The 144,179-nt window shown below is 35.4% G+C and overlaps 2 protein-coding genes across 3 annotated transcripts; both read left to right on the forward strand.

The window, feature by feature from the left end:
* The first annotated feature begins 2,213 nt into the window (after positions 1 to 2,213).
* On the forward strand, positions 2,214 to 88,287 carry LOC149531121 (cryptochrome-1-like). Of its 2 annotated transcripts, XM_089809088.1 has the most exons (6): positions 2,214 to 2,719; positions 2,808 to 3,088; positions 51,567 to 51,791; positions 85,500 to 86,206; positions 86,324 to 87,094; positions 87,620 to 88,287. In XM_089809088.1, the coding sequence occupies exons 1-6, from the start codon at positions 2,676 to 2,678 to the stop codon at positions 87,695 to 87,697; spliced, it is 2,106 nt and encodes a 701-aa protein (XP_089665214.1). In that variant the 5' UTR covers positions 2,214 to 2,675; the 3' UTR covers positions 87,698 to 88,287. The 2 variants fall into 2 exon arrangements, with proteins under 2 accessions (XP_089665214.1, XP_089665215.1); XM_089809089.1 differs by having other exon boundaries at positions 2,215 to 3,088.
* On the forward strand, positions 58,129 to 60,830 carry LOC149531122 (uncharacterized). The gene is made up of 6 exons (XM_089809090.1): positions 58,129 to 58,865; positions 59,005 to 59,237; positions 59,353 to 59,505; positions 59,647 to 60,047; positions 60,190 to 60,595; positions 60,730 to 60,830. Exons 1-5 carry the CDS (start codon positions 58,192 to 58,194, stop codon positions 60,472 to 60,474), a joined length of 1,746 nt encoding a protein of 581 aa, XP_089665216.1. The 5' UTR covers positions 58,129 to 58,191; the 3' UTR covers positions 60,475 to 60,595; positions 60,730 to 60,830.
* Positions 88,288 to 144,179: the final 55,892 nt, after the last annotated feature.

The raw sequence follows: 144,179 nt of genomic DNA on the forward strand, positions 1-144,179 counted from the left end.
TTCTTGAAGCATATACTGTCTACTATTCCTTAACATGAATTTTCAATTTGGTCCACACCATTTATATACAAAAAGTGATCAGGGATTTTTTGTGGCCAGATGGAAAAGGAAAGAAAAATAGACATGTAGTGAAATGGGAGTGGTGTACCATGAGGAAAGAAATGAGATGCTTAGGACTGAAAGATTTGAGGTGGCAAGGGCGTGCTTCTGCGATTAAATGGATTGCTAAAGCACTCTAAGGTAATGAACCTTGGTCAGGAACAATATTTCCTAAGCCCCCCCCATAGGGGAAAAACTTCAAAAAATATGCACATCCATGATCTACTATCGAGTAAATGGAAGATCAAAGTTTGTGAATCTTATAGCCATTTGGAAAGGTTGGGAACAAGTGAGGTAGTGGATTGGGGGGAACAAGGCTATGAACTGTGCTTTTAAATTATGTGGAAAGAAATCCCCATGGTGGAATCTGGAAAGGAATGAGAAGCCTCTAGCCTTGCTGCAAGGTTACTTAGTCAAACACTAGTGCACAAATGGTATCTCAAGCTTTAGCGATTTGATCCAAGATGGTAATCTGATCGGTTGGGAGGATCTTAGCTCTAGGTTTGCTCTTCCACCCTCACATCTTAGGGCCTACACCATTATTAAGGAAGCTTGATTGAAAACCAATCTCCCCTTTCAATGTGGGACCTCAAGTGGCAAACTTTCTAATCTAAAATGGCCTAATGGAACACCGGTGATAGAAACCAAAACCAAAATGCTTTATAATCTTTTGTCAGATTCAGTGGACATTATTAATCACCTTAATGATAGATGATACACCAACTTAGACCAATCGGCTTGGACCAAGACTGTTCACTCTCATTGGCATAGACCAATAGAACTGAGAGTTACTTGTTTTTTGTGGCAAGTCTTGCTCCACAAAATTCATGTTGTCATGCCAGATGGTAACCCTATACCTATTCTATCTATAATCTCCCAGAAATCGTGGACCATATTTTCTCTAGTTACCCTTTTGCCAAGGGGGTATGGCTGATCTTTGGAATCAAGTTAGAATATCATGTTTCTCTCTTCCATGTTATCACTGGTCTCATCCCAAGCTTGCCTAAGTCCCTTAATGATTTATGGTCGATTTTCTCTTCTTTGGTAGTTTGGCAATTGTGGATTATGAGAAATGAGGATATATTTAAGAGTAGACATAGGGTTCTTATTGAGTCTATAGAGGCTCATTATCTGACATCTTTGTGTGCATGTTTCTATTATTTTTAAGGTTAAAGGTCAGAAGTCTCATCAAGTCATTAAAGAATGTATAGAGATCCTAAAGAGGGAGGGCATAACAATTGACCTTCATGTCAATCTAGAAGAACCAGATGAGGAAATTTGCACATTGAAAGAGATGTTGCGACATATTATAAACAAGAAAAGAACTATTGACAACATGCCACTTGAAAGAGAACACCCTGATACAAATAATCGACGTATGCTTGGTGGATCATTAGAAATGACAACAACTATAACCCTTCTCCCCCAGGTACAATCATTGTAGATCAACACAAAGATTAGGGTTATGAGGCAAAGACACACTTCAATAGGTGAACTACTGGATAGAATGATACCCAGTACCAGGGTCAAGAATACCTTGATATTTGTACAAAATGTTGCACAAATCAGAGTTGGAAGGAGGCCTATTATCACAGTTTGTCCAGTTCCGAGACCTCTTGCTATCCCTCCCACATGTATCCTTGGCAACCCCTTCAACATCATTAGGGAGGATGGGCTCTGGTTCAGATGGACTGAGGGCTTTGCTGCCTGGATTGATTGGATGGAGGATATAATTGACTAGATCATATCTTTGTTGTCCTAGCTATTTTTGTTGGCTAGGTGTTTATGATTGGTTGATCTGAATTGGTCTAGATCTCTGATACTATGTCGCGATGTTTCTAGACTTTCCTATGCTCTGATACTCTTCCGATATGTGGTTTGTCCTTTTTTGGTTACCTCATACTTAATAGAAAAACAATTTTTTTGGTTATAATTCTTTAACTTGCAATACTTTTCATATATTCTATGAAATTAATATTTGCACCAAAATAGATTTTAATGACCCCACTAGAATAAAGAGTTTATGTAAAGTGAAAAAGAAAGACATCTTTATTTGATGCGAGACTTTAAGAGTCCTCCTCCTAAACATTCTACGAAAGGAATGCCTTTGTTTCCTTCTCAAAATTGACAGTACTTTACATCATCATTATAGGCGAACATTATACTTTGGGAAACATAAAACCAAAATACAGCGGACACTGATGCCCAAGTAACCTATATTGGTTTTTATACCTCACGACAATGACGCGCTGGTTGGTGAGGACTCCGATGTTGTTAGGGACAACTATGGGTAGTCTTACCATAATGCAAACATGTCAAATTTCTATGACAAGTAATAGAAACTACTGGATTCAGCCTCCTCCACGTAGATAGCTACACAGCCCTTGGATTGGAAACAAGATGTCATTGGAAAGGGGCCTCATGTGGGTCCATTACTTCGTTGTCAAAATGTGTGTGGGCGCTGATATTTGTGTCGCCGTGATCGGTATGGGTTTCATGTTGTTGCAGACGGTACAAATTGATGACATGGCAGATGCTCAAATGCACTTGTTGATGGTCACACTGTAGATGTACAGATGAAGTTACTAAACTCCTTCCATTTTCTTTGTTTCAGTAGGAGGTGAGATTTTCATCTGTTTTAGCAGGGTATGAATTGAAGTAACTCGAATAGGGTTGTGAAAAATGGGATGTAATATAGTGTGGTTCAGGAGGGACCTGAGATTGGAAGACAATCCGGCATTGGTGGCAGCTGCAAGAGGGGGTGGGAGTGTAGTGCCAGTATACATTTGGTGTCCTAATGAGGAAGCCCAATTCCATCCAGGCAGAGTTTCCAGGTGGTGGTTGAAGATGAGCCTCGTGCATTTGAATCAGTCTCTCAAAGTTCTGGGTGTTCCTCTACTCATCCTTAAGGCTACTGACACCCTTTCTGCTCTGCTTAACTTGATTCAATCTACTGGTGCCACTCAACTCTTCTATAATCGTCTCTATGGTGAGTTCACTTCTAAAGTTCATTCCCTTGCTTAGCATATATCATGATATTGGCTACACTCACATAGATACGTTGAAAGATGCTAAACAAACAAAAGGTGTTTTTTATTTAAAGAAATATGAACAAAAAAGCAATTGCAACATATAGCTCCTAAAAGCCATTTTGGTTTCAAGGAGGTTGAAGGTCATGTTATCTTATATAAATCTTTTCTTAATTTGAAGGGATTGCAGTTGCCTATGCTGTTATGATTTTTGTACAAAACAATTTGCCTTCTCACAGTAGTTTGGAGGCAATTACACTTGTGGGTGTCAAAATGACCCATATTGTGCACTTGATTGAGTCAGAGTAGCAAACTAGTATAGATTATAAAGTGAGATAATGAGTGGAGGCATGTAAGGTCCTTGCAGACTGGGCGATACTTTCACTAAAATTTTATATTTCTGTCTAGGAAAAGTTAAGCTGGTCCTTAGCTTAAAGCACAGTAACATAGAGACACATCCCCGCACCCTCCCCCATTTTTTCCCTACGTCTTGGAGGGGGGGATGCACTAGGGACTTGGGGTTTCCGTCCCAGTGTTGACCACTTGCTGATTTGACTATTTATGTTCAATGTTTGATGTTCCAATTCAATGCAATGTTCAAGTGATTACTCTTTTACATCTTTATACATGGTTACTTGGAGACCTGTCTCCCCCCTAAAAGACACGTCTCAGAGACTTTTTGTGTCACCGGAGACCTCAAAAAAGGTTGGAGAATTCATGACGAAGTCTCCTAGTCTCCTAATCCAAAAAGTGAAGTCTCCCTGAAGTCTCCTAATGAAAAATAAATGTAAAATAAAATTTAAAATAATTTTATGTATATTAGCCCTCATTTTAATGTTTTTTAATGAAAAAATTATGACCAATGACAATTTTAATGATTTTGAAAGCATGATAGCTGAAGACCTTAAGATGGATGATCACAACCTTGTGGATTACATGACAGTACCATCAACATACTATTACTAGATAGATTTCTGATTTTTGTTTACTATACTAAGTTTGTCCATTTTTGTTTGTATATCGACAATTTAGCATCAAACTATAGTTTCTTGAATTTAAAATTAATGATAATCTCAGCGATTATCAATCTGATATGATGATGATCATATGCAATATTTGGAAAACAAGTATGACTAGGAGATGCAGTAATGTGATTATGTGAGTTTTGAAATATTTGACTCTATATTAATGTGACATTACTATTATTATTTACTTTAGTCTTTTAGTCTTACAGTATTACTATTTTGTATTTAGTATTAGACTCTTTAAACTATTAAAAAAAATTGCAGTGTCCAAGTACCCCTGTCTCCTATTTTTGGAAAATTGCCGTATCGATACCAGTACCAGCACTAGTACTAGAGACCTTTAAGTCTCCTCGTCCCCTGGTGACCTTGTCTTTGTATTTTATATTGCAATACATCTTATCATAACTACCATTATTAAGTACCATATGTATAGTATATACAACCTCCATCCCCCTCCCATCCCCTTGCCTTCCCCAAATTAAGCTCCCTCTTTCCCTCGTCCCAGAAACTTCTACCCTTGCATCGCCATCCCCTAAGGCGGTGTAACTATGGCTTAAAGTATGATTGGTAATTTTGGCCTAAGACATGCAAATGTTTCCATTAATCAGTATGCGGAGTTGGTATAAGAAACAATGTTAGTTATCAAGTGGTTGATGCTTTCACAATCCATAATATTTAATGAAAAGGGTTCTAGAAAATCAAAAGCTTCCATGACTTGGAATGGGAGGCATAGGGTCAAGAATGGTCGTGCAACAATCATAGCTATTGATAAATAGTTGGGTGTAAACTCGTAAAAGTGTCTTGCACCCTCTCCCCTCTTTGCCCCACATCTCGGAGACGGGGACACGCTAGGGACTCTGTCCTGATGTTGATCATTTGCTAATTTGACTATTTATGTTCAATGTTCGATGTTCCAATTCATGCAATGTTCAAGTATTTACTCTTCTACATCTTTATATCTTATATTGCAATACATCTTTTCATAACTACTATTTTTAAGTACCATATGTATAGTATATACAACCTCCACCCCTGCTCCCATCCCCCTCGCCTTCCCCAAATTAAGCCCCATCTGTCCCCTTGTCCTATTTCACCATCCCCCAAGGTGGTGTAACTATGGCTTAAAGTATCAAATGTAATTTTGGCCTAAGACATGCAAATGTTTCCATTAATCAGTATGAGGAATTGGTATAAGAAATAATGTTAGTTATCGAGTGTTTGATGCTTCCACAGTCCATAATATTTCATGAAAAAGGCTCTAGAAAATCAAAAGCTTCCATGACTTGGAATGGGAGGCATAGGGTCAGGAATGGTCGTGCAACAATCGCAGCTATTGATAAATAGTTGGGTGTAAATTGGTAAAAGCTGGAAACAATCTAGGAATATGAAAAATATATGCTGCAACTCTATCATGTATTGATCATGTACAATGTATTTGACAACTAAGGTTTTTCCTTCTACAATGACGACACATCCTAGAAATCATATTCCAAGTTATCATGTCCCTGCTTTAGAACTAAAATAATTAATAATATTTTAAGTTGGGCCTAATCACATTTTTTATAGAAAAGGCAACTTAAACATTTTTGTAGTCCTATGAATGTTTAAATAAGTGTTTTTAACGGTTAACCATTAATTTAGAATGTAATTCAAAAATTGCTGTTGGGTGTAATTTTAAATACTTGTAGGAAAAGATACATTAAAGTTAAAAAAATATAAAAAGGGCCCAAAATAGGTGACTATAAAAGAGAGGTCAAGGCTTACATTGATTCATCCTATTTAATCTATCTTTTGATTTTTAGTATTCCTTCCATTTTGGAGATTAAAGCATTCTAATACAGACACCCTTTTTGAGATTTCCTAAGGACGAAAACCCCCTTTAGTTCAATGTAAATTTGGGATGTTAATCCTACCAACCAATAGAGGTGATTCTACATCAAAAATACCAAATGTGCTCATTTTGTTTTTAAAATTAAAAGTAGCATAATAAGTGTGCTAACCATATAACAAATGTGCTCAATTTTTAATCTTCCTAGTTGAAGTGATTTGGATTTTCATGCAAATTTGCATGTCAGCAATATTGCTGAAAATTTTATTTTTTCAATTTTGTTTTCGTGACTTTTAGTTTGGTTTGAGTTTTGGATTCAGATTGTTAATGTGAACATGGTATATTACCTAGCTAGTTTATCACGAGGTCCTATACACATATTCTAAACTTATTTGTCTCATTTACATTTTTTGTCTCGTACCATAAGATTGTGAAACTTGTCATGACCCTAGCATTTGTTTATTGCATATTGTACTAATGAAGTCTCTAGCTTTATAGCATTTCCTTTTTCTTTTCTCTTGTGTGAAAGGTTGTTTTCGCTGTAAGTGATCCTTGGGCTACTGTATGGCTGATCAAAGCCTATTACATGTATGAGAGATCTGTATCTACAATTCCTTTTCTTATTTCTAGGGACTTTCAGCCGAGATCTTCATAGAGTGCATCCTAGTTCAAAAAGGATCTTATGGTTGACTTTAGAAGGTTCTAAAACCATTAAACATATATAAGGCATGAAAATGTTTGGAGCAAAAAAAATCCAAAGCTTTTTTTAGGGTTTGGAAATTTTTTTGATAGTGTAGTTTGTATGACAATACAAATCCATACAATTTCATATGGCATATAGTTGTTATGTAGTGCCAACGACGTTTACTACAAAGTTTGGAATCCAACAATATTCCTCTACACTTGACTCGCATCACATCTCCTACGATTTTCAAATTTTTTTGAAAATAAATTAAAATAATTTGATATAAATATTAGTGCAAGGATGATATCATCACCATGCCAATCCGCTTTCCTGAGCATTTAGTCATGGTGGAGACTCGCACCTAGGTTACACCTTGCTTTTTAAGGTCTAGAGTAGTATTCTTATAAAAATCACCATAAATTTGGCTTATAATGTGTGTTTTTTTTCCAAATAACTAGGCAAAGGAAAGTTTTTTCCTGAGAACCATTCAACCATCTAGTTAGCTTTAATTGGATTTTATCTAGTTACTTGGTATTTTAGTTTCAAGTCATTTTTTCTATTTTAATAGACTTTGGACATCTTGCAAAATATTGGACCATCCTTTCTATTGCATAGGTTCCAATTTTGCACATTTTGATCTCTAACCTAAATATGAGGAGTTTATTATTGTCCACTCATGGGCTTTTTAATTCTTCTACAATCATCTTGATTCTTGAACTTAGGATATTGTAAGCCTTGGCAAGACACTATTTTGAAAATTATTTAGCGGCTTCATCACTTCCCACACCTCTATGGACTTGTGCATGAACTAGGTATATCAAATGAAAAGCAAGCTTGGGATGTCAAGAAACTTTAGATTGATTTTGAGCAGTGTTGATTTTGACACTGTGTTCTATTTAACATATTAAGTGCCCATGCACTCTTTAGACCAGACTGGGGGATTTTTGGAGATCAATTTATCTCCATTTCTAGATGATCTTATTATAGACATTCTTCTACCCCTTGATAATTGTGGTAACCTACTATATAAAAGAGGGTAAAAGCAAGATAATGAGTCCAATTTTAGTTGAAGTGTTTTGTGTATAAAAATATTGATAGGAATAAGTACTCATTTCGTAAAAAAGAAGTTTGGGTTTTAAAATAAAATGGGCACCAATTCTATATACATCATATATCTATTCCTTTTCAGAACAAGTGCACATTTGAATTGGATACACATTTCATAAAATTTGTATGACCAACATAACTTGCGCTAAACTAATCATAAAATGATTAATTTTTTTTTTTTTAAGAGAATGATGTCTAGAATGGTCATATATAATTTTTTTTACAAAAGAATATCCTGACCAACTTAACCACACTACACATCCTTCTCCAAAAGGATTACAAAAATGCTTTTATTTAAGCCATATTATGCTAGCCACGTGTGCACATTTTGGCCTCAAAATATAGGACTAAAAAAATATTTATGTATATCTTATAAAAAAATTAGCTTTTATCATTTTTTTTGATAGGTAATGGGCTGAAGCCTAGATTAATTACTATTATTTGTTGAAATTATTTATTATTATGTATTAAGCTCAAATATACTCAAACCCAAGGCCTCCCACATAAGAGGCTCACAAGTTACCGTTATGTTGTAGGCTCTTGCCTAGCTTTTATCATTTGAGTGTTAGAATAAATTACATATTTGAACACTAGACTTAAAATTCCACACTTATGTACCTAGACCATGTTAGAATTTTATGCCAAGTGCTTTAAAATGTTTACTCCAACTATAACAAACTTTGGTTTTCAGGAAATACACTTCAACTTTTTGGCCAAAAAGTGGACCCAACTTCTTGCACTTACCTAAGATTAACTTGCTTATTTGGCAGGTCTTGATAGTTGTGTAAGACATTGAGGCTTGACCCAATGCTCCTCATCTTCGTACAAATGTATTTCATTGATTATTTGGCTTGTATGAATCCTAATTAAAGTTTAGAGGCTTCATCTTCTTTATCTTCAAGAAAAATATTCCAATGTTGAGAATTCTTACATTCTATCATTACCAGATTCATTTTTGCGTGTTCATAATGAGACAACTCATTTGGACACATCATCATGGAGTGGTCAATTTATTTCGATGCCACAGTGAGAACACATCTCTATCGCTTGCTGTTCTAAGTCATTCTTTGTAGGAGGTACATAATGAGACAATTCATTTGGACACATCATCATGGAGTGGTCAATTTATTTCAATGCCACGGTGAGAACACATCTCTATCACTTGCTGTTCTAAGTCATTCTTTGCAGGAGGTACATCATGGTCTTCTAATTTTGGTACATTGGTATGAGTACCAGACAGATAAGATAGGTTTGTTTTGTGAGTCCCATTTTATAGGTTTGATATGCACTTGCAGACATTCATCTTGAAATAAACCAACTGATGTAGGAGCATCCTGGGTGCAAGGGAAATCTTTCATCACCCAATAATATTTCCGTTTCTTTCTTTTCAATAAGGGCTATTTCAGTGCAGAGTTGCTATTTGTGCAAGTTGCTATTTTTAACAAGTTGGTCATGTGAGCTCAAAACCTTCTAATTTAATAGGTGGAGGTTCATCTTAGATATATTAGCTTGCCAAATGAGTTTCATTGCCATATCATATGTATTGGTGAAGTTATTGCAGATTTTTGGTATGAATTTTCGGTACAAAAACTTCAGGCTTAGTTTTGAATGCCTAAATGGCTTCACATGGTCAAGCCTTGATTGACAAACGCTTGCACAACTAATCTAGGTAGAATAAACGCTGCCATGTTCGAAGAGAGGTTATAATAGCCAATCGGGTCAATGATTTGTAAGTTATGGTCTCCAAAAGTTGGGTTACCCAAAAATTTAATTTGTTAATTGCCTTGAGTTGGTTCTATCTAATAAAGTGTAATAAAATAAAATAAAATAAAATAAAATAATATAATTTTAGGTTGGTTAGCCTCAAGAGTTAGGGCTAAGTCTCTAGAACCTTCCCAAGTGGTGGAAAATGCCTATATAAGGAAGGCCCTAGGTTGTCTAGGGCGGTTCTGAGGGGTGGTTCACAGCTATCTTGCTGAAATTGTAAGGAAGGTGCCCATGTTGCTTTGCATATTGCATTCGTGAATTCTATAATTTCATACTTGTGGAGATAATAAGAAGCCCATTTTTTGTTCTTGTGAATTCGCTGTTGTTGCTTTATTTTTTTTGTCATGTGTTTGTGGTATTAAGGGGAGCACCCTTCATCACCAACTTGTAAAGCAAAGAGTTTTTTCACAGCATGTGTTTTTTGGACTTTAGCTCTTTCAGATCTGCTAGTTCCAGTATCAACAATCTCCCATAATATATTCCACTTATATACTTCACCAACTCAACAACTATGTGATATTCAAATAACAAGACTAACCATTTGCTTCTCTTGCTGAGATTGTTCACCCGTTACACAATTCAAATAACTTTCTACAACCTAGAATGATTAGTCAGACTATCAAGGATTTAGACATGTGTATTTTGTATTTCCAATAAACAAGCGATTAGTGTTCCAGATTTAATCTCAGACTACAATAGTAGCATATTGTAATGTTCCTGTTATAAAATAAATCATTAATCAAACTATTGTAATGGGCTGATTGATTTAAGATATCTCGGACCCATTTTTATTTTTGTTTCTATAGTTTGTGTCATCGTCGGCTATCTTTGTACACCCTCGGAAAGTTTTCCCCGACGGGTATTTAAGCACAACTTATAGGTAGTCATCAGGTATGTATTTTGGATTATTTCTTTGTATTGCGAATTTCAGTTGGGATTCTTTGTCGTTCACCATTTTGGAAGTGAAAGATCTTCCCTACTTGGCTATTCCAGTTTCGGTGGGATTCAACCCTCACCCTATTCCGTTGCTTGTAATACTTTGCTTGGATTTGGCAAATCGGAGCACCATCATATTGCGAATATCAATTGAATGTTACTGTGTTCACTCTCCAATTCTTCTTTGAGTTTTATCTTGGTTGTATTATTAATTCGATCACCCACCAACACCGACTTCATCTGCACTACATCATCAGACACAGACACCTATACTATACGGCTCACATTACACCATACAACCCTCTGAAAATGTCCATATGACCATGCTTTGTGTCCACCATACAGCCCTCTGCAATCTCTCGTATGACCTTGCTTGTATCCTCTGTATGACCTTCTGAAATCTCCCGTACAGCCTTGCTTATATCCATCGCATGGCCAACAAACATTCTCCTTCAAACACTATATGGACTGTCCTATCAAATGTACGACCAAGCATCTTCCGTACAATCAACTTTGGCTATAGTACAACCTTGTGTGGCCTCCCGTACGGAGTTACTTGAGCAACCATTCTTGATGCTGTACGACATCCGTACATCAACTGCATAGTAAACCACACACCATTGTTTTATTGTTTGTTCTGATTACAGAGGAGGACGGGAACATTGCAGTGGTATCAGAGCACTTTGATCCTACCAGCTTGTGAACAGTGAATGAGAGTTTATAGCCGGAAGAGACAAAGAACCCATTCCATTGATAGAATGGCTACTGAACCAAAACCAATAGCTGCTGAACTCATGGCACTATTGAGAGAACTTGCGAAGAATCAGGCATAGATCAATGATACTCAGCGACTCATGGAAGAAACTCTCAAGAAATTGGTAGACAATAAAATATTCGGAGAACAAAATGGTCACAATGCGGACTCGGTATCAGGTAGAACAAACCCTTATCCAACACGCTGTCGACCTTCCATGCTGTCCTTTCCCCCACGGATGGAGACACTACCCAGAGGGAAGCAGCCGACCTTTGAAGAAATGCAAGAACAACTAAGAGAAGACTGAAAGGATACAAATTTTGAGTAAGATATATCCTACAAATATTATGAAGATCTAAGAATGAGATATTCGGGAGGTGGAAACAGAGGATATTTTAATGACGACTTTAGGAGGAAGTTGAGTAAAGTAAATTTGTCTCCATTAGACGGATCCGGATCCATATCTGTGCAAGTGTGGGTAATGAAGGCCGATACTTACTTCCAGCTTAATCCCATGCCAAAAGAAGAAACAATTAAATTTGCGGCATTGCACCTAGAGGGAGTTGCGCATGAATGGTGGCATCACGACACCATCACATTGGGGCATGATCAAATAAATACTTATGCGGAATTCACTGATAGATTGATAGATCGATTTGATTGTAAAGATCCAGAACTCAATCTCAAAGATTTAGCATAGTTGAGACAAACTGGATAGCTTGACCAGTTCATTGCAGAATTTCAGAAACTCTTTGTTTTGGTCACAGACATTTCTGAAAGAAGATGGATAGTGCTCTTCATGGATGGACTGACAGGACCATTGAAAGGTTGGGTAAAGGGGTTCAATTCTGCCACCTTGTCGGAGGCCATTAAGAAGGCACGAAGTATGGCATCATCATCAACATCATCCTCACGAAATTACTCACATTCCAAACCGCCGGTGTTTTCAAAGGATAGAGATAATAAACCTCTGCCTTGTAATGTTCCCTTTCTAAAATAAATCATTTTTCAAACTATTGTTAATGGGCCAATTGATTTAATATATCTCAGACCCATTTTTACTTTGTTCCGTAGTTTGTGTCATCGTCAGCTATCTTTGTTCACTCTCGGAAAGTTTCCCAACGGGTATTTAAGCACGACTTGTAGGTAGTCTTTAGACATGCTTTTGGATTATTTCTACGTACTGCGAATTCCTGTTGGAGTTTTGGACAGTTCGCCATTTCGGAAGAGAAAGATCTTCCCTATTTGGCTCCTGCAGTTTCCGCGGGGTTCAACCCTCACCCTATTCCGTTGTTGCATGCCATACTTTGCTCAGATCTAACAAATCGGAGCTCCATCTTCTGGCAAACATTAATCGATCATCTCTGTGTTTATTTCTGTTCATGGTTGTAATTGTTTGCATTTTTCCACTACATTATTCTGTCTGCACATCTGCAAGAAGTGGCACCAAACATCACTGTACGACCCCCATACTATCATTTTACGGCCATCTCCGTATGCCATCCCCTCCCTCTCCGTCGTACACCAACAAAGACTACCGTACGAACATCTTTAACCACTGTATGACCACTTGATCACCGTATGGCCTTACACTTTACCATCTCTTCCATGTACGACCTTAATCTAGCATTCCATACGACCACTACCTAGCTTTCGTATGGCCCACTATTGTGACCTTCACACCATACAACCCTCACCCTAGGCTTCTGTACGGCCATCAAATCGGTCGTCACTAGGCCTCTGTACTTGGGAATATTACAGTGGTATCAGAGCGCTTCGATCCTGCTAGCCTGTGGACAGTGAATGAGAGTTTATAGCCGGAAGAGAAGGACACATTCCATTGATAGAATGGCTACCGAACCAGAACCGACAACTGCCAAACTCGTGGCACTACTGAGAGAACTTGCCAGGAATTAGGCACAGATCACCAATACTTAGCGACTCATAGAAGAGACTCTCAAGAAGTTGGCAGACAATAAAATATTTGGAGAACAAAATGGTCATTGTGCAGACTAGGTGTTCGGTAAATTAAACCCTCATCCAACACGCTCTTGACCTTCCATGCTGTCTTTTCCCCCACGGATTGAGGTACCACATGGAGGGAAACAGCCAACCTTTGAAGAGATGCAAGAACAATTAAGAGAAGACTGGAAGAATGCGAATTTTGAGCAAGATATATCCTAAAAAGACTAAGCAGATCTGAGAATGAGATATTCGGGAGGCGGAAATTGAGGATATTTTAATGATGATTTGAGAAGGAAGTTGAGGTAAGTAAATTTGTCCCCATTTGACGGATCTAGATCCATATCTATGCAAGCATGGGTAATGAAGGCCGATACTTACTTCCAACTTAATCCCATGCCAGAAGAAGCAATTAAATTTGCGGCGCTACACTTGGAGGGAGTTACGCATGAACGGTGGCATCATGACACCATCACACTGGGGCATGATCAAATAAATACTTATGCGGAGTTCACTGATAGATTGATAGATCAATTTGATGGTAAGGATCCAGAACTCAATTTCAAGGATTTGGCACAGCTGAGACAAATTGGATTGGTCGACCAGTACACTACGGAATTTCAGAAACTCTTTGTTTTGGTCACGAACATTTCTGAAAGACGACGGGTAGTGCTCTTCATGGACAGTTTGACAAAACCATTGAAAGGTTGGGTAAAGGGGTTCAATCCTACCACACTGTTGGAGGCCATTAAGAAGGCACAGAGTATGACATCATCATCAACATCATCCTCATGAAGTTACTCTCATTTCCAAACCATCGGTGTTTCTGAGGGACAGAGATAATAAACCTCCGCCCAAAAAGTCGTCATTGGACGAAGCCACCAGATAGGAACTCCGAAGGAAGAAACCGTGTTTCAATTGCAAGGGACCTTGAGAGCCTGGCCACAAATGCCTCGGAAAAGGGAAGGTCCATTACATTGAGGTCATGTCCGATGATGAGGATGAACAGGAAGAAATACCTGCCAAAGACAACCAACCTCACAACAACACCAACATGGTTGGTTTAAACTGTACGGAAAGAATTGCAGCTTTGGTACGGTGCGGAGGAACTATTGCCCTAGCCAGTAGCCGGAGGTGCACAGTTTTTCGTGTATGGGGAACCCTTCAAGGACAAAGGGTTACGGTGATGCTAGATAGCGGAGCCATTCTAAATTTCATAAATTCATCTCTGGTGAAAGGAAGAGGTCTACCTACGGAGATGCACGCAGGATTTTAGGTCAAGGTTGCCAGAGTGACTCTTCTGCCATGCACGCACCTTGTTCCTTAGCTATGTATCACAATGGCGAATCACACGGTGACCAAGGATTTCTTCATAGCGGACCTTGATGATATGGAGGTTATTCTAGGCATACAGTGGATGGAGACACTTGATGAATAGACTCAGAGTTTCAAACAAATGTATTTTATTTTTGTAGTCGATGGAAAGAAGGTTGTTCTCCGTGGAATGGCAAATGAGGGTTTGAAGGAAGTTTCTGCACATCGGATAGAGGCAATTTTTCGGCGCGATGATTTTGCTTGGGCTGCACATTGTTTTGTTTCGACAGAACCTATAAAAGGGCAATAGACACCTCTCTAGGATGACGATCTCCAGAAGATTTTGAGCAACCACGATAAAGTTTTTATAGACATTCCTGCTGGCATACAACCGCATCGAGGGTTTGAACATACTATCAAGTTGGAAGCAGGAGCCAAATTGGTCATAACCACACCGGACCGCCATCACAAGAAGTTCAAAGATGAGATTGAAAAGACGATTCAGGAATTGCTAGAGAAAGGGATGGATCCATCCTAGTTCTAGCTCTTTCGCATTGTTGGTGTTATTGGTCAAAAAGGACGGGACGATGTGCATGTGTATGGACTACCGTGCGTTGAACAAAAAAGCAATAAAGAATAGATATCCCATTCCAAAGATAGATGATTTGTTGGATGAATTACATGGCGCAGTCTATTTTTTGAAAATAGATCTCCATTTCGGATACCATCAGATTCGCATGAGGAAGACGTAGAAAAGATGTTGTTGTCACTACGGGCATTATGAGTTTTTGGTCATGTTGTTCGGATTGACAAATGCACTTGCTACATTCCAATCATCCATGAATCATATCTTCAACAAACAATTGCGTAAGTACTTATTGATATTTTTTGATGATCTTATTTATAGCAAGACATGGGAGGAGCACCTGAAGCATCTGGATGAAGTCCTAAGGATCATGGAGGAGTCTTGTTTCGCCAAGCAATCCAAGTGTGAATTCGGTATGATAGAAATATTGTACCTGGGGCATTTTGTCAATAAATACGGAGTTCAAGTTCATTAGGACAAGATTTAGGCTATCTTTGATTGGCCTCCCCCAAAATCACTCACGGATTTGCAAGGATTTTTTGGATTGTGCAATTATTATTAGAGGTTTGTTAAAGGATTCTCTTAGCTCAACGCACCCTTAATGGATCTGACAAGGAAGGGGTCTTTCTAGTGGAATGGATAGGCACAACTCACTTTTGATAAGTTGAAAGAGGCAATGAGCACTTGTCCGGTACTTGCATTACCTAATTTCACTCGACCATTCATTTTGGAGTGCGACACATCCGGAGAAGGCATTGGCGCGGTACTAATGCAAGATAGACACTCCATAGCTTATGAGAGCATGAAGCTTACGTAGACAGAAAGCCTATATTCCATCTACGACAAAGAGATGTTGGCCATCGTATATGCACTAACCAAGTTCTAATAGTATTTAGTAGGTGCCAAGTTTGTCATCCGTATGGATCACAACAATTTGAGATATATTTTGGAGTAATGAGACTTGAACGAGAGGCAACAAAAATGGGTAAGCAAGGTTCAGGCTTTTGATTTTGACATTGAATATGTGAAAGGGAAGACCAATGTGGTTGCAAATGCCTTGTCCAAGAAACCCGCCATCTGCTCATTAAACTAGATTTCAGCTGATTGGAAGGCACACCTGTTGGTAGAATACTCTAAAAACACATTTGCCTGTGAGCTAATGGATGGCAACACTCAGGATGATCGGTACAGAGTGGTGGATGACATCATGTACTATAAGAATCGGATATTTTTAGTGTCGGAATCCAAATTGAAGTAGAAAATCTTGAAGGAAGTACACAACTCACCCTTGGCAGGACACCTAGGTTTCCTTAAAACTGACAGAAGTCTTCGGGAGAGGTTTTCATGGAAAGGACTTAAAGGGGATGTATTGCAGTATGTAAGACAGTGTGCGGTCTGCCAGCAAAACAAATCTGAACATACTCTACCTGTCGGGTTACTGCAATCTCTGCCGATTCCAGAACATAAGTGGGAAAGTATCTCAATGGATTTTATAATGAGGCTTCCCAAGGTGAATGGAAAGGATTGTATTTTCGTGGTGGTTGACAGATTGACAAAGTGCGCACATTTCTTCGCCATCCCCTCAGATTTTCAGGCCGCACAAGTTGTCGATCTATTTTTTAGAGAAGTCTTTCGTTTGCATGGGTTACCCTAAAACATTGTTAGTGATCAGGATGGGTGATTCATTAGTATCTTCTGGACAAAACTATTTCGATTGGCAGGGACAAAATTGTCACCAAGTACTAGTTACCACCCTCAGATAGACGGATGAACGGAGATTGTGAACAAGTGGCTCGAAGGTTACTTTCCAAACTATGTCTCGGCACAACAATGGGCGTGGGTCAAGTGGATACACCTAGGAGAATATTGTTACAATACCACGTATCACATGTACATTGGGATGACACCATTCAAAGCTTTGTATGGGTACGAACCCCTCTCCTTCATTGACATAGTGCTAGTAGACAGTCGTGCACCAAGGGCGAGGGATTGGCATCAAGATTGGACAGGACATCCTACGATACTTGAAGGAGAACTTACAACAGGCACAGTATCAACAAAAGATGTACGCCGATAGACACCGAATGGAGAGAAATTTCAAAGTAGGGGACTTGGTTTATCTTAGGCTCCAACCATATCGACAATCCTTATTGAAGGAAAAGGGAAAAGAAAAATTGAAGCCGTGATTTTGTGGTCCCTATTGCATAGTTCGACACATTGGCAAAGTCGCTTATGAGCTGGAACTTCCAGAGGGAAGCCGTATTCATAACGTCTTTCATGTTTCATGCCTGAGGAAGGCCGTGGGGCAGAACGTCCCGATAGCCACAGACCTTCTGCTGCACAATGAAGAAGGAAAACTCATATTGGAACTAGTTGAGATCATTGAAGTACGTGAGAAGACCCTGCAGAACTGCATGGTGAAGGAATATTTGGTGCGTTGGAAACGCTTTCCATTGGATGATGCAACATGGGAGGGCGAGCGCACTGGACATTGCATTTGCTTGAGGATAAGCAAAATTTGGGACAGGAGGACTGTAATGTTCCCGTTATAAAATAAATCATTAATGAAACTATTGTAATGGGCCGATTGATTTAATATATTTTTGACCCATTTTTAATTTTTGTTTCCATAGTTTGTGTTGCCGTTAGCTATCTTTGTACACCCTCGAGAAGTTTTCCTCGATGGGTATTTAAGCACAGCTTATAGGTAGTCATTAGGTATGCATTTTGGGTTATTTCTTTGTACTGCGAATTCTAGTTGCAATTCTCTATTGTTCGACATTTCGGAAGTAAAAAATCATCTCTACTTGGCTATTTTGGTTTCAATGGGATTTAACCTTCACCCTATTTCGTCATTTGTAATATTTCACTCGGATTTGGCAAATCGGAGCACCATCATATTGCGAATATCAATTGAATGTTATTGTATTCACTCTCCAATTCTTGTTCGAGTTTTATCTTGGTTGTATTAGTAATTCGATCACCCACCAACATCGACTTCATTTGCACCACATCATCGGACACAGACACCTATACTGTACGGCTCACATTACACCATACAACCCTCTGAAAACATTTGTACGGCCATGCTTTGTGTCCACCGTACAACCCTTTGCAATCTCCCATACGACCTTGCTTGTATCCACTGTACGACCTTCTGAAATCTCCCATACGACCCTGCTTGTATCCACCGTATGACCAACAAACATTCTCCTCCAAGCACCGTACAGACTGTTCTATCAAATGTATGGCCAAGCATCTTCCATACAACCAACTTTGGCTACCGTACGGCCTCTTGTGGCCTCTTGTACGAACTTACCTGAGCAACCACTCCTGATACCGTACGACATCCATACATCAGCCGCACAGTAGACCACACACCATTGTTTTATTGTTTATTTTGATCATAGAGGAGGACGGGAACATCACACATATAAACCAGTTGCATATAATTTGCAACAATTCTCAAATTGTATTTAGACCTTATAGGCACCTGCAGACTTATTACCTTGGCTTCCTTCTTAAGTATTTTGGACTTGCAATGCCAATTAGGAATGCCTGGGAGTAATATATATGTGCAACTATCAATGTCTTCCACACATTATCTGAGATATGAGACGTGCATTGCCTGGCTGATATAGCACTTCTCCTGAAAGTTGCAAGTCAATCCTGAGAGGACCCCTCAACCTGCTTAAAGTTCTTCTGATTCTTAATGCTTATGTAGGCTCCCTTGCTGCTCCAGGAGTGTGATATCTAGGGTTGCATACAGATAACATCTCCATTTGTTTAATGACAAATCAAATAGTAAACTTTGATTACAACATAGGTACATATAAGGCATTGAATTGGTTAAAAAAATTTAACCTTAAAAACAAACACGTTGGCCTTAGGGCCGTCTGATATATTTTTATTAAACAAAAATTCAAAAAAGGTCAGCCCAGACATTTTTTGAAAATTCAATAATTGTTGAGGTTAACTCCTTGGCAACCAGGATCATCGTAGTCCTCTCGTCCAAACAATTTAAGGTTGTGGTGTTTGGCATCGCCATGGGGTAATCCTTTCCATTTAATCAAGTATTCTAGAATGATCTCGTTCCTTAACTTTTCTCTCACATCCAACAATGTGTTAAGTTCAAGAATTCATTTGCCTTCATAGTCTAGAGGAGGCAGTTCTTGTGTGTGAGATTCGCTGTCCAAGAGCCTTCTTAAGGCATTAAACACAGAATGTATTGTGATTTTTTCTCTCAGCTAGAAGTTTCAACTCATATGCAAGTGCATTAACCTTCCTTACCACCTTATAGGGCCCATGAAAGCGTGGTTTCAGTTTCTCAGCTCCACTCCCTTTGATAGAGGACTTTCTATAAGGATGCAAACTCAGAAACAGCATATCACCAACATTGAAGACTCTTTCAGTTTGGTGTCTATATGCATAAATTGTTTTCTGATTTTAGGCCTGCTGCAAGTTTTCTTTGAGGGCTTCCAATATATCCTTACTTTGTTGCACCACATCCTTTGCACTTGGTACTCTACTATTAGTCAGAATCACTTGACCCATGCAATCACTTGACCTAGGTGCATATGCTAAGTTGTGTTGTAGCAATTCACCTAGGTGCAATCACTTGACCCATGCTAACTGCTACCTAGTGTCATAATTCCTTAGGTAGCTTTTTATCCATTTGTTAACGATCTCCATTTGTTTGTCAATTTGTGGATGAGAGCGAGTGCCTCATGTCAATTTAGTACCTATCAAATGGAATTGTTTTTGCCAAAACAAACTGAAAATCCTGTGTTAAATGTTCTTTGGCAACCCATGAAGTCTGGAAATTTCCCCAAATAACAGGCCTGCCACTTGAGGAGCCTTAATTCTGAATATATGGCATGGAAATGTGCATATTTTGTAAGCCTATCAACAAATACATATAAACCTTACATTGAACTTTTGGCAACTCTATGATGAAATCCATGGAAATACTCTCCCATTTATGATTTGGGATAGGTAAAGGCTGCAATAAACCAGCTGGAAACACATGCTCCATCTTGTTTTATTGACATTCCATACGCTCTTTTAGTGCTACAATACATCATTCTTGAGCCCCTTTCATGAGAAACGCTCTCTTACTTGGTTGTAGGTCTTGAAAAAGCCCAGGTGACCAGCAACTGGAGTGCCATGACATGCTCTTAAAATCCTCTCCATCTTGGATTTAGGTCTGACATATTTGTTATGTAAAGAAGGAATTCATTCACAATGCCTTTCAAAATGTCATTAGCAAATGAATCCTTGCCATGATCAAAACCCTCCAATCAACAGATATATGAGTTGCTTTCTAGAGACTGCAATAGCCACCATATTGTGATCCCCCTTAACATATTCAATATCAAAATCCTAGGCTTGAATTTTACTCACTCATTTCTGCAGCCTATAGTTTAAATCTCTTTGGTTAAGGAAGAATTTTAGACTATTCTGATTTGTTTTAACTACAAACTTCCCACAAACCAAATATTGTCTGATGCATTATGGCTACAGTTTCTTTGTCATAAATTGAAAATATTTGTTCAGCCTCCTTGAGTTTTCTGCTCTCATATGCTATGAGATGTTTATTTTGCATCAAAAGACCACCTATGCCTTCTCTTGAAGCATCACTAATTAGGATGAAAGAAAGTGGAAAATCTGTGATTGCCAAAATTGGGCATGAGCTCGTTACTTCTTTATGTTTGTCAAAAGCTTGTTGGGCTATTGGAGTCCATGCTGACTTCTACCCTATGACACAATTCCTTAATTAGCCTTCTACCCATTTGTTCACGATCTCTGTTTCTCTGTCAGTTTGTTGATGATAGATTGTGCTCAGTTTCAATTCAATACCTATCAAACAAAAAAGTTCTTGCTAGAACAAACTGAGAAACCTGTTGTCCTTATTACTTAAGATGCTTTTTGGCAACCCATGAAGTCTGAAACTTTCCCCGAAAGACAGGCCTGCCACTTGAGACATTTTAAATTCTGAAACTATGGCTTGGAAATGTGCATATTTTATAAACCTGTCAACAATCACATACAAACAATCCTTACCTTGATCCTTTGGAAACTCTGTGATGAAATTCATAGATATAATCTTCCATTTCTGATATGGGATAGGTCAAGGTTGCAATAAATCAGCTGGAAACAGATGCTCTAACTAGTTTTGTTGACATTCCAATCACTCTTTTACATGCTACAATACCTCATTATTGAGTCCCTTCCATGAAAAATGTCACCTGCTTGTAGGTCTTGAAAAAGCCCGAATGACCAGGAAGTGGTGTGTTGTGACATGCTCATAAAATCCTTTCCTGTATCTTGGATTTAGGTCTGATGTATATAACGCTTGTCAATGATGAGGTCATTCATATATTCGGACCTATCATCTTGCACTTTCCTTTCCAAAATGTCACGAACAAATGATTCCTAGCAATCATCAAAGCCTTTTAATCAATAGATGTATAAGTTATAGAATAAATATGAGGCTTTCTAGAGAGTGCATCAGCCACCGTGTCATTGTTCCCTTATCATTTTCAATATTAAAATCATAGTCTTGAATTTTACTCACCCATTTCAGTTGCCTATCATTCAAGTCTTTGGTTAAGGAGGAATTTCATACATGTGATTTGTTTTAACTATAATCTAGAAATAAAATATTGCTTGAACTTGGCTGGAACATGCATTATGGCCAGCATTTCTTTTTCATAACTTGAAAACATCCGTTTTGGCTCCTTGAGCTTTCTGCTCTCATGTGCTATGGAATCTTTATTCTGCATCAAAACAGTCCCTATGGCTTATCTTGAAGCATCATATTCTAGGATATAAAGAAATAAAAAAACTTGAGTTGTCAAAACTGGATATGAGCTCATTGCCTCTTTGAGTTTGTCAAAAGCTTGCTGGGCTGTCGAGTTCCATGCGAATGCTCATTTCTTGTTAAGCTGCAAGTTGTGAGAATCCCTTCACAAATCATCTGTAATAGTGTGTAAACCTACAAAACATCTCAGTTGTGTCAAATTGTTTTTGGCCAAGCCCAAGCTTGGATTGCTGTGATCTTTTCTTCATCTACATAACACCTTGTGCACTAATTTTGAATCCCATATACAAAATTACAGTCAAGCCAAAATTACACTTGGACACCTTGGCATAAAAATAATGTTGTTCAAGTATACCCAGCACCTCATCTAGATGTTTCAAATGATAATACCTAGTTCATGCATGATCAGAAGGTTTTTGGTGCATGGGTTAGGCCACATGGCACTACCAAAAATTCATAATGCCCATAATGACACCTAAGTGCTGTTTGTACACATCTCTTTTCTTACTTTGATTTGACTATATCTCGAATGTAATTCAATCTTGGAAAAATGCTCAGCTAACTGAACCTTATAAATTAATTCATCAATACTTGGTATGGGATAGCAATTCTTGATTGTCCTTTTATTAAGTGTTTTATAGTCGATACATGTTTTCGTGGTCCCATCTTTGTTCTTGACCAGCAATATGGATGATGCAAAACGGCTAAAGCTATACCTTCTATGCTCCATATCCAAAACTTGCCGAATTCTCTTTTCAATCTCCTTCTTATACACCTTGGAATGACCATATGGAGTGATTATGACTAGTTTTGCTCCTTCCTTGAGCTTGATTATATGCTAAAAATCCTTATTTGGTGGTAGGCCTTGAGGAATTTCTTTGAATACCTTTCTATGCTTGTCTAAAATAGACTGAACTTTCATATTGTAGGATCTCCGATCCTTTGACAGATGGGGTTGATAATAAAGCATTCATCTGCCCATGCTACTTGATCCTTTTAAAAAACTTACTCCATCCTCTTAGCTGAAATTTCCGTAGATCCCTTATTAGATAAGTCATTTAGAACTTTCTTTTTTCCATTGAGTTGGAATGAGAACTCCATGGGTCAATTACTTTGTTCATATTTATCACGTATAACTCTTGAAGTCCTAGAACAACTTCCACATCCATGTTGATAACATAGAATCGTCCTTCATTTTAAACTCTCCCATCATGAACTCCATTTCAGGAACCTTCTTAGTACAAGGGATAATAGTTCCATTGGCAACTTTTACATCAAATCCCTTAATATTTCAAGTCTTTAATCCTAGTTTACTCATTACTCCATCAATATAATTTTAATTAGCCCCACTATCAGTAAGGGTTCTTACCTCTTGCCCCTTCAAGACCTTTGTATAAGATGAAAAACATTATATTGTGGTGCTCCTGAAAGCGCTACTAGTGTAACCTCTTGAATGCTCTTCTCCTAGTCATTCATGCTTCATCTCTTCTCCCTCTTTTTTTGGTGCAACCTCATGACTTTTGCATCTTCGTTGGAGACTACCTCTATGCAATTTATTTTCAATTTATCTAAACACCTATGCCCTAGCTGCCAAGGTTCTATGTATGTAAAACATAACTTCCTCCTTCATAGCTCATTCTTAGACACCTCTGCTTGACTTGGCTTAGAGAGTAAAGCCTTGGGAGGTGGTACATTCTTCTAGAAAGGTCTCTTGAGCATAATAGGAGGTGTTCGTTTTAAATAAATTCTGTCCCTAGTCATCAAATCTTCCAGAGTAAGGGGATCTTGTGATGGCTTCTTGTACTGTATGTGGGTCAAATGCCCTTACTAAACCTTTGAGAGGTTCTGCCAAGCCTTTTACAAATAGAATACTACAAGTCACCTTTCAGTTACTTCAGGAATCATTGTTACAAGTTTTTTGAACTCTGCTACAAAGTCCTCTCCTTTACCATCTTGTTTCAGCGGAGCTAGTTTCCTGAATTGAATTTCTTCTTTTTCCCTTCTATCAAAGTCATCAGTCAACCTTTGGCTGAAGTCTTCTAATGAAGTTACCAAATCATGCACTTGAGTTATCATGCCATGATACCACCTTTCATGAGCCACCCCTTCAAGATGCAAGGTGGAAAATTCGAGTGCCCTCTTTTTTATACATTGGATTTAATGTGGAGTATGTGTGTGATTTCTGCAACTACACCATTGCTAATGAGGTTCCGGATCCATCAAAGATTGATATGGTGACCTTTCCTAATCAATGTTGAATGTCTTTCCTTCCTTTATACCCTTTTCTCCCATGCTCAACTGCATTCTTCATTTCATAACAGTCCCTGTAAGCTAGATCTGCTTGTATGATATGGCTTAAGGCATTATATGCATTAACTTCCTTTTTACCTTTTTCTCCCATGCTCAATTGCTTTCTTCATTTCATAACAGTCCCTGAAAGTTAGATCTGCATGTATGATAAGGCTTGAGGCGTAATATGCATCATAAAATCTTGATACATCATCTTTTGATTCATGTTGTTCTTCCTCCATATTGATTGTGGCATCCTTGTCTAAAAATTTAGCCCTAAAGATCCTTGTGTTGTTTGAAGCTTAGGTTTCCTCCTTTCCTAAGGCTTTGGGATGAGACACTTCCAAATGTCCTTGAGATACTCAAGGGATGCCGTGGTGTCAACACGACATCCCGAAGATGCCTAGCTATCTCTGATGTCTCCTGATGTCTTAGTGGCGGTGGCAAGGGATGCCTTGTCCCCATCCCCATGTCCTAAAGATGTCACTATCTCAAAAACACTGGGCTTGAGGTGTGGGGGGGGAGGGGGTAACACATCTTTGTGTTTCAATGTATATTTTGTATTTCCAATAAATGATCTTGGACTACAATAGGAGCTTTTGTTGTTGGTAAAACTAGTTGTTAACATTTGTTAGTGTGTCTGAAGGGATAGGTAGTTTGGGTTGGTAGTTTGGATTGGTTTGACGGTTGGTAGTTGCACCCCTTTGACACTCATATATGACTTGTATTTGTTCGAGAGACATCATCAGTAGTGTGGAGTAAGTTGTGTTGGCATTGCGAGTCTGATACATAAATGGTTGTAAGACCCCTTTGACACTTATATATGACATGTATTTGTTTGAGAAACATCATCGTTAGTGTGGAGTAAGTTGTTTTGGCATTGTGAGTCTGATAAATAAATGGTTGTAAGCATTTTTTGATATGAGTAAAGAAGGCTTGACGAGTTCTTTGATAATTGTGTTACATTGCATTACTTTCTGTTACTTTCTACTCTCGTATGCATTATACTTGTTACCTGAAGTAATGAACTTTTGTGGTCGTTGCTTATAAAGAACCTGAGAGTGACAGAGTGTAGTATATGGCAAAGGATAAATAATGGGACAACTAGTAGCTGAGGGTAGTACCTACAATGAAGACAACACATTCCAAGAGTTGTTTGAAGGAGAAAGGGCATTGACATCTGATTTCATCTCCCTGTTGCAAGCATCAAAAGAAACTCATGTGTGAAGAGAAGCTGCACAAGAAAAAGTCCTCAAGAGTGTAGTGTGGCATTCTCTTTGAGGAAGCCTTGTAGTTGATTGGTTGATGAGTAGGTTCCCATATCTATTGGCACAAAGAGTTTTGACCCTACAAAACTCACGAGAGGAAATTAATAGAGAGAATAGATGCCAACAAATCCTCTGAAGGTTTGAAGAAAACAGGTAAAGGGATACATAAGAGAGAGACGAGAGCCGAATAAGACAAGGCAACCCTTCGAAGAGGAGTAATTAATGCCAAATCTTATCAATAAAGACAAAAGTTGTAAGGATCATATAGATGAGTTTGAGGCCATTTAGAGGGCTTGAAGACTATAAGAACAAGCGGAGCGAAGGAGAAGACTGAGAAGACTTGTTGAGGGTCGACTAGAGAGAAGGTTGCCAGAGGGGAATGAAGGTGGCGCCACAACAACTGAACAAGTTGGAGACATAGGGTACAATATGGAAGAGAGATACCATACTGACGATGAAGAAGTCAATCATGATAAACTACTAGAAGAAACTAGAAACCAATTGGGAAACCTTACTCTCATAGCAAGGGAGGAGGCATGTAGGGACTGAGGGAAAGGAGAAGAAGCCGAGGATAGAGGTGCAATTATGAGTGTCAGAGGGATACAAGGGCACATTTTTCAGAGCAACTTATTGGTTCTCATACATTTAGTATGGTAACACAAACAACACTGGCGGTAACCAAAATTGTCGTGATGTTGTAGAAGCAAAAGTTGCCCAAATTTACATGTGATGAGATGGAAGACCCCATGTGACACTGTAGAACTTGCAAAACCATTTGGTTCGCTAATGGAGTAACAGATCGAGACGAATGGGACAAACAATTTCCAACCATGTTACGCAGAGTGACCATAAATTGGAACTCTGATGTTGACAAGACTAATGTCACCACTTCAATGGACTTGAAAAAGGAATTCCAAACCAATTTTAGACTGTTGCAAGTTGACGAGATTGTGGTAGAAATATACAATTTTAAGTAGGTGAAGGATAAAACTGTTAGAGTGTATGTTTAAGGAATTGTTGGGAAAGATGGATAGCTAGCCAACGAATGGCCTAAGGAGACAATGGTTTATAGAAGGGTTGAAACCTTTTCTAAAAAAGAAGATGAAGATTGCTCCCACTACACTATATGCAATGTGTACAACATGGCAATGGACTCGAAGAGCAAAAACAAAATTATCAAGAAAAAGAAGCACGGGTCATCCAATGATGATGATTCCTTGGACCAGAGCAATGACGAGGAATCCAAAAAGAAGGCTTAATCCCTTCAAAAGGATATGTTGAGAATGATGCAAGTATTCAAATCGATGAAGGGTACTATGAGTAGAAATGATGACGATGATTTTTGGTGTACCGAATGCAATGAGGTCCACACAAAGGGTGCATCCCCGAAGAAAATATTTTGCAAAGTTTGCCAAGTTATGTGACATTCCTCTAAGGAATGCCCATATAACATGAAAACATGTGGTCAATAAGTGTTGTTCACACAAGAGTCATCCACATCCACAACAATGACCAACCCTCAATCGACAAATGCCACGACATCATTTGGCGACTATTGGAAGAATTGGCATGGTGTAAGGAATAAAAATAATAATAGCCGGAGCCACATCTAGTATGATGCAAAAAGTACGACCAATGATCTAGTGATGTGCTTGCAATCAATGGGAACATTTTGCCCATGATTGTCTAGGAGAGGAAACACACAACTTTTGTGCAAATGGGTGCAGTCTAGGGGACTACAAGGATGCCGGTTGTCCAAAGTTTGGCCTTAACTTGTTGAACATTGAGAAAGTAGGGGCGGTGGAAGAGGTGTTAATAGTCACCCGTGCATAAGAAAAGAAGGCCACATACCTGGATCCCCATATGGAGAAGCAAAGAATATAGGATGCCAAGGCTGACATCAAGACATAAATGATGGCCGAAAGGAGGGAAGCACATGAAATGGAAAGCACTTCACTTTGGATGGAGGTTGAGCAAAATGATCTAAGGCAAATGACACAGATCAAGTCCCGGTTAAATTATGCATGGCTCTCCTAAACACTGTATTGATCCCAAACTGTAAGATACACCGTGCAAACCATATAGAGGATTTCATTGGCCTTTAGACAAACCCGCTATTGTTGGCGGTCATAGTGGTCAACATCTTGCAGTGGTGGAGATGGACATTCTTGACACCATCCCATCGGACACCATCGTGGACAAAGAGTTTGGTGTCAATGTCCTACCCAAGGACACACATGGAAGAAGTTGGGACAACCTACTTTGTGGCCACCAACTTTTAACCTAGTGGGTGCGGACCAATATGATATCAAGATGACTGGGGGGTAATGATTGGTACTCAAGTGTTTGTCTTGGGCTTCATGGTAATCCCATTGAAGAAGAAGGGTTGTGATGCAATCCTCGAGAGATGGTGGCTAGTTGCAGAAAAAAAGAACCACAATTGGGAAAGGAGCACCCTATCGATGGAGGGGGGTGGGAGAAAGTTCACCATTGATCTTAAAACACAAATGGCGAGAGAGGATTTGGCATCCTCTCTCTTTCGATTCTTAGTCTAATGGAGGTACAGGTGGGATAGATGAAGAGAAGAAATCTAATGAGGAAGGTATATTGGAATTGGAGGGCTTCTTGGAGGACAATCTCGATTTAATGATGGGCTCTTCCATTGGCAAATGGAAGTTTATGAATTGTTCCATTGTAACATGTTGTAGGTAGATGAAGGGTCGAAGAAGGACTTATTTCCACTAGTATATGGAGAGTATACTGAAGGGGAGGCCTGAGTGAATGAAACACCTGCACACTAGTTTGACAAGGAGAAACCAATTCCGTATGAGGAGCCTTCACCATAAATTATAAACCTCGGCAATGAGGCAAATCTGAGAATTTCTTTGGTGGAGAATGACTGAAACCCATTCTTGAAGGCTACAACATTCAAAATCGTTATGGAATATAAAGATGTGTTTGCTTGGGCGTGTAAAGATCTGAAGGGAGTACCTCTCGAGTTATGTGTGGGTTGCATCTCGTTGGTACTCGTTGGCCCCTGGAGCCATACCATAATGGAAGAGACTATACCTAATGAAAAAGAACTATGTTGTACCAGCCAATGAAGAGATAGAACAAATGGTTGATGCGTGTATCTTCTTCAGAGTGCAGACAAGTGATTGGGTGTATCCTATAGTCATATTGTTGAAGGAGGCAAACCAAATCTGCACCTACATAGCCTTCAGATATCTCAATGCAAGACCTCGTTTCGAACCCCTTCACAGACAACATAGTTGAAGAGGTGATAGGACACAAAACATATTCATTCATGGACGGATTTTCAAGGTAGAATCACATATCCATCGCTGAGTAGGATAAATTGTAGACAATATTCGTGGTAGAGGACGGTGTCTATTTTATAATAGGATGCCCTTTGGACTTTGTAATGTGCCAACGACATTCCAAAGGATAATCCAAACATATTGGACAAAATGCCTTTTGGAAATATCAAGGTGTTCTTGAATGATTGGTCCATTTATAGTACGTAGGACATACACCTAGTAGCTCTTTAAGAGTGCATGGAGAGATGTAGAAGAGTGAGATTGGTGCTTAACCCCAAGAAATGTAGCTTCATAGTGCCACAAGGGAAGTTGCTAGGCCACATTGTATGTTAAGAAGGACTAAAGACAAAACCCAACAAAGTACGGGTGATTGTAGAGATGGAACCCTCGACGAACATCACTAGGGTAAAGTCATTCTTCGGGCATATTGGGTAGTAAAAGAGTTTTATCAAGAATTTTGCCCAAGTATCGTACCCATTGGATAAGCTAACACAAAAGGGAGAGCCATGCACTTGGGAGTTGACGTAGGAAGAAGCTTTTCAGGAATTGAAGACGAGGTTGGTAGGTGTGTTGATCCTAGCCTACCCAAAGTGGGAAAAAGACTTTCATATACACGTAGATGTGCCCAACTTTGCAATTGGAGCCACATTGGTATAGGTGGTTAACTATGGGTTGAACTGCTCGGTCTACTTTGCAAGCAAGTTGTTGTCTAAGGGGAGAAGAACTACAACACAACAGAAAGGGAGGCTCTTGGAGTGGTGTATGCTGTTTAGAAATTTTGACACTATTTGTTGGTGACGCTATTTACCATCTATATAGACCATCAAGTGCTGATGCACCTAGTCAACAAACCCATCATCCGAGGTAAAGTAAGCAGGTGGTGCTTTTTCTGTATGAGTTTACTTTTACTATCATCATATGGGCAGGGAAGAACCACATGATCATTGACCAGCTCTTTCGAGTCAAGTCTAGAGAACCACTAGAGGGGGTGAATGATGACTTCCCAGATGCACAGTTGTTCCATATTGCCATATTACCCACATGGCACACAAGTATTGGTGAATACCTGTCTACATCCCCGTTCTCGAGGGATATGCCACCTTGAGAGAGAATGAAGTTGGTCCTTAGAAGTAGGATCAATTGATTAATGGGCTATTGTACAAAATGGAACCGGATTAGGCATTACTTAGGTGTGTCATGGAAGAAGAGGTCCCAAGCATCCTTTAGGAGGAACATGGAGGCTTGACGATTGGACAAATATGCCAGAACACTATGACAAGGAAGTTGTTGTTGACATGTCTATGGTGGCTTAGGCTAAAAAATGGTGCCAGAGAATAGGTCGTGGGTTGTGACACGTGCCAAAGGCTCAGGGAACCATTAAAGAAGGATTCGTGCCTCTGAACCTCTCACAGACGCAAGAGCTATTTTAGAGACGGGGACTAGACTTCATTGGCCCATTGAAGGCTAACAAAGCTAGACAATGCAAATATATTGTAATTACAACATAGTACCTTACTAAGTGGGTGGAAGCACAAGCCCTACCTAATAACTCCACATTGAGTACGACCAAATTAATTTATGAACGAATTATAACAAGGTACGATATTCCAATACAACGAAAAAGTGACCTGGGGGGGCAACGAAAAAGTGACCTGGGGGGGCACTTTGTAAATCATGTTATCTGATTGCTAACCATAGAATTCAAAATCTTCCTTATTAAGTCCCTATTACCTATAAGTGAATGGTCAGGACAAATCCACAAACAAAATCTTGGTGTCAGTAATTAACAAATCATGTGGATTCGAGCAGGAAGATCGTGAAGAGAAAATACCATCCATACTATGGGCCTATTGCATTACATACAAAGTAACCACCAGGCATACACCATTTCAATTGATGTACAAGCAAGAAGTTATTGTGCATGCTGAATTTATGGTACCAAGCCTCAAGATACCAATTGAGAATGGTCTGGGTGATATAGAAAGCCTAAGGGAAAGGTTATACACCTTGAATAAGTTGGATGAAGCTTGATGATGGTGCAGTGGGCAATGAAAATAGCCCAACAATAGAGAAAGGTATGGCATGACAAACATTTGAGGTGGATGCGACTCACCTTGGGGCAGCTTGGACTGAAGTATAATGGTTGGAATGAAATCAAACCAAGGAATTTCAAAGTTAGGTGGCTTGTTCCCTACAAGGTGAGAGAAGTTGGAGAAAAATGGGGCTATTAAGTTGTGGACACTTGATGGACAAGAGGTTCTAAACGTAGTAAATAGGTCGAAGTTAAAGCCCTACCATGAAGGCAAAGGCGAAAGGGCAACCTAGGTTAGTGGAAGGAGGCATTGCGTAAGGTAAAATGTACTATTTAGAAAAAAGGAAAAAAGGAAAAAGAAGAGAACTTACAACACATGGTGGGTCCGTATAGGTGGTGAAGGTCATAGTACGGTGATACCCGTATAGGTGGATAAGTCCCACCGTATGATGTTCACCATACAATGATCCCTTGGCCACCCTATGGTGGATCGCATACACCATATAACCCCCACCCGTAACCATATGGTGGGTTGAAAGGCAACCACCCCATGTGGTCGATAAGTTCATATAGTAGAAAAAATATATAGTCTTGAGTAAAGGACCATCCAAAGTATTCGCAGACAAATTCAAAAAAACGCTGTATGGTGGTGGAGCTTATTAGGAGACAATATTGCATGACACTTGCAGAGAATATAAAGGCAACAAAGGGAGCAGCCTACGGTGACAAAATTGCATCCATGTACCAATGAATTGCAAGATAGACACTACACGAAGGAGGAGCAACACAAAAAGATGAACAACAAAAATTTAATTGGAGCCACATGAAGACGGAAAAGGCACACATATGTTGTAGGGCCAAAAGTCAAGGCAAGACCAGCTATATGGACAAACATAGGAAAGGAGGGTTGGGGTGGAAGTTGTGGTATGGTAACAAGGGAAAATTGAAAATAGAGGCCAGACGATATCATAGGGACAAACTGGAGTGTGCATGGCAACGAAATCACTCATAATAAACCATTTAAGTGTTGTACGTAGCAAAGGAAAGAAAGGTGAACAAAATTACCCTAATCATTCCTTGAGTATTGTATCCACATCGCATATCCACAAAACAATAAAGGAGGGATTGTTATTGATGGATAAAGGCATAGCAAGAAAGAAAGATTAGAAGAAGCAATGACAACCGCCCTCCAGTAGTTCTTTAGGAATGAACAAGAATGTAAGGGTTTTGTCATCTGGTGTAAGAATTATAGGAAGAGTAGACATGGATTCAGGGAAAAAGAATGTAGGAAATGGTGGCAAGTGACACATTACACACACTTGGTAAAACACCACATAAGGCGGGCTGAAGTGCATTGGGAAATACAAATGCGTATTTTTTGCATCTAGGATTACAAGGGAGCCTTAAGGATGATGGACACATTTGACAAGTTTAGTTGTGGGAGTGGTTTCCAGTGTCTAGACTGGGACCTCACCATCACCCTCACAGTGGGTGATTTGACAAGGGCTTTTGGCATTCCTAACAGGAAAGGGAAGAAGTTTGATACCAAGGCCAATAAAATGTCTTGAGAAGAAAAGGAAAAGTTCATAAAAATGATTTCAGAAGCTTGACATCTGCAGAGATGGACTCCATAGATAGTACTTCCTTTAAGAGCCTTGGGATAAAGAAGTCATTTGCTGCACTTGGTGAGTAGCGGTGTCTCATGGATTTTGTCAAGAGAAGGCTTATAGGTAAAAGTAGAGCCTTCGATATTGCCCTTCCGTGGATTCTTCTCATGATTAGTATCAGTAATCGTATTGTGTATGATTGGGCATCCCCACTAGCAGAGAGGATGCAGGAGTTCATGACCCTTCAACACCAAACGTTTTGCATGCCTCAGTACGCCATTGGATTTTTTCCAGATGCCACACACATGCAGATACCACATGGAAAACTAGAGGTCAAGCTAGAAGGAAGTTTGGCCCTTGGTGAACCCATTATTTTTTATTGGTGGTATTTGAATACAGGTGGTACACCTACAAGGCAGAAGAAGAAGTGCCAAGTGATCTCAGAGTCCAAGTTTGAGAGATATGTAGACAGTGGTCAGGAAGACATAATAGAGAGTTCGAGAGGTAGTCTTGAGATGGGTGGCGGTGAAGTCAGGAATCTAAGGGAGAGACAATAGACTCAATTGTGGTTGTAGAAGCTACACCCACACCTACACCCTCGGGTGCTGGTCCAACGCGAGTTTTTTTTCCCCAGTTGCTTCTCCGATGGCAACCTCATTGACACCACTGACATCGGTTGGTGCGACGGGGCTAGTAGTAGAAGTACTTGGATTTTGGTAAATGAGGGCCCTAATATTCGTTGAACCCTCTCAGGTGCCAATGAAAGCTCTACTATAGCCAGAGGCAACATAGTCAGTTGTGGGTCCAGTTGCTCCACACACTGAGGTAGCTGATGTTCCTGACTTTGGGTTAGTGCAGGAGATGTCCGGTATAACAATGGAGGTAGTTGAGGCTGAGGCAGTGATGGGGTTGGTAGCTATGGAGGAGCAATTGGATGAGGAGGCACAATGGGATGATGTGGTGGAGGTGTTGATTGATGCAGGTGCGAAAGTGGAGCAGTCAACCGAGATGGTAGTCGGTGGCACTTCATCACTTGGACAAAGATGAGCGCTTGCTCACCTATTTTTAGATGGTACCTATGCCACCAGTTGGAGCCACTACCCTCTCATTGTGATGAGAGATACTTGGAAGGCGAGAGTTCCCCTGTGGCATGGGACTTGGAGAGGGAAAGCACACCGGTTAGGGAGTTGGCGGTGACTCGTGATGTGGGCATTCTAGAGTTGAGTGATGTCAAGCATTATATCACATAGATGGCCAAAGGAGCGAGGAGGATAGTGGCCACTGCAAGGTCACTCCATAGTAGAGCGATAGGTGGAGTAGTTGTGGGAGTTCGTGAGTGAGGGTTGTGCTTGAGAGTTTCACAAATGCTTTGAGTCCCATGGTCAACCATCAACCATAGAGACTTTGGAGATGTTTGAAAATTGGGGTGTTCAGGAAGGGGTAGAGGAGGCTCGAATGCAGACAGTGTTGAGGAGGATTGAGTAGACCTTTTGTGAGAGTTACTATGAGTGGAGACAGACCTGACATGTGGCTGCAAGGGCCAAGGCCCAAAAGTTGGTAGTGATGATTGCTCACGAGGAGTTGTCCACTTGACTCCAATGGGTGGAGGAACAATTTACCTTGCAGAGGGATGAGTTGGCTCAAGAGAGGGTTGTCTAGGAAGAAAAGAAGGTGTCTATGAGGGCATAATTAGAGATAGAACAAGAAGGGAAGGTTGTTGTGATAGCTCAGTTAGAGGAGGAGCATGCTTGGCAGGCCTTGGTTGAGGCTTGCTTGACGAGTGCCATGGAGACAACTAGCAAAAATGAATAGGAGATTTTGGAAGCTGCCTTTATGGTCAAGACAACTATGGAACGTCTATTGGTGGTTGAGCAGGACTTGAAGTTGTGCACATACCACGTGTACCAATTGCAAGCCCTGGTGGCATCCACACCACCGCTAACACCTTCGTTAGGGACGCTCTCTTAGCCCCCTACTCAGTCCTGATTTTGTTTTGTATAGTTGGTGTAGTACTTAATTATCCATTTTGTTGTGCGTTGTCATGAGATGACTTTTTTTTTTTGGGGGGGGGGGAGAGGGGGATGATGTTGGTGGTAAAACTAGTTCTTAACATTTTCTAGTGTGTCCAAAGGGATAGGTAGTTTGGATTGGTTGTGACAGTTGGTAGTTGCACCCCTTAGGCACATATATATGACATGTGTTTGTCCAAGAGACATCATCGTTATTGTGAAGTAAGAAGTTGTTGGCATTGTGAGTCTGATACATATATGGCTGTAAGTATTTTCTGATATTAATAAAAAAGGCTTGGCGAGTTCTCTGATAGTTGTGTTACATTGCATCACATTCTGTTACTATCTACTCTCATATATGTTAAACTTGTTACCTGAAGCAGCATACAAGTCATTTGCATATAACTTGTTATAATCCTCAAACTGTATTCAGATCTTACAGGTGACTATAGACTTATTACTGTGGCTTCCCTCTAAGTATTTTGTACTTGGAATGCCTGAGGTAGTGCTTATTGTGCAGCTAGTAATGTCTTCCGTACACATGATCTGAAACCTAAGACATGCATCACCCTACCTAATATTGCACTTTCACCTGAAAGTTGCGACCCAGTCTTGAGAGGATCCCCTCAAGCTGCTTGCAGGTCTTCTAATTCTTAATGATTCTGTTGACTCCCATGCTGTTCCTGGAGCGTGATACCCAGGGTTGTGTCCAAATATCATCTGCATTCATTTAGTACCAGGTCATATGGAAAGCTCCAATATCCAAGCAGTTAAAAAAATCCTATACAGGCCAACTTATAGCTGTTGTCACACCATCTTTGTCTTTGGGTATTGTTCTTCGGTGGTTTGCGCACGGTCTTGGCTTGTGACCTCTTTGGTTGATCAGGCTTATATCTAATTTTCTTGTGACACTTTTATATAGTCATATTGACATTTGAGCAAAGATCATTGATGTCTTCATACATGATGGTGTTCTCCAACATCATCAAACATCCTCCATCTATGCTTTGTTTGTTTTCTTTCAAGGGAAGAAATGTTGTTTAGCATTCATAAATCTTTATAACCATTCTTTTTCAAGCATCCACCATCATTATAGGAGATATATGTTGTGGGGGGATACCTAGTCTCTCTCTTTGTCTCCTATATGGTGTATAACTAATATACTTTTGTGCCATAAGTGGCCCTTAGGGAATTGTGTCAAGTCCTCTCTTTTTCATTATCATGTATTTATTTGCATCTTTTCTTTCTGGGGAAGTTTTTTTTCTTGTAGGTTTATCTCCTTCACTTGTGAGAGATTTTTTTCATACCAGGATATATAACATGGTCTTGTAACCAAGATCCATCCTTACATCTTTGCCTTTTATCATGCTGTCTAAGTTGCACTTAAAGAGAATGTTGGCGTGGCCATGGCATGCTACCCAACAAGTTTCTTATAGCTTCCTATTCACAGTAATATACTTAAGATTACTTAGGTCATTTTTCTCCCCATACCATAAAATCAAGACAGTTGTTATGATCTTAGTTTACACCAAAGTTTCATCCTTGTCTCTATAATACAACTTTTCTCATTAATATTGCACTAGTTTCTATTTACATCTAATTAATTCTATCACTTCACGGAATTTTCGTTGTTAATTTCTTGTGTGAAAGGTTGTTTTGGTTGTAGGTGGTCCATGGGATACTATGGTACTGGTCAACATCTCTTACACCAATTTCATCTCTAGTGGCACTTCCACCTCTTGTAATTCAGTGATTTTTTTATATAAATATGTTGGTGGTGTTTCCTAATTATTGATGGCAGAAATACTTGTGTCCTATCATCTTAGACCTAGTTACACCTCTCTCATGTTTGTCAATTCGTTATGAATGCTGGTAGCAATAGCATAGAAGGGCACCGTTCATTTACTGGTTGCTAGATAGATTTGTAGCAGTAATTTTATGTTGAGGCTGTTTTTTGAATAAAGGAGGTCCTTACTGTTGGTATCAATCGTATCACTTGGTAGCTGAGCATACGTAATAGTATAGGGCATGATTCTTGCTCAAAGGGGCCATGATCCACTCTATTCAGCACTTGTACCATCACTTTGGGGCAGCCATGCCAGTCCACATGAGATATTGCTATTATTTGATGGACATTGTTTGGAACATCATTATTGCTGTTGGGTATAGCATATAAGTTTATAGTTGAACAATGTTAGTAATTTTTTCCTGAGATTTGTGCAGTTGAATGCATCAGAATAATTAAGTTTTCAGATTACTATCATTATCTGTTTTCTCAAGATCTAATTGGGAGTGGAATTCAGTTGGTTGTGAATGTTAAAAATTGCTTCAGGATTGGTATATCAACATTTTTTTAACAATGGTTGGCTGCAATAAATAAATGTTAACGTCAAGGGTCCCTAATGGCATTTATAGTTTCTGTCATAATTATTCCAGCAACTGATCAATCATACCTACCATCATATTTGGTTATTTTGGTGCGTGAGAGTTTTTTATAACTATTTATGAACATTACTGCTGTTCCACAATCATTTGGTTGCTGGTCTCCAGATTTTGCATTTTATATTTGACTTTCAGTTGGTGCTGTTGGTTCCCAAAACCGCAGATTGGAATCCTACGAGCCTTGCCTGCTCGATGCTGGGATATCCAACTGGTTAAGGCCAACTTGACGGGATCAATCAATTGTGATCTAAATCCCCTGCGCTTCCGGCTCTGCAGGACCGAGGCGGGTGCACCTAATCTTGGATGAAACACTTAGATCCAAGACACTTAAAACAGATCAATCAGAGCACAAACACAATAAATATTTCCAAATGGCAAGAAATATAGAAAAACTTTAAACTTGTGATATAAGAATTGAGAACAAAAATAAATGATTGAAATAATGTTTTAAATAAAGTATGAATATAGATTAATGCATCATATGAATATATTACTTTCTCAAAGGCAAGAAATTAAACAATTGCCAGCATATGGATTATGAATCAGGAGTAAAGACCAGTGCTTAATTAGATGGGCAATAGAGTCAAAGTTATCAATTGAAACGTACAACTTTATAAAATCTAATGTATTTGAATTATAAACAATTTTAATAATCAGACGCGATGGATCGATTATTTAAATGCAATTTTAAATAAGTCTAAAATGCACTTTAACTCTTACTAAGACAAGTTAGACATAAATACGGAAACAATAAATTATTTCACAATATTTATGATTATCAAATTTAAAATGCAATAATGATCACGTCCACTATTCTGAATATTAAAATATTTATAAAATATAAATAAAAGACATTTATAAAGGACACAATTTAATAATGAGTTAAACTCTTATGCAGATAAAATAACTGTGCTTACAGATTATGCCTGAAAAATTAAAAGTAGAGACACTCCCTAAGGATGATCTATCCACAGCAAATATATCAGGATCGAATGAGATTGACTCAAAAATCCACCATCCACAAGCTTGGTTCAACAGGTCACTCCGTTGCCAATGAGAAGGTATAACATATCATAAAACAGGCTAAGAAAAAGTTTCAAATATGAAAATTGAATGTTGTTGTATCTTCCTTGGTTGTACTTTACATATATTTATAAATGTCCAAAGGGCATTAGTTGCGTTCGAAGCCTTGCGTCTCTTCATAAATAAAACTAACGGATACTGAAAACTTATGTGTTTTAAATTTATCAAAATATAATTAAACGCCTTTGCTTTATATCTCCCACTGGCGTTAATGCAGAGTCTTTTGCATCCGATCAAATAAAATAACCCCTCCAACATAACTTTGCGTGAATCAACCCCATTATACAATGACTTCAGACGCTCTCAATGCTCCTTCTGCTAGATCTGAGATACCATCTTTTCTATCACTTATTCGTCATTATCGAAAGTACTGCTGGTGCGTCTTTTGGCTGGTGGTGCATCCTAGCATCATATTATAGATTATATGTTTACAAAAACCGCTTCAGGACCCCTCTCCATGCACTCATTCATGCGATAATAATCTGGTATTCACGCCTTTGCACAGCGATTAATTTGCCATAGACGATGTGCACTCCCGTGACTGGTATTTGCTATAGTTGGAAAACATTATTATGGAATTCTGGCGGCTCTCCTGCGATTTCTTATTGCGTGATTCCAACGGTGATGACGTGATTCCTTCAATCCCGCGGACATTTGAATGGGAGAATACACAGATGGGGTGAATTGTGCGGAACTCCTCCTTGTGCTTGGGTTGCAAATAGTCTTTCTCATTTCATACGCTCGCCGCCCGGATACGCTTAATTCGATACCTCCTTTTCCTCAGCATATATTCTCCAGACCTGCGCAAGAACACAAAATCAAAATAAGTTTATCAATGATTAGCAATATTTAACACAAAAAACCATGATTCAACGGTTCTCTGAAACATAATCATTAGGCCTTCAAATAACTCCCGTAGCTTCACGCATATACAGTAATACGATGATAACTACTTGGCGGATTGTGAAAACACGACTTCCAGATCTTAACCAATTTGATATGAGGATACTGCACACTTCAATGTAATGTGAGACGGGAACTTCATTTCATCGGTGGACTCGAAATCTTGTTCTCATCAAGCCTGCATGATAATAATATTACCGTCTGCACTTATGTTCTCTGACTGGGATCGCTGCACCATATATATAGCAGAGACACAATTGTGGGCAAGATTTGACTTCCTGCAACTTTGTTTGGAGCATTATCTTGATAGAAGCTTTGACAGGAGACATTTTATACTATTTTGGTTTCTGAATCAATACAAACTGTTCATAAAGTTCGCTGCTAATGGAATCCAATACTTCAAAAGATAAATTTATTATCAGGATCATGACTTCACTGCACTATTTTGGCAAATATTGCAACTATGCATCATTTATTGCATTCATGCTGTATATATCTCACATATACGCTTGCTATCTGGTGAAAAACCCCTTCATATGTATTTCTGAATACAAACTCTCAATTATCAACCTCACAGAGAATCACTGAAATACCTACAAAATTTGATGAACATTCTGATTACAGTATTACCCAGTCTACAACCAGAGGTGGTTATATGTATCTTCTGATTCCAAGGATTAAAAGTCTTGCTTTCATAGTACATCATCAGCAATACAAGAAAGTGTACAGGCTATATCAGACATGATCCTCGACCTATCCTTTAGCTGTTGGCATACCGTGATGATAATTTCTCCTATAACTGTAGGATTCATCTTTGCACTATTATAAAACATGCTAAGCACCATGACATCTTCCAGAAAACTGTGTGAAAACACGGGTCTCTGATGGCAGCCAATTCAATACATTTCTATCAAGCTCTGAACATTGGTAATGACATTTCTCATATATAGCCTTGCTTATCATTTTCCGCTCTATATAAAAAAAAACTCTCTTCAAGACTATTATTGTTTAAATTGATTTGAAATTTTTTTGGGTTCCATCAGGTGCAATCAGAAAAAGCCCATAATAGTTGTCTATTTCATGAGTAACTTGATTGGAAACATTACATAAATGTTGATAACGTCTTAATCAAACTAAGTGCAATAAAAAATCCACAAACTCTTGGTATATTGCTGATATGATAATTTTCTTGCAAATACGAATCTTTCCAGCTGAATTAGGTGCAACAATAGGCTCAAATACAACCCCTGAATGATTTTCCACCACTGGACAAGAAGTTATTATCCTTAAATCCGCAATTCAATTCGAGAGGGTTTTCATCCTCCAACACACTAAGGGTTTTCATTCTTTTATGTTCAATTTCAAAAATTGCATTGAACACAATAACAAAATTGGCACCTTACTTTGGATGCTTCCCTCACCTTTATAGGTGCTCCCTTTTGAACCCTTGATAAATTTCACTTTTTCCTTCAAGTGTTTTGAAAAACACTTTACGTAATTAGGCTGTATAATGTCTCATTTTGACATTTAAATTGCCCTCCTTGGAAACTATTAAACCCAGTTTAAAATGCTATAATCAAATTATTTCCCTTATGTTGTCCCCTCCCTCTATGGGAAACAAATAGGCTAGTGACCTTTTATTATTTTTTCAATTCCTGAAAAGGGGACATAACAGCCTAATTTTGTTGCACCTCAAAATTGTTTGTTAGCAAACATCATTAGAAAATTCTAGAAGTTTATGATTTTCTAGCTTTCTTCAAACTACTAACAAGTGTTGTGCAAAATGAATTGTAGTTGCTGCTCTAGGAATCTTTTTCTGGACATTTTTTACTATAGGATCTGTTGCACGGCCATAGTAACACCGAGATGCGTCCCCCCCCTTTTTGCTTCATGTCCTAGAGATTTGGACGCACCGGTGACTTGGGGACTCCGTCCCCCCATCCCCAACAGCGCCACTAGATTCTGCCACCTCCACCGAGGATGGGGGACGTCCCGATGTTGACTATTTATGTTCAATGTTTGATGTTCCAATTCCATCCAATGTTCAAGTATTTACTCTTTTACATCTTTATATCTTATATTGCAATACATCTTTTCATACCTAGCATTTAAAGTACCATATGTATATATATACACACCCCCTCCTATCCCCTGCCACCGTCCCCTCGCCGTCCCCCCACCATCCCCCAAATTGAGGCCTCTCTATCCCCCTGCTCCAGAAACTTGTCCCCCCCGTTCCACCGTCCCTTGTCGCCCAAGGTGGTGTAACTATGGTTGCACCCTAGTTTCTAGCTCTGAATCATCGGTACCGTAGAAATAATCACCAACTAATACATAATGTTTTCTATTTATTGGCTGGATTTTATATAAGATCGGTACTTTAGTACCTTCTTTTGATCTGTTTTCTGCTTATTTTGCTGCTGTCGTAATTAGTTTCTGTCATAAGATCAGATCTTCCATTTATGAGGATTTCTAACTCTAAATTTATTTTGTGCTATCAATTACCAGATTTACAATGTATGTATGAGGCTTTATGGTTAATTTAAAATTATGAGATTTTTATTGCGGATCAGCATTAGTGGTATTGTTTATTAACATATTTTTGTATTCATTTTCAGTTTCCATAGTCATAAAATACTATACAATTGCATATTTTCCTAGGTTCCCAATTGAGAAAATTACAAATGGTTTAGTTCAAATGGCACTTGCTAGCCAAACCTTTTGCTTGAAAAGTCCATTGCAGATAAATAAAATGCTCTTGATAATCAAAGTTCCTCACATTCCATTCCATTGACATTTGTATAACAACAATGACTAGAGAGGGAGAACTGTTAAACCAAACAGCAAAAAATATTAAATACTTATACAAGTAGATTTTTCTTTTCATTAATCTTCTAGACCATGTCCAAACAAACAATAAGTATAGTGCTTCCTGCCATATGTTTGATCTGTCTGGTGGGGATCTACTTTTAATTGGTTCAAGGAAATGATATTCTGTTTGAGAGTGAAAATCTTGTTGAATGGTATAAGCCTATTTCAAAGCACTTGTATTCTACTGTATACACTATTGGTGAAGTCAGGAGTGATTTATAAGTGAAGCATGTCATCTTGATGTGCTCTTTTATTATGCCATTAAATTTATTCAAAATATGATATTGAATGATCCAAAATTAACAAAACAATCTTGTAATAACCCCAATAGGTTATAACTTCTTCCAACACCAAAAATCTTTATACTTCAGTGGTTTGACATTTCGTCAAACACTTTGCAAGCAAGCTCTGATACCACTGAAATAATCCTGCTCAATTTTGATCTCAAAATGCTGATTGAAGGCTCGAAGAATTTTGTCAAACACTTTGTATACAAGGGGTCATATGACTGATATAACTTTTCAAATTGCTGCAATAACTCTTGTTTCGATTTGCATCAAAGAGAATGCTTACAAAAGACTCCAGATTTGTCTAAACAATGACCAAACATGAATGTGCAACTAATTTTGACAATATTCAATACAAATATGAGACTTAACTACTTGCAATATGCAGCTACAGCAACTAGTGATTATGACAAATACTTTGGATGCAACCTAGTATGGCATTAATGCACTTACAACCAATTGATATTTTGTCAAACAATTGGAATGCAAACTAATAAGCTGATAAAGTAATATGCATCTACAGCTGCCAATGAAAACTAATGCAACACTAAATATTTAACTTCAATACTCCCCTACAGCAGTACGCTAATCACATGCATGATTAAATACAACTAAAGCCATGGATTGCTGATACCATTGTGAGGAATGTAAAAATGAATGATATATCTATTAATGAATGATAGGTTTAATACGAAATGACAATTACAACAGCACTCTATAGTGAAAGGCAACTATGAAAATACACATCAGACCTGGCATATGAAGTCGCCTTAGAGAATAGATGTATTGCAATACCATTGAACAGAAAATAACCTCCTCAAGTGCCCAAGTCGTGCCTCTCTAGCTGCCGCCTCTGATTGTAGATGGCTGTAATAATTTTCTTTGCTTTTTTGAATTTGCTTTTTCGGATTGCTTTTTTTTTTGGATTGCTTTTCGGGACCTGCTTTTTTCGGCTTGCTTTTTCGGTTATGCTTTTTCGGCTTGCTTTTTTCGGATTGCTTTTTCGGCCTGCTTTTTTCGAACTGCTTTTTCGGCCTACTTTTTCGAACTGCTTTTTCGGCCTGCTTTTTTTCGAACTGCTTTTTCTCAATGTAGCACAAATAGAAGACTGAAGTATCTTCCTCTCAGCTGCAATAATTCAAGTGATATTTCACACCCTCAAAATTGCGTACCAATTGAGAGTTTTCGTTCTCAATGGCCACAAATATTTTTTCTCAATGTAGCACAAATAGAAGACTGAAGTATCTTCCTCCCAATTGCAATAATTCAAGTGATATTTCACACCCTCAAAATTGCGTACAAATTGAGAGTTTTCGTTCTCAATGGCCAGTTGTGACTATTGCAGAAACCCTAGGCTCCACAATGCACATCAACAAACATCAACATCAACAACAACAAATTTGGATGATTAGAATGAAGCTCGGAGTGCCTATTTACTCTTTTTCTCCACTTTCTCCAGAAACTTCTAGAACATTATTTTATTTTATCTATTAGTGACTTTAAAAAATATTTTATAATTCAAGTCACTTTATTAAATTAATTAAATATAAAGTTACCTTTTAATATTTATTTATTTGATAACTTTATAAATAATTAACTTAATATCACTTATTTATTTAATTAAAATAATTAATTAGTCATCCTCATAAAATATTCATTATTTTGGACAACTTAATTAATTAAATTAATTAAATCAAATTGCCTCCAAAATGGGGACATGACAGTCCGCCCTTCCTGAAATTGCTTGTCCCCAAGCAATGGCTGAACAATAAACCAATCAATCCGCCTGGATCCCAAATGTAGTCATGAACTATACTACTGTCAATTAACACAGGCTCCTGTAATATCCTCTGCAATATAACCAAGAGGAATCCATAATCAAACTGACAGTTACAGCTCAACCAAACTCCAAAATCACAACTGCCATAGTCAGAAACCCACGAGACACAAACTCCTAGAACATCAGAACCCAAGTAAAGTGGACAAATCAAACTGCCAACACAGTAAATTCCATCAATGCATCCCACCGGCCTATACGGAATGTACAATCCAACTCTGCAACAATGGTGAACACTCCCGAATGAAACTGTACCAAGTATGGAGAATCCACACACTGTACAACTCTTGCAGTCAACACAACTCTACAGATCACCAGCCACTATCTCATAACCATAACTCCCATGCATCGCTGATGGCGAAAAGACATCACAAGATAAACAACAAGGAATGGAACCCAAACCAAATCTGCCTACCATCAACTCCTCAACACAAGGATCAAATGCTAATTGATGTACATACCCTGCAGTATAATGCTGATAAAAAGAACCAACCTCAGTCAGCAGCTCACCATGAACAAGTGATACAACCCACTGTGACTGATCACCAGCTAAGTCAGGAGATGTCATAGCCAAAGGAGTAGAATCAATAACAACAACTACTGAAGCATCACTCCCAAACTCCTGCTCTAAGTCATGTATTATCAAGCTGTCAACCGCAGAACCTATCGCCATGTCATGCCCATCACAACTCTCATCCCGAGGCATCAAACTGTACCATAACTGATGACAAGCACTAGGAGCCAAAGTACATCTCTGTATCATCATCTCATCAACATGGTCATCAAAGGTAAATTGATGAACATACCTCACAGTGTAATGCCAATAGAATGCGCCAATCTCAGTCAGTGGCTCAGAATGCAATCCAGATGTAACTAACTGTAATCGATCACTAACCAAGTTGGAATTGACTACTACCTCCGAAGACATCGCCAAGGGAGTAGTATTACTAGCAGGAACCATGCCAACTGCCGGCTCACCAACATCACACATGATCTTTGATACAACATCTCTAGTCTCCGTGCCATCAGTACTAGAGGCCACCACCATGTCAGGCATACAACAATCTGCTGCAACACCCAACTCAACTGAACCTGACTCTAGTGGGAACGAACTTGATATGCCAATATTAGTATCAAGGATGGATGCATCCCCATCTCCACTGTCTTTGACAATCTCGACCATGAACATCCTTGGATCACCAGACACCACAGCTTGTGACTGTACAGAATCTGGTAAAGACTGCAATCGCTCTAACTCCATGGTCACCTTAGCCAAATGAAATTGTGACTCCTCGAAAGCCAACTATGTACTCTCAAGAATCTCAAAAGTCACCTCGAGCTGCTGAGTAAGCTCACTCACCTCATCTTCCTTGGCCAATAATGCATCGTATGCTGTACTCCCCCACTCCATAAGATAATCTCTATCGGTTACCAACTGCATATAATTCTGTCTCAGGATCCGAATAGCCTCCCATAAAGAGTGAATCTCTGTCAAGGAAAGATAACTGTCTCCCTGCTCATCACTAGTAGGAGAACCCCATCCATAAACCGCTAACAACTGACGAGTAGCATCGAAATGCTGGCAAGCGATAGCAATGTCTCGCTCACTAACTCTCAACTGACTAGACACATGATGGCACTGGCTAGACTATCTCCTACAAACCTCCTCTGACACACTGTCTAAGGGAGTATCCTCAAAGTTACTGGTCTCTAGAGTATTACCAACCATATCCTGCGAATCAACTCCAAAGCTCATATCAACATACGGAGTATCAAAAACTGTAGCACTGCTGTCCAACTCCTCTGTACCAAAAGAAACTGCCAAGGAAGCTAAATCTTCAAAACTACCCACTGCATCCTCTTGGATGTCATCAATGCCAATATGATCCTGGGACTCATCTGTACACACTGCCAAATATGAAGTATCATCAACACATTCCAGCAAGAATGGTCGACTGGATATATGAACAAAGCCCAACACCGATGTATAAAAACTAATACCAACATCAGACAAGCTGCTGGCGTAAGAAAAGACAACACCGTGCAATCTGCTAATCACATCCATGATAGCATCCAAACAATCACTGCTACCAAAAAGTGATAATGATCTCCAGTCAACTGAAACCCAAACGCCAATATAACAATCTCGAGTCCATATCCATAAACTAGAATCAACTGGTAACTCAAGCAAACTCCTCACCTTAGTAATATGACTAATACCAACTAACTCCACATACCTGTCTGACATTTTCCATGTATCCTGAATGTGAATGTAAGATGAACTCACAACATTATCAATGACCACATATGATCTGCCTGCCGTAGAAAGCTGAGTATTAGGAGTGCAAGATGAAACTAAACTCAACTCCATGCCATGCTTATCCCCATGTCTCTCCTAGTCCTGCAATGCCAATGGAGTATTCACCAAAGAAGCTCGAGTGTCCTCAAGCTCGCAAGAAAGCCTGTCAACTTCCTCCTCCTTCCTCCTCAAGGCATCTGAATAGTCTCTGACAAGGCTAAGAAGATGGTCACGATCTGATAGAAGATGTAAATAATTCAACTTCATTGTTCCCATTCCTTCCCTAATCGCCTATAAGTCAACACAAGAAGACTTTGCCTGAACTCCCTTGTGTCTACCCTGTAACTGAATCATCCGAATGTGATCCTCTATCATATCCCGCATCTTGTCATGATGAGATAATGAAGTCACAATACTGTCTTTGCTCACCTTCAGCTGGCTGGACAAATCATGTGAAGTACTACCAGCCTCAACCTCACATGACGAAGCATCTATCTGTGCCTGGTACTCTCTCTCAGCAAAGTCATGAATGCTCAATGTTTGCTCGTCTCTACCAGGTATCTCACCATCATGCACAACAACATCCTCATAATCATCATCTGAACCCACTATGCTGTAGTCACTGCCTGTTGGAACCAAACCATCCTGAGTACCTGAGACATCACCCTTTGGCAGCCTGTATACAACTGTACCAAGTTGACAGTTACTATCCATCAGCGTAATATCCTTCACCACTTCTTCCTGTGGCTGAACTAAAACCTCTGACTGGTTGCAAACTTGTTTCTCGAACTCCTCATTAAGGTTCCTAGTAACATCTCTCAATGTATCAGTCAATGCTTTGCGAGAAGATTTTCCAAATAGAAATCCAGTCGACTTATCCACCTTAGCTGGGTCGGACAGCCTGTCATTTATACGGTGGTGCTTAACCAACAATTCAGACATGTTATGCCTTATTTTCTAAGTTCATCTCGAATGTCTGAATAGCCATCCTTTCTACAATTCCGACTCCGGATACTGTGTCTATCAATTGTCCAAGATTGTGTCCTCAGAGACTTTGTACTGTACCTGTCCATTCTGGATAAAGTAGAGTGTTGATCACTCATGTAAGTCGGTTCTTACCCCACAGGATGGCAAGAAAACCGCTCTAATACCACTGTAATAACCCCAATAGGTTATAACTTCTTCCAACACTAAAAATCTTTATACTTTAGTGGTTTGACATTTCGTCAAACACTTTGCAAGCAAGCTCTGATACCATTGAAATAATCCTGCTCAATTTTGATCTCAAAATGCTGATTGAAGGCTCGAAGAATTTTGTCAAACACTTTGTATACAAGGGGTCATATGACTGATATAACTTTTCAAATTGCTGCAATAACTCTTGTTTCGATTTGCATCAAAGAGAATGCTTACAAAAGACTCCAGATTTGTCTAAACAATGACCAAACATGAATGTGCAACTAATTTTGACTATTCAATACAAATATGAGACTTAACTACTTGCAATATGCAGCTACAGCAACTAGTGATTATGACAAATACTTTGGATGCAACCGAGCATGGCATTAATGCACTTACAACCAATTGATATTTTGTCAAACAATTGGAATGCAAACTAATAAGCTGATAAAGTAATATGCACCTACAGCTGCCAATGAAAACTAATGCAACACTAAATATCTAACTTCAATACTCCCCTACAACAGTACGCTAATCACATGCATGATTAAATACAACTAAAGCCATGGATTGCTGATACCATTGTGAGGAATGTAAAAATGAATGATATATCTATTAATGAATGATAGGTTTAATACGAAATGACAATTACAACAACACTCTATAGTGAAAGGCAACTATGAAAATACACATCAGACCTGGCATATGAAGTCGCCTTAGAGAATAGATGTATTGCAATACCACTGAACAGAAAATAACCTCCTCAAGTGCCCAAGTCGTGCCTCTCTAGCTGCCGCCCCTGATTGTAGATGGCTGTAATAATTTTCTTTGCTTTTTCGAATTTTCTTTTTCGGATTGCTTTTTTTTTTGGATTGCTTTTCCGGACTTGCTTTTTTCGGCCTGCTTTTTCGGTTATGCTTTTTCGGCCTGCTTTTTTCGGCCTACTTTTTCGGCCGGCTTTTTCCGAATTGCTTTTTTGGCCTGCTTTTTCGAACTGCTTTTTCGGCTTGCTTTTTCGAACTGCTTTTTCGGCCTGCTTTTTTGAACTGCTTTTTCGGCTTGCTTTTTTCGAACTGCTTTTTCTCAATGTAGCACAAATAGAAGACTGAAGTATCTTCCTCCCAGCTACAATAATTCAAGTGATATTTCACACCCTCAAAATTGCGTACCAATTGAGAGTTTTCGTTCTCAATGGCCACAAATATTTTTTCTCAATGTAGCACAAATAGAAGACTGAAGTATCTTCCTCCCAACTGCAATAATTCAAGTGATATTTCACACCCTCAAAATTGCGTACCAATTGAGAGTTTTCGTTCTCAATGGCCAGTTGTGACTATTGCAGAAACCCTAGGCTCCACAATGCACATCAACAAACATCAACATCAACAACAACAAATTTGGATGATTAGAATGAAGCCCGGAGTGCCTATTTATTCTTTTTCTCCACTTTCTCTAGAAATTTCTAGAACATTATTTTATTTTATCTATTAGTGACTTTAAAAAATATTTTATAATTCAAGTCACTTTATTAAATTAATTAAATATAAAGTTACCTTTTAATATTTATTTATTTGATAACTTTATAAATAATTAACTTAATATCACTTATTTATTTAATTAAAATAATTAATTAGTCATCCTCATAAAATATTCATTATTTTGGACAACTTAATTAATTAAATTAATTAAATCAAATTGCCTCCAAAATGGGGACATGACAAATCTTCGGTTTCTGTACCCATTTCAGCAGCTCAGGAATATATTGGAGCCTAGATCTTGTAGAGCTTGGATTGACTTTTCTTGTAGGCATTCTATCCATTGTTTCATTTCAGATCTCCACATTTCTTTTGTTCATTGTCTTCTCATCTGCAACATTTCACCTCTCTTAATAATTTTTTGTATTTCCTTCCCTAACAACCAGAATTCCCAGAACTTGGCCATGATGCCTCTCCTATGTGGTTACATCACCTTTTTATCCTCTCAAAGCCTCTTTTCAGTTTACCTTCCTTTTAAAAATCAATGGAACATGCTGTATAGTGATGGAAAATAAATCTTTACCAAGGATTGGATATTTTCCTGACCTGATTTATGAAGAGCTTTGGTATTCAATCTCAAATAATAAGTATCCATCTAATCATTGTAGCTTATGAATTCCAGTCTCGTTTTCATAAAATCCACATTGGAACTTAAATGATATCTGATGTGGTGAAGATGTTTCTCTGTGCTATATAACTTTACCCCAGTGGTTATGTGCAACAATATTTTCTATCCAGATCCAGATTCCATACAATAAGTCTATTAGTTGTGCACATTCTCTGATCTCTGATTGTAAGGCCAAAATCAGTGACTTTCATTTCATTAGCATTTTGCTTGGCCATGTTGTTTATAGCAATTCTATCATCTAAAATCTGAGGTCGTGATTCATTTTCTGGATTATCATTCAACTTGCGGTTACTCAAACAAAGCTACTCGTAAGGCTTCATTTTGACATATTCTTTTTTCCCTGTTTCTCATCTTTGTGTCGAACATTAGTTTTCTTGGTTTGTTTTTGAGTAAGCAGAAATGAATAATTCTTTGGATAGCTTTTAAAATAATGGATCTAGAGAACTCATCACTGGGAAGAGATTGCCTGATTGCCATCATTGACAATAGATGATAATGTGTATTCGTGAGAGGAATTTCTAGTTTTACTTGGTCTTCTGAGAATTTTCTCCGACACAGAAATGGAGGTTGGAGTGGTTGTAAAACTACTTTTCTAAAAATACTATAGAAACTAATATGCTTATAAATCTCTATGAAAAATTCTGGCTTTATATAAATAAGATTAGTATCACAATGCAATTTTAAATTCAGATATATGTGCACAGTCGCACTGAACAAGGATAATAACATGACCTCTAATGACAGACTGGTTCTTGATGCTGGCTGCACTTATACATACACAAACTGCTGTGAGTAAGCAATTGGAAGCCAATTTCAGGTTTAAACTGGTGATGTAGTGTAAAAAAGCAGTACTGATTTGGGTGTAATGTTTGAATTAATGGGACAATGTGCCAAAAAAATGCCTTTCTTTTGTTTGAAAATAGGTTTGGAATATAGGGATGTCCAAGTGCCCCAGTGAAATGCTCCAGCGTCCATCTAACCCCATCAGGAGATGTGCACATAGCCCCTTCTTCCCTTAACATTGGACCAACCCCTGCAATATTTCCCAAGGATATATTTCCCAGAACTTTACCTGGCCTCAATTTTTGGGAATAATTGGGAATGGGTACCGCATAGTGGGAACTTAATAAATATTAACGTAAATCCACTGTGGAGCACTGGTTTTAAGATAAACTTTACTTTGTTGGATGCTACCATTGTTATGAAGCAGTGCACAGTTTTGAATTTTCTGTACATGTCTCATAAATACCCAATTAGAAAATCTAATACGAGTTTGGTAGGCTCTTCAAGACTATTTTGAATTTCTTAATCCTTCTAATAACCTTGTTTTATCAATAAAGTGTCTGGACTGGGCTTCAACTACTGGGTAACCTTTATATTTGGTACTATTTACTTGGAATCCATTTGTTTTTGTTAATTTGCAATGAAATTTCTCCTCAATCTCATTTGGGCCTCCTTTTAATTTTGCTTCTTTGGGAATAGTTGGTTTAAAACAGTCTAATGTCCAGCATAATGAAACCGTGGCTCTTAAAAAGTATAAAAGAATAGTACTTATCTGATTATACTTTAAAACAGAGTTGCTCCTTATATAGATCTTTTTTATTTGCTTTAATAAGCTGGGAAAAAAATTATTTAAGGGAACAGTTTACTTTGTAGATGATAGGATATGCATGTTTTCTATGCAGCAAATTGGCATTTTACTTTAGAGAAGTGGGATTCCACGATTCAGAGACTCAGATTACATTACTTTCCATTAAAACGCTATTCAATTTTCCATTAAGATAGAAGTTGGGCTATTGGAATTATTTTATTGGTATGCTTCTACTACTAGGAGAAAAGTAATCATCTTGATTTCTCACTTCTTTATATGGTGATTTATCTTCCAGTTTGTTTCAGCAATGATTTGTTACAGTTTAAAGTTAGCAGCACCTGACCCAAATAATAGATCACCTTAATGATGAAAATATATTTCTTTCACATATTCAACAAATTATTTCTATTAATTTTATGGAATCAAGATTAGTTCCTGAGATACTAGGTAAACTGTACTGTGTTTATGCAGATCCTATATCTCTTGTACGTGATTATAAGCTGAAACAGCAACTTATAGAAAAAGGTTACTCTGTGTTCAGCTTTAATGGTGATTTATTATATGAATCATGGCAAGTTTATGATGAGAATGGGAATGCTTTCACAAGATTTAATGATTTCTGGGAAAAGTACTTGAACATGCCATTTGATCCAGATGCACCACTTCTTCCTCCAAGGAAACTGGTACCATCAGCAGGTTAGATTATGTTTTAGTATCAGATGTCCATATGACATTATTTCTTTTGCATTTTCTGTAAATATATATCCCGCTTTGCAAACATGAATGTAAGAACTCCTTTTATGGAATTTATGATCCTTGCATAAAATCATGTGATTTCCAAAACAAAAAAAAACTAAAAACTTGAGTGCAGATGTCTTCTGTAGTATTTTCTGTTCTTTAATTTCTTGAAGCATCTCAAGCTTCCAATTGTGTCTTCACTTTTCATTTGTCACAAAGAGCAGAAGATCTTTGACCATTACAGGACACAAAATCAGCAGATTCATTTGTAACTGCATCTTTCATATCAGGATCAGGAATGTTTAGTAAAAGTTTTTATTAAAACCCTTTGCTAACTTTCCATCAGGATACGGTGGCACCATTTTTGGCATAGCAAGGATATCTTCACTGTAATATTTGGGAGTCAATGTGAAGGCAAGAAGATGGAGTTGGGTGGTCGTTTTGTTTCATTGCTCAACACAAACTGACTACACCTCTTTGAATATGGTTTCACGAGGATCTTCCTCTTTTGCATTTATGATGGATTTGATCTTTTCAATGATCGATTCCATTGTAAAACTCCTCCAAGCCTAGTTAGTAAAGTGGATCGTACTCATGATGGCCTTGGTGAAACTAGGAAGATATTTCACACAATCTCACCAAGTATCATCTAGAATCATTTTTTTTACATTTATTGTCCTCTTGGTGTTGGATTTCTTCCAGATGGCCCTTACTTGGGTAATGGCCATACCAAAAAGTGCGTCTGGCACCATATGGTAGTCCTAAGGGATCAAATTATTGAGAGGGGCAGTGAATCAATAATCAACCGATTAAACAATTTTTCGACCTTTAAACCCTTATCACAAGAATAACTTAATGACAGAAAATGAAAAATTCAAACACATAAACACATCATCAAAATTGACACAAAGATTAGGTATCGCAAAAATCCAGTTTGGATGAAAACTACGGTGGTGATTAGTATCCACAAAGTGTGCAATCTTTTGAAGTACGCCCTGTGAGGAGCTCAATGCTGTTAAGAGTTACAAAGACACTATTAGGTGCCACCCATTTAGGGATTTACCTCTAGCCCTGTTAGGAGCTTTACCCTGTTAGGAGTAGCCCAGTTAAAGGTCTTTAAACACCAAACAAAGTGCCACCCTGTTAAAGGATTTATGATAGAGGACCTGTTAGGATCTACCCGGTTAATGGATTTTACTACTGTAACTGTTATAGAACAATAAAAATAATGATCTTTGCAATAACACTACCTTTGCTTGATCAGATCCACTGAAGCTCTAACACTCTTCACAACATACTCAACTCTACCCTAGCTTGATTGCAACTTGCACACTTCACTGTTCTTGTCCAACCATGATCAACAACACAAACTGTTCATCATCCACCGATATATATTGGATCAAGCCCACTGCCTTAATCAAGCCCTAAATTTGAAATTGATGTGGATTTCAAATATCCCACTCAGATCCAACACGCTAGAAGACAAATCTCAAACTGCACAACACATTTCTAAGACCACGCCATCCAATCTGTTGATTTACATAGAATTTTGTGTCAAGAGGTCCAACATGTTTTGACTAAACACTTGCTTCCCCTCGAATCTTCTCCATATGTTATCACTGATCAATGTAATGCCATATCATCACCTGAAGACATGTCTCATTTGTAAGGAACCTCAACTGGTTCTACCTCCAATTTTAGTGGTTTGTCATTTTGTCAATTACTTATCATGCAAGCTTGGATACCAGTGTAAAGAGCCCTACTGACTCACACTGTAGTAATGTTGGAGAATTATTTTATTTTTTTTGAAAGTTTTTGCTTTTTTTTTTTCCATTATATATGTAAATGCTTCAACAATAAGATGAATTGAAACAATTGCTAATGCTAGCACAATTCTATGAATCGCAATTATAACATTTGCAATTTTTTACAAACAATAACTTATTGATAAATATCTAGCAAGGCACCTGTAATTATTGTTGGTGTTAATTATATTGCAGTCATGTCTCAAGAAACTCCAAACCAACCTTGTATATGGCAGCCAAGGTAATAACATTGCCAGTAGATGCCACGTTGCCAGCATAGGAAACCCAAACACAGCTCCAGTAATGCTGATGCTGCTACAACAATCCCTCACATCACCATCCGAAACTGGCCACCCAAGGAAATATATGCAATTGCAGATTTAAACCGCCTTAAAGCAACAATCTGGTAACAGAAATAAAGGCTGAAATAAAGGCATTTAATCAGTAAACCCTTCTGATATAAATCACAACAAATAATGAAATCAAATTGGTATACTTCAGCACCAATTTGTCAGAGACCCCAAATGCAAAAATAATTCTCAGAATTAGAGCACTATTCACTGTATATTTTCAACAGCTGAAAGTGCCAAATGAATGGAGGAATCAATCCTCTCCAACAGTTAACACTGAAACCCTCAAGAGCTCCCAAATTCATGAAGAATGCAATAAACAAAAGATGGTTCAATTTCCTCATGGAGACCTTTTTATAATATAAAATGAAACTTGGCTTCTCATTCACACCCAACGCCCAATAGCTTCATGAGCACACTTTTCACTTAAATGCACTTTGCATTATACATAGGCTCATAATTGAATAATAAAATGTATTAACTCCTTTTGCCTCCAAAACAACCTTTTCGTCAATACCAATATTCTTACACACAAAGTCATTGTTTCTTGTGTCAAAGATTTGAAACTTTTCAACCTGGTTCCAATGAGCTATGACACTAAGGTGACCAATATACTATACCAGCAAAAATAGTAACCTTAGTGAATTTAATTAAATAATAATCATAATTTTCTTGTCTTGTGAAAGTGATCGAAGAAGCATCAAAATCAAAATCTGACAGCACACGAGCAATCTTGATGGAGAAAGACAACGAATGAACCTAATGGGGTGACTTACTAAAAATAGACGCTCCCTCCAAGATTCTTGGAGTCCAAACTAGAAGGCAAAAATAAGAATGAGAGCATCATTCAACTCAACTCATCTGAGCTCATCAGAACCATCTGTTGACTATAAATAGCAAGTCCCTCAAAATAGAGCCAAAAATCACAATTGGCCATCTGGAGAGTCTAGTAACTCCATGACAAGGTCCTCAAAACACCAGTATCAACCTATACAGACCCAATAATAGACTGAATCCATCAAATCTGCTGCAACTAAAAAATGGGGACATTACATCACTAGATTGCAACTGACTCAATTGAACACATTGCAACCTCAATATCAATCAATAATTGTCAATTTGCTAATCGTCACTCAAGAGCACAATACTATTTAACCTGTTTAACAACTCTGTCACTTCTTCACCGATTACTTATCCTTTATATTGATTCCGCTAATGAGTTGTGGTCGTAACAATAGCATCCGAATGTTGTTGTTTACTGTCTTTTGTGATCACTCCACTTGACTAATCGAAGATTTGAAAAACCAATCAAATCACAAACTGTTCATCATCCACCGATATATATTGGATCAAGCCCACTGCCTTAATCAAGCCCTAAATTTGAAATTGATGTGGATTTCAAATATCCCACTCAGATCCAACACGCTAGAAGACAAATCTCAAACTGCACAACACATTTCTAAGACCACGCCATCCAATCTGTTGATTTACATAGAATTTTGTGTCAAGAGGTCCAACATGTTTTGACTAAACACTTGCTTCCCCTCGAATCTTCTCCATATGTTATCACTGATCAATGTAATGCCATATCATCACCTGAAGACATGTCTCATTTGTAAGGAACCTCAACTGGTTCTACCTCCAATTTTAGTGGTTTGTCATTTTGTCAATTACTTATCATGCAAGCTTGGATACCAGTGTAAAGAGCCCTACTGACTCACACTGTAGTAATGTTGGAGAATTATTTTATTTTTTTTGAAAGTTTTTGCTTTTTTTTTTTCCATTATATATGTAAATGCTTCAACAATAAGATGAATTGAAACAATTGCTAATGCTAGCACAATTCTATGAATCGCAATTATAACATTTGCAATTTTTTACAAACAATAACTTATTGATAAATATCTAGCAAGGCACCTGTAATTATTGTTGGTGTTAATTATATTGCAGTCATGTCTCAAGAAACTCCAAACCAACCTTGTATATGGCAGCCAAGGTAATAACATTGCCAGTAGATGCCACGTTGCCAGCATAGGAAACCCAAACACAGCTCCAGTAATGCTGATGCTGCTACAACAATCCCTCACATCACCATCCGAAACTGGCCACCCAAGGAAATATATGCAATTGCAGATTTAAACCGCCTTAAAGCAACAATCTGGTAACAGAAATAAAGGCTGAAATAAAGGCATTTAATCAGTAAACCCTTCTGATATAAATCACAACAAATAATGAAATCAAATTGGTATACTTCAGCACCAATTTGTCAGAGACCCCAAATGCAAAAATAATTCTCAGAATTAGAGCACTATTCACTGTATATTTTCAACAGCTGAAAGTGCCAAATGAATGGAGGAATCAATCCTCTCCAACAGTTAACACTGAAACCCTCAAGAGCTCCCAAATTCATGAAGAATGCAATAAACAAAAGATGGTTCAATTTCCTCATGGAGACCTTTTTATAATATAAAATGAAACTTGGCTTCTCATTCACACCCAACGCCCAATAGCTTCATGAGCACACTTTTCACTTAAATGCACTTTGCATTATACATAGGCTCATAATTGAATAATAAAATGTATTAACTCCTTTTGCCTCCAAAACAACCTTTTCGTCAATACCAATATTCTTACACACAAAGTCATTGTTTCTTGTGTCAAAGATTTGAAACTTTTCAACCTGGTTCCAATGAGCTATGACACTAAGGTGACCAATATACTATACCAGCAAAAATAGTAACCTTAGTGAATTTAATTAAATAATAATCATAATTTTCTTGTCTTGTGAAAGTGATCGAAGAAGCATCAAAATCAAAATCTGACAGCACACGAGCAATCTTGATGGAGAAAGACAACGAATGAACCTAATGGGGTGACTTACTAAAAATAGACGCTCCCTCCAAGATTCTTGGAGTCCAAACTAGAAGGCAAAAATAAGAATGAGAGCATCATTCAACTCAACTCATCTGAGCTCATCAGAACCATCTGTTGACTATAAATAGCAAGTCCCTCAAAATAGAGCCAAAAATCACAATTGGCCATCTGGAGAGTCTAGTAACTCCATGACAAGGTCCTCAAAACACCAGTATCAACCTATACAGACCCAATAATAGACTGAATCCATCAAATCTGCTGCAACTAAAAAATGGGGACATTACATCACTAGATTGCAACTGACTCAATTGAACACATTGCAACCTCAATATCAATCAATAATTGTCAATTTGCTAATCGTCACTCAAGAGCACAATACTATTTAACCTGTTTAACAACTCTGTCACTTCTTCACCGATTACTTATCCTTTATATTGATTCCGCTAATGAGTTGTGGTCGTAACAATAGCATCCGAATGTTGTTGTTTACTGTCTTTTGTGATCACTCCACTTGACTAATCGAAGATTTGAAAAACCAATCAAATCGCCTATCGTTTGTGTAAAGTTTCTTACCAAATTTCAAATTCATGGCTTGCTGATGCACAATTTTATTGTAGGTATGAACACTGTTGACAAAGGATAGATTTGCTTCAGAATCTGTAGAAGTTAGTACAAAAATAATAGGGATAATATAATACATAGTTCCAAAAATCGCCATGAAATCGCCGAAATCGCGATAAGATTCATGGCTTCCGATTTTTTTGGAATCGGAAATCGCTGGTGGCGATTTTTTCTTGTGAATCGCCTGAATCGCCAAAATCGGCGATTCATGGCAAAAATCGCCAAAATCGCCATCGTGAATCTCCAGAAATCGGCCGCGGCAGCAAGGATAGAAAGTTCAATTTTTAAAAAAAAACACATCTTTTATTTGCTTTCTAAGTTGACTTTCCTCTTTGTTATAACCCTAAAGAGCCTTCTATTTGCTTAGTATGAGTAGAAGAGAGGAAGAGTGAGAGAGAAGAAGAGAAAAGAGAATCCATAGGTTTCCAACCGGCAAGAAGGAAGAGCACCAAAGAGATCAGAAGTCCATTTGGGGAGGCCATAAATTGCATTGGGAGCATTAAGGAGTCAATATCAACACTCTTCAACTCATTTGCAAGAGGTAAGTGTTGATTTTTTTTTTTGCATGTTAGTGTAGTATGCATTTTTTGTTAAATTTTTTTAGTGTTCATTTGCAAATCTTGAATGTTTTTAATTTTTACTAAATTGCAAACTAGGGTTTGTTGTTTTGTAGTTTTTGTTTATTAGTTGCAAACTTTGATTTTTTACATGAATTTTTTTATTGCAACAACCCTTTGCTTTCATTTTCCAATTTCCACAATGGGTAAAAAAGATGAATGCTGGAAATATAATGAAGAGTTTCCTGGGAGAACCAAATATCAAACAAAATGTATATTTTGCAAAGAAAAAATAAATTCGAGAGGTATCTATAGATTGAAATACCACATTGCTGGCATACTTGGCCATGATGTCACAGTTTGCACTCAACAAACCGCTGAGGCAAAACGCTCTTGTTTAGTGGCATTAGAAAAAATTGAACAAGACAAGTTGACTAAGAAAATGCAACTTGAAGGGTTAAGAGGTATTGGCTCCCGTGCTCCCACATCCGCAACCGCATCTACATCTGCAAGTGCATCTGCATCAGCTTCCGCATCCGTAGGTTGTGTTGGAGAGGGTTCTTCTAGGCCTCCTTTTCATCCTAGTGCTAGTGCTCATGTGAGTGTTAGTGGTAGTCGGTCTCATACTAAGACAGAGTCCAACACCAACCTATTGCGGCCTAGAGTGCTGAAAAGCAGAATGGATAGTTACTTTGTGCCCCGCACTACTCCTGGCTCCCAACCCACGCTTGAGGGCATGGGTTTGAACAAGGAGATTCATGATGCTGCCAGAAAAGAGATTTGCAAATTCTGGTACTTTTGCAACATTCCATTTATTGCAGCCAGGTAATTGATTCTTTTTTCTTTGTTATCTTCAAAGTTAAAGTTAAAAGTAAAAGTAAAACTTTAATTATATCTACTTGTTTTATGATTTTAGTTTTTGACATCTAAATTTCTAATCAATATCATTATCTATTTGTGACAGGACTCCTTATTGGCAGAACATGATAGATGCAGTTACCATTTGTGGTCCGGGGTTTAAAGCCCCAACTGAGGCTGAGTTGAGTGGATACCTCCTGGAGGAAATGGTTGAGGATATGAGGCATGAGCTTGAGGACAACCGAAAGGAGTGGATCGAAAAGGGTTGCACCATCATGACTGATGGTTGGACAGATAGGAGGGGAAGAACACTCCTCAATTTTCTTGTATCCTGTGGAGGTGATTGATCATTCTACTTTCCTACATACATAATTTTGAATCGTGATTGACTATTTCAAATTTTGATTTGTTGATTGCTAATAGTAATTATAATTCGTTGTTTTGTTACTTGTAGGATATACCATGTTCCTCAAATCCATTGATGCTTCTGCTCATGTAAAAAACGCCACATACTTATGTGAGGTTATTGAGGAAGTTATAGCAGAGGTGGGGGAACAACACGTGGTGCAAGTGATGACGGATAATGCAGCAAGTTATGTTGCTGCAGGTAAACTTTTAACTTTTTAAGTTTTGAAAATAAATTTATTTGAATTTTGAACTTTTTCTAATTCTAACTTAGAATTTCTAAGTTTCCTAAGTTCTAACATGTTTGAAATTTGAATTTCTAATTATCTTAAAATTGTTGTAGGCAAACTTTTGATGGAGAGGCACCCCACCATATTTTGGTCCCCTTGTGCAACACACTGCCTTGACCTCATGTTGGAGGAAATTGGCAAACTTGAGTGGGTCAAGTCATGTGTGGATAGGGCAAAAAACATATGCAAGTTTATTTATAATCATTCATTTGTCCTTAGCACAATGAGGAAGTACACAGGAGACAAAGAGTTAGCTCGTCCAGGGATCATGAGGTTTGTCTCGAATTTCATCACCTTGCAGTCTTTGTTGACATCAAGGGATGATTTGAGGAGCATGTTTGTTGGGCGGGAGTGGATTTCATCTTCCTATGCTACGACCACTGCAGGGATAGATGTGGTGGATTGCATATTTGATGATGATGGTTTTTGGAAACCTGCTAGAGAAATCCTTAAGGTAATTTTATTGCAATTTAACATTTAATATTTTACAGTTTACTATGCTAATTGTTTAATGATTTAGTTTTACCTTAAGTTATATTATTGAATTATTCTATGTTTAAGTTTTGATTCAAATTTTTGTTTTACTTTATATGTAGGCCACTGAGCCTCTTGTATCTCTCCTACGAACTGCTGATGGGGAGAAGCCCTCTATGGGCTACATATATGAGGGCATGGATAGGGCCAAGGAGGCCATTAGAGCTCAGTATGCAGGCGTGCAAGAGAAGTATGCCCCTATTTGGGACATCATTGATAGGAGATGGCAGAATCAGCTCCACAGACCCATCCATGCAGCAACTTACTTTTTGAATTCGGCATTTCGTTTCCGTCCTGACTTCAAGGCGGATGAGGAGGTTCTCACCGGATTATATACAGTGATCTAGAGGTTGAGTACTGATGAGGATAGCAGTGCTGCAATTATTGAGCTTGATAAGTTCAATAATAAAGAAGGGCCACTTTTCTCTAGCAGGGTAGCCATAGATGCTCGGGAAACAATACAGCCAGGTAAAAATTAAATAATATATTCAATGTTCACGAATCTAGATTCTAAACTTAAAGTTGATTATGTAATTTTAGAATTAACTTGTAATTTGTAATTTGTATATGAGACTAATTATTTGTATTTTCCCTTATTTCAGATAGATGGTGGCAAATGTTTGGGGCCACAACCCCAAAACTTCAAAAAATTGCCATTCGTATTCTGAGTCAGCCAAGCAGCGCTTCTGGATGTGAGCGCAGTTGGTCCATGTTCGAGCACATCCACTCGAAGAGGAGAAACAGGTTGACAGTGCAGAGGTTGAATGATCTTATCTTCGTTCATTACAACCTCCGCCTTAGGATCAGACAGATTTTGGGCACTGACTCCTCTCCGATCATTCTGGAGGAGATTGATCCAGAATCAGAGTGGCTCACAGAGGTTGTAGATCCAGTCTTCACTGAGGAAGACCGTGCGTGGATTGACCAGGTGGATATAGAGGCTGAGGCAGCTAGAGCACGTTCTTCAGGCATTGGTAGACGCACACGTGCACGCACAGACACAGGCCCTAGCGACATTCGTGAGCCCATCTTATATGCGGGAGATATGGCTCGACAGTCCTCTAGGACCTACATTAGATGCCTTGCTACTAGGCAGACTGGATACTCAGAGGCTGAGGCTGAGGCTGTAGCCGAGCTTGAGGATGATGATGACTATGAGCCTGAGGCTTGAGCTGGAGCCTTGTTTTTATATTTTGTTTACAGATATTGATACTGAATCATTGATAGACATATGTTTCAAACTTTCATGGATCTTCATCTTAGATTCTTACATAAATTTATGATTTGATGTCTTATGGATCATCTTACATACATTCTATGATTTAAATCATTATGATCATTTGATTTCTATTTACTTCAGCTAGCCTACAATTTACATTTTAGATAACATAGTTACGTATGTGATGGATTTTATGTTCCATGTTTATGTATGTTAAGTTTTAACTTCTATTTGATGATGTTATAGTGTGCTTAAGTTATATTCAATAAAGGGTGCATGAAATAAGTTTTAAATTGTTAAAATCTTTAATTTTAAAGGGTTTTTTCAAATTTGCCGATTCATCGCCGATTTATTGCCGATTCATTGCCGATTCACGATTTGATTCGGCCTTGCCGATTTCGATCCGATTCCGATTCACGTTTCTATGATATAATATTCTTGAACTTGAAATGTCCTTCGAACCTTTGATGTGCTTGCATTAATTGATTTCGATGCCTTGTTTATTCGGGCGGATCAAGTATACATATCATGTGGAAGGGTGTGGGGGTGAATGGTCATGTCTCCATTCATCTTTGAATGGAGACATGAACATTCATCCTCACACTTGTCTGGTGTTAACTAATCATGCCCAATTTGTTACAGACTTAACCCAATTCTAATAATGTACTACCAATCATTATGATTTGTAGCCTAATATAAAGTATAGATCGATAGTGATCTAAATATCAAAGGAATCAAAATAAGTTTTGATCATGCCTTAAATGATCTCAAAAAATATATATATGATCATCGGTTTCAAATGTGCATTGATTCTCATACAACAATAATATATATATATATATATATATATATATATATATATATATATATATATATATATGTGCATCATACTATTGTACATATATACATATGTATATATATGTTGATCACAGTTAATGTCAGACCAAAGCTACATGTTTTAACAATAGCTACAAGCTTTAACAGTTTGTCACTATTTGTTCTAGTAGCTGTATTGTCGATTCACCCGATCATACCTAGCTTCACATCAATAGTAGAGATCATACCATAGACCTTCAGAAACATTCTCAATTCTCTCATAATAATCATGATCACTGAAATTCACTGCAACACCTCGTTCATCATGTTTATGTTTGGCAACATACTAGGAACACTAGGTCAATAGTTGACATCAATGACAACACAATAACTAATCATCATGCAATAAAATTTGTATCATGACACCACTGAACATCACCCGTTATCACAACATTAGTCAGCTATCAATCTCCCCCTTTGGCAATCTCCCCCTTTGGCATTGATGGCAACACTCTCTAAACTCTTGTCCTTTCTGCCAAAGTGATACTTTGTGCACAAACTTGTTCATCATTAATCAATACTAGGAAATGCAAAATGTTTCCTCTTTTTTCTTTTATCACTTCATCAGTTGCTACCCCTTGCACTAAAGTTCTCTTGTCATACACATTCTCCCCCTTTATCAGCACATTCTCCTCCTTTGACAACTATGATCCCCTCCAAAACATAGTCAATGGACATAAGAAATGAGAACTTTTCCTTTTGAATAGAAAATCCAAATTTAGTTAAGAAATATAACTTGATTATGAATGAATGAATGATTTTAATCATAGTTGGAAGACTCAACTAAGAATCACCAGGATTCAAGTGACTTGCGAGTCCCTTGGTTTGCCCAATCGACTCAACATGGGCTTGCAAGCCACATCATGGAGGGTTAGGTTAGGACTTGGGAGTTCTGGACTAGGATTCACACACCTTGCTGGAAGCATCCAACCATTTAAAAACAATTTTTTTTTTTAAAATCATTTTATTCTACTCTTTTTGTGAAGTAGCGTCTAAAGAAGATAAACATACGAGTAAAAAAACTAATTTCTTTTTGTTTCTTTGTAAAACTACAGTTTCTTTCTTGGCTGAGTTCTAGCTGAGTTTTTTACCGAGTCCCAAGTCCAAGTCCTACTTTGGGCTGCCTAGTCCACACCAAGTCTAGGTTTTCAAACTTTGATTTTAATGACATTTCCAAGATCAGGAAGTCTAAGGAATTGAGAATCACATTTTAAATTATATCTTTAGGTTTCTTTTGATGTTGGATCTCTTATAATAGAACTTACTCATAATTTAGGAGGCTGTTCACTTTTAAGTTTGAATGCAAGTTTTTTGGTTTAAATTGCGTGCATGTTTTTAATCGACATTTCATATCACACCCTGTGATTCATCATCAGGATGAGGAAATGATGCATAAAGAATTGTAGATGTGGACTTATAAAGGATAAGAGAAGGAATAATCTGAAAAGTTTGAGTATTTTAAATTTTTCTAGGATTGTTTCCTCTATTTTCCTTTATAAGTCCACATCTGCAATTCTTTAGGCATCATTTCCTCATCTTGATGATGAATCATTGGGTGTGATTCAAAACATCGATAAAAAACGTACACACAGTTTAAGCCAGAAAACATGAATTCAAATTTATTAGCGACAGGAAACTAATTCCTGCACTTTTAAGTTGTTTTTGTACACTAGGATAAGCTGCAAACATAGTGGTAAAGTGACATTTCATCTCCACCACCACCTTACTACAAAATACAAAAAAAAAGTGTGATAAGAATTACAACTCTTGAGATAGAGACGACACACCCACAACTCTTATAATGTCTCTTGAGCTTGACACACTTGAGTGTGTTCTTTGCAACATGCATTTGTTGTAATGTCCCCATCTTTTTAGCATCTTAGTGGAGTTCTTAGCCTTTACATTCTCCGAAGGCTAAGTGGAGAAATAAGGAGAAATTGATTAAATTAATTTTTTATAAAGTCATTAAATAAATTAAAATTAAAAGGTGACTATTTAATTAATTTAATTTTCTAGAAGCACAACTAGTTATTGTATTGGAAAGGGAAGCTTCTAGAGTGCATTTTTTAGAAGTACAACTAATTATTGCCTTGGAGAGGGGGAAGCTTCTAGAGAGTGCAATTAAATAATATTTTATTTCCTTTAAGAAGGGTGAAGGAAAAGAATAAATAGAGGCAAGAGCTTCATTGTTAGCATCTGCATTTGATATAAACTTGGGAAAAGAAACTAAGGGTTTTTGATTTCAGTTAGCTTTTGGAGAGCGTCAATTCTTTAGTGTTGTAACCATTTGAGGTGGTGAAATATCTATTGAATTTGGTATTCAGGAGAGCTTCATTTTGGAGTTCTATTTGTGCTTAAATTGGAGAATACATTTATTGTTGGCTCTTACAGTATGCGTGAATAGTGTCACGCTATAGTAGTTATGCTTGATTCCGATTGCAACTTTTATCTCCATCCTTGGGCATCACTATTATCAGGTTCCTCTTGCAACTATTAGTAGTTAACATTGTAAATTTAGGAATATAATTTTGCTGTTGTAAGTGATAATTCAAAATCAGATTTGGCATTGCAGTAGTCATTATTGTAAGCCCATTTGTCTTGGCAAACTCATAGCAAAATTGTACATGGGAATGAATTCAATAAAGGAGATATATGTTGCATACCATTTGTTTGACGAAATATCCATCTGATAGCATAAATGATCGGCATAATAGTTGTATGCCAATTGTTTGTAAAAATGTCAGTTGGCTGTAGGTATGCATTTCATATCTAGTTTCAATGTATATGTATTAAAAAATACCAAAAAAAACTGCACTTGTATATTAGTTCATTGTAAGAGGCATTGTAATAACATTTGCGAACATTTTAAATTTCTTAGCATCATTCAAACTATATCAAACAATCTAAAACACAAAAAAAATTAGAAAAGAGAAAGACATCATACAAGTGTTTGACAATATTCCTTGAGCTAAAATCAGTCAGTTTGGGCAAGGGATATTACATTGGTATCAGAGTTTGCTTGCAAAGTGTTTGACGAAATGTCAAACAACTGAATTAGAGAAGAATTTGGTGTTTCAAGAAGTTATAATTGGTTGGGGTTATTTGATTTGTTTCAGTTTTCAGTTTTATTTTTCACCTTATATGATATAGAATAGAAATTTTGAAACAAGTTAGCATCACTTTGCATAATCTTTTCCCAAAACAACTGAAAAATGCATGTTCTAAGTGAACAATGCCCAAGTTACTTCATGCCATTATTTTTATGTCCCCATTTTGTTGATTTTGAAAATTTATTCAGCTGTTGATATTTCAAGCTAATCCAAAAATGGTTGGTTAAATTAGTTACTCATTTGGAGTTCATATGAAAGGAACTATTGGTTATTCGTTATGTTTCATGTGGAATGGGAAATGCTAGTTAATTATAAGCTATTACATGAATGGAAAATGGTTGGTTCATATGGTTATTAGTTATGGTAACTAATTTTCATTTGAATGATGTGGAAGTATGCTTTCACCAAGTGAACTCTTTTTGTAGGAAGCGCGACAATGGGGGAAAGCATTGACAAAGAGGGAATAGGGCATGAGAGCACCAACTTGCCACTGAGCTAACAAGTACGAGTCTAAACAACCATGGTTAGGGAAAAGTACACAGGGGAAACTAGATTATGCCAAAAGTCCACCATGAGCTAACTAGGTCATCAAATCTAAAAAGATAGATAAATATATAATCACTTGAAAATTAAGTGAAGTAAAAACAATTGTTACCTTTGATTTGAGAATCTGGATGCTCTGCAATCCTTCTTGCAATGTCAGACATGATTTATTATAATGACACCCATAGTATTTGCGTACATTTGTACATGTTGCATATATGTATATGTATGTATATGTATATTTAGACATAACACATGTGCAAGAATATGTATATTTGAAATATAATGTATATATATAAATAACACATACAAAATGTGTAAATAATATGAGTGTTATTGATATAATAAATTATGGGAAGGATTCTACGTTCCTCTTCTTTTTCTTACATCGAAAAAAATTATTGCTTGAAGTATATCAGAATCTCATAAATTCCTTATTATTTCGGCCTTTTGCATTTTTAATTCAAGATTGTAACTCATGCTCACCACCTTGCGAATTCTCTCATGCATGTAACTCTCTCTTGGTCGGGCATAATTGTTTTGTAATCGAGCATTTCCCTATACAATGAAATGTCATAGCCACTCAGAGGCTTCCTCTCAAAATATACATGCAATACAATACTTTCGTCTGCTATATTTCATCTTTGTAAAATTTCATCATATCAGTGGTGCCAACAGAGCCTAGTAAGTCCGACATTGGAAGTTTGTAGCTTTGACTTTTAGGATATACACTACTTGCATCAACAACCTGGTGAGTTCGTATTTTGGAAATGTCTTTTATTATTCCTTATCAAGTCTCAAATTCATCTAGCATTGTCGTTCGTATGATGATAAAGTTTATGTTTATAACTTAATCTCTGCCAGTCGATAATCAATCATTGTATTTGTTATTCTATTGTTTTCGTAAGCAAACTAGTGTGATAAATTCTAGTAGCCAAACACGAATGGATAAGGAATGAATACACCGGCCTGGCTCAGAGCTGTGACATATGTTTTTAACATGTCTTTAATACTATTGAGGTTGTCTTTTTCTGAATTAAAATGAAAATATGCACAAGTTGTACATTGTAATGAGCCCTGCTGGCTCTCACACAATTTGTGCTGAACAATTGATTTCTTTTTTTGTTTTTAAGGTTTTGCAATTTTTGATACAACAATATAGTAGCAAAATAGAAGATATTGCAATAATAATTTCAACTCAAATATTTGGATGTTGTATAGGGAATATATAGCTGAAAATTTCAGATTTTCAATATCAACTTAGATATTGAGTATTTTCACAAAATACTAACAATCTAGTTGATAAAATATTCCCTATTCTCTAAATCAACAATACTCAGAAAAATTAGAAGTTACAATCCATGAACTTACAAGTAAGACGTGCCTTGAAACCCTCTGAAATGAAGACTAGTAGTAGCAAAAGATTTTTTCAACAGATATTTAAAATGCTACAAATAGAAACTAACACCCAACAGTAGATATAATTGTGCACTCAACCAACTCCAAATTAATCAACACATAATCACTTCTCAATAATAATAATAACAGTATGAGAAGAGACCAAAAAAATCAAGACTCCCAACACCACAACATCTTCCAACCATAGTGTATACAACTATGGAGATAAAGAACAATTCTCAGAAAACTAATTCACAATACCTTAGCTGTGAATTACTATGAACTTCTAAGGAGCAAACCCTTATACTTCAGCAAGAGCACAAAATTCATCAAACTCAGAATGTCTTCATAGGCAACAAAAGAGAATAATTAATCGGATGCTTTTCCCATCAAATGGGCTCATATTTATAATCTCCAAATGGCTCAAAGTTTTCCAAATAAAACTTCACTTAAGAAGCTTCCTCAACACAACATTAAAATATAATAAAGTGCCATATAATTTAATTATTAATTACTTCTAGCTCCCACTAGGCCACTGTTTCTTGTGCTCATGACTTAAAATTTTTCATCCCGGTTCCAACGAGCTACGATACTGAGGTGACCAACATATAACGCCAACAAAATAGCAACCTCAACATATTTAGATGAATAATAATAATAACTCACCCGTCTTACGAAAACTACTGAAGAAGCATCATAATCGAAGTCTGACGACACCAGAGTGGTCTTGATGAAGAAAAACAATGAATGAATGTAATGGGGTGACTACTATAAATAGACGCTCCCTCCAAGATTCTTAGAGCCCAAACCAGAAGCTTGAATTTTTTTGAGAGCATCTCTCATCTCTTCTAACTCAACCGAGCTCATCAAAACCAACAGTTTGACTTACTATAAGTAGTAAGTCCCTCAAATAGAGCCAAAACACACCTTAGGCTGCTAAAAAGCCTATAACCCCACAACTGAGATCCTCAAATCCCATTGTTAGCTCACAAGGGTCGTGATGGTGAACTAACCAAGCCAATCGCAAGAGCCTACTAAAAATGGGGACATTACAATCCTCCCTCCCTAAGATTGCTTGTTCCCAATCAATCTTGGAGCAAAATGAACATCATAGTCCACTCTGATCCCAAGGGTAGAATTGCGTACTATCCCTATAGTGTACAAGCAACTATTGTAGCATCAACACCAAAATAACTGATATCAATGATAGAATCTTTTGGAAACTGACTATAGGCGTTCATAGCGGTAACAACTCATCATAACTCAATCCAACTGAAGTACTAACTTTGTCAACATCTGAGTTCCTGTCAAACTAATTCTCACACTCAGCTACACTGTGGAGATGATAACGACCATAAGTACGTGAATCACTGACACTAATTCCAACCTTTGATGAACTATCTTGGGTGTGTGGATGCTGCAAGTGGTATAACTTCCCGCTGTTGATCCCATCTGCAAAAGATGGTGCTAACCCATCCCATAATAGATGGTACAAAATTGGAGCCAACCTACACTGACGTGAAACATAATCCTCTACCTATGGGTCAAAAGAGAAGTGATAAGCACTCCTCACAATGTAATGCCGATAAAAACTCCCAATCTCTGTCAAGGGCTCATCAATATCAAATTGGGAATTAGGAGACGACTCTAATATCTGACTCTGAATTACTGGTCGTTCAGGATCTTGGGAAAATCTCTCATCAAACCCAACCACAAGATCCCTGTGGGGAAGCATCGTAGACAAAGTCTCTACAATCTTTCCTACCAACCTCCAAATAACATGAGAAGCCCAGACGAGAATACACTCATACACGTTGTATGAGTCCTCTCGCACATCCGAACTCTCCAAAAGATACTCCATGAAAGACTTTGTGTAGTAGAAATTATGTGTGGAAGCATCAACTTGCTCCCTTGTGACCTAGAGCTGATCCCTCTGAAAACATGGCACTGCCAACTGTCCAAGGCTACCAGCTGTATGAAATGATGAAATAGATTTCACTTCCAGTATAAGGAAGCAAAACATCATGAGAGATCATCTCCATTGATGCTCTCAACTCCTCTGTACCTGCTACACCCAAATCCTATATGGTGCCACATCATCATGTCCCTCATCCCCAACCGTAAAAGCAAACACACCACCAACCAGCACAATGTGTAGCTGAACTGGATCTGGGGTTGGTGTGGACCAAACATGCTCCAACTCCATGGTCACCTCATCCAATCTTGACTGTGACTCCTGAAGAGCCAACTGCGTACATTGAAGAGAATCCATAGTCACGTCAAGCTTCTAGGTGAGCTCAAACACCTCCTCTTTCCCTAACAATGCCTCATAACAGGTGCTACCCCACTTCATAAGGTAATCCTTGTTAACAACTAACTGTGAGTAAGCACATGAATCTCTGCTAGGGAAAGACTACTATCACAGTGCTCATCTGACATAGGAGCGCCCCAACTAGATGTAGCTAGTATCTAACATATAGCATCATAATGCTCAAGAGCTGAAGAAATATCAATATTACTCACCTTCAACTGATTGGTCAAATGATGCCTCTGTAACCCCTGCCTCCTATGCAAGTTCTCTATCTCACTAACTGCACTGTGATAGGAAACTAAATCAGAACTGTTCACCACAAGATCGCTCACTACATGTGTGCTATAGTCCTCACACAAATCTGCAATCGAGGTACAACTACTCGATTCTCAATCGACATCACCTTTGAAGAAGTGGAAGCTCATGCAATATCACACTCCTTGCATGACTCTTCTTCCTCCTCAACAGATAGTCCTTGTAAATCTTGATCTTGGAACCCATCCAAAGCCTCCTCAGAGTCATCACCCAATAACTAGCAAGGGTTACCATGCCTAGTGCAGCTCGTAGCATCATCAAATGGATCATCAGATGTGTCCATACTCTTTGCATCCACATCTCCTATTAAAGTCTCAACTGCTATCACTTAACTCTACACATGACTCTCTGCCAGGCCATGAAGGAGCAACTGCCTCTTGTAAAGATTCAACACTGTGACAAATGACATACAAATCTCCAATAACAATCCCCTCCTCAATAGAGTTAGAACAATTAGCAGTAACTACTAACCCAGTAGCATCTACACTATCCGCAACAACTCTAGAATCCTCAACACGCTGAAACTCAATGTTGCTATCCACCAATGGCACTGGCACATCCGCATGTCTCTGTGTGGAAAGTCCATCATCAAAACTACGGATAAGACTAATGAGTGTTGTACTGAACACAGGAACAACTCCCTCCTAAATGCTAAATGGAGAGTACTCAAGCCTTTTTAACTACATCCTTAGTGCTGGTCTCCTAAAAATGGAAACCATATACTTTGCTGCCCTATCAACTGTCTTTGGATCCAATAGTCTCTCAACTAATCCCTACTAATGAAGCTTAACTTTCTCCACACTCTCTCTCAAGGCATTTATTTTTCTGCTATCTTCCTCACTACTCTGCCAACTCTCGGAACTACTAGGCCTCCTATATCTGTCCATAGCTAGAAAAGATAGAGTGTTGGCCACTCCCACAACAATAGGAAATCTGAATAAATAAATACTCTCAAACAATCTATATTGAGGTATTGATTTCTTCTTTTGTTTTTGACATTTTGCAATTTTTTTATGCAACAATATAGCAACAAAATAGAAGATATTGCAATAATAATTTCAACTCAAATATTTGGATTTTACATAGGGAATATATAGCTGAAAATTCCAGATTTTAATATCGACTTAGATATTGAGTATTTTCACAAAATACTAACAACTAGTTGATAAAATATCTCCTATTATCTAAGCCAATAATACATAAAAAAATTAGAAGTTACAATCCATGAACTTACAAGTAAGAGATGCCTTGAAACCCTCTAAAATGAAGACTAGCAGAAGAAAAATAATTCTTCAACAAATAAATGCGAGTGCAGATATGGAAAATGCCACTCCCAAAGTGTAGATAGAAACTAATGCCTAGTAGTAGATATAATTGGGTGCTCAACCAACTCCAAATTAACAAGCAGACAACCACTTCTCAATAACAATAAAAATAGTATGGGAAGACGACAAAAATCAAATTCCCAACACCACAGTATCTCCTAGCTAGAGTGTATACAGCAATGGAGATGAACAATTCCCGAAAAACTAATTCAATACCTCAGATGTGAATTACTATGAACTTCTTAGGAACAAACCCTTATACTTCAGCAAAAGGCACATAATTCATCAAACTAAGAAACTCTTCATTCAGATGCTTTTCCCATTAAACAGGCTCATATTTATAATCTCCAAATGGCACAAAGTTTCCCAAACACAACTTCATGTAAGAAGCTTCCTCAACACAACATTAAAATATAATAGTGTCTTATAATACAATTATTAATAACTTTTGGCTCCCAAAAATGACCTTTTCCACCATATTATAATATTTTGACATACAAGGCCATTGTTTCTTGTGCTTACAATTAAAAATTTTTCATCCCGGTTCCAACGAGCTATGATACTGAGGTGACTAACATACAACACCAACAAAAATAACAACTTCAACATATTTAGATGAATAAGAATAATAATTTACCTGTCTTGCGAAAACAATTGAAGAAGCAATCGAAATCAAAGTCTGACAACATCAAAGTGATCCTGATGAAGAAAGTCGATGAATGAATTTGACGGGGTGACACTATAAATAGAGGCTTCCTCCAAGGTTCTTGGAGCCCAAACTAGAAGCTTGAAATAAAAACTGTGAGTGACACTCAACTCTTCTAACTCAACTGAGCTGATCATAACCAACAATTTGACTTACAATAAATAGTAAGTCCCTCAAATAGAGCCAAAACACACCATAGGTTGCTGGTAAGCCTATAACCCCACAACTAAGACCCTCAAATCCCATTGTCAACTCACAAGGGTCGCAATGGTGAACTGTCTAAGCCAACCACATGAGTCTGCTAATAATGGGGCATTACATACACCCTTGCATAGGGGCATTAAGTTACATGTCTCTGAGACAAGGAGGTGTACCATTTGCAGCATAATAGTGAGTTTTGTTGAAATCCATGTTTTACTCTTGATATCATTATAATATCCCTCATAGGATAGGGAACTTATTACTGTATAAATAGCTTGCAAATTCCATGAATGATGGACAGTCACACCAAGGATCATTGAGGATGGCCGAGCATGGCCAGGATGAAAGGTGTAGATTGTGGGAATATCCCTGCAAATTAAGAGATTGGATCAGTAATACATAAACATCAAAAAAGGAAACTTAAGACTGAAATTGTAAGCCAAGCCAACTCATGGTGGGCAATTGGGTGGAGTCTTGTTTGTCAAGTTGAGTAGTGGGTGATCGGGCACATAGTGTCCATACAAATCCCTGGCTAGGGTAGGAATAGTGGCAAATGATGCTAGTGTGATCACTAGAGGTCAGGATAACTTGTAGTCAGATGGATAGACTGATAGGAAGGTTCTACAATCTAGCTAGCTATATAGTTGACACTCTTAACACCAGGATGCTTAGGTGGCAGGACAACATGGTGTTTGTATGCCTTATCCCATGTAGGGTAGGGTCATTCTCAGTTGAGAGTGAGAGGGGGATACACTAGGCCCGTGGTTGGGTGGTTAAGCCTCTGACAATGCTTCTCCTCTCTACGAAAGCCAAGACTTGCACAAGATATATTGGATTTGCATTCTTAGCATGATATGATTTAGTGAGTATTTGAATTTCCTTTCATGCTCTTTCAGGTTCAGCTAGATATGTATTTGTTTTGTTACAGTTGCATTTATTTTCCTTTAGATCTATGAGGTGATATTCAAATGTATTAGCTAGTAATTGATCTCTCTCTCTCTCTCCCTCTCTCCCCCATGCAATTGATAGTTAATTTAAGTAAATAAATGAAATAAATCTGCATTTGTTAGTTAATGTGCATCATGAGAATCAATTAATTTGTTATAACTGTTAATCCTATGCATGTGAAAATGTAGATAACTCTTTTTGAATGTTAAAACTATTGAAGTATAGCATCAGTTGAAGTGATATACTCATTACATTGAGTATTTGTATTCATAATTTATATGAACATTGTTTTATGTGTTATATTATTGATACGAATGATTATATATATATATAAATGACTTTACTTAACTAATCGGGCTTTTATAATTAGAAGAGACTATTATGTTGTGGAGTTCCTAAATGTAATTGTTTTACCACCACATAATTGTCGATTGAGAAGCAAATTAACTGTGTTTGCTTATACACCGACGATGATCAAGTAGGGACATGACCCTATGTGGCCTTTGGCCACGTAGAGTCATGTCTTTATAGGACATGACTTTGTTGTTAAGGTTGTAGTTTCTGTCAGATTGATTTTATCATGGGATACCTCGTTGATGGTAAATTATCCTTAAGATAAATATCTTATATATATAATATATATTATATATGTAATATAATATATATTATACATTATATATTATTATATAATATATTACATAAATAATTAATATATTAATATTACATATATGCTTAAAGATGAGTTATACATATAGTTATTTATTAACTAATGATGATTAAATATAGAGACATGTCTCCTCTCATATTTATATGAGATCCAAATCTGCATTTAGAAGACATCAATTACAATGGCCATGTTAGTACATTTGCCGAAAAGATCCAAGTTATTCAACATGGTTAAAGCATGTTCGGTATTTTTATTCCCTGGAAATGATTCTTCACTTTGTCTATCGTACCTCCTCGATCGCCTTTCTTGGGTAGGATGACCAATGAATAGTGAGACTATATATTGCCTTGTCTATTTTAATTTGTCTATATTCTTTTTCATATTTCTGATCTATACTTCCTGTGTTTGAATGTAAGGTAATAATTCAATCTGCTCCTTGGTTATGCGTTTGTTCCCACCATTGCTTGGCTTTCAATAAGACAAGAATGTTTCTCTCAATCCATAAATCATGCTTCATCCAATTAGATTTACTCAACCACTGAATTGACACATTCTTGTGCAATGGCATATGGTCTTCGACATGAGTAGAAGGAAAAGTAAAAGCATTTTGTCGCTGAGGGGTACATCTTTCCATCTCAAGCTGCTCTTCAAGGTGCTTGTGACAAGGGCATCACCTTTGTAAGCAATCCATTTGATACATATCCAACACTACTTTGGCAGCTAGAAATCCCATTTCCTAGCGTGCTCATTTCCAAAACCAACAGTCTTGCTGCCAAGTTTGGATCTGATTTTAATGCGAATTTATCCAAAGCTAATAGTTCAAGTAGGGGAGGAGTTTGTCCTTTTGATTTGAACCGTCTTTTCCACACAAGTTGTTGACTTTGATTTTGCAGAGTATGTTTTGCGAGGTTTCCAATTTCTCCTTCCATTTTAATTTTATTCAATCTTTAATTAGTTATTTATACATTTGTAGTTCGGCTCTGATAGCAATGAGGGCATTTTCCAACAACTCATTAAGAAGATAGAGGCTTCTACAATGAATGTAAGTTTTATTAAGTTATTTCAAAGATATGTTTGATGAGTAATATTTGATGTTATGCTTTATTATTAATGCTTATTTATTTCATTAAGTCCCTTACCTTGTTTGACGGTATATGGGATTATTATGAATGAAATATATAAGTTGTGATAAAGTATATGATTGAATATATATTAAATAATATTTCTAAATAGGAAGGTTATATGAAAATGCATTACAATGTTTTATATTTATATACATGTGAGAATGTATAAAACATTGTTATATAAATAGTGTTTACTTAAGAAATAATTGATATTTTTATAATATCTTAAGTTTAAGGATGAAGGAAATTTAGTATTATCTGTATAATTACTACAGCGTGATGATGAGAAACATTAACAATGTTAGTATACAGGTAAGTATTTATTTTTATTTTATTTTATATCTTGAGCATTACAATCATCTATTTCTTTCAGTCACTATCTTATTTTCTATAAGAGCTATGTGCCTTGATCTTTTTTCTTTGAGAATGTTCTTGCAAGAAAAGGAGGATTAATATCACATTTAGAGAGAGTCAAACACTTTGTTAAAGAGAAGTTTATTTTAGAAGCTTAGAAGATTTATGTTTAGATGGATTCTAACACATGCGTTAGAGGGAGCAGATAGAGGATATGGTTTTGTCAACTGTTAGTGATATTGACCATATTGATTCAAAGGGAGTAAACTAATGTTGTGATGGAATCTTCAGTGATCGATAAATTGTAACAATCAAGATGACTGTAATTAATGCAACTATGTGAACGGGCCTACCCCTTGTGTACATCTTAAGAAATTTGTGACTTTAATTAAACTATCTACATGTCTCTCTTTGATAGATGAAACTTGACGTATGAGTTGTAGAGTCATTCAAGTGCCACAATCATACTCAATCAAGATATTGGCATATTGTGGATGAGTTTATGTTCGCTTCTACTACTAAGCTTAATGAATGTTTGGAGCTTCAGTGGATGAAAAAGAGCAAGTTGGAACTTAGAAAGGAGTTGTCATATTTGATACAAAAATAAAATAAAATTCAATATTATAAGAATGAGTGAAAATTTTACATTGCGGGGGGGAATAATAGTCAATGTTCCATTACCACTTGAACCTTATTTAGAGGGGAGATGTTCCATTCTCAAATAATCTAAACGAACAATTTTTGAATCTTTATGTGTAGAAGAAAAGAAAGTTGGTACTTTACACATGCTACCAAATACTGTGCAGACTCAATCTAATGATAGTAGCTCTAATGACCTTGATGATCAAGTTGGATAAAGTGAGGCTCTTGAAGAAAGTATCTTTGGTGATTGAGATTATGAGATTCTTCTACAATAAGAGGGAGTATGACATTTCTTTGAAGGCAACACAGGAGCTTAGGAGTCTAGAAATACATGTGTGTGACTGCATGATTTTGATGGGCCTACTCCTATGTATATTATGAGGAAGTAATGACTTTCCACCAGAAAGTTAGAAGATTGATATTAGATTTAGAGGGCGTTCGAAAGGCATCCTTGGGTGAAGAGAGTTTTTATTGGAGTAACTAGAGGACTTGACTTCCCAGGATCATTGTTCAGAGGGAGAATTTTGAGGTGCAATCTTTTGTTAATGATATCTTCTCTATGAGGAGAAGTTCTAAGTGAAATTCCTTGTAATGCATTTTTTTGTGAGAGAATAAGGTGAAAGCCTTTGTACCACCCTTTGACTGGGTTCATAGTGGTTACTATTTCACATATGATATGTAATGAAAGGTGACGATCTTTCATTGACATATATAAATAGAAGGTAACCATTATAAGATGATGATGTTATAAATGGTAGACCTGTTATCATGACAAACTTCATTAAATTGTTGTCCCAGAGTGCTGGAAATCATGATAACGAACAAACAAAAGGTAATCTTTGTAAGGTGACGATCTTGCAAATGATAGGCCTGTTATTATGACAATTTTGTTTTGGATATGCTGGAAGTCATTGATAACGAAAGCATTATGATTACTCTAGATATTGTTTTGGACAATTAGAGATCATAATATATGTTATGATAGTGTTCATAACATTGTGATTATAGTTATTTGGCAAGTCACTATTTTAGGGTGTTAAAGTCAGGTAATATGTTGTGTATGGATATCCTTGATACTGATATCTCATAATTTTTTTGTCATTTCTCCCTTGCTAAGAGGGAGTGTTAAAGTATAACATCAGTCAAAGTGATATCCTCATTACATTGAGTATTTGTATTCATGATTTATATGAACATTGTTTTATATATATATATATATATATGTCTATTTATTTATAAATGACTTTACTTAACTAATTGGGCTCTTATAATCAGTAGAGACTATTATGTTATGGAGTTCTTTAATGTAATTGTTTTACCACCACATAATTGTCAATTGAGAAGCAAACTAACTGTGTTTGCTTATACAACGACGGTGATCAAGTAGGGACATGACCTTACATGGCCTTTGGCCACATAGAGTCATGTCTCTACGGGGACATGACTTTTTTGTTAAGGTTGTAGCTTCTGTTGGATTGATTTTATCATGAGATACCTAGTTGATGGTAAATTATCCTTAAGATAAATATCTTATATATATAATATATATTATATATGTAATATAATATATATTAAATATATTACACATTATATATTATTATATAATAATATATTACATATATGATTATATAATAATATATTACATATATGATTAATATATTAATATTACATATATGCTTAAAGATGAGTTATACATATAGTTATTTATTAACTAATGATGATTAACTATAGAGACATGTCTTTTGTCTCCTCTCATATTTATAGGAGATCCAAACTTGCATTTGGAAGACTTCAATTACAATGGCCATGTTAGTGCATTTGCAGAAAAGTTCTGAGTTATTCAACAAAAACATAGGGATACTAAGGGGTAGAAAAGATGGTTGTGACATATGGTATCAGAGCACTGGGTAAGACACTGAACCTTGGGCTCACCATTGATTTCAAAGAAAATTGACAGAGATATGAAACATTAGCGCATACCTTAAATTAGATCAAGAAGGAAAGAGTCAAATGGACTCCTGCCAGGAAGACAATTATGAGGAATAAGTTCATCCAACTATGGAATCCTAAATAAACTGATCCACTTATGATGTATCATGTACCTTGTATCAGGCATAATAAGCCCAAGGAAGGAATCATATAGGATACCCAAGGATAGGATGTCTGATTTTTTTAAGGAGTTATGTTAGAAAAAATAATTGTACTCACAAGTAGTGGGAAAGATTTTGTAAATAAATGAAGTTGCAGATGCAATAGAACCCCATGGTTTTATTTATTGGAGATAAATGAAGAAAATAATTAGAACTAATGGGATTGTGCACTAGCTCATTCTTGTCTTTTCTTAGCAAATAAGTATTGTCTTTTCGTTCTTTCAAATGGTAAATATATATATGTAAATGTATTATTGATGAGTGAACCAACTATATTTCAGGAACCTTAATCAAACAATATGGCAAATAGTGAAAAAAAAACCATCTGCAAAATAAGATATCCAGGGAGGTTAACTCTTGAGGTTGTATGGATCCACTGGTTCAAGTTTTACTTGACACCCAAACCAAAATGGAGAAAATAGAGAAGGGGATGAATGACTTAGCAACCCAACTTGGGCAAGGGCATGAAGACACCTAGTCCTCATCATAGCCTAGAGCCAAGTTTGAACCATTTGCCCATAGTAGACAAGAAAATAGGCCTCCTCCAAGGCAGTTGGAAATTCAAAAGAAAAAGTAGATAGCGAGTGAGTTCTTTGTCAACATTAAGAAGATCAAGCCCCTTAAGTTTTTAGGATCTAAGTCTGGGGATGTTGGTAAGGCATGGTTGACTGAAATGGAGAAATATTTTGACATTAGGAGCTTCTTCGAGTCCTCAAAGGCTGTTTGGGGAATCTACCAGCTTACTGGGGAAGCTACTATCTAGTGGGAAAACATTAAGATGAAATTAAATATTAAGACCGCTAACATCCCTTGGATAAGTTTCTCACTATCTTTAAGAATCGATGCTTACCCCAATCCTTCTATGATCAGAAGGTGTTAGATTTTCAAAATCTCAAATAGGGGAACCTGACAGTGGATGGATACTAGGAGAGATTCACTTGACTTCTAAAGTATGTTCATGCTTGTCAAGAAGATGGGAATTTCAAGGTTAGAAAATTTATCATGGGGTTTAATAATAGGATTGGGGGAGTCATAGATATGCTAGCACCGAACAATGGAGGAGGCCCTTGAAAAGGCCATCCAACAAGAACAAAGTTTAAAGAAGGATGATTCCATCTGTGATAATAAGAGGAAGACCACATCTAGTTCTGAACCAAGGACTGACAAATTGAACTTCAAGAACTTTAAGGCCAACAAACCCGACCTCAAGGGGAATAATAGTAAAGATTTAAGGAAAATTCTAGTAGTAATGACAACAAAGGGAATGAAAAGAAGGGACCAGCTAAAGGCTGTTTTGTTTGTCGCGGAGACCACTATGCCAATCAATGTCCTAGTAAGGGCACATCAAGCTATCAAATACATCCTCCCTTACTACTTGAACAAATCGCCTTCCAGTAGAGCATTCATGCAGCATTGGACAAACGTCAAGCAAGGCAACAATTGGGTCCCATAGAAACCTTAGGTAAGATATATGGAAACCCCATTTCAATACTAATTGATATTGGAGCCACTAAGTGTTTTATATCTCCAAAATTATTAAGTAGAATTCCAAAAAGAGTTGGAATTATGGCAAACCCTTGGACTATTGAGTGTGCAAACCAGTCAAAGGCTCGGGGTAGACCAATGTTTATTTGAGCCTTAGGTAGACTTTCCAAACTTATCTACTGAAGTTAACCTATATGTAGCACCTCTGGGGTCCTATGATATCATCATGGGGACCAATTGGCTTAGTGAACATAAGGCGAAAGAGGATTATCTTGCAAATACAGTAGAATGCCTAGATGACCAAGGGTTTCCTATGAACATTCAAGGAATACTACATGAAGTGAAATTGCGTCAAATATCAACCATGAAACTTAAGAGATGTAAAAGAAAAGGGTGTGAGATCTATATAGTAAAAATAGAAGATCTAAATGAGACTCAGGAAAAAGTGTATCAAGATGATTACATTCTAGAGGATGGAGAAATTATCGAAGGAATGAAGGAACCCTTTGTAGAAAGGCACCCCTACCTTAGAAACTACCAAGATGTGTTTCTAGAGGGACTCCCTAGCCTACCACCTTCTAAGATATTTGATTTTACCATAGATTTGGTACCAGGAGCAAAGCCTATCTAGAGCACCATACATAATGACTACCACAAAACTGATGGAGTTGCAAGTATAGTTACAAGAATTATTGGATAAGAAGCTTATCCATCCTAGCATCCCTCCTAGGGGCCCCTAGTATTAATTTTTAATAAAAAGGATGGAACCATGATGCTATGCATAGATTATAGGACGCTCAACAAGGTCACCATCAAAAACAGATACCATATCCCCGAATTGATGATTTATTTGACTAGATGAGAGGAGCATTGATATTTTCTAAAATTGATAGGATCAAGGAGGAAGACATCCATAAAACTGCCTTTAGAACCCATTATGGACACTATGAATTCACAATTCTGCCCTTCAGGTTGACCGACACCCCTGTAACCTTTATGAATTTTATGAATAGTGTACTTTAGGATTGTCTAGACAAGTTTGTATTGGTATTCATTGATGACATCCTTATCTATTCTTGGAATGAGGAGCACAAAAATCAACTGGAAATAGTTCTACAAAAGTTGCGTGAGCATAGTTTGTATGGAAAATTGTCTAAATGTTCTTTCTATCAAAAAGAGATTTAATATTGAGGACATATTATATCAGCCAAAGGAATCGCAGTTGATCTCACCGAGATCAAGTTAATCAACGAATGGCCGATACCTAGAAATGTGTCAAAAGTCAGAAGCTTCATGGGTTTAGCCAAGATCTACAAGAAATTCGTTAGGGACATCTCCTGGATAACACACTCCACAACTACCTTGCAGCAGAAGGGGAAGAAGTTTGTCTAGTAAAAAAAGTGTCATGCAACATTTAAATAGTTGAGAAACTAACAATTGTACCAATACTTAGAGTGCCAGATCCTGAAGGTCACTTCGTGGTTATTATCGACGCATCAAGAGAAGGATAGGGTACGTCCCGATGCAAGAGGACCACGTTATTGCATATGAGTCCAGGATGTTAAAGAACTAAGTAGAATTATGCACCCCATGATTAAGAATTGGTGGTCATCATTTATGTTTTTCAAATTTGGAGACACTACTTGATTGGGAAACCATTTGAACTCAGATTAGACCATCATGGATTGAAGTAGATATTCACGCAATCCAATCTTAACGCTCATCAAAGAAGGTGGTTGGAATTCTTAGCAGACTATGATTTTGAGATCACCTATATCAAAGGGTAGGAAAACCAAGTAGTTGACACCTAGAGTAGGCAAAGACATATCTCAACCATAAGAACAATAAATACCATACTTAAGGAGCAAGTACTTTAGTGTCTACCCAAAGATAATTTCTATAATCAAGTGTGTGCCAATCCCTTCGAAGAGATCCTTATGATACCAGATACGAAGGTTACCAACTAGAAACAGATGGACCCTTAAGGTATAAGGGAAGAATGTATATACCTAAGGATTCCGAAATTCGGAGAATGATTTTTAGAGAAATCTATGTTGTTCCTTACTTAGGACACCTTGACATAGCTAAAATGCTAGCGGATAGGAAACCATTATACATTTGCAAGAGCATGAAGCAAGAAACCACTGAGTTTGGAGTAGGTTGTCTGGAATGTCAGAAGGTCAAAGAAGAGCACAGGTATTCAGTTGGGTTGCTACACCCAAATGAAGTCCGATAATGGAAATGGCAAATGGTTAGCATTGATATTATACAAGGATTACCTATGACTAGAAATAGGCATACCACTATTCTCACAGCAGTGGATTGATTAACGAAGGTAGCTCATTTCATTGTAGGAAATTTAATCGATGGGGCACTAGAAATTGTCGATAAATTTGTAAAGGAAATTTTTAGACTTCATGGAGTTCTAGAAAAGATTATATTAGATAGGGATCCTAGAATGACATCTAGATTTTGGCAAACCTTGTTTTCTACTTTGGGGACAAAGTTGAATATCAGTTCAACCTATCCTCTAGAAATTGGCGACTAGACAGAAAGAGTAAACCGGGTACTAGAAGATCTTCTAAGAGTATAATGCATGGACTAGTAATATTGTTGGGAGATCTATCTTCCCTTGGTAGAATTTTCTTACAACAACTCATATCAGTTTGCTATTAAGATGGCATCATTTCAGGTTGTGTATGGACGTAAGTGTAGAACTGCTATATGTTGGAATATGATTTAGGATCGAATCATTGTTGGTTTGGAGATGCTTTTAGAAATGGAAGAACATGTAGTTTAAATCTGTTAGAGGTTAAAAGAGGCAAATGAGCGATAGAAGAGTTATGTAGATGCTAAAAGAACTCCCAAAGAATTTGAGGTGGGACAAAAGGTTCTCTTAAAAGTAAAACCCCAAAAAAGTGCTATCAAATTTGGTAAAAATGCCAAGCTAGCACCAAGATATGTGGGACCTTTTGAAGTATTGGAAGTTGTAAATCCTGTAGCCTACAAAATCGCTTTACCTCAAGCCCTTGCCCGGATGCATAATGTATTTAATCTATCTTATCTTAAGAAGTGTATAGCCAATGTTGAGCATGTTATTGATTGGAATTTCTTGTAGGTGTGAGCTCTAGGGGTGGTGGAAATAGAACCACTAAGAATACTTGAGGTGCGTAAGCTACGTTAAGCTGCGCTTATGAAATTGAGATGTCACCCAATGCAAGGTCCAATGGGACCAATATGTTAAGAAGAATGCTACTTGGAAAGATTATGATGAAATCTTCCAGAAATTTCCTCATCTTTTTCCAAGAACATGAACTATAAATTGATAATATTATTTTGCGATTTAAATTGAGACATTGTGACATGATGCTATTTGAGACTATATTATAGCTATTTCTTTTCATTATGGATGTTTTCTTGAGTATTTAATTGCAATATTCATTAGGGATGATGAAACACAAAAGGGGGGGTTATTTTACATCCCTATTTTGTTGATTTTGAATTTTTTTAGCCATTTTTAAGCTAGTCCGAAAATGGTTGGTTAAATTAGTTACTCATTTTGAGTTCAAATGAATGGAAATATTGGTTATTCGTTATGTTTCATGTGGAATGGAAAATGTTGGTTAATTATAAGCTATTACATGAATGGAAAATGGTTAGTTAATATGGTTACTAGTTATGATAACTAATTATCATTTGAATGATGTGGAAGTATACTTTCACCAAGTTAATTCTTTTTGTTAGAAGCATGGCAATGGGGGGAAGCATTGATAGAGAGGGAATAGGGCACGAGGGCACCAACCTGCCATTGAGCTAACAGGTATGAGTCTAAACCACCATGGTCAGGTGAAAGCAGACTAGGCAAACTAGATTATGCCGAGTGTCCACCATGAACTAATTAGGTCATCAAATCTAAAAAGATACATAAATATATATTCACTTGAACATCAAGTGAAGTAAAAACAATTGTTACCTTTGATTTGAGAATCTGGGTACTCTACAATCCTTCTTGTGATGTCATTCATGATTTATTATAATGATACCCATAGTATTTGCATACATTTGTACATGCTACATATATGTATATGTATGCATGTGTATAAATAACACATACAAAATGAGTAAATAATATGAGTATTATTGATATAATAAATCATGGGAAGGATTCTATGTTCCTCTTCTTTTTCTTATGTCAAATTAAATTATTGCATGAAGTCTATCAGCCTCTCGTAATTTCCTTATTATTTTGGTCCTTTACATTTTAAATTCAAGATTGTAACTCATGCTCGCCACCTTTCAAATTCTCTCATTCACATAACTCTTTCTTGGTCGGGCATAATTCCCTTGTAATTGAGCATTTTCCTATAAAGTGAGAGATCACAGCCACTCAAATGCTTGCTCTCAAAATACACATGCAATACGATACTTTTGTCCGCTATATTTCATCTTAGTAAAATTTCATCATATCAATGGTGCCAATAGAGGCCAGTAAGTCCGACACTGGAAGCTCGTAGTTTGGACTTTTAGGATACACATTGCTTGCATCGACAACCTTGTCAAGTCATATTTTGGAAATTTCTTCAATTATTCCTTATCAAATCTCAAATTCATCTAGCATTGTATCCAAGTCGTCTGTTTGATGATAAAATTTATGTTTAAAACTTGAATGTCTGTCAGTTGGTAATCAATCATTGTATCTGTTATTCTATTGTTTTCGTGAGCAAACGATCTAATAAATTCTAGTGGCCGAGTAGGAATGGATGAGGAATGAATACATTGGCTTGGCTCAGAGCCACGACATATATCTTTTACTTGTCTTTTAATACAAATGAGGTTCTCTTTTTCTTAATCAAATGAAAATTTGTACAAGTTGTACGCCTTTGTACAAGGGCATTAAGTTACATATGTCTCTAAGACAAGGAGGTGTACCCTTTGCATTATAATAGTGAATTCTTTTGAGAGCCATGTTTTATTCTTGATATCATTATAAAATCCCTCATAGGGCAGGGAACTTATCACTGTATAAACAACCTGCAAATTCCATGAATGATGGACACTCACATCAAGGATCATTGAGGATGCTGCAGGACCAAGATGAAATGTGTAGACTGTGTACAATGGATTGTGGGAATATCCCTGCAAATTAAGAGATTGGATCAGTAATAGATTAAACATCAAAAAAGGAAGCTTAAGACTGAAATTGTAAACTGAGCCAGCTCATGGTGGGCAATTGGGTGTAGTCTTGTTTGTCAAGTCGAGTAGTGGGTGATCGGGCTCATAGTGTCCATATAAATCCTTGGACAGGGTAGGATTAGTGGCAAATGATGCTAGTGTGATCACTAGAGGTCAGAATAACTTGTAGTCGGATGGATAGACTGATAGGAAGGTTCCACAGTCTAGCTGGCTGTGTAGTTGACACTCTCACTAGGATGCTCAAGTGGCAGGACGAGATGGTGTTCCCATGCCTTATCTTGTGCAAGGTAGGGCCATTCCCAGTTGAGAGTGAGAGGGGGATACACTAAGTCCGTGGTTGGGTGGTTAAGCCATTGAAAATGCTTCTCCTCTCCACCAAAGCCAAGACTTGCATAAGATAGGTTGACTCTACATTCTTAGCATGATATGATTTAGCAGGTATTTGAATTTCCTTTCACACTCTTTCAAGTTTAGCTAGATATGTATTTGTTATATTACAGTTGCATTTATTTTCCTTAAGATATATGAGTGATATTTAAATGTATTAGCTAGTAAATGATCTCTCTCTCTCTCTCTCGCAATTAATATTCAATTTAAGTAAATAAATGAAATAAATCTCCATTTGTTAGTTAAGGCATTTCATGAGAATCAGTTAATCTGTTATAACCCTTAATCCTATGCATGTGAAGATGTAGATAAGTCTTTTAAATGTTAAAATATAGGGAAACTAAGGGGTAGGAAAGATAGCTTTAACAATTATTTATATTGTTGGAAATTAATCTTCAATTTATTTAAATGATCTCAGGTGTATTTTTTTCATGCACGATAGAAGAACTAGGTCTTGAAACAGAAACAGAAAAAAATAGCAATGCACTGCTGGAAAGAAAATGGTCTCCAGGATGGAGTCATGCAGATAAGGCATTAGACAGGTTTCTTGCAGGGTCTCTCCTAGAGTATGCAAAACAAAGAAAAAAGGTTGATGGTTGCAATACTTCATTTCTCTCACCTCACATACATTTTGGAGAGTTGAGTGTAAGAAAAGTGTTTCACTTGGTTCGAAGGAAGCAAGTTATTTGGTCAAGAGAAGGAAAGGCAAATGCTGAAGAGAGTGTGAATTTGTTTCTTAGATCAATTGGTCTGAGGGAGTACTCGAGGTATCTTTGCTTCAATTTTCCTTTTACACACAAACAACCACTGCTATTAAATCTAAGATTTTTCCCCTGGAGACCAGATGAAGGTTTATTCAAGGCATGGAGACAAGGACGTACAGGCTATCCATTTGTAGATGCAGGAATGAGACAATTGTGGGCAACAGGATGGTTGCATAACACAGTGAGAGTGATTGTATCTAGTTTTTATGTGAAATTTCTTCAGCTTCCCTGGATGTGGGGAATGAAGTACTTTTGGGACACACTGTTGGATGCAGATATAGAGTGTGATATTCTTGGTTGGCAGTATGTCTCAGGTAGTTTGCCCGATGGCCATGAACTGGATAGAATTGAAAACCCTCAGGTACATTTATACATCATCCATAAGTAGTCTCTGCTTTGCTTTCTAGAGAAAACTATTACACTTTTATTGCACAAAATCAACTATACTTTTTATATTGTTGGATATCCTGTTTACTAGGCTGAGGGTTGCAAATATGATCCCGATGGAGAATATGTCCGGCAATGGTTACCTGAACTGGCAAGAATGCCAACGAAGTGGATACATCATCCATGGAATGCTCCAATAGCTGTACTGAATGCTGCTGGGGTTGAGTTGGGTGTAAATTATCCAAGACCAATTGTAGAGAAGGCATCTGCTCAAGAACGTTTGCAGCAGGCGCTTTCGGTAATGTGGGAACGAGATGCAACTGCAAGAAGAGAAGAAGGGTCAGGCGATATGATAGAGGTTCAAGGCACAGGAGGTCCATTACATGAAAAAATGGTTGTTCCCAAGGTAGTCGTGATGAATAAATCTGACTCATCAGTTTACCCATGGAGTGATCAACAGGTGCCTTGTATTTCCATTGCTCCCAGAGTACCAGAAGCTCCTTGTGTGAGAAACAACACAAGCAATCTACAAATATCTCCAACCAAGTCAGAGAAGGTTCCTACAGCAGTTACAGAAGCTAGTTTTCATAGCTTAATAAAAAGTGAGGAGCAGAATCATTTACTGAGGGTAAGACTTGTATCCATAGAGAGCAATGAACATTCTACAGCAGTGTCTTCATCTGTTAAAAGAACTACTGTTCCGGAAAGAAAACCAAGTTCTATCCCATTATGGTCACAGTTAGCAAATTCTGACCTAGAAACTGCATCAGAACAAGCTGGCTTACAATCATCAGTTGAATTGTTTGGACAAGAGCGTAACCTACAATTGTTCAACCATACCATACCGATGGTTGCCAACAAGGTACTGCCTTTTACTATATTCAATTGCTGGGCTTGCACTTTTTTTGGATTGCCTTCAGAAATGCTGTATGAACTTCTATAGAAACGTTAATATGAGTGCCCTAGCTGTCATTATCTCCAAGCTGCTCAAGGATCCTTGTGGAAGATGGGTACTCTGTTATTAGCATACTTTGCATGCTGTCGTTTAGATTGTTAAATTAAAATCCAAGTACCTAGATCAGTTCTAAAATAGAATTGAGAAAACATACTGGTATCTCGTTGCAACTTTTGTCATTTTTTATTCACAAATGCTTCTCAACCATTACCCTACCAAAGCTGTCTGAATATCATGCTCTAGTGATTGTTGGAAGTGTGTGAGTGGCTCAAATTTCTCTAGCCATTCATATTTGTACTTGAAAGTCCTTTTTGTTTTGATTTTTCTTGTGAGTCAGTATCTAACAATCATAAACGTCAAAATAAGTATTTCTACTGTCTAAGGAATATTTATCTGTTCTTTTGACTGGTGTTATATGCTTCTGTATATCAGATTGAAGATGAGGCTGAAAGCTCTGTTAACTATGGTTGGACTAGACCAACAAAGAGACAATCCAGAATTGGCAATTGAAAGCAAATAATATAGTGTAATCTCATTTGTATGACATGCCGTGATATTTTCATTTATTGAGTTTGATCAAATCCATTTTCAGAAATCATTGTTTGGAATTGCTGTTTTCTAAATAAAGATTGTTGTCAAATTGTGGGTTCCATTTGACATCAAGAATAACAGCTATACCATGAACCCAAATCAATCACATCCATAAAAATGGAACATGCAAGGATTACGCGTTGCAGATTGGGAACAGTGCAGTGTGCCTTTTTGCTTTTCTGTCATCACAATCTTGTTCACATGTTTTACAGTTACTGAGTCAATTCTTCACCAGTCTCGCTTCTGGGAAATGTTTGTAGAAGTATGAGCTGTGTCACTTGGCAAATTATGTGAAGGCTCTGAGTGATGAGATGGCTTGCAAATCTTGTAATATGTAAAATTGTAAAGCTGCTGGACTTCTCTTGGATGAAGATCTTTTATAAATACTTGGATTCTTCCCTTGGATGAAGGTCATTTATAAATACTTGGATTCTTAGAGAGAACTGCATAAGTTGCATTGTATCTGAAATGGTTGGTAATAGTGAATAAAATCAGTTGTTACAGAGGAAGGTTGGAACTATTATGGTAGATATTTTTTGATTAAAGCACTTGACTCTCACAGGTAATTTACCTATCTTGCATTTTACAACTACCCGTGAAAGATATAATATATATGTATTTAGCATATAAGATACGATACACAAACTTGTGGGTATACAAAACTTAAAAAATGCAAATAGCACAAAACGTGAAATGCATTCAGACATCTCAAACAACTAGAAAATGTTGTCCTTAATTTAGCATCAACAAAAACTCTTGCTTTAAGCATTTTTTAGATTGTTTTATTGTATTTGTCCATCAGATATTAGGCTGCTGACTTGTCTGTCGATTATTAGCTGATTGCACTGAAATCACAAAATGTATGTGCCATTGCTTTTTGTAAAAATCTTAATTAATTCATCATAGACGTTTCAAGTAATTATAGCATCAAATGTGGAGAAATATAATGCACATGCTAAAGGGAGATGTGTGTCAAACTCAAAACAAACGATTATCCCATTCATGATGCTGATATGCATAACCCTGACATATAAAAATCAAATGTTAGCTTGGCTCTTGGAACAAGCACGTAGTTTTAAGCCCCCTCTGAGACTTAAATGGATCCATTGTGGCATAACTTCGAAGGATTAAAATTATATTCAACTTCTTTAACTCATAGCCAGGAGAGCTTGGTACTTAGTGTTAAAGTATGAAGTGAAATATACATCTTTCTTTATATATGTTTTGGTGACTTCATCATTTCTATATATATATATATATATATATAATTTATAAATCAACTCTATTCAAACTCCTGATAATCTGTTTCCATTGGGTAAGTCAAATGAACTGTCGGTAGTATATATATTATTATGGTTGTGGTCATGTCCACGTAGGGACATGACCCTATGTAAACATATAAATATAGCTTGATCACCGGTTGATTAAGGGCATCAATTAAATCAGCAATGCTCTGATCTTAGCAGCGATCTCAGACTATTTCAACAGTAACACTATAATTGATAATTCGGATATGTTCAAGGCAAGTTTGTTCAGTATAATATTCAGAATAGTATTACATACATTCTGTTCAATATATAGATAGAAGGTTAACTATAGTAGATCTCTATCAGAGATCCTTATCTTTTACACCTAGTACAATAATGCTGTTGAAATTGTCTCTTTAGAGAGAGGGGGCTTGGCTCTTAAAAACAATAATGTACTTTGAAACCTTCTCTTAAGAAAGAACTTGGCTTGTCCAATAATCATTTAGTTTGAAACCCTCTCTTAGTCTTAAAGACTGAAAACTATATGCAATACATCTAACTCATAAAAAGAGATCAACATCATGTTACTCTGCTACAAGCCCATAGGAGAGCGGCAGTGAGGGTTGTTTAGTGTAGGGGGGAGTGAATTATAGTAACCAAATGGGCAATCTAAGATATCAAGAGAAGTAAAAGAGCAGTAATTTCTGTCACATAGCATGAAAGCTTCCAGATGTGGGTCCCAAGTCTATAACTAATTGAAGGCCTGTAACCTTGCTGCATTTTCCTTCCAGGATCTTGACTAAAACACTTGTTCTTCATATCTACTACTTTCTTCCCACTATCGTGAGACTTGAGCAAAAAGGATTTTCCAAAAACCACTATGTTATGGCACTATCATAGTTGTTTGGGAAGGCATCAGATTGGCCAAATCTTTTGAGCTTAGCATTTTATTTTTAAAACTTGTTTTAAAAAATCTCACAACTAATGAAAGTCTGTGCTTAATGTGCTTCATGTGTTTAGGTTTAGAGGATTTTTTTTTTCTATTGTTCAAAGTCAAACCCTTTTGTCAATATGTTTGATTACCATTCACCCAACAATAGACTTTATGATAGTTTGGTAAAAAAATAATAGGGTTGTTTTCTAGCTCCTCAATTTAGGTAGTTGTGGAAGCTTTTGGTCATCTCATCTCCCATAGAGCTTCACAAGGACTTAGAAAGGGAACTTAGGTTTCTTATATAACTTATCAAATTGTTCATGAGCACAATGAGGATGATTCCTTTCTCACTCTCATTGCAAAAAATGCTTCTTTAAAAGGAGCCATGACATTACTTGACACATTTGTAAGGCCTCTAGGTCAATGCTACAATTAGAGCACATTTTTCTAGCCATAGTGTTTGGAGGAAAAATGCTTGTAAATAGATTTACAAAGGGTAAATATCAAATTTCTAGGCATTTTTTTTGCCTTTGAAGCCTTGCCTTCAACTTTTTGACGATCAATGCTTTTGTGGATTGAAAAGATAATATTGTTCTAGATTATTGGGCTTATTTCTAAAGTGGGAAAATTCCATATATGTACCAATTACCAAGGTTCTAGTTGTACTATAAGTTAATTACCCTTCTTGTTGGGCTGCTCTTACAACGCTTATGATAAAATTATCATGCATGCATGTGTCTTTCTCTTATCCAATGTCCATCATACCCAAGGGTTGCACAAATTTTCTACGGATATCTATTACACACCCCCAAGAGATAGATGGGATGGTCATTATTGTTGTTGTCCATGGAAAGAGTAGTACTCTTTGTTGTTAATGAGTGATTTGGAGAGTTCAGAAGGTTTCCCCTTTCTTGAGCTATATAGAATCGACTATGCTCGATTGAAGATCTATGCACCACATTTCTTCCAATTGAACTTATGTAAAAAAGGTTGGATAAGGTATCGGTCTTCACTCTCCTCTTGTTACAACTAGTTAAATCAAAATTAAAGGGCTGTTTTCCACTCAAAAGTATCGGGGAGGCCTTTAAAGGAAATTACGCCTCTTCTCTAGTCAATTAAGACAATTTTACAAAGATCTTTCTTTCAACAGCCATAATATGTGGTGATCCCTTATTACATCATAAGTAATCTTGCCTCTAGAAGAAATGCTTGTCATCAAAGCTCAAAAATTCCTCCATAAAGGCATTCACACTATTAGAAACCTAGTCCCTTCTTAAGATTGGATCCCTTGTCCAATGCTTTTGAATTAAAATATCTCTCACATGTAACTTATCTATTTGTCCAACACATTGAAGAGCTTTTAGCCAATGGCAAGCTTCATAAGTTGGGCATCTAAACATTTCTTCATTTGGTAGAAACTTTGATGATGGAATTTTATAACTACTTTAAAGTATGATACTCTAGGATTGATTTCTTAGGTTTTTAATCCCTTTTCATTAGCTTTGTGATCTCAACCATTGTTGGGGTCTCAATTTCTCCACACAAGCATGCATTTATCAACTTAAATAAGCTTGGTCATCCAAACTTGAGCCTAAAATTGTCCATTTTGTGAATGTCTAGTCTACCAAGGATTCCCTTAGAGAAAAGCCTCTTACACATAGGGACAAGTTTTTTCCCCTGGACCCTTGCATTCCCAAGATTAGGGGCAAGGAAAATGTGTCCCTTCATGGTCCCACCATCACCATCCTATTGCTTGGGAATGAGGGCATGATGTGAAGTCCCCAAGATGTTGTGGGGAGATTGAGATGTCCCTCAACCATCCTACGTACATCTATGCATTCCCTACCAGCGAATGTATAAAAACAATTTTTAAGAAATTAACTTTTTTTTTTTTTTGTGTTTAGGGTTAAATTTGAACCCTAAGTTTTTATGGGTCCCCATCTTGGCCCTTCCAAGCCTCATTTTAACTCACAACTTCATTTTTCATAGTCTGCTAAGAGAGACAGAGAGAGAGATTTTCAAGAAGAGGAGGAAGATTCTACACCTTGAATTTTTTTTTGAAGCACAAGGCTTTTTTTTTGTTTCCTTTTCTAATTTTCATTTTTTAACATGTTTTTATTTTTATTTTTGTTGTTTCATTTTCTAAATTAGACTTAATGTTGAATCTTGAGGGCAATATGAAGAACCATTATGATTCTTCACCTTTCCCTCAAGATTCAAAAACTTGAAATTTGTTAAAAGTTAGAATAAATTTTACTTCTAACTTTTTAAAAGTAGATTGAAACTAGGCACATATTGAATTTATTTTCATTTTGTGAGATGCAGTCTTACACTAAGCTATCATGGTCATGATACGAGTGAGGATGAGATGGAAATAATTCTCATGGTGGTAGCCAATCATAATATGAACCTAAGCATGAGGTTGTGGGGGGTGTGCATGGGTTTGATTTGGAAGACCAAATTACTTCCATGACTTGTAAACTAGTTCCTATAGATTAACCCTCTCAAGTTTTGGCAAAATTTGCTAGGAGGGTGATCTCAAGCCTCCACTCAAATAGTTTGCAACACAAAGAACAACCCAAATGACAACTAGTGGTGGTAAAGGAAATGAGGATGCAACAGTTGTAGAGTGAAATTCTTTGGAAACATTATTATAGTTAATGCACACTTCCTCTTTATTCAAGGATATAGTGTGGATCCATGTAAACTTTGGAAGATCCTACATGTACACTACAAAGTTGAGTTCAATGAGCTTTAGGGTGTTCCTAAGGATAGTGCAATTGCACTACTTACTACTTTGTCTCATAGGATGTAGGTTCACACTATTTAACAATCCCAGAGCTAAACCCATGCTTCTACTCATACATTAAATCAAGGATAAGTAACAATGTCAGAACTTTCATCCACTCATAGTGTTGTGGATGAGTTATGACAGGGCAAGGGGAAACATACGATGGAAAATAACCCCATAGCTGAATTATTTAATTTGTAACTCAAGTATGAGATGGATGATGTTGTTGACAAGTTCTCCTTTGTCAATGGTGTCCCATTTCATGCAACTTGATCTCCTTCTTATAAGGAGATGATATCAATGGTGGCAAGTGGAGGATCGTTATATGCTACACCATGTAAGTACAAATTGAGAACCACGATCTCAAATAAGAACTCTTCAAAGATCAATGTTTTTATGGAGAAGATGAAGGAATGTTGGATGGAGTCTAGATACAACCTAGTAATGGATGCGTGGATGAACATTTTCCATTGTCCACTCATCAATATCATAATTACATTGTAAAGGGTCCATAATTTCTCAGGGTGACCAATTGTTTAGGGCATCACATAGATGTTGTTTATTAATTTAAGGATCTTAGGGGGGCTATTGAGGAAACCAAACCATAAAAATATGGTCCAAGTAGTGATAGATGTAACACATACGTGAAGACATGTTGAAAAGATCATTGAGGTAGGCCATAGACATATTTGGTTGGATAAGCTATTATTTTTATATTCTTCCACACCCACAAATTTCATCTATACAACAAATGTGGGGCAAATTACCTACCTCTAGTTACCTTCCTTTATCCCACATTTATTCCACCGACTCCATCTCCCTACGAGGAAAACTATATAACCACTTATCCTCTCATTTCTAATTTGATCTCTTGTTAGCTTAGATCTTGATATACTTAGTCTCTAGCAATCATTGCTGAATCAATCAACTAAATCTTTGTTCACCATTAGCTTCTTTTGCATTGTGCTTGTTAAGAGCACTAAAATGTTGATTACAAGATCATGGAAGATAAATCGATTGAAGTTTTTTTGAATGTATTTATTTTTTCTTGTTTATTCTTAGTTGGAATCTTATTTACACTTGTATTTAATATGTGGAATAGATCCATTGTTCTGAATCCACATTTTGGACATCCTTGCACATGATCTTGGAGCACAGTTGAACTTCAGCTCAACATATCACTTGAAGATAGATGGTTAGACCGAGATAGTGAATCAAGCTCTAAAGGATATGTTGATGATGTATGCTATGGACTGACAGACTCTTTGGGAGGATTATCTATATCTAGTAGAGTTTACTTATAATAATGGTTATCATAGCTCCATTGGGATGACACCTTTTTAGGCCTTGCATGGTTTTCCTTGTCATACACCATTGAGTTGGGACAGTTTAGAGGATCACATCCTATTAGGTCTTGAGATGCTTCAAGATATGGAGCAATAGTTAGTGCACATCCGTGAGCATGTGTCTAACACACAAGATAGACAAAAGAAGTATGTCGATGCTCATAGGATGGATAAACAATTTGTAGTGGGAGAGAAAGTTTTCTTGAGAGTGTGTCCACGAAAGAGTCCAATCTGTTATGGAAAGGGTTCAAAGCTAGTACCTTGGTCTGTGGGGTCATTTGAGATTCTTAAGAGGATAGGTCCAATTGCTTACCATCTTGCATTGTCGCCTAGCTTAGCTCATGTACATGGTGTTTTCCATGTTTCTGTTCTTAGACAATATATTCCTGATGTGATACATGTTCTTGATTGGAATGTGTTACAAGTGGAGGATGAACAACTAGCTTTGGAGCCGATGCACATTCTTTAGCAACGGGATTTGACTCTCAAGGGTCGAACCATAGAGCAAGTAAGGGTCCAATGAGACCCTAATGATAAGTAATAAGCAACATGGGAGGATGCATCTAGATTATGGGATTTATATCCCTACTTGTTTATAGGCTTTCAAGAGTAAGCCTAAGTCTAGGGGGGTGGATGTAGTGCCTACCCCTAGTTTACTTTTAATGTTATTTTATTGAATTCTTTTAGGCTAGCTTTTATGATTATGTGTTATGATTTAGTGGTACTTGGTTACCTGATTTGATTGGATGTTATTTCATACTTAGTTTATATATTTGATGAGCTACTTGATACTCAGATGTTTCATGTGTTCATGGTTATTATTTTGATGATGATGCTTTGTATGTTTCATATAGTGATTTCAGTTGTTTCATGATGACAATTAAACGAATGATTCGTATGTGGCTTTATAGTTACTTACCCCATAATTGCATGTGTATGGTGTACATGTATGTTTTACCTTATGTTTGATGTTTTTGATGTGGTTGTAGGAGGGAGTCGTAGTCACCTGCTAGTCAGGATCTATACGATGTACCACTCCTCGCCATTGCCTATTTAGTTTAGATATATATGCATATGTATATGTTCAACTTTTATGCAAATTGCAGGTACTGGGCATCAACTTCCTTGAATTGCTAGGATGAGCGTTCCCTATCGCAATTTCTCAATGGTAAAGAGGGGAGATAGTTCTCAAGTCTAAAGCCAGACCCTGAGCCAATTGTCCTAGAATATAGGACAAGTATCTGAGTTATTCGCCCTTCTGAATTTGTCAAGTGACGTGAAATCAAGATTTTGACCCTTAAGTTTGAAATCGTACTATCTTGTAGATGGGTTTTCTTATTCAGTTTGTGGGTTTGTTGTGATTTTTAGTTATAATTAAATCAAATAAAAATATTATTAAACGAATTAATTTGAAGAAAATTTTATAAGGAAAAATCAAATTTTAATTATATTTAGTTAATTGAGAAATTAATTAAATAGAGAAATTAGATTTAAAAGACTTAATTAAAAGTCTAATTTTGGTGTAATTATATTTATTTAATTTAATAATAATTAATTTAGAAGTTTCATTTTAATAATGAACTCTAAATAATATTATTAGTTAAATTAATAAATATACTTTCTAAATACATCTTATTATTTAATAAAACCAAAGTGATAAATAAACTTTAATCTAATTAAAAAGAAAAAGTTTGCACGTGGAATTAAATAAATTAAAACAATAAAAGAAAAGACTTTTGCATTTTCGTAAAACCCAAACCCTAAGAGGAGAAAATTATTTATTAGGAAATTAGAGTTTCTTTCTCCACACACAAGTTGGAAGAGCAAATTTCAGAAAGGGTTTCGAGAGATGGAAAATTTTACATTCTTCAAGCGTTCGTCAAGTTTAGCATTAGATCAAGGTAGGAATTCTATTGATATTTTCACAGTAAATCCCTTTGAATTACCTCTATCTTCTTTGTGCCTCGTTATGGTTCTTATTTTGGAAATAATATTTTATATTGAAACCCTTGTTTTGTTTTCAAAACCTTTGTTCTCCGTTATTGAAACGTCTCTGAATGAAAATCTAATTGAAACCCTCGTATTATGAATTGATGCTTGGAATAAAACATAGCTAGTGTTTATTTTGGAATTTGACATGGATTCAATTGATAATTTGATTTAAGAAAATCTTTGTGGTCTTTTTTTTTTTTTTTTAAAGGGTTTGCTGGGAAAAGTCGCATACTAGGCATGTATTGACAATTTTAATAATTTTTTTTAAAAAAAATAGGAGGCATTTTTTGTATTTTTTATTAAAAAAATTAAAAAAGAGGAGGGGTCGTGATCTCCTCCTACCCCCCCACCCCCCAACTACAATGGTAGCAAGTGTTGCCAAAGCAACGGATTTTGCCAAGGCAGCAAATGCTACTGAGGCAATGAATGCTGCCAAGTTGAGGCAACCCACCCCCTACTTGGGGCATTTCTTAATTTTAGCGATGAGCATATTTTATTATTATTATTTAAAAATAAATATATAATAAGTTTTAATAAATAATCATTATTAAATATTATTATTAATGAAATAAAAAATAATAATAATTAATGATTTAAAATAACATTAAATATTAAATTAATTTAATTAATATTAATTAAATTTAAAATTTAATTGTATTTAAAATTTGATTATTGTTTAAATGATAAATAAAATTAGCAATTAAAGATGATCAATATTTAATATAATTAAATATCATAATTTTTTACTTGGTGAATCTTGTTTAGAAAAGGGATGTTCTTCTAATAGGTATTTGAGTATCACACTAAGAGGTTAAAACATGATTTTTAGAAAATTATGGTTTCAACTATGAAATTGGAATTTTCAATTTGATCAAACTAAAATGGAGAATTTTATCAACTGAAAACAATTGCAAATAGTGAACTATAATGTTATTCAAAGTTGAAACTTAGAGTATCACTATAGAAAACTGGAATGATCAGATATCTAAACTTGTTCCAATTTCTTAAAGAGATGCTATGTTTATTAAATGTTAGGGTTTGGGGTAAAACCTAGTTTTGACCAATTAGGTATGTTTACTAGAGGCTTGGGAAGTGATTTGTTTGTGAAGTTGTATTGTAATTTTTGTGATTTAATCTTTGAGGTATTGATCAATACTTATTGTGATTTCCAATTGCTTGTATAGATCTAATGTGGTCATTGTGACTTTATGAGATTCTTTGTTATGAGCTTAGGGTAGGTTATCTTTATGTATGTTGGGAAGTGGCTTGCGACGGGGGCTGGAACCTTAAAGAGGTTGCTTGGGTAACCCATTGTAAGTTGTACTAATAAGTGATAATATTTCATTAAATGGGTCAAAAATGAATTAACAAGAGTAAGTGGATTACCTTGCCCATGCCATGAGTGCTAGTATAGGCTAGGATGGGAGTAGAGAGGATGTTCGATTGCGACTTTGCCTCGTTAGTATGCCTTGTTTGTAAGAAAGGATACTGATGCCGTATAGAGTTACTAGGAGCCATAGTCCAGAGAGGTTGCCAAGGTAACCTTAGAGTTGACTCATGCAATGACACTTGCCACTTACATAGTTGGTTTCCTATGTGTATTTGTTACCTATGGGATTAGATGTTATTTGTGTACTTGGTACATTTGATAGATTTCTATCAAGATTTCCTTGACCTAGATTTTGGTTATGACTTTTGGATTCTTATTTGTTTGGACTTGAGATTATCTCCTCAACATGGTGAGAGTGATCTATTTAGGTTCCATGAGGTCAAGTGGTAGTGTTTCTTATACCATTGAGATTCAACATCAAGATGTTATTGTTGGATATGTACTTGTGCAGTTGTTCCATTCTTTTGAACTTGTGATTTTTTTCTAACGTCATGTGCTGATTTAGTATACTTAGATTATTAGAGATGTATCTTATCATGATGTATATTCTTTTAGTGTTTCATACCTTGTTGTTGGAATTATCTAGAATAACTGAGAGGGGGGGTGAATATGTTATCCAAGGTCCATATGTATAGATAAAACTTTTCACAGCTTAGTGAACCCATATCCATAAAAATTAATATGCATGCATCCATTAGATCATACAATGCATAAACTTTGTAGGTTACTGTCCTAGGTCAAATCATCATTGCAAAAATGTAAACATGAAACATAACAGATTCAATAACACATTTGACACATGGATTTTACATGGAAACCCAATTTGGAAAAAACTACTAGTAACATGCTACTAATTCTCACTCTTCTAAAGTGATGCCCTATGAAAAGCCAATCTTGTTAAAGGTTACAATAGACATTATTTAATGTGAGCTAGTTATAGGATTTCAATCACCCTGTTAGGAGTGAGCCTTGTTAGAGGACTTTAGATCATTCACTTGGAATATCACCCAGTTAAAGGATTTACAAATGACTGTTAGGTTAACCTTAACCCAAAGGATTTACCCTAGACTGATACAATGATTAGAAAGTAATAGTAAGGCTTGATCTGACAATAATTTACAACTCACTTGTAGGTTACAGATCTCTATTTCAGTCCTCCATTCTGCTTGGCTTTCACACACTTAAGCTCTGATAGCTTGTTCACCCTTCAAGCATTCATACTCTTAAGCCTTCTTTCTTTGCTTTCCAATAGGAGTCTCTTCTGTTCGGCCACTAAATGAAGTAATACCCTAGACTCCTTTTCTTCCTTAGGTTCTTGCACATGACAACCTTTTCTTCTGACCAACTCACTCTATAAATAGAGATTTAAGATCTTTTGTCATTCAATCTCAATCGTCTATTTTAGGGCTAGGTAGGATTCAATGAATCTACCCACTTTTTCATTTGGTTCCTCTAGACACTTCTCCCTCAATCCTCTTTGAATTTGCCTCAAAATAGTTTACCTTGAATTTTGTACCACCATCTCATCATAGTTATCTTCCACATGCTTCACACAATTCAAAAAAACATAGTCGGCTCAGATTCATCAAATCTATGATTTAACATGAATACTGGCACTCAACATCAATATGCTATCACTCGGCTTCCATACTATTCTTCCACTTGTTAGCCAGTGGATAACTCGACAAACACTAAAGTTTACTGATGCTCGACATCAACTAAAACTTGACTTACACTAAGTTCATTTGGCATACACCAAATCTTCACCTTGCTCGACTCTAATTGATTTTCTGCTTAGCTTGCACTACCTTTTCTTGACACCTACTGTCAAGCTTGGCAGACTCAATTCTTCTTACTTGTTCTTCTAGACTTAATCAGTATATCCATCCTTTGCAGCCTTAAGTAGATAATCAATACACTATGTCATCATTGTCTTAACTGATCTTTGTACTCCTTTTACATACCATAACTCAACCTTTCCTCTAGTTGTTCTTGTTATCCTATTTGATCAAAACCTCCTCATCAATCAAACAAATGATAGTACTCAAATCGTCTAAGAAGTTGTCTTACCAACAAGTAGCAAGTTTGACATCAGTGACAAAATAATAATTGAAACATTAAAATCTTATATCAATCTATTTTCAAAGACTCCCTCTTTGGCCTTGATAGCAAACCAATACCACCAATAATACCAAAAAGAAAATAATTCCTTGTATTCAAATCTCTTCCTCTATCATCAACTTTTATTTTTCTATATAGGCTACAAAATTCCATTCTATTTAATAGACAATCAACTCATCCTTATGACTCCCTCTTGATCACTCCCTCTTTCTAATATTTGGATATATTTGCACTATTCTTATATCTCCCTTAGCATTATCTCCCTCTTGCTAGGTATGTATTTCTTTTAGTCATTTCTCTCTCTGTAGTAAACATCAGGTACACTATCTCCCTCTGAGTAGATATTTCAAGTATTTCTCTTTGATTGGTACACTATCTCCTACTTTGACAATAATGCCAAAGACTTGTCATCTCAACATGCAAATATGAACAATTTCAATTTCTTCCTTTGCCACCTTACTTGTGACTGATCTACTATTCCAACTCTTAGATCACTTAAAGCAGCTCCCAAAGTAAGATCCACTACATCAATGTGTAAGATATGACATTTAGCTCTAGTTGATGTAGGGCACTACTTAGCCTTTTAATTAGCTTTGGATAGGCGTATCACCCCTAGTTTACCTCTTAGATACTTATGCACATCCTTAGGTAATGCTTTTGTGAAGATATCAACTATCTACTCTTTTGTATTGACATATTCCATCTTCACCTCTTTGTCTTGAACTAACTCTCTCAAGTAATGATACTTTATTACAATGCACTTAGTCTTTGTGTGCATCACAGGGTTCTTTGATATATTTGTAACACTTTTATTATCACAATAAAGTATCACAAGTACAATGATTTCTTCCTTCATACCTTTGAGTATTTGTTTGATGCATACAATGTTTGTACAATTTACTGCAACAGAAACACATTCAGCCTCAATAGTAGATTGAGATATGTAGTGCTATTTCTTGCTGGTCCAAGTAACCAACCTCTTTCCTAAGAAAAATGCTCCTCTACTAGTGCTCTTTTTGTCCTCAATTTTTCCAGCGCAATTAGCATCAATGTAGGCTTTCAACTCAAGCTTCTCATTTTTCTTATAGTATAGACCATAGCCTTATGTTATTTTCAGATATCTTAATATTCTCTTAACAACCATCAAATGATTCTCCTTAGGATTAGCAGAGAATCCTGCAACTATCCCAATAGATAATACAATGTCAGGTCTACTATGTACTACATATTACAATTTGTCAATCATAGACCTATTTAATGTTTGAACATCAACTAAATCATCATTATTTGACAACTTGTGTCATGTGACCATAGGTGTGCTAACTGGTTTTGAATCTTCCAGTCTGATTTTTTTAAAATATCTCCTTCACATATTTAAACTAAGTGATGTATATGCCACATTTCATCTGATATACTTTCAAACCAACAAAGAACTTGATCTCTCCAAACATAGACATCTCAAACTCTTTCTTCATTTCATTTGTAAATGCTTTACATAATCCATCTTGACCTCCAAATATGATATCATCAATCAAAATTTTAGTTAGTAAAATACCTTTACCTCCTTTTGTTTTCAAGTATAGATTGTTGTTATCATCAATCCTCTTAAATCCAATTTTCACAAGATTATTGTAAAGCCTTTCATACCATGCTCTTGGTGCTTTCTTCAAACCATATAAAGCTTTGTGTAGTCTACATACCATATTGTTGTTGTTAGCATCACCAAATCCTTTTGGTTGTTCAATATAGACCTCTTCTTCTAATATGTCATTCAGAAATATATATTTCACATCCATTTGATAAAATTTGAAACTTTTGTATGCAGAGTAAGCAGAGTTCTTACTCCTTCCAATCTTGCAATAGGGAAAAATGTTTCTCCATAGTCTATCCCTTCTTCTTGTTCATAGAATTTGCAAACTAATCTTGCCTTATTCCTTGTGACTTCACCATTCTCATCTAACTTGTTTCTGTACAACCACTTGGTTCCAATCACATTTTTGTCTTCTGGTCTAGGAACTAGAGTCCATGTCTTGTTCTTCTCAATCTCTTCTTTCATGATTTTAATCTAGTCGACATCGTCTAAGGAATCTTTAACTAACTTAGGTTCATGTATGCTTAGCAAAAATGTATCATTTCTTAGCTTGTTCCTTGTCATGTGTCTAGCATTTCTGTCTCCAATAATTCGTTCAATAGGGTGATATCTCTTGACATACTTTGACAATCTTGGTTCTACTATGTTTTTTTCATTAGGTCTGTCAACTTCTGAATCACTATGTACTTATCTATTAGGTAATTCAACATCTCTTTCATGTACACTAATCTCAAAATTAGAATGTGCCTCAGCTTCAATCTGCAACTCGACACTTGACTACAACTCGATTCCTAAATGCAGCTCAACATTCATTGCATGTGACTTAGTAGTCACTAAAACTTGCTATTGATTTGCAATTTGAGTTACAACATCTTCATCAACAAGCATAACTTCATAAAAGTTACAAAAGATTTTTATTCCTCTGGTTCTTTCATAGGTTTAGCCTCATGTACCTTTGTATATTCATCAAACTTCACATTTGCACTTTCCACAACTTTGGTAGTGTTAGTATTTAAACACTTATAAGCTTTACTTTTTGTGCAATAGCCAAGGAATATACCTTCTTCAATTTTAGCATCTAATATTCCATTCCTAAAATATTTAAGAATATAAAACTTGCTTCCAAATACCTTAAAATAGTTTACATTGGGTGAGTATCCATACCATAATTTAAAAGGTGTTGAATGAGTACCTTTCTTGACTTGCACATGGTTCATAGAGAGCTGTATTTACAACCTCTCTCCACTATTTCAAAGCAACATTCCTCCATCATGAGTGTCCTAGCATATTCCATGATAGATATGTTCCTCCTTTCAACACTTCCATTTTGTGGAGGGGTCCTACATGCAGATGTTTGTCTTTTGATTCCTCTGTCATTATAGAACATCTCAAACTCATTTGATGTAAATTCTCCTCCTCTGTTAGATTTCAAACATTTAAGGATTTTACTTGTTTCCTTCTCAACTCTTGCTAAGTACCACTTAGACATTTTGGAAAGCATTAGATTTCTATCTTAGAAACATAACTATCATCATCCTGGAATAATCATCAACAAATAGCATAATGTACTTGTCACTTTTGTAGCTTTGCACATTAATTGGTCCACACAAGTTAGTATGAACTATCTCCAAAATTCTTTTAGAGGTACGAGTCTTTCTCTTAAAACTAGATTTTTTCATCTTGCCTAAGTGACATTATTTGCAAATTATATTGTTAGGTTTCTTCAACTTAGGCAGATCTCTAACTCTTCTCATGTTATTGATACTAAGTTATCAAAATTAACATGACATAAACTCTTGTGCCTTAACCACACATCATCAAATTGTACAACACGACAAGTAGCATCATCCATATTAAGATAAAATAGATTGTCTCTAATTTAGTCACCTTTCCCAATTAGTTTCCCATCAATATCATAGATCTCATCTATCTTGTTCTCAAACTCAACCTTGAAACTTGAACTATTTAGTTGTGACACACTCAACAAATTATAGTTAAGTCCTTCAATATAATAAGAATTGTCACATAAAAACTTTTCTATGAGTTTTATAGAACCTTTTCCTTTTATTAGACGTGGTGCATCATTACCAAACCTTACACAATTTCCATCATAATAATTTAGGTTAATGAACTTACTTTTATCTCTAGTCATGTGATGTGAAAACCCACTATTAATGATCCATCTATCATTTTTGTTCACACAAAACACTAGTGCAGTTGCCTCATCCTCATTATATTCATCCTTCGTTACAACATACACCACTTCATCATCATGATCATTTGATCCATCTTTGGTTTCCTCTTTAGCAATGTAGCAAGACTTCTTGCCTTTGTCTCTGTAATCTTTGCTATCCTCATCTCTTCTACCTCTGTATTTGTCACCACTTCTATTGTTCTTCTTCTCTGGACATTTAGCAACAATATGACCAACCTCATTGCAATTAAAACACATGATAGGTAACTTACCTTTAAATTTTCCTTTGCCTTTGTGAGATCTCCTTGCCAGTAGTGCTTCAAGCTATTCTACATCCTCATTCATGTCACTGTCACTAGAAACATATTTGACCTTTTTCTTCTTCTCTTTAGGCTCTTTTAATGACAACTTAGCTTTGAAAGCAGATTCAACATTGTTAGATTTGAAATTATCAAAATTAGAGAGCTCAAAGGCAGTAAGCTTACCTACCAAACCTTCAAGAGTTAGATTAGAACTTGGCATACATCTCAATTCTTGTATGAAAAAAACTCTAATTACATAGATGGGCAAAAACATTCTTAGTACTTTACTCAATATAGTATCATCATCTATCTTACCAGTAGCTCCTCTTATAACACTAACAACATCTTTTATTTTAGAGCAATATTGAGTAACATTTTCACCTTCTTCCATCCTCATATCATCAAACTTACCTCTAAGACTTTTAGATTTGGCTCTTAGAACATTTGTGTCTCCCCCATAAATGGTGTGAAGAGCATCCCACATCTTCTTTACACTGTCACAACCCTTGATATCATCGAACTTGGAATAATTTAGGGCAGAGGCAATCTCCAACATTGCTTGATTGTGCTCTTTTTTCTTTTTTAGATCTTTAGTAGTTAGGGCTCTGACATGATTGACATGCTTAGTGATAATGGTCGACTATGCATGATCTCCAAGACCTCCTAGGTGTAGCTTCATCAGACTTTTCCATGCATGGAAGTTGTCTTTGTTAAGTTTGGGTACCTCTCTTTTTGACATCTTGAAATTTTGCTTCTAGTACCTTCAAACTAGTCTTCTTAAGTAGATGGCTCTAATAACAATTGTTAGAATTCTTTAGAATAATAAATAAGAGGGGGGGTTTTTTGGGGGGGGGGGGGGTGAATTTTTTATCCTAGGTCTAGATGTACAAATAAAACTTTTCATAGCTTAGTGAACCCATATCCATAAAAAATTAATATGCATGCATCCATTAGAACGATGCAGAGAGTCCAAACCCTCCCATTGGCCAAGGGAGCCCACAACAATAGTTACACTTGTCAAGTTTGGGAACTATGTGATGCACCTAAATGAATATGCTACTGATAGTGATAGTCATTATTTCAAGTATAGATCAATTTGCTAATAGAAGAACCTTGCATCTCCATGCACAGTTCTCTGGGGAGCAGAGCAAATAATAATAGGCATGCAATAATAGTAGGGGCCATAGAATAGGGTGGGGCAGCCTTCCAGAAGACTACATAGGGCCCAATGGCATGTACTAAACCTATTCTGAGGGATTCTATCTGTAACATGCTTCCCCATACCCATTAAATTGTAGGGTAGGGTGGGGCTATTCTACCACCCCTTTGTATCACACAATAAATTGAGCCCATATAATTGTAGGGTAGGGGCTTGCATCATCAGGCCTATTCGAACAATAGAAGGTGAGGGCCACAATTGGCTGGCATCTGAGGGGCATGTTACCCCACCATTCTATAGGGAATCTGGCATACCGGGTTGGTTGGTATGGCACCCATCCTGCATATAATAGTAGGGAATAATCTATTTAGGGGGAATAGTAGGGGCCAGTGAACATGCAGGACCAATCATGCCTATAGATAGTAGGGTGCACCTATAGATAGTAGGGTAGTAGTATGGAAATAGGACGTATAGAATTGAGCCCCCACAATTAATAAGGTGGAAGGCAAGCTAGATCTGTAGAGGGATAGTTCTAGACTATCCAATAGTAACATCAATCCATGACTTCCCCACTAATAAGAAAGAATAGCTAGTCAATCACGCAAGCAAGGGTTTGATCGTTGTCTACTCCCTCCCTCACTTTCCTACATTTCATTGTCTTGCCAAAATAATAAACCACTAGGGTGAACTAGAAGGGAGTTCAAGCCCTAAAATTCTATGCCCTTGGCAATCTAGATAGTTTAGCTTGGGGGTGCCCATTTCTTTATAGGCAGATGCAAAGGATGGTCTGGGAACACAGGATGGTCTGACCGAGAAACTTGCCTACTCACCCACGGTCCAGTCGACTAATCAAAGAACCAAACAATACAACCCATAAAATTTTAGGGCGCTGGATGGTCAATACTACTAAGTTTGGTTGGATGAGTCACTTCATCTAGATAGACTAATGGGAAGGTTGTTAGCTCATGCCATCCTGAACCTCTAGTAGGAAGTTAGGTTTAGTTGAGCTGGTCTAGGAAGAAAGGGTGATAAAATGAAGGTGGTACCCTTGGCTCCCAACTAGAATAGTCATCTCTAAAATGAGACCATCCGACATCAAGAAGGATAGTAGTTGTTTCCTATCCTAACTACAATTCACTCTGCTAGCTCTCCCCTACTATTTTAAAGGGTAGGTAGGATAGGGCCTTCAGTGAGATCTCCAAATATAGGGTAAAGGGTAGGTAGGAAGGATGGATGGTTGAAAGGAAGGTCTAATTGTCTACTCCCTATTAACTCAATTTGTTCACTCCTGTGCAAAGGATGGCAGGGTGGCAGGGGCTTATGCTATCCAACCCTAGGAAACTATAGCTTCTAGCTCTCCCTCACATCAAGGAACCATAGAATACTAGGGGCCCTCAACTCAGGTTGTCAATTTGGCTCCCATCCTACCTCCGGTCCCTACTATTCTGAAGGGGATAGATTATCCTATCTTAGAACTCCCACAAAGATTAGGAATCAACTTAGAGAAATGTGTAGGGTTTTGTTCAATGAATGAGTAGATAATTGCCCCTCCTCCTATCAGGTGCCATTTAGCTTTGTTCTCTGCATCTTTTGGGGTGATTCATCGCCAGATTCTATACGTAACATGCCAACGACACTAATCGTACTACCTCGTTAGCATGTTCTGTATAGAATTTGTTTCCATAAGGGCAACAAAAATGCAACACCCATAGAATTGTAGGGGATGGGCACTATAATTGCAACTAGAATAGAATGACCATAAAATTTTAGGCTGTTGGTTTGCCAGTTATATGAACCAGAAGTAGTTTAAGAAGGGAGCATCACAATTTCAATAATAAGTACTTGACCCAATGCATAAACTTTGTGGGTTACTATCCTAGGTCAAATCATCGTTGTAGAAATGTAAACATGAAACATAATAGATTCAATAACACATTTGACACATGGATTTTATGTGGAAATCCAATTTGGAAAAAACCATCAATAACATGTTACTAATTCTCACTCTTATGAGTGATGCCCTGTGAAAGGTCAACCCTGTTCAAGATTATAATACACTCTATTAAATGTGACATGTTTAGAGGATTTCAATCACCCTATTAGGAGTGAGCCTTATTAAAGGACTTTAGATCATTCACTTGGAATTTCACCCAGTTGAAGGATTTATAAATGACTATTAGGTCAACCTGAATTCAAAGGATTTACCCTAGACTGATACAATGATTAGAAAGTAACAGTATAGCTTGATCTGATAACAATTTACAACTTGTAGATTATAAATCTCTATTTTAGTCCTCCATTCTACTTGGCTTTTGCACACTTCAGCTCTGATAGCTTGTTCACCCCTCAAGCATTCATACTCTTAAGTCTTCTCTCTTTGCTTTCCAATAGCAGTATCTTTTGTTCAGCCATTGAATAAAGCAATACCCTAGACTCCTTATCTTCCTTAGGTTCTCACACATGACAACCTTTGTTTTTGACCATCTCTCTCTATAAATAGAGATTTAAGATCTTTTGGCATTTAACCTCAATTGTGCATTTTAAGGTTAGGTAGGATTCAAAGAATCTACCAACTTTTCTATTTGGTTCCTCTAGAAACTTCTCCCTCAATCCTCTTTGAATTCACCTCAAAATAGTTTACCTTGAATTCTGTGCCACCGGCTCATCATAGTTATCTTCCACATGCTTCACACAATTCAAGAAAATAAAATAGTCAACTCAAATTCATCCAATCTATGATTTAACATGAATACTGGCACTTGACATCAATATGTTTTTACTCGGCTTCCATAATATTCTTCCACTCATCATCCACTAGATAACTTAGCAAACACTAAAGTTTACTTATGCTCGACATCAACTAAACTTTACTTGGCTTACACTAAGTTCACTCGACATACATTGAATCTTCACTTTGCTCAGCTCCAACTGATTTTCTACTTGGCTTGTACTAACTTTTCTTGGCACCTACTGTCCACTCAGTCAGTCTTGGTAGACTCAATTCTTCTTACTTGTTCTTTGAAACCTAATCAGTATATCCATCCTTTGTACCTTAAGTAGATAATCAATACACTATGTCATCACTGTCTTAATTGATCTTTGTACTCCTTTTACATACCATAACTCAACCTTTCCTCTAGGTGTTCTTGTTATCCTATTTGATCAAAACCTCCTCATCAATCAAACAAATGATAGTACTCAAACCATCTAAGGATTTTTCTTACCATCAAGTAGCAAGTTTGACATTAGTGGTGAAACAATGATTAAAACATTATAATCTCATACTTATATCAATCTGTTTTCAATACCTGTGACTTGCATAGAGGATGATTATGCAATTTGGTTATGCCATGTGGCATCTTATGTACTTGTATATTATTTCATTGATTCATACTTATGGTTATCCTATGATGTGGACTTTGTTATGTATCCGACTCAATCTTAATAAAACTTCTTTATGTGATTCAATGTCGTGGAACCCTTAAGAGATGTAACTATTGATGTATTACTTTGTATGTATGTGAGTTATTACTTCTTCTATGTTATCTCTTGTTGTTTTAATAATAAAAAATATTTAGCAAACTTAGTGGCATAATAGGTTATTTCTTTTGGTTTCCCTGATCGGGCGTTATAGTTTCCATATGCAAATTGAAGTCATGTTTTTCATAGATTTTTAACATTGTTGTAACTATGAAAATCCCAGAGAAATAAAAGTTGAAAGATTGGCTCATTATTTTTTACTAGTATATTTCAGATATTATCTTGTGTGATTTTGCTCAATCCTATAATTTTCTACATTATGCTATTTTTAAATTTCAAAAAGAGTTTTCATGACCAACATAAATACCACATATAGAAATAGAGTCTTAAGACATATATAACAACATATCAAATATGGCCCTAAATTTGGCCCATCACTTATCTTGATAGACACTATACATTATATTGGAAGTGATAAACATTAGAATTTTGAACATTTGTATTTGGGGTCCAATTATTTTCTAAAGGTGCATACATTATATGGGTTCAGTTATTGATAGGTTCCCCTTTTAATGATTTCTTAAGTTGGGCATCATTGACAATCTTGACATCAATTACACTAGCATTTGTGACAATTTTTTTTCTTATTTTGCTACTTTTTCCTTTTTAGCAAGATTATTTTTGTTGATAAGATAATTAGGATTAGAGAGTACTCCTTTATTTATTAATTTTTTCTTGTACCAATCATGTCAATCGATTAACTATTTTAAGTTAAGTGCAAGTTGGAGCTTGACATATAGGCCATGTTTGGTATGATATTGTCAACAAACATGATGATGAAGTCCTATTATAGGACATCATAAGGTACCATCTTTGTAGTGTTTCTCCATGTCTATAGAAATTTAATGAAATAATCAATTTTATTTTTCCTAATCTCATATAGATATATGATGCTAACCTTACATTCAATGTTATGATGGCAGTGATCTATGTGTAGGGAAACATGCCTAGGATTTTGTTGTCTTGTGTATATAATTCATTAAGTGTGGGCTTGGTATTATTTTTAGTAATAAACAAGGTTATTTCCATGGAAGTATTAGATTTAGAGAAGGTAATCTAGGTTATCAAGGATTTTTTTTTGGAGGAAAGATTATATGCCTTTCTCTCATGAAATCATGCAAAATATCTTCAAAATTATTCAAACACATAGAGTGAGGAAGATCATTTGTATGAAAGGATGCATAGGGGTGAGTTATAGGGTTTTGAGAAGGGAAAAACCTCCTTTTTTTTATCAAGATGAAAACTATCATATGAGTTTGGCTCTTTTTGGGTAGATGGAATGATATCCAAGATAAAAGTAGAGTAGAATCACTTGGACTTAAAGTATGCATAAGTAGTTAAGAAGATAGAAAATGGTATAATGATGGATTAAAAATGGGTTGAGCCACTAGAAAATATCTTAATGGTCTATTTGAAAGAAGATATTTGAGAAGAGGTCTAAAAAAATATCATTTTTTCCATGAAGATGGGCCTAACAAGGAGATTTAGGGGTTTTTTTGTCCACTCTAGGAGAGATTTATAAATAGAATGTAAGGTAATGATTATGATTCATCAAAAGGAATGTACTCTAATATAATGGACATGTCAATAGGTTTAAAAAAATATATATTTCATTTGATTTTCTTATTTTTGACCAAGATAAAGAGGCGGACTTTGATATGATGGATATAAGATAGGGATAGTATAAGTAAGATCAAAAGTGATAAAATATGATGGAAGAAAGTAATGGAAATAATAAATCATTGAAAGGTGTATTTAATCAATTAAAATAGATAAGAAATGGGGATAAATTAGGGATGATGGAGCAAAGATGGTAGAAATAGATATGGTGGATAGGATAGCATCGATGAAAATTTCTCCCAAGTTTAAGTACAAGAGGATGGTGAATTACACACGGTGCCTATTTATATCTTTATCATGGTACTTGTTGGTTCTACAAGTAGTAGTTTTTATAATAGCATATATGATTTTTTTCTCTCTCTTTTGTTTCTCCTTTTTTTGGTTTGTTCTTTTGTTTTTTGAATAGTACAAAATCAAAATACAAAACAAGAACTATTCTTTGATTTGGATTAATACTATGAAAGAAGAACTTGATTAGATTGAAAAGAAAAACACATGGGCACTAGTCCCTAGGCCTAAATATATGAATGTTATTGGAATGAAATGGGTATTCGGGAAAAAAAAAGAATGATAAAGTAGAAATCGCAAGGAAGAAAGCAAGATTGGTACATAAAGTTTATTCACAAAAATGTATAAACTTTGAAGGGGTCTTTGCTCCAATAGCTATATTGGAAGAAACTAATGTAAATTTCAAAGTGTATCTAATGGATGTTAAGTCAACCTTCTTGAATGGAGAACTTGAAGAAGTCTACATTGAGCAGTGTTATTTATATCCTTTGAAAAAATAGGAATACATGGTGTGCATATTGATGAAAGGATTATATGGATTGAAGAAAGAACCTAGAGATTGATATGAAAGGTTTGATAAACACTTGTTAATTTTGGGTTTCAAGAAAGGTAATGTGATAGTAATTTGTACTTAAGAATAAATTCATATGGTTTACAAATTTTAGTAGTCTTTATATATAATACAATTTATGGAGGTAATGATGAGGTAAGTGACAATTTTTCAAATGAAATGAAAAGTGAATTGAGATGTTCATGATTGGTAAATGAAGTACATTTTTGGATTGCAAATAACTCAAATAAAGGATTGTATATTTATATACCAAAATAAGTATCTTAAAGAGATATTAGAAACATGTTTCTTATAAAATTATAAACTAGTTGTAATACCTATGGTTATAGAATGGAAGTTGACTAACAATGATGATTTACCTAGTACTATGCAAACAAGATAAATATCCATAATTGATGGTTTATAGTATTTAACTCATATAAGGCCTAGTTTTGCTAGTGTAGTAGGAATTGTAGCAAGGTATCAAGAATATCATTAGGAAACACATCTCGTAGTAGTAAAAAGGATATTTATACATTTGAAGGGAATATTGGAATATGGTTTATGGTTAAGGTACGCTCTGATACCACTTGATGAGGACACAACCCAAGACAAAAATGAATGCAATAGGAAAAGGGGAATATTATTATTAGAAGTGATCTGCTATTACATTTAGTATAATGAAAATTTACCCAAAGATGTGTCCTATGGCTTACAATGTTGTATGATCCTAGAGAAAAACCCTTCTGTAGTACCTTCTCTCAAACTCCACCAAAAATTGCCTTTACAATGCTAGAAATGTCCTTAAGTAAACCAACTTAGGTTTAGGTTTAGGAATACATTTTAGAATATTCCATTTGGCATCCACCATCAAAATAGAAGGTTCTAGAAAACACGTCAGAAGTCTGTGTAAAATTAGAAGAATCTAGAAATGGTAGTCCAACTTCCAGGAGGCATAACTTTTGATCTGGGACTTTGATTGACAAACCATTTACATTTTCAAAAATCTCTCCAAGTTATCTATAGCCCTATGGACCAACTTTTCTCATCCCCCATTTTTTGGGCTTATACAAGGCCGTTTAGTGCCTCAAATATGACTTTGAAGTGCCCTTAGGAGGTCTCCATGCAACTTAAAACTACAATAACTTTCAAACCGTAAAGCCTTTTGACCCGATTCTTTTTTTGGAGTGCTTTAAATTGCAAGTATAATCATCCCTCCAAGTTAAAACCTCTAACTAAATATAATTAAAGATCAATTACAAAATAACCTATTTTCTACATTGGCATGTATCCCAATGTGCTAAAAAACTCTAACCCAAAAAACCAATAGTGGAGCTATGAGAGTTGGAATCTTTATTTGACCCAAATGGGTATCTAGAAATGAAAAAACTTTAAACAAAAACTAACACTAAGCATATTTTTGGGTGATAAAGGATTGCCCTTACACCACTAGATGCTCATGCATCACATTGTATGACCATATTAATGTTGATTAGGTAGGAAATGTAGATGATGAGAAGATAAGAAGTGGGTGAGCTTTTTTTCTCAGAGGAAGGTTAGTTTCATGGCTGACCAAGAAAGAAGATTGTATTTCTCAATCTTCAACAAAAGTAGAATATGTGGTAACAAAAAATTATTGTAATCAGATTATGTGGATGAATTATATACTAAAGGATAGTGGTATTACATTTTCAAATCCCACTGTCATGCATTGTGATAATACTAGTATAATTAATATGTCTAATAAATCAATTTTACATTCTAATACTAAACATATTGCCACTTGTATCATTTCTTGAGAGAGAAAGTCACATATAAAGAAACTAGATTGGAATATGTGAGTCTAAAAAACATGTAGAATACATATTCACTAAACCATTCATTAAAGAGACCTTTGAGTACCTCACAAATATGATAGGGGTGATGACACCACCTTATGACTAGTAATAGATGCATATTCACATTAGTCCAATATATTCAGAGATTATTTATTCATCTAGATGTGTTTCTTGGAACTACTCTTTAGGGGGATTGGTCATAATGTGTAGAGCTAGTGCTAAGATTACTTTTAACCTAAGTTATGCATAAAATTTTTTGTTGGCACTTAAAATTTCCTTGGCTAGAGATTGGATTGATCTAATATAGATACTTTGATGTATTTATTAAAGGGGGAGCATTAGTAAGAGATGTTTATATTTGACATATTGACACCTTTTCTATTGATGTCAAACAGGGAGCTAATCCATGTCAAAACCTTTATTTCTTTTAAAACCTGAGATAATTCATGAAGAGAGTGGTATATGTTGAGAATATTTAGAAAATTATAATCTATCAAGGGAGAGTTGTACATCTTGAGGATATGCAAAAAAATTGTATTTCATTACTCTTTTTGGATGATGTTTTCACCATATGTTGTCATGAATGCCAAAGGGGGAGATTGTTATTAATTAAGGTCTTATTGACACTTGGATGAATTCATAATATGTTGTATTGATGACCAATTTTTCATTGATGACAACATATGTTTGCATGTTCATAAAAGCCACAAATTCTCTGTATTACGTGTTGATTATCAATATACTGAAGTTTCTATTTGGAACCATTATGTATGTAGCTTAGATTTGGGTAGAATAATGAGTGTAAACATCATGTCTATGTTTATTGAATTTTATATTATGTTCTAGGTGAGCTACAATTTATTTGGTGAAGAATAGTAGAATACTTGTGTAGAGGAAATAATAGTAGAGATAGTTGATAGTATTTTTAAGATAGCTTATTAGCTAGCATGATTTAATATCAATAAGCTTGGGATATGATACAAGAATAATTTGAGCACCTAGGTTCATAATTGAGAAACATTTGGGTTAATTTGAAAAGCTTGTTGTTGTGTAACATGCGGTATATTTTATTGGCAACCAAATTTGATAAGGACGAGTATATTTTATCATTAATAAATGTGATATTAATGTTGTAACATGTGGAAATATATTGTAAAAATTGTAACAATTCTTATGAAGTCATGTATGCTTTAGTTTTAACCTATGTAATTAAATGTACATTAGGAAAGCTTTAACAAGCCAACCTAATCGATTAATTTCTAAGGGGTATAACAGAAAATTATCTTGTATGAATAATATGCATTTAGAGGAAATGATGTATGAATGCGATCTTTTATGATAGATGATTAGAGAAGAGAAGTGATTAGGTTGGAGAGATTAAAAGGAACTATTTTTGCAAAGTAAGTTATAGATTAGTCAATTGATGTACTTTGATATGTTATCTTGAATATTGTATTTCATATGTTGGAGCATTTAGGTAGTCAAACTATTTGTTAAATATTATCCTTTAACAAGACTAGAAGCTTCTAAAAAGGGTTCATAGTCTCCTAATAGTGATTTGTCCTCTAATAGAGACTATTGTACTAAATGCATTGTATTTGACTTCTAACAGAGTCACATCCTTTCAAAAGGAACTTATATATTAGTACATTATCTTGTGAGTGTCATCCCCATTGAGGTTTCCTTCTAATAAAATGTTTCCCTAGTCAAAAAATCATTGTTTGATGATACATGACTTCTTATTGTTGTGCATCATTGGTTTAATTATTAGAGATCAGATTCATAAGTTTGGTTTTGATTATATTTGGTCACAACTTATTCACCCCCCCTTCTTAGTTGTGTATGGAATTTACTTCTTAAAAAATAGGTTTTGTCATGGATAAGGATGTTCAAAAGAGGTTATAGGTGAAATGGAAGTTGAAAATGTACCTATAGGAAACCCTTGGAGTGGTGGGTGGTGATGACACATTTGGCATTGTTATCTCTAATAGTGATGGTAGTCACTTGGTCCTCAACAAGATTTATGTATTTATACCACATTATTAGAGGATGAGTATGTATAATTTACCTATTTTAATTGGTTACTAGACATGAGACCCTTCCCTTTATTATGATTTTGTAATATATCTTTGAGTATTGTTTGATCCATTATATCTGTGGGCTTTGGTTTAGTTGTCAATATTGATTTCTTGTTGTTTGATCAAGTCTTGTATAGTTTTTTTTTAATAGATAGTGGTTAAAAAAATTGTATCCTTTAACATAAAGAAACTTGTAAAATTATTTTCATTTCACCACCTAGGCTTCACAACACAATGTTTGTATTTACATATCTTAGGTAAGATGATCATGTTTGTTTGAGTCAACTTCTTTATTGTTGACTTGATAGTTTCTCCTAGTGGGAGTGTATTTATGTTTTGGAAAAGGTTATTATTGGCCTTGACAGTAGGACTAATAACTGGGAACATTTTTTATACCAAAGGATTAATCTAATAAGTAGTTGTCTATCTATATTGAGGTGCATTAAAATATCAAACCTATGGGCATATACTCAAAATGGTTCAGTATACAATGTGTCCTAGGTTCCTTTGGGAGCCACACATCTACAACTTGGAAGAGAACTTTTAGAAAGGTAAGTGTTGGAATATAACCTTTTGATTCCTAATCATCAAAGCATGAACAAACCATAAAAGATTTAAAAAATCCATACTTTCAAGAAGGAATTACTCTAGTAGCCTTAGTTGTATGCATATTGACAAGATTTGTTTCTATGTGACTCCAAGAGTAGGCAAAAATATGAACATCAAATAAGAAAATAAAAACAATTCTAAGGTTTACTCACCAAGTGAGCCCCCTTGGATATGTGAAATTAGATTTCCTAATAAGCTATGGAGATAAAATAAACATTAATTCTTTATCCATAATATATAAATCAATTTACAAATAGTGACTAAAATCAAATTATATTGTTGAAAACATATTACAACATACTAATAAATTTTTATCTCTTCTCTACTTTATTTTTTCCAAATAGCACTTTAGCAATTTATTTATAGCTTTAGAGATATCTAACTATCTCAACTAATGTTGGTCACTTCTTTAGAATAAATAGTGGCAATTATTTAAGTTAAAGATTTTATAGAGGAATTTTGTCAACAAGAAAGAATTGATATTCTCTATATAGTCATTAGAGAATATTTAGGATTTTTATGCCTATATTTACTGCCCATTAAGGCAAGCCAACTATTTTTTCCAAGAAACCAAGTAGTTCATCTAGACCTTCATACAACCTTAACTCTCCTTCGTTGTAGCTTGATTTAGTCTTGATTGGTGGGTATACCCTTGTTAGTAATCTATTAAATTGTTCTTTCTTTCTAACATATTCCTATAGAAAGAGATTGGAAGTACAAGATATATAACTTGTCTATTTCACATTCAACCATTTATTATATCAAGTCCTAATTAATTATGAACACATCACACAGTTACAAGATGATGAATCATTTGGATGCGAGAACTTGTATCACACTTCAATCACCCGTGAGGAATATCATAAAGTTAATTATACTAGGCATAAATTATGAAAATAGGTAAAGTTTAGAACCATCATATGGTATTAATGCATTTAAAGTATCTCGACCTAAAGCATGAAAAGGGAGTGTTTCTAACCAACATAAATACCATATGCAATGATAGAGTCTTAATAAATATATAATAACATATAAAATATGACCCATCAGTTATCTCAATAGACACTATACACTATATTGGAAGAGAGAAACATTGGAAATTTAAACAACTATATTTGGGGTTTTATTATTTTGTAATGGTGCATGCATTATCAAGATTGAGTTATGCATAGGTTCCCCTTTTAATGAGATCTTTGATTGGCTATCATTAAGATGATGGAAACTTATAATTGGAACAATTGTTTTTTGGCCATTGATGCCAAATCTATTGATAATAAATATTTCTACACTACTACATTTGGGCTCCGACAGTAAGGAATTGGCCCCCATCAGACTTGTGTCAGACTTTTGCTATCACAAATTGCGACAACATGGGCTTCCGTTGTAATTGTGATAGACAAAGACATCATAATTTGAAAAAAATCAAGGTAAAGAGTTCCTCTTCATGCCATCAGATGTTCGATGGTATACCATCCCAATTATAATGGCTTGTAGTTTCAATCAGTTGTCATAGGTCCAACGACATTGTTGCAGGCTCGATGGGCATCTAGCTAAAGGGTCATTGCAATGATCATGACATGTGATGACAATGTTGTTGGAGTGACGACCATCTATCAGTGGTTGTCATCCCAGTGCTGATGACATGAGATGGTAATGCTGTCAGAGTGACGGCTACCCATTGGACAAGCCATCACAATTGTGATGAATTTTTGCATTATAAAAAAAATAAAAATTATTTGCAAAGCTCTATACAGATTATGTAATCATGCTCTGCAGGGATGGCTACCATACTGGCTTCTGTACAAATGTTATGGAGATATGCTTTTGTACATATATACATACATACATGTATGTATATATATGCAGAGAGATCTTTTTAAGGTGCTAAGTGACTTACCTCAAGATCCTCCACAAAAATAATGCAAACCAGGAAAAATGGGTAGAGTTCGCAAGAAATTTTACAAAAACATATCATAGAAGATATTTTTAGAAAGAAATAAGCCATAACACAATTAAATGGGTCTAGTTTTTGATTAGTTGGGTTGATTACAAATTCCTATAGAACTATCATCATATTAAGTACAATAAAATAGCTGGGATGCAAAGATCAGAAGGGCGCGACAATGAGATGCAGAGATCACAAGGGCATAACAATGCAATGCAAAGATCATAAGGGAACGACAAAAAAATCCTAGATCTCCACTAGTACACACTTACATACATAGATACAAACATAGATACATAGATAGATAGATACATACATAATACATACATAATACATACATACATACATACATATAGATAAATAATAGTAATATATGTATTGCATTTGCATCTGCATTTTCTTTGCCATTAGTTATGAGAGTGTTTCAAGGTTGGGAACCACTTCAACATCCTTTGCATGGTCTAGAGGTAATTTCATTGTGACAGAGGCTTCTACAAGGGAATGAGCCTCGTGATTATGTTATTTAAATAGAAGAGAACTTGCTTCTTCAACTTTTTACACTCAACTCTTTACTGAATTTATTCTTTTGTCAGTGGGAATAACTGCTACAAATTCCTAGGAGCCAAGGGACCCTAAACTTATGCTACATTTTCTAGAGGCATGAGAGAAGTTACTACTGGCTTCAATACTTCATAACATTTTGGATCATATATTGATGCCCAAATTAATAGCATCAGTAGATACTTGGGATCCTCATAGGGAGAGCGTGCCAATACATGCATGGTTACATCCTTGGCTTCCATTATTGGGCCAGCATATGGAGCCTTTATATCCAACTATTTGTTATAAGTTGGGGAATGTGCTTCATGCGTGACATTCAAGAGATGCATCTACATATGCAATTTTATCACCTTAGAAAATTGTATTTGATCCTACTAGTTGGGAATAACCGATTGTTCATTTTATTGTACCTAATCTAATGACAGTTCTACAAGAATTTGTAATCAACCCAACTAATCAACAACTAGATGAATTTGACTTGGTTATGGCTTGGGCATCTATTATTCCCATTTATCATATGGTTTCAATATTGGAGGGAAATTTTTTTACAAAGTGGCAACAAGTTTTGTATCATTGGCTATGTTCAAATCGTTATTTTAATGAAGTAACATAGTGGTTTTTAGGGTGGAAAGGACTATTTTTATTTGAGATTCTTGCTAATGAGAGGATAAGAAGTCAGCTAAATGTATCCCTTGAAATGATGAATCAAGCTATAGAGGATATGCCCATGGAACAACCTGGCTCTAGAGAGAATGTAAGCTATCTTAGGGTGATAGAGCAGTGCCAATTTGAGGCAATTCAGTAGCAACAATCAATAATGGGTGCACCAAAAATGAGTTTGAAGGAAGTGATTGAAACATATGCACAAGAAAATGACATCCAATTTTTCCTAAAGTGGGATGCATACATGATGGTCTTCAGGTTTATGGCTTTGCAACTATGAGTATCTATCTAGATTCTATAAAACAACTAGTTCTTGCACAATTTGGAGATAGATGGGTGATTGCATAATTGGAGTAGCTAGTTGAGATGCAACATAACCAAACTAGAGGAAATAAATGATAAACCAAACATATAATGAAAATAAAACTTGAAAACTTGAATGTTGAAATGCTGAAATGAAAGCTATCAAGGATCAAATACCTATGCTAGAGTTACAACACAAAGTAAAGTTGATTTTAGATATGGTAGAGGTAGGTATTCAAAAGTTTGATCATAATTTAAGGCATGAGAGAGAGTCTGTGGTAATATATTCAAGAAAGTGTTGTGGTAGGTACTCTGACATTGGAGTCACTTGCAAGTGTCTTTAATAATTTATAGTCCAAATATCAAGAGGACTAAAAGTTGTGCAATTTTTCATGTATTGCATTTGCATTTAGAGGAATAAAAAACTATTTCTCATCTTCATCTCATTGTTGGAAACAAAGTGTACTTGAAATAATGAAGTTTAATCATCTACTATTAGTGGACAGATATAATAAATATGCCAAAATTGATTTCTCACTTGTTACAAATGTTCAAAGGAAAACACCATCTTACAAAGAAGATTGGATTTTCACATTCACAATGATATAATGACCAAGCTATTTTCTTAATATGATGATAGTTCATTTTATTATACCTAATCTAATGACAGTTATACAAGAATTTGTAATCAACCAACTAATCAACAACTAGACCAATTTAATTGGGTTATGGCTTGGGCATTTGTTATTCCCATTTATCATATGGTTTTAATGTTGGAGGTAAAATGTTTTCCAAAGTGGCAGTAGGTGATTTTTATGGGAACAAGGAACATGTTATTCCCATTTATCTCAATATAGCACTAGAGGCATACTCTTTGGTAAGACCTGCAGTCTCAACCCTTAGTGTAGAGACCATGGTCCTCTCCAATTTTAATCTTAGCACTCATACCTTCCTCTCACTAAATACTCTTTGTTCATAGAGCACATGAAAAAAAGCCTCTCATTAGTTTTAGTGCATTTCTATCCACTTGTTGGTCGATTGAAGAAGGGAGAATCTCCTAGAAGAACACAAGTTGATTGCAAGGATGGATGGGTATGTATATGGAAATAATGCAGTAAGCTCTCCAAGATATCCATTTTATGAGGCTGATTTTGGACGGAGAAAGCCATTGGATGTGCAGATTGCCACAATGAATGAAATTGGATTAATGATTTTGTCATGTAGAAAGGATGGAGGAAAAAGCATTTTGGTCTCCACTTTCCTTCCTCAACACTAGATGCAAGTCTTACATAATCTTCTCTGTGTTTAACATACATATACATAAATAAAAGTAATATATGTATTGTATCTGCATTTTCTTTGCCATTTCTTATAAGAGTGTTTCAAGGTTGGAAACCACTCCATCGTCCTTTGCATGGTTTAGAGGTAATGTCATCATGGAAGAGGCTTCTACAAGGGAATAAGCCTTATGAGTTAACATATAATGTCTTAAAATAGTTAAGTGCTACCTAACTATATCTAGGGCATCTGCACACTAGAGGCATACTTCACCTACCATATTGCCTACATACCTGTATCAATGAGATCAAGAACCTTGAACTACTCACTCTAATGAATATGCAATTATGATTTCTAATTGTTTGATGTACTTGTATTCCTATAACCACTAGTGAGCTTTACTCACCTAATACAACTTTTCACCATCATATACCCACTCAGGTGAATCAACTAGTTTTCTATAATTACAATACTGTAATACCTTGGTGCAACTTTTGTGTTGTAGTTTATAGTTAATGTAATGTTAACCTATATACATCCTAACTCACTCCTTATATAGTTATGTTTAAAAGATGATTTTGAAGAACATATTCCTTTTATTAAATGTAATGTTGATTACTCGAACATCCATACGTGTATAAGCATGGTATGTTACCTAGAATGTCATGAGATCAATCTTTAAAGTACCTAGAATGTCCTCATTTCCTACTGCTACTCTTAGGGGAAGTCCATCTTCATTTCTCATGAGAAATTCATCACACAGGTACATCTAAGAATGTCCTCATTGCCTCATGCATAAAATGAATCTAGTATTACAAAATCCCTCCAAGAAATAATAGCTCAAGTCAAATAAACACATGAAAAATGTGAGAGAAAAAGAGGAATATACTCACCAATAGGCATTACCATTGCATCTATGACCATGCTACATGTTGAGTGAGTTTTATTGGTTTTTTGTTGTGCCAAGATCTCTCTATTTATATACATACATACATACATACATACACACATACATATAAACATATATGTACATATACATTTATATATATATGTACATACATACATACATACATACATATATACATACATCTACAGAGATCACAAGGGCACGACAATGAGATGTAGATATCACAAGGGCATGATCTCTCTCTCTATATACATACATACATAGACACTGTGTGTGTGTGTGTGTGTGTGTGTGTGTGTACTATAACGCCCCACCAGGGAACCCAAAAAAAATTAACCTAAAGTTTCACTAAGGCCAAACATTTTTTTAAAAAGATAATAACTTAACAATGACATATATAATATAGCGGAAGCAATAATATACAAATAAACACATACCATAAAATAGATTACAATTATTAAGGGTCCCATGACATTGAATCACATTTAAGTTTAATTAATACTAAAACCAATATATAACACATCCATACTAAAGAATAACTACAAGTACAAATATCATTTAAACAACATACAATTATCTTAAACGCCACTTGGCAATAATAAAAATGCACAATCATCCATTGTATAGGTCACAGGGTATGAAAGGCTAAAAGAATATACATCATAAAAATAGATTACATCATCTCTTAAGATACATGAAATAAAATACACTACAATAGGTACATCCATCCATCATAGTACACAAGAAAAAAATGAAAGGAAATATAGAATAGGGAACTCTAGCCACGACATCGAGCTGTTGAATCTCAATGGTAAAAGTAAAAAGCACTACCACCCAACCTCATGGTAACCCGAAAAGGGTCCACTTCCACCATGCTGAGGAGATAGTTTGAATTACCAAACATGATAACAATCCCAAAAGTCAAAATCAACATCAAGGTCAAGGAAAACCTAAAAGCAATCTAACTCAAGGTTCCAAGAAATGACATCTAAACCCAGAGGCAACAATAACATGTAGGAAATCTACTATGTAACTGGGAAAGTGTCATCACATGAGCCAACTCTAAGGTTACTTTGGCAGCCTGATTGGACTCTGACTACCTAGTGACTCTATGTGGCACTAGTATCCTTTCATACTGACAATGCATACTAACGAAGCAAGGTTGCAACCAAGCATCCTCTCTACTCCCATGATAGCCTATACTAGCACTCGAAGCATGGGTGAGGAAAAATAATGACTCTTATTAATTCATTTTAATCTCATTTAATGAAATGTTATCACTTATTAAAATAACCTACAGTGAGTTACCCATACAACCTCTTTAGGGCCCCAACCTCCATTGCAAGCCACTTCCTGACATCATGTACAAATAACCTACCCTAAGCTCAATAAAATAAAAAGTTGTCATACAACCATAAACCACACATCAGTTCTTAAACAAGTAAGTGGAAAGTACTGAAAACATTACCGATCAAAAATCACATATTTCATCAATACGATCATCCTAACAGGATTGATCTAAAATCAAGTACACATATACAAAACTATAACATCACATGACATCACCTAAAATCAATAACTCATAATCACCCCAGTCCTATACAAGCAACTAGAAAGCAAACCAAACATAACTGATCGAAGACTCAAAGGTTATATTAGAAAAGTCACACCATTCACTTTAGTTCTACACAAGAGAAACTGCGAAGCAATGACAACCAACAAATCAAACCTATCAAAGAAGACACATGACACATCACCAAGGTTGGGTATAAAATATTCTATACAAAACATCATCATGACATCATAGAAAAAACCCCTTGGTAAGCTTCTTGATTTGGTCAAAGTTAAGTCAACCATGAAACCCATAAGAATAAACCATGTGTCATAAAGAGAACATACAAAAAGTAACTTTCATAATTCATAAGGTTTTCAAAACACAATAGTTTAATTTTCATTTATTGGTTTTCCAGATTTTGTTTTTGTTTCCAAGAATTACAGTTTGACCATATTTTCGATTTCAATTAGGGTTTTAGTTTCCATTTTCCCTAGTGTTGATTTGATAATATTTCTACATTCACATGAATAATAGATTAAAAAAATTCTATAAAAAAATCAATTAAATATGACATTGAACTATTAATCAAAACCCGAGATAACCAATTTTCCCCAATTTAGAATTCACAATATACTTGTACAAATACACTTTAATAAAAAAATAATTAGAAAATTTAATTAAATATTATTAAAATTAAATCAATAATCATTAAATTATTAAAGATAATAATCATTTATTTATTAATAAAATATATATTAATTTATTAATAAAATAATTATTAATATAATAATAATATAATAATTAAAAAATAATAAATAACATTTAATATTTAATAATTAATATAATTTAATATATTTAATAATTACTAACATATAATAATTTTTAAAAAAGACATTAAAAAAAATGTATTTAAAGGCCTGTCGGCCTGCCTATACAAAGGCTGCCATAGTAGGCCCTACTACGGTCGTAGTAGGTCCTACATTAGTAGTACCTGCTGCTATCACAACAAGACTATTATGCTAGTCCCTGTGCATCACCAGGAAAAAGACGGAGAAGGGAGGTGGGATTGGTGCCCTGCCTCCCTCCAAAATATATTTTATATTAAATTTTTCTTAATACTATTTTTTTTATTAAAAAAAATTACCAAATTTGCCCCCTCCAATAAATTCTAATTTATAATTTTTCTATATTTTATAATGTAATTACATAGTAATTATACACACACACACACACACACACACACACACACACACACACACCAAACAATCAAAATCTATAAAATAAAATTGGTTTTCTTTTTCAAAACCCACATCTCGATTTTAACAATTTCAATTACGAATCACCCAATTTAATCAAATGAGGGTTTCTAATACTCAATCCTCATATACAGATAATTTGAAAATGAAGAAAAAATAAAATTTACCACCAAAGTTTCAACTCAAACTTAAAACTCAAAATATAGACTTATCTAGACACAAAGAAGACAAGAATTCGAAGAATAGAATATCACTGTGCACCCACAAGATCCTATTTCGATATGATGTTAAGATGACAAACACATGGAGCACATAAACAATTCCCCTTTTCTAAAACCCTTCTCCAAAATTGCACCTCCAAAACTCGGTTATCAAGAAATGAACTCTAAATTGCTAATAAAGAGTTTTTCCCCAATTTAAGGCTTTGATTGTGCAATCACGTGAAAAGCCCTTTACCTTTATTATTTAGTTATATTTTAATATTCATGCACAACCTTTTTTCCATTTATTTAAAATATCTTTATTAAATAATTTTCTTTCTCTCTTTAATTAATTCTTGAGATGTTTTTTGATAAAAATATCTATTAACTTAAGCAATGATAATATTTAGCATTTATTTAAAAATGAACTCCTAAATATATTATTATTTAATTAAATAAATATTATTACGCCCAAAATTAGACTTTAACTAAATATTTAAATTTAATTCTTTTATTCAATTAATTTCTCAATTAATTAAATATAATTAAATATCAAATTTTCTTCATAAAATTTCCATTAAATTAAATCATTAATTATTCTTTTAAATCAATTTAATTATAATAGAAAACACCAAAGAACCACAAGACTAAAAATGAAAACCCATTATAAAGCACAAAAAACTAGATCAAACTCAAGGGTTATAATTATGAATTTATGTCACTTGATGAATTCAAAAGGGTAGACAACTTAAGTACTTGTCCTACTTTCTAGGACAATTGGCTTAAGGATAGGATTTAGACTCAAGAATTATATCCCTCTTTTACCATTGGGATACTATGATAGGGTACACTCATCCTGGCAATTCAAGCAAGTTGATATCTAGTACCTTCAATTTGCATAAAATCCACACATATACATACACATATATTCTAAACTAAACAGGCAATGGCAGAAGTGGTGCATCGTGTAGATCCCAACTAGTAGGTGACTATGACTCCCTCCCTCAACCAAATCAAAAACATCATACATAAAGTAAACATATAGGTACACCATACACATGCAAGTATGGGGTAAGTGTCCATAGAAAATGCATACAAGTAATCCATCTAACTATCATCATGAAATAACTGGAATCATTGTATACAATCATCATCAAAGAATAATCATGCATACATGAAATAACTAGTACCAAAGTAACTCATCATATAATCAACTAAGTATGAAACAATATCCAATAATCTGAAAAAAAAAGTCACTGATCATCAAGCATAAACATAAAGCTATCCTAAAAGAGTTTGGCAATAATATGAAAATTCAACTAGGGTTAGGCATTACATACACACACACACACACACATACATACATATATACATACATTTGCATATGAAATTTTATCACCTAGGAAAATTGTATTTGATCTTGCTAGCTAGGAACAACTGATTGTTCATTTTATTGTACCTAATTTGGTGAAAGTTCTATAGAAATTTTTAATCAACCTAGCTAATCAACATCTAGACCAATTTAACTAGGTTATGACTTATTTCTTTCTAAAAATATCTGCTATGATATGTTTTTCTAAAATTTCTTACGAGCTCTGCCCATTTTTCCTGGTCTGCATTATTTTTGTGCAGGATCTTGAGCTAAGTCACTTGGCATGGGTTGAGTGAGTTTTATTGTTTAATTATTTGGATTCTGGAATATGTATGTAGCTAGATCAATTTTTTTGTTATGCTAATATGTAATAAGTACCTTAAAAAAGATGTCTTTGTATATATAAAGACTCTAAGTTGTGCAATTTATCATTTATTACATCTACATTTGCTTTTTCATTGCTTATAAGAGTGTTTCAAGGTTGGGAAATGTGCTTTATGCATGACATTCAAGTGATGCATCTGTATATGCAATCTTATCACCTTTGAAAACTATATTTGATCCTGCTAGTTGGGAACAATTGATTGTTCATTTTATCATACCTAATCTGATGATAGTTCTACAAGAATTTGTAATCAACTCAACTGATCAACAACTAGACCAATTTAATTGGGTTATGGCTCGAGCATGTGCTATTCCTATTTATCATATGGTTGCAATGTTGGAGGCAACATTTTTTTCAAAGTGCTAGTAGGTTTTGTATCATTGGCTTTGTTCAAGTCCTGGTTTTAATAAAGTAACAAACTGGTTTCTAGGGTGGAAAAGACTATATAATGAAGAGGAAACTTGAAAAATTGAATGTTGAAATGTTGAAATGAAAGCTATCAAGGATCAAACACCTATGCTAGAGTTACAACACAATGTGAAGTTGATTTTAGATATACACCCAAAAAAAAAACACGACATAAATTATTCCCCATTTATTTTGATTGTGGAGAGCTACACGCGAAAGAGGGTGGAGAGCTCTAAACATTGGTGAAGATTTCATTCTCATGCCCTTGTGATCGTCGAATTTTATTTCTATGCCCTTAGTATCTCTACATTTTTTTTTCCATTCCTTTGATGGAGATAAATGTAGATCTATAATTTTGTTATCATGCCCTTGTGATTTTTGCATTTCATTGTCATGCCCTTGTGATCTCTACATTTCATTGTCGTGCCCTTGTGATCTATATGCCCTTTCTTTGTAATTCCATTTTTGTGCCATGCCCTTGTGATCTATGTGCCCTTTGCACTACAACATTTGGGGTTAGATTGTGATGACAATTTGCAACCTATGGCGAATTCAAGCCCAAATGTAGTACTATTGTATATGTTCTTTTATTTTTCTTTTAAATATGTATCTCTTTGTATTCCCCACAATAGGTGATTAGAAAAGCTTCTCTTTATGTATATGTATGTGTCATGCCATAAATTTAATGAAAGAACACAAATTTTTTTTTTTGGTTTCTCGTAAAATACCTTAACATTTCTTGATTAGCTAAATGATTTGGTGTACACTATGAAGGGAGTTCACACTCCAATTGAGTTGCGGTTAAACTTGACTGTTGCTCTATATATTTAGATGTGTGACTAGCATTCTAATTCCCATCTGAATTTGTCGATCTGATTAAAGGATACACTATCCATATTTAAATTTGGAGTTGTTTAAGTTCACCAACGGAGCAAGATGACTCCACCCGAGAACTTAGATTACAAGCCATTATTCTTTTGTACATAAACCAAGACACTCTGATGAGTCAATGTGATTCCAAACTATGTAAATACAATGGTGATAGCACTGTGAACTGCAACGAGAGGATGAATCATTAACTAATTTGCCTCTATCAGTATTCGGGACATCGTTATATTACTTATTATTTTACTTACTATTATGAGATACCTAGTATTATAGTTATAACCTAAAAGCAATTCACCTTCCAATCTCATATCTCCTGATATAGATATCAAAACATTGTCAAATATGGCTAGGATCAATGGCAATATCAACATCTCCAAAATTAAGTGCCCTACTTGTCTATCTTTCTATACTACTCTTGACCATAATAACCACTAAATAATGTAATTTATCCAAATATTATAATTAATCTAATTTATCCACATATTATAATATAGTATAAATAATATATAGATATCGAAAGAATATAATATAAATAATATAGTATATATCTCTAGCTACCCATAACATCCCCACATACCTATAATCTCCACTATGCGAGCATTCAATTTTCTTCAACTCATTACATATTAATATGTCCATTTACATAATTAAATAAATAATATACCCAACTTATATATCAACTTAACTTGTTAATTTGAGTGTCATCATAAATTCAATGAAAAAATTAAACTAAAATTCTAATCCACTTGTCCTACACCTCTAATTTCCTCTTTTTTTAAAAACTAAAACTACTTAATAATTATTCCTACATGCTTCCTTTTTCATCCAAGCACCTAGACTAGGGATCTTAGCGTTCATCATTAAAGTACTACAGCTGTCATACCACTTATCCCTATGCAACTTAGCCTTTCCTCTTTCCAATGCAAGCTTCCATAGTCAACTTTGTAAAGTGCAGATTTTATTTTTAAAACTTAACACAAAAACAAGTTCATTAAGCTCCCTCCTTGCCACATGAGCACTGAGGTGGGGATAGTGGTAGGTGGGAGCAATTAGGAGAGGATGTGCGCTTCCCCAAGAAATCCTCCCCACATAAAGTATCCCCTTTAAAAGATGACACTGTCTAAGAAGGGGATCATGACATAATCAGCTGCAGTCTATGACTTTCAAGTACCTTTCAGCCATGTCCTTTAGATGGTACGCCTAGAATTGGATGCCACTTGTATGTGTTATAATTTTTGTCACTTTATTTATAGGTTTTATTCATTGCTATGGAAGGAAAGGTGATGCCTTGGTATTCAAGGCAACGGCTACCCAGGCAGGAGGATGGACTACCTGGGTATCCTCGCCCCCCATCCTCATGCCTCATGCCATCGTCTAGGCATCGCCCATGACATCCCATGGCTGTACTCTGCAATTGACTGTGACAAATGAAAGTACATACACATTTAGGAAGGAAGGTGGTGAGTTTAGGCAAGAATTTATGCTGAGATGGGATCGCCAACTCCAACCAAAATTTACACGCCAACTTGGATATCAATGTCACTAAAGTCCACACCAACTTCCTTAAAAAGAAGATGCGGGAAGCCTGCTCATTTCGCTTGTGCCTTTCTTGTTCTTTATACCCATCCCTGTTCTGGTTTGGAGCATTTTGTGTGCTGCATATTGTTTGGAGCATATTGTGTTCTGCTTAAGCTTCTCAACCGTCCAAAAATCTTACAGTTGCTATGTCGGTAAAAGGTATGTGCGCAACATGTTTTGTTTTGATTTTGCCATGTCCATATAGTTTTGCTTCAAACATGCATTTCAGCCATTTTTGAATTCAAACATGCATATTGTATACTGTCTTCTGGTCATAGTAACTGCGGATAGTATACTGTCTTTATTGTCTTTAGATTTATTTTTAGATATAGAATATCACCAAATTTTCTATTTTTAAAAATTTAAAGTGATTTCCATGTTAGTATTATGAATATCTTCCCCCACTCACTTGGCAATAAGTCATCAAGGGTTAATTCTACTTAAAGATTTGGATCAATGGAGAAAACAAAAAGTGGGATGAATCAACATCAATTTTTATGAGACATCAAAAACATTATGTGTGACATTATTTATAGTTGAACTAGTGACTAGGTTGAAGGTGTAGCATTTACTTTCGCAAGGGGACTCTTACATAATCAGTGCCTTATAAAAATTTAACTTTAACTTTGATTCAAACATGTGTAACTTTAAATAGAAACAATGAAAGATATAACATTGAATACAATGCACAAGCAAACACCATATTTACATGGAAAACCCAATGAGGAAAAATGAATATTGATAATTAACTCACAATGATAATTTTTTTGCAAGAGGCTTATTACCAAACTTACTTCCAAGATACATTATATTAGGAAAAGACACAAAGGACCTAAAGATAAGACTCACTATCTCAAAATAAGATACATGAGATGAATTATTGAAATAGGCCTTCAAATAACCACTTCTAACATTCTCTTTAGACTATAGATTCTTTTAACATCATCTCTTACGAAACCATTATCAATTCATACCAACAACTTCCACCATATTCTTCTACTTATTCAAATTTGCATCTTCCATAATTTATACCACACACACTTTGCATCTAATTCAATATTCTATTTATACCAAATCTAAATAAATATGAATATCAATTAGCTCAACTAGAAAAGGGGACAAGGGGTAGTCCCAACTTGTTAGCCACCAAAAAATAAATGTTACAAAAGTGGTCCTTTCTAGGAGATAGAGAAGACCCAATCATCATAACATAATATCCAATGTGATCCAAAAAATGTCAAGATTAGGTAACATGTAAGAATAAATATTCAACCCTAGAAGAATCTTCAATATGAAAACACTGAATGTCTATCCCCACATAGAAAGGTGAGACCCAAAATCAAATCAAGGTAACCATAAAAATTTGTGTCACCCTTAAGGCTAAATCAATAGTTTTGGCCAAAAGGGGGTTTGAACAAAATCAATATGACTAAACTAGTTATGGGTGGACCAATGTGGCAATGATTGTATGTGGTGCCACACACATGTTAAAGATGTGATTTGATAGAACATGCAAACGGAGTGTATATAAGTGAAATATTTTAATCAATGAATAATTGGTGCATATTTGTATAGAGTGTTTATGTCAAATCAAGTTTGACCAAACCCATTTCAGCCAAAATTGCCTATTTATCATCCCATGTGGCAGCCAAATCAACAAATTTTGTAGAATTGTAGAAATTTAGACTTCTAAAACCAAGTTTCTAAAAAACTAAAAATATCCTTTTGTAGAGCTTGAATTCGGGATAATGCTCATATAAATTTTACAGAGTTTTGACTACATATAATATATTTTAATTACAAGATATTAAAAGTGGTTAGTTTAACATAAAGAAGATTCTCATTCAAAAAAAGGAAAAGAAAACTAGATGATATCAAAAAAATTAAAAACTATACACTACCCTAGAGGAGAGATTCCTCTTTGATAATGTATAATCTTTTCTTTGATTGACATAGATTTGATAGGGGACATATGGTAGGAGGTGAAAATTTGACTTTGAGTAGTTATACTAGACAAAATATACATCATAGACCAATCTCTCTTTTTTTGTACAAGCTATATATGTCATCTAAAACATATTTTAAAATCAGATGAAAAAACCTTTATTAACATATAGTTTTATGGTGGGAATTATACCCCCTCATTTGCAATATCTTTCAACAACTAAAAAATGGACATTAAAATTAAACTAATGTATCAAATTTTAAACTTAAAAAAATTAAATTAAATTAAATAGGGATAAACTTCATCTATTTCTACCCATTTTATCAATTTACATTATCTTTTAATTTTGAACACAAATACCACTTTTAAGCCATGTTAAAGTTTAACAGATTTGATGTTGTTAGCCTTTTTCCTTCATAAAAGGGTGGCACAAGTTTGCAATTTTACCTACCAACATATCAAAGACCATAACCAAGAACATGCCATAAAAAAGAGAAAAACCCCTATGAGTTAGATAGTCATAAATAATCTTATAATCCAACTTCACACATGATGCAACACCAAAGATCTCAATTATTTCTATTTGAATCAAGTAGAGATGTTCCTTGAACATCTAACACAATTCCCAAGATCGTGTGTCATATTTACTAAATGATCTAGGATATAACATCTATTCTTGCATAAAATTCTTCAAAATTGGACAACAAGGAAAGCGTAGTCATGAAACATATAATAGAAGACATTATTGTGGTACACATATCTACTATAAAACTTTAATTGACACAAATTACATAGATATTTTGAATATTCCCTCCAAGGAACAACACTACAAACTTTAATGAGGAGAAATTCAGAGAGAATTAATTGGACCATTCCTAATAGGCAATATAATTGCCAACAAATCACACTCTTCATATCATTTGTGGAAACACTAGGAACCTAAAAATATAGAATTTCCACATTCTTGAAGAACATATAATCTACATGCCAAACTAAAAGGATATATAATCAAACATGGAAGAGTGCAAAATATTCTTCTAGGTAGTTTCTAGAGTGCTTCTTTGAAAACACACACTTCGATATTCTATAATGATTAAAAAAATACCTCAATTGTTCATCAACAACATTATGCTATTCATGCTAGTGTAATATTTCTAATCCCCTTCTTAACAATATCATTCTTCTAACCCTCATCTGAATTGTGACTCTAATCATTAACACATGAATATCATTCTTACTTTAACACTTTTGTTTAGCCAATAATAATATTACACAAACAACACAACATAGAGAAAACCAATACAAGTTTATACCACCTATAGTACCTCAATACCAGAGTAAAAATACATATAGTACGCCAATTTGCATTTTAACAACCATATCATTTCTTTTATGTAGAATAACTAGAACTATTATAAATAGACCAACCATGATGAAAATAAATATTTTCAAAAACTATATATGTAAAGGTTTTTGGTACACAAATATATGATTAAGGAAGGGTACTCCCCCTCTTACCAAAAATACACACAACAAAATAGAGAAATAGCAACAAATTGCAAGAACATGAAACTTGTTTAGAACTATTATCTCTAATATAATGGAATTACAACATTAAAAAATGTGACATGAAAAACCACATGGGAACTTTGCTTACAATATTCTACAAGCTAGAGCTACTATATCATGGACCCCCAGAACTGACCTAGACAATCCTACATGCCTTATTTTTATCAGCAATTTTTAATCGCCCAAGAAGGCTCCAGAAATCTTAACCCTAAAATTTGAGGTTGATCATCCCTAAAATATTATTATTCATATTTTTCTAGATTAGAACAAGCCCCCAAAAATTTCATAACTCCAAAGAAAATTTGAAGGAATTTTCATTTTCTCTTATTTAAGGTAGCACAATTTTAGAGACCATAACACATCACCAATTGTCTCAATAGGATATTATAACCCCATTTCAGAAATGACATGAACTCCACTATAATGCTCAACTTGTGAAAGATCTAGTCATTTGATATTTTATCCCTTTTTAGAGCCTTTAAATCCTTAAAAGTTGACTTCAAAATTTATGTATCCTACTACTAATGCACAAAAAAAAAAAATCTTCAAAATCAAACTTGATCTTGCAATGAAACTTTAATGGTAGACTGATGTATCTAAATGGAATCTCCAAGTAATAAATAGGTGTTATCATAAACATAGCATCATGACTCATAGTTTAACCTTCCGGTAAATAGGTGTTATCATTTATTCATTTATCTTACTCATTTATTTACTAACCATATCTTACTCATTTATTCACATAAATAGGTGTTATCATAAACATAGCATCATGACTCATAGTTTAACCTTCCGATAGAATAACAAAATTTAATTCATACTATAACTCATCTTTTACTCAATCAATATTTGGTAACATGCTAAAAATATTGCATCAAATAGTTGACATCAATGAAATCCAAATAATTGATTTACCTATTATCAAATCAGTATGAATGCATCATAAACTCATCATGTAACACCACTTCAACAATCTCTTAATCAATTGTGCCAATAATCTCATCATTAATTAGTTATGCCAAAAAAAGGGATTCCATAATATTGGAGATCTTTGGGATTGCCATACTATGTATTTGCTATCATGATAGTCTATTAATATTAATCTATAAATACAATTAACATAAAGTCTTTTTTCATATTTAATCAATCTTTAGTATTGTTGTAAATGAGTATGAAACTGTGCATCCCTATTTAGTGTAGCTTCTACAAGGATTGCATGATTGAATGAAATACTTTAATAATGTTTAGGAGGCCAAAGCAGTCTATATGACTCCCTAGAAAAAGAAAACACCCCAAAATGGGGTGATAGAACATCTGACCCTTTGTAGCTTCTTTAAATCTCCTTTTCAACAATGAATTTTGATCGCTAAGTCTAATGTCATGTCTAGGTATATGTTTCGTTAAAATGACTACCTACATTATCTACTTCTAAAATCTCCTTATGGTTGGAGCGATTGGAGCGAATATTGTTCTATATTGGGATCTCCTTGATAGAATGTCACTTTGTCTCTACAAATCCTATGTTGTAAAATAAATATATTCTCTCCTCTAATTCTTCCTTGGTATTGTCCATCTACTTTCTTCATGTAATTAAAAAATGTTTTAGTAAAGCCCTAAAAGTGCAACTTCTTGGTGAGTGTCATTGTGATTATTAAAAATAGATTACATTATATCTCCAAATGTGGAAAAAAATGGCATGTCTAACTCTATCAAAAATGATATGAACACATAACCCCAAGGGTTTCTTTCCAATTAATTTTATGTTCAAAGATAGTTGGTAAATCATTATAATCTAAAACCATTTTGTCTCCTCCAATTGATCATGGTTATCATCATAATAGTTTCTACATTTTCCTTTAATAAAGGTATATTTACAACTATTTGCTAGTTTTCCCTTTAAGTCAAATTGCAAGTTTGATGACAAATATAGGTAAGCTATCTGCTCAAGTATAGATATCAAAAGTGAATTTAATTGCTTAGAAGATTTTATATTGTAACTTCCCTCAAACATATGATAGTCCAACCACTTTATTGTCCATTCTATCAAAGGGCTGAAAACATAGTAAACATATGTATAAGCTTGTCAAGAAACAATGGTTTTTAATTGATTACTTGGAATAATTTATATGGAAAACTGCATACAGTTTATTTTCCCTCTAATCTAGGAATGCCTCTTGGCTTTGTTATATTATTTCATATCTTGTGTTTTCTTGTTGCTTTGTTCATTGCGAGTGAGCGTTCAAGCATAAACGAAAGGTACAAAAGAGAAAAATGCATTGCAAGGATTACTAGGTATTTTGTTGGATCTCTATAACAATTGGATTTGGAACTAAAATGAACATCTCATGTGTTTGGCTTGAGTGATTTTACATGCTTTCATAGATTCAGACTTCATTTGGTGCTCTAAAATTGGATCTAGATTTGCTTTCATGCATATATGTTTCACATAGTAATTAGGCCCTATGAACACTATTTGGGAGATCTTGAGAGACTAAGCTTCATTCGCTTGCTTTACATGTGAAGCTCCTCTTGACAACGAATCCCCTTATAGGTAGGGAAGGATATTTGTTATTGTCTCACTATGCCGCTTGGGTTTGTCCTCAACATCCACTAGTACTTTCTCTTTTGAGACTGGTGGTGTTTGTTGTTGGATTTTCCAAAAAGTTGGTGAGGTGATTTCAAATTAGTGTGTCAAAGAATCTTGTTTGCTATGTTTGGGTAAGGTGAAGAGGCTAGAGGAGTATGCTCTGTTCCCATTTGGGCACATCAAAAACTTGGAACCCTTAAATCCAAACCAAGTCCTCATGTGGTACAACTTTGTGAGTCTTCTTTGATTAGAGAAGGTTAAACCGTAGTGGACATTCCCTTTATTGGGTCAACCACGTGGATGGTACCTCAAGCGGTAATAGCCATTTTTGACATGGTAGTAGCAACCACTATATAAATGTCCTTGTGGAGGAAATCCCCACAAGTGTAGTCTTTTGTTGGGTTGTTAGATCTCCTCAGTATCTCCGATTGATTAAATTCTCAGAATATGTCAAAACCCTGGTATGCCAGGATTAGATTTCACCCACTCTAGATTGCAAAAGCTGTAGAGTTGACCATTACTAAGAACCTTAGTGTTGCCAAATTTTTTTTTAGGACTATGTGCGTGATTGAAAAATATTTTGAGAACATACACAGTAGTGGTTCTAGGGATTAGATTCATACTACGACACTATTTTTGTTCATGTGCAAGGTTGCTTTGTCCCTTGCCCATTGCTTGTAAATGTTTGCTTGAAATCCCTGATTGTTGTTCTATGTGCCTGATTATTATTTATAAATATGAAATTGATCTTAGTTGGTTAAGTGGACTCATCTTGTACCTTTTGTATTATAATAACAACAGTTGAATATGCATGCTTGAGAAGTGGGCTCATCTTGTACCTTTTGTATTATAATAACAACTCCTAATAGGGTTGAGGCTTCTAATAAGGCCTAGTTCCCTAACAATAACAGATAAACTATATAGTTGTAATAGATTCCTAATAGGGTCAATATCTTTCATGAGATAGTTTTGATTACGAGATACTAAATGGACTTAATCATGGAAAAACTCCATAACCTCACAACGTGAAAATGACCTAGACCTTGATCCAATGAAGGCTAAGTGGGCTTAATCATAAAAGAAACTCCATAACTCCACTATAGTAGAAAGCTAAATGGACTTAATCATGGAAAAACTATATGACCTAGACCTAGACCTTGATAATTAAATGGACTTAATCATGAAGAAACTCCATAAGTTCACTATGTGAAAATGACCATAGTGAAATGACCTAGACCTTGATGCAATGAACACTAAGTGGGGTTAACACTAAATGGGTTGAAATTAAGTGGACTGAATCGTAAAAGAAACTCCATAACTTAAACTAAGCAGGCTTTAATCATAGAAGAAACTCCATAATTTCACCTTGTGAACATATAGCCTAGATGTTATGCTAGGAGTTATGATCTAGTGTCAATAAGACTAGAGTTCCATAAAGTTTTCTCCTAGATTAGATTAATAAATGATGGATAATATGATAGTTTTATCTATTGATTTAATTGTTCATGTTCAACTAGAAAACAATTTCTTTACCTTCATGAGATGAACATTAAGTGGGCTAAACACTAAATGGGCTAAAATTAAGTGGATTGAATCATGAAATAAACTCCATAAGGAAAAGCTCCATAACTTCACTACAGTGGAAAACTAAATGGACTTAATGGTGGGAAAATTCCATAACTTCACTATGTGAAAATGATTGACAAAATGATGGGAAAACTCCATAACTTAACTAAATGACTGACAAAATCATAGAAAACTACATAACTTCATTAGACCTTGATAACTAAATGGACTTAATTGTGGAAATCTCCATGGAATTAATGATGGGAAAACTCCATAACTTCACTACGTGAAAATGACAAAATCATGAAAAACTACATAACTTTATTATGTGCAAATGACCTCAAATGACCTAGATATTGATAACTAAACAGACTTAATCATGGAAAATTCCATAACTTCACTATGTGAAAATGAACACTAAGGACCTCAAACACTATGGACCTTGATAACTAAATGAATTAAAGCTTGATAACTAAATGTACTTATCCACAGATACAGTGAAATGGACTTAAGTCATGGAAAACTTCATAACTTCTCTATGTGAAAATGACCTAGACCTTGATACAATGAACACTACGGACCTTGATAACAAAATGACTCAGATCTTGATTGCTAGGAAGGTAGGAGAATTACATCCCATGTTAGTTGTACTCAAGTTCATTCAAAATTATTTTAAGCTTAAATTAATGTACATACATAACACAAAGCCTAGTATTAAAAAGTAAATTAGGTGATCATCTTTAATGACACAATAAATGAATTAGTTAGTGATAAATAATGATGAATTAGAATATATGACTAGTGGACTAATCATATTAGATTTTAATAACTATAGATTTATAAGTGACAACATGATTTCCTAGTAAAGGTTTTGAAATTATAGAAATTTATTTTCTATATAAGAGGAATTCACTTATTAGGGCAATATGAATCATGTGTCCTAGGCTTGCAGTAACATGCATCTCATTACTAGATCACAAGATTGAAAAAATATAGAATAAAATATATAATATCAACTTCTAATATAATTTTGAGAAATCATTTCATTGATGGTATAGTGAAATTATTTCATATCGAAGATATAATTGTATTTATTGTGATTTCAATATACTAATTGTTTTATCGAGGATATATGTAATAATTCGTATTAGTTTTTTTTAACATGTTTCAACAAGTTAAGGATCACTAACCATATTAATATTTCTCATAATGGATACAAATTTTAAATGGAAATCACTCATCAAACTACCTGTGCAAGATGTCCCCAATGAAGGAAATGATTTTTCAAGCGCACAACTAGAGTGGACACCTATTGGACATCATAATGCATTTATGGATTTATGTGCTGCTATCCCTCTTGAGAGACTGTCTCACTTTGTCAAGGGAGAAGGTCTACTAGATGGTATAGAAACAACATTCATACGAAAAGAACATAATGTGATGTACTTGACAAACCCTAATAACCAAGCTACCAAGATGTATTCAAGGTTTGTTTAGATTTAGTATAATAATTAAGCATGCAATATTTTAATTTTTTAAACTTTATTGATTATAAATTGGTATAAATATATTTGTACATGTATATACAAATATCAATGTGCATTTGGACCTGATGATAATAGAAGAAAACCCCAAACAAATATGCAAAGGTTACCAAGGTTTGCAAAGAAAAGGGGTTGTAAAATGCACTTTTGTGTTAGAGTTATGTATGGAAGACCAGATATTGCCATCATTACTTATAATGAGTTTAGTCATCAAGATGCTAATAGTGAATTTTTTCATGGAAAGGATGACCCTTCTGGTGATCCAAGGAGTATGGTTGCACCGAGATTGTCAAATGAATATAAATCTTATATTGAGTCATTGTTATTGATGGGTGTGGGGGTTTCCACAATATGTGAGCAACATTATTTGGATCCTAGTCTTACGAAGTTAATGAATAAGAGGGACACATTTTTGCTAAGAAAATGCATGCAATAGGGTGCGTTCCCTTCGATCACAAAAAAATGAAAATGATGCCAAAAGTGTAAGTTTATGACATGTAGAGGAGAAAGACAACTTCTTCTACTATAAAAAACCCAATAGTGGAGAAAACATTCCATTTATCATAGGTATTCAAACACCATGGATGCGAGAGATGACGGTGAGATATTCACATAACTCTATTATAGCAATGGATTCCACTTCTTCAAAAAACAAATATGCTGTGAGTTTACCAATGTCAACTATATTAATATATTTTAGTTTAGTTCATCTAAAATTTATCTAAAATCTTAATTTATTGATTTCTTCATGTGCAGTATGAGTTATATTCATTACTTGTATTTGATGAACAAGAGGCCGGCATACCTATTGCATGGGCCATATCTTCAATAAATAAAATTGATGATATACATGGGTGGCTAGTAGAAGTTAACAAAAGAGGCAAGCAATGTAAAGATGATTAGCAAGTCAATGCATTTATGACCGATGACGCTAGTGCTGAGATTGAAGCAATTAGGTTTGATTATCCTCCAATTATATTTGATATATAGGTTTTCAAACTATACATTTCATTATTTAAACATATAATTTTAGTTTAATAACTGATTGTGTTTGAATGATACTTATTAATGCTTATAATGTAACTTGTAGATCATCTTTCAATTGTCTAGTACTTTTATGTATCTGGCACGTACGTAGAGCATGGTTGAAGAATGTCTACAAGTGAGTCATTTCTACTTAAAATACATGTAAAGTTATATTTGTTAACATCATAGCTTGATATTATCTTTTTTATTATAGGTTTGTAAGAAATAAGGATGTTGCAACAAATATGTTCACTAGACTAGGTGAGATAATGTATGCCATAAGTGATGATGGAGATGTCACTACTCATCTAATAAAAGAATTTATAGATGAATTCAAAGAACAAAAAGAGTTTATTGATTACTTTAGAAAGACTTGGTGTCATGATGAGAGACGCATTGGTAAGATCATATACATTATTCATTACATTATATTTTTATTTTTATTGCTTGGTTCTTTTATTATATATATGCTAAGACATTATCATATTTTTGTCATAGAAATGTGGGCAAAAAACTTTAGAGGTTTCTCTCATGCAAATCAAGATACTAATGCTTCCACAGAGTCATACCACATGCACATCAAGAGTCACCAATTGACCGACTATTCTAGAAAATGCACAAGGAGAATGGATTGGATCATTCATGTTCTTCTTCATAGGGTAGAGCCATACTATAAAAATAAGAGATACTTGTAGTTATCTGGGTTTCTAACCAACTTCAAAAAGGAAAGATACTACCTAACTTCTTTAGAGAGATAAAAAAGAATATTAGATACAAATTGCTACCTATATGACCTTCCTGATACATTTAAAGTTAGAAGTCAAACGATTTCAACCAAATGGTATCTTGTAAGAAATTTTGGACCAAATTTGCAAGTGTGTGATTGTGAGTGGGAAAAAAGAGGTAACACATGCAAACATGTGCTGAAGATTTTAGATCTACTAAAAAGAACCAATATAAACCAGCAAGGTCAAGTGGTTGGTAAGTATCATTTGAGAGTTAATTTTAATTATTTATATTATATAATTGATTATTATATTGTTAAGACCTACTTAAACTAATCTTAAATACAGATGATGTTACTGCATTGGTTGAGGATTATGACAAAGTTGGAGGGAATTTTGGTCATAAAAACTATAACATTGGTAATAGGAATGTGTGTTTACAAGTAAATATTAAATTATTTTATGGATCAAAAAGTTAAGTGATTTTTTTTCCAATTACAGATGGTTCTATACCTTCAGAAGATCAAGATGTGCTTGGAGTCAACATTGGTGAAGATGAGAGAACTGGTAAGTTTTAATACCAATTTTTTCTTAAGAAATATATAGTATTTTAAAATAGTATTTTGACTTTACAATTTTTTTTTTTTTACTACAGATTGTGTGAGATCATTTGATACTTCTCATGATGAACTTCAAAATTGCATTGATTATGTAAATTCATTTATCCAAAATTTGTCAACTAGAGAAGAATATGAAAAAAAAATATTCATTCAACATGTTGGGAGATTTAGAAATGAGATACATGCATCTCTTGCTTCAAGTTCCAATTTTGAATCAATTCCTGGTTCAGAGAACATGCCTATGAGGCGAAAGAAACCATGGTTTAGTCCGAGCAAAATGTGTAAGTGTCGATTTATTTATAAAAAAAAAAAACCTATGACTCAAAACTTAAGTAAAAGAGTTGATGAGCATGAAAATTTTCAATTCCCCTCTATACGCTCTAAAAAGAAAAAGGGAAAAAAAGTCATTAATCGTTCAGGCATAGCAATACAAGGAGAAAGAGTTATTCTGTCACAACAAGGTGAGTACATTTATTTAAAAGTACTTTATTACTTTCAACATATAGCTCAATACTTGTTATTTTTATTTCATATGTTGAACATGTGTCAATATAGGTTTGGGAGATCAAGGAAAATCTCCATGACGTCGATTGCCTTTCTCTATTGATTTGAACCAAGTAATAACAGATGACACATAAGTACTAGATGGTAATTTACTCACTATTAACTATTTTTATTAAAATTGATTACTTAGTTCACATTTCTAATTGCATTTAATGCTTTATCAAATAACCAAAATGTAGTTTGTGGAGATCAACCATCAATGCCAAAGGTTATTCATCCTCCAACATTTCAACAAACTTGTGGAGGTAATGGAATTTTGATTTTTCTTATTGTTACATAATGTGATATAGATTATGAGAACAATATTCTAATTTAGAATTTGTTATGATAGAAAAAATAAAAATTTGAAATTATATTTGAGTTTTTAGTTTATAATTTAATTTTATCTAAATGGATGTGTTAAATGTGCATTTTTGTATTAGATGATCAACAAACTAATCAACAATATGGGTTGCCCTTTTCTATTGATCTTAACCAAAACACAACAAGTGGAGATGGTAAGGAAATTATGAAATGATATTCAATTTTCTAAGACCTTATTTTTAAATGAATTTTATAACTAACTCAATCATTTTGTAGGTATTGATGATATCTATATGGAGGATTATGGCCATAAATTTTGAGACAATCATTAAAGTCTATAAAACTTTATATAAACGTATTCATGAGTATATTTGTACGGGCACTTTATATGGCTATTTTATAAAGCCTCATTAGTGTTTCAGTGTGTGGTTAGAGTTTGAATAGCTAAAAGATATAAGGGAAGCCTTTTGGGTTTCTTAACAATTTTAGTTTAGGGATTACACTTTACACATCTTGAATATTATGAGTAACGAATGAGGGTTTTCTTTCTGGTTCTTTCCCTTAGGAGCTCTTTTTGAACTAGTTTATTTATTATAATATATGGTGATATTCTACTCTTGTTAAGAAAAATAATAACACTCATTGAAATTAGACCACTAGTATGTACATGGAAATTCCACCTCTTATTTTTTATAACTAGTCAATTACTTTTAATAAGTCATCTCTCTCTCTCTCTCTCTCTCTCTCTCTCTCTCTCTCTCTCTCTCTCTCTCTCTAAATTAATTAATTAATCTTGAGATAATCATTATAGTTTATCAAACTTTATATAAATGAATTCATGATTATATTAGTATCGACACTTTATATGGTTGTTTTGTAAAGCCTCATTAGTGTTCCAATATGTGGTGAGAGTTTGAGTATCTAGAGGATATAAGGCAAGCCTTTTGGTTTCGTCGACAATTTTAGTTTAGTGATTACATTTTTCACATCTTGTATATTATAATTAATGAATGAGAGTTTTCTTTATGTTTCTTTCCCTCTGGAGCTTTCTTTGAGCCAGTTTATTTATTATAATATTTTATGGTATTCAATAAGTAGTGTAAAATTTGATCCATTCAATATTCAATAAGTAGTGTAAAATAGTTGGCCAGATACATTATCCAAAATTATGGATGAGGAACACAAATTATATACTAAAGAAATAATCAAATCATAACAAATTGAAGGTAGCTCTTGAGTCTACAAGCAATACAAAGTTATAAGAGTGTATATCTATGAGTTACATTTTTACTCTCTATTTGAAAGTTTTGAGAAAATTCAACATTAAAAGCAATATGATGAAGTTTTTTATATCACAAATATTAAAACAATAAATATAAAGGATGTATTTAAACAATTAGAGTTTGACATAGAATTGGTAGGACATGATTAAACAATTGAGAGCCACTCAAAAATTGGGCTTAGAGATTCGAGATTCTAATTGAACCCAAGTAACAAAACATAAATGCCACTTGTCATTTTGAATTTATTCATTATGAAACTATCAAACTAATAAAAAATGAAAAATAATTGAAAAAAGAAACACAACTATCGCAAGTGTTTAAATATAATGAATAAAACGCTAAACATTAATTCTAAATCTGTAAATAACTTTTAGAAAATAAAATATATATAATTTTATAACGAATTATTTATTGCAATTCTCATTAGTATTTTTCTTAAATAACATTTTCATTATAACATATTAATTTTATTTATATAATAGTTTCAACACAATTAATTTATACCACATTAACAAGGATACTATACCATTAGTATTCTTCAATAATTAATTATGACAACTAATAAAATATTACCCTTAGTATTCAAGTTAGTCTACAATACTTTTACCTAGTAAGGTAATGGCTATCTAGGTAGGAGGATAGATTGCCCAGATGCCCGCCCTTGCTGTCCTTTCTGACACTACAATGTCCTTCCTGCAATGACACCTACACAGACATACTTTTCTATCTTTTCACACTCTTGCAAATACGCCCCCTTTGCCAAATCTAACAGCCACAAACTGGCGGTGAAAAATAAATGTTAGATAATTGTTTTTTTTTTCCTGCAAGGAAAGAAATGAGGGCGGTGCCCAAAAAATTGGTTGCTCATGTTTTTGAACTTAGATTAGATATTAGGAGTAAGCTATCCATAAAACTTCTATCAAATAAATTTGTGATATTTTGCTGTATGTTAGGCACAATGAAGAAATGCACTGTTGGTTTTGTGATGCACAAAGCTTATTTTGTTAAGTTAAAATTCTCTATTTTTTTCCTTGATTCGGTAATGTATTTGATTCGTATTCATTTAAACATTTAGGTGTGTGAATTTTGTGATCCAACTTTATAATTTATTTTCTAAATGGCATAATTTTTAGGTTTTAATATTTGAGACATTTACAAATATTTAAAAGGAAATTTTTCATGTTTGAGATAAATATTAGTTTAATTTTACTAGTTATTGTTCTTAGAAAATATTGTTAGTGCATTTAGATTTGCTTGATGTAATTGTTCATTTGAATCTATATAATAAGGGTCAATAATTCTAAATATATAGTTAGAATTACATTTCAAAATTTTAACAAGATTTATAACATTTACTAAATTTATTTTTATATTTAAAAACAAATGTTACTAAAGTTTGTCAATTATAACATTATTGAATTTAATATTAATTTTTAAATATGTATTAAAAAATTTGTCAACAAATGAGTTTGAAATTATTAATTAATATAAGTTTCAGTTTGAAACAATTAAATTATTTATGTATTTTTAAAAATATAATAAATCTTTTGAATAATTATATATATTTATATATTTAGCTTAAATATATAATAAATTAAATAATATAAATTTAGATTTACATATAACAAAAATATTTTAAGCATGGTTTATTCATATTTGACATTTGAAATATTTGTGATTAATTTTTTCAAGATAATTATGTTTATTATTATATTATGTAAAACTATAAATATAATATGTATTTTAATAAAACTTATTATTTTTTTATTAAAACTAATAT

This window comes from Cupressus sempervirens, chromosome 11, assembly GCF_028749045.1.
Source record: "Cupressus sempervirens isolate cs-2001-9-10 chromosome 11, ASM2874904v1, whole genome shotgun sequence".
Classification (NCBI taxonomy): domain Eukaryota; kingdom Viridiplantae; phylum Streptophyta; class Pinopsida; order Cupressales; family Cupressaceae; genus Cupressus; species Cupressus sempervirens.

What these genes read in the sequence shown, in the direction of transcription:
- LOC149531121 (XM_089809088.1), top strand. Translation starts at nt 2,676, where the DNA reads ATGAAGTTACTAAACTCCTTCCATTTTCTTTGTTTCAGTAGGAG. An exon ending in GAAACTGGTACCATCAGCAG is followed by an intron (nt 51,792 to 85,499) that starts GTTAGATTATGT and finishes AAATGATCTCAG; the next exon opens with GTGTATTTTTTTCATGCACG. An exon ending in TACCGATGGTTGCCAACAAG is followed by an intron (nt 87,095 to 87,619) that starts GTACTGCCTTTT and finishes TCTGTATATCAG; the next exon opens with ATTGAAGATGAGGCTGAAAG.
- LOC149531122 (XM_089809090.1), top strand. Translation starts at nt 58,192, where the DNA reads ATGAATTTTTTTATTGCAACAACCCTTTGCTTTCATTTTCCAATTTCC. An exon ending in AGCAAGTTATGTTGCTGCAG is followed by an intron (nt 59,506 to 59,646) that starts GTAAACTTTTAA and finishes AAATTGTTGTAG; the next exon opens with GCAAACTTTTGATGGAGAGG. An exon ending in CTGCTAGAGAAATCCTTAAG is followed by an intron (nt 60,048 to 60,189) that starts GTAATTTTATTG and finishes CTTTATATGTAG; the next exon opens with GCCACTGAGCCTCTTGTATC.